The following is a 121,896-nucleotide window of genomic DNA, read 5'->3' as shown; positions in this document are numbered from 1 at the left end:
TACTTTGCAGATGAAGTAACGTTTTTATTGTTGTTAATGGTGTATTTGCACTGTATTAGCCATACTGGTGACAGATTTGTTGATCTATGACAATTTGTTGATCAATATGTTGATCTATGCTCGACTCAGTTCCTTTAATATATAACTCTCTGGTATAAAGTTTTCTCTGACTGGTATCATTTTCCATAGTGTACCAATAAGTTAAAGGAATACTAGGTAACTTCGCAGATCTGTGTTTGTACACACACACTCCCCCCTCCCCCCTACCCTCTCTGACAGGTATCAAAGTGATTGCTGTCTTATTTGATGCATTCATTGATTAAAGAGAGCACTAACGAGGTTGACACTTTTATGGCCCTATCAATCAACTTCAATGCACAACCCCTTTGAAGTTCAAAGGGATCAATTAAGAGCTCCGGCCGACTATCCCTTTAATTAGGTATTAATTAGTAAAGTATACTGAACTATCCTATGTGGGAATGGCTTGTGTGGTGCAGGTATAGTGCATTATGCATTATAATGCATATTATTATTATTATTATTATTATTATTATTATCATTATTATTATTATTATTATTATATTATTATTAATAAAATAGTAGCTACATTCAAAACAACGAGATTTGTCATGTTATCATAAATCTAAATAATAATATCGTAATAATGAATTTAACAGGATTTTGATTGGATAATGGATTTAATGGATAATGGCCAATGACGAATTGATCAATTTATTGAAACTGACTTCAACTTTATTGTCACATCATCACAGGTTTACTGGTTGTACAAATATTCCTAATATGAGTATTACAACAAAAAAAAAGACAGACAAAAACAGTCAGACATCCATAAAGGGGCTTTGAGAACCAGTGGTGTAAAGTAACTAAGTACATTTGCTCAAGTACTTAGGTACAATTTTGAGTTATTGTTTTTTTACTTTACTAGAGTATTTCCAATATTCTATACTTTTAATTCTACTCCACTACAGAGGCAAATATTGTACTTTTTACTCCACTGCAATTATTTGAAAACTATACTAGTTACTTTGTAGATTTTGATTATTATTACAAAACACACATTAACCACTTCAGCCCTATATATATTTTGGCCATTTGAAAATACCAGATCTACAAGCATTGTGAGCTTGTAGATCTGCTATTTTCTAAAGATTTTTTTAACATTTTGAATGGGACATTCTGCACAATGAGTACTTTCTACTTTTGGTACTTTAAGTATATTTTGTACAAAACAAAATTGAATTCCGGACTTTTACTTCTAACAGAGTATTTCTTCATTGAATTATTGATACTTTTACCTAAGTATAACATGTGAGTAGTTTTTCCACCATTGAGAACTTAAAGCTGTCCTTCAGATCAGATAATCTGAGGAACGTATTATTCCAGACAGCAGATGGCACTGTTGCATCACTGACAAATCCCACTGGCCAATAACAAACCGAAGGAGATTGTTTTGATTGATTGATTGATTGATTGATTGATTGATTGATTGATTGAACACTTTATTAACAGTTTGCCAAATAAAGCACAGGAAGTACAGTTCAATACAAGGTCTGCTAAAAGCATTAAACCCAAGAAATCACGATGGCTTGTTTCCATTAAGGTCCTGTGTATTCAATTCATCGAAAGATTTAATGACAAACAACAGTGCAAAATATGCACATAACATCATATAAAAGAGCAGTAATCAAAAAGAAAAATATGTACAATAAACAGTTCAGGTGGACAGGGGATGGGGACGGGGGACTAGTCTCTACATAATATAATAGTCTCTACATGATAGAATAAACTTGCACGAACAGGCTCATACATGCTCAATTTATCATCACCCAAATTCATTCCTTAAAGTCCTTGTGTTTTAAACATGAACCCAGATTAACCCATTAGTCAATGTGTATATCTGTTATATTCAATAAAGTTTATTCATTAAACCTACTTCTAATTGTTTTTGTCCTCGAATGAAAGGCTATTTCATAAAAAAAAAACAGAAAAAAACAATCAACAACATAATTAACACAATAATAAACCAAAATTAATGAAGAACCGTTCACCCTCATGATAAACTTTTGCCTCACATTCATGTGTTTGGAGCGTCAAACCCCATTGGACAGAAGGTTCACTCGAAACCCCATAGTTCGGGTGACGGGTTCTCAAAGTGGGGTCCCCAGCTAAATTAGTAAATTAAAATTGAATTAAAAATCCGTTTTAGCCACTACACTATATCGGCTGTTTAAAAAAAATAAAAACATTGGGGACCTTGACATGAACAAGTTTGAGAATCACCAGGGGGACGCACACAAACCAGCCAATGAAAACCGATCAAGCCGTGGGCCTGCGTCCCTCCGGGCTATGGGGTCCACAATATGCAAATGACCCATGCCCGAATATGGCCACGGCAGACCAGACCAGCAGCAGCGGAGTGACGTCACGGTGGAGGAGGAGGAGGAACATGGAGGACCGCGGCTCCGAGGAGAAGAGTTGAGAAAAGAACAACAAACTAAAACCCGTGGATGTACCTTCTTTATCCGGCGCGTTGGAGTCGCGAAAACCCTGGAGTTTAAACCGTATTTATGTGGAAGAACGAGCGTTAAAAGGACGGGGGGTCCGGGGGGAGTTAGTTTAGTTTAGTTTGTGATGCAGTGAGCAGGGTGTTTTCGGCTCGAGCTCCAGTAGGGGGGTAGGTCTGGTCCGGGGTAGAGACCGGGACGGACCGGGGACGGGGACCCGGGGAAGGGAAGCGGGGGACCGGGGAGAGGGGAGAGGGGAGAGACCTGGGGAAGGGGACCAGGACCAGGCGGCGGTGTGTGGCAGCAGCGCTATGCCGTGGAGGAGCAGCGGGAAGCGGCGAGAGAGCAGCGAGCTGCCGCTGCCCGCGGGCTGGGAGGAGGCGAGGGACTACGACGGTAGAGTGTTCTACATAGACCACAACACCCGGCAGACCTCCTGGATAGACCCCCGAGACAGGTCAGTTACTAGATCTATAGACCCTTTTGGATAGACCCCCGAGACAGGTCAGTTACTATAGTAACTGACCTGTCTCGGGGGTCTATCCCCGAGACAGGTCAGTTACTAGATTCATAGACCCTCTGGATAGACCCCCGAGACAGGTCAGTTACTAGATCCATAGACCCTCTGGATAGACCCCTGAGACAGGTCAGTTACTAGATCTATAGACCCTCTGGATAGACCCCTGAGACAGGTCAGTTACTAGATCTATAGACCCTCTGGATAGACCCCCGAGACAGATCAGTTACTAGATCCATAGACCCTCTGGATAGACCCCCGAGACAGGTCAGTTACTAGATCTATAGACCCTCTGGATAGACCCCCGAGACAGATCAGTTACTAGATCCATAGACCCTCTGGATAGACCCCCGAGACAGGTCAGTTATTAGATCTATAGACCCATGTCAGTTATTAGATAGATAGACCCTATAGAGACAGGTCAGTTATTAGATAGATAGACCCTATAGAGACAGGTCAGTTATTAGATCTATAGACCCTATAGAGACAGGTCAGTTATTAGATCTATAGACCCTATAGAGACAGGTCAGTTATTAGATAGATAGACCCTATAGAGACAGGTCAGTTATTAGATATATAGACCCCCAGAGACAGGTCAGTTATTATATGGATAGACCGATGCAGAGACAGGTCAGTTATTAGATAGATAGACCCCCAGAGACAGGTCAGTTATTAGATGGATAGACCCATGCAGAGACAGGTCAGTTATTAGATAGATAGACCCCCAGAGACAGGTCAGTTATTAGATGGATAGACCCATGCAGAGACAGGTCAGGAATTGGAAGACGTTAGAACAACTTAATGAAACCCTTAACCCCAGTGTGTTCTGTGTTTGAATTAAATGAATGCAACAGGTTGCAGGTTCCAACCTCCTGGTAGAACCTCAGTGTGTTGTGGGCCTCTCCTTTAGTACAGTACTTGTACGGGTCAATTTAGAACCCTCTAACGGAACCCTGAGAGTCAGAACCACTTCTATGGAGGAAGGAAGGGAGGGAGGAATGATGGCAGTTGGTTGCATGCTTTCACCCCTGTCTCCCGCATCGATACACTGTCTTAGAATTGAACCCATCGATGCTGTGATCGATTGAATGCTGCTGCTGATCAATAATGAGTTGATATGGTTGGTAGGAGAGAGGTTTGCACTGCAGGAAAGCCAAGCCAAGCAGGCAGGCACCCCACCTCTGGAAGTATGAGTGTTCCCCCATGCACACACACACACACACACAGGATGTAAACGTCCACTGTGAACAGGCTTTAATTGTGACTTTTATGTGGCATGTTGTCTCTCGTCTGTGTTCAAATGACATTCTCTGCACGGTTAAATCATCAGTGTTAATTAAGTTACGTCTGGGAATGTACATTTATTTGCTACACTCCCACAGTTACAAATGGCTAAAATCAACACTGAAGGACTTTGTTGTGTAGATTTGTGGTGACGTTTTGAGGTAGGTGTCTTTGTGGTAATGTTGTTGACAGGTCATCACTGTAGCTCAACAAAGTGCTGTTGTCTGTGTGTTGTTATTGTTGTGATGATGATGACTGATGAGACAATACAGTGTTCATTCACACACATTGAGATCAATCAATAGTGATCCAATCCTACTAATGTCATTGAACAACTCAGATAAGCTTCCTCTATGTGGTCACTTTACTCTTATTCCATCCCCCCTTATTTGACAGGACGGCAATCATTCTTGACACCTGGAAGGTTTATTATTATTATTATTATTATTATTATTGTCAATTCAATTCAAGGCCAGCAGATTTGCAACATTGTGATGACTTTCCTCGTTGACGGTTTACAGCAACATTGGGGGAACCTTTCTTCGACTTGTCCTATCTCCATTATTTACTCAGCAATCAAGCTGCCAAAAAAAAAATCAACAATTCCATGTAGGCTAGTGGCTCCGTTAGCCAGCTATCCTGATTACTTATTGCTTGTTTTCATTCCCAAACAAACACAATTAGTGCCCCACATAACTTTAGTGCTTGTGTTTGTGTTCGACTCATTCTTGTTTTGCATTTGACGCCGTAGCATAGCAGACCAGTCACCATACCCTGGAATTTAAGCAGTGCAACTTTTAGTGAGCGAGAGAGAGCCAGAGATAGAGAGAGAGAGAGAGGGAGGGAGAGGGCAGCGCTGAAAAACTCCAACTCCCAGAAATCTTTGTGAAAGTATGTCAGGAATGCTCGCTGGGCCACTGGGAAAGCTGCAAGGATGTGCTTTTGTGGGAGACTGGGATTTCATCAAGCCAGAAACACGCTCAATCAGGCATTCAAAGGGGAGACCTCTGGAGATTACTGCGTTACAGAAAGTATTTAAACACAACGGCTCTTATTATTGTGAGGAAACTGCCAACATATCCATCCGCGTTGTAGTAGAAGTAGCAATACCTCAATGTTAGAAATGCTTTGTTACTTGGTTTGTAAAAGGCCTGTGTTCAGCATTTTTGCTTGAGTATGTACTTGCAGTGCCAAAGTAAAAGTACACAGATTTTTTCAAAATTTGTCAAACCTTTAAAAAAAATTGCAGATCTACAAGCCTTTAGAGCAGCTATGTTCAAAGTATACATTTGGGCTTAGGTGGTTAATGTATGTTTTTGTAATAATAATCCAAAATCTGCGAAGTAAAGTAAAGTTTTCAAATAATTGCAGTTGAGGAAAAAGTACAATATTTGCCTCTGTGATGTAGTGGAGTAGAAGTATAAAGTATTGGAAAAATGGACATACTCAAGTACAGTAAAGGTACCTCAAAATTGTACTTAAGTGCAGTACTTGAGTAAACGTACTGTACTTAGTTACTTTCCCCCACTGATATTCAAGAAGGGAGGGAGGGGGGAAATATGTCCATGTCTCACAAACACGGCACACAAAGTATATATACAGCCCAAAGAGTGGTATTTAACCCATTACAACCGGGAAAGCATCTGTGTCATTTTAGGTTTGAGCTAAAAAGCATTATTTATTTTATACTTTGGCTGATAGCAGATATACAAACTCATAGTGCGTCACTTCGTGCCGCGCTGCAAGCTTTTAGATCTCCTATTTTTTTGAAAGATCGTGATAATTTGTGCAAATCTTTGAATATATATTCTTTAAAGGCAAACATTTTTAACTCAAATCTTTGATTCTGGGGGTCCATGGAACAAAATATATTGAGATGGGGGGTGGGGGGGGTCGGCGGCCAAATACATATCATTTTGGGGGTCCTTGACAAGGAAAAGGTTTGTGAACCACTAATATAGCAACATACGTTTTTCAGAAAACTGCTAGGATTTAGAAGACATTTATAGAATCGGCCTCAGGCCTTAATGGGTTAATGCATATCGTCTCTGTCAGGTGAAAACCTCATATGTCCAAAAGTGTTACTTTTCAGGATTCAAATTCAAAAACAGCAAAAGAAACAGATCTACAGTACAAGCTCGAAATGCGTCGCTTCTCGCCACATTTCGAACTTGCAGATATGTTACTTTTGATCAAGTAGGGCGTTCATTTACGAAAAAAAACCCCCACAAAAAGTTAAAATATGGAGATAAGGGGTTTCTGCCTCGACAGCAACGATATGTTTTGCTGGTGAAATCAAGCAACCTGCATTTTCTCACAACACAACACAATGACCCAGATTCTTTCTTTTTTCTTTTTTTTGTAACTGGTTTTAACAGCAGGAATGAAGTAGCTGGCTCTAATCTATGAGATAAGAAAAACCTGATCTCTGTGTGTGTGTGTGTGTGTGTGTGTGATGTGTGTGTGTGTGTGTGTGTGCCCCCTCCTGTCCCAACACACACACACACACACACACACACACACACACACACACACACACACACACACACACACACACACACACACACACACACACACACACACACACACACACACACACACACGTTGATTAACCATTGTTCTGTGGAGCTGATGGAAGTTTAGAAGATCTGATGGTCATCACTGTTTTTTAAGGGGGGGGGGGTTAATGTACACAGAAAATAAATTAAATTTAACACAGAGGATTCGACTCTGTAGAGATTTATTTGGCTCATAAGCACTATCTCCCCTGACCAAGCAGGGGTTGCACTTGCCTCTTGTTTGGTCTCTCATGCAGGAGACCCAGGTTCGAGACCCAGGTTCAAATCCTGGATACTGGATATAGGACATAGAAGTCACAGAGATTGCACCTTTAAACCACAAATGACTTGAGAAAAGTGCTGCTCACTAGTTTGGACAGCCACTGTTGACTGTTTTTGCATTAGCTGCTCTCTCATCCACATACTATGATGAGTGGACTACATTTTTCTCATTCACATAGCATCCACATACTATGATGAGTGGAGACTACATTTCTCCCATTCATATACTATGATGAGTGGACTACATCGGCAGTCTGTTGGCAAAAGTTGGCATTTAGCTCAGCACAAACTGTCGGCCGATGCGCACATTGTTGTGCTAATGCATTAGATCTGGTATTCTTATTATAAGCGACTTTGAGCTTGTTTTCCTGTAAGTCGCTTTTAAATATTCATAGTTGCGGGTTGCTTTTGTTTGGGCTTGTTTCTGATGTGTAGTTGCTTATTTGGGCTTGCTTTCAATATTCTTTTTGAAAATAGCTGATTTAATAGGGCTCAAGTGGTGAAACTGGTCGCTTCTTTTGGGCTTGTTTTCATAGACCTCGTCGCTTGTTTCACTCACAGCATCTGGCAGTGGCAACACTCTCAGCTCCGACCAAAACATAAACACAGAGCATTTTTGCGCCATCGTAGCCTACTGCTTGGCTTTGGAGTAGATCGATTGGTGTAGGAAATGAGAGTTGAGATTGAGAATATGGCATCTAGTTCAAATGTGTGGCGGGCAAATGTCTCTGGCTTATTTAGGCTTGCTTCTGCACCAGTAGTAGCAGACGAGAGTTCTTCTCTACGGAGCCTGTCCGACCAAACAAGCTAAACAGCCAATCAGGGTGCTCTACACAGAGCCTTCATCCCCCTCTCTCCCCCCCCTCTTCACTACCCCACGGCTATCGACGGCTATCACGGCTGTACCGGTCGGCCCAAAGACCGAACCTGCTTGGTTTGTCATCGACGTGCCGACCCAACGACACAGCGCTATCGACGACAGGTTGTCGGCAAGAGACGCTTTCTAACGCTTTCCAACGCCGAGTCGGCCCAAAATCGTTGCGGTGGAGAGCTGCCTTATGATGAGTGGACTACAAGCTGATTTTCCCCTGAAACGTTGCCAGTCATTCAGTCAGTCAGTCAGTCAGGACAGCACTGGGTTTGTTCTCCGTACAAACCCAGTGCATTTCCTGCAAAATACAGTATTATGTACAAGGGGGTTTAGGTACTGTATGTTCTTCTGGCACTGTCTCCAGCACTGTCATGGGCTGTGTGTGTGTTCGGGAACAAGACCATCTGAACGCATCCCAGCATCTCTCAAGGACAGCCTGTCTCGATGTCCACTTAGAGTCAGACCATGTTGCTTATTTGTAAAGTGTGAGTGTCTGCTATGGACCAGCTGTGGTACAGACAGGCACACAACTTGTAGGCAAGTGGTGTAAAGTAACTAAGTGCATTTACTCAAGTTACTGTACTTAATTACACTTTTGAGGAGTTTTACTGGAGTATTTCCCATTTTTTATACTTTTACTTCTACTCCACCACATTGACGGCTTTAGTTACTAGTAGGTAGTTTGCAGATTTAGATTTTTTTTATCACAAAACACACATTAACCACTTCAGTCCTATATATATTTCGGCCATTTGAAAATGGCCGATTTACAAGCTCCCAATGCGTCACGATGCGACACATTGTGAGCTTGTAGATCTGCCATTTTCAAAAGATTTTAATATTTATATTAAAATATATTCTATTTTGAACTTGTGCAATGGGACATTCTGCATAAGGAGTACTTTCTACTTTTGGTACTTCAAGTACATTTTGATGCCAATACTTTTGTACTTTTACTCAAGTAAATTTAGATTACCAGACTTTTACTTGTAACAGAGTATCTCTACACTGCAGACTGCAGTATTGATACTTTTACTTAAGTAAAAAAAATATATACTTTTTCCACCACTGTTGTAAGCTAAATCTGACAGATTGTTACACAGGACACTGGGACAATATAAAGATTGCAAGATGAACTTGCCATGTATTACAAGACCAAATCTTCTGGAAAAGGTGTTTATTTAGGTGTTTATTCTCTCTGTATATGACAGTGTATCAGAGTCAGCTGGCACAACACCACATCTATAACAGTCCAACAGGGCTCCCATGCTGTGGTACAGTGGCTGGTTCTGCTATTCAAAAATAGCAGATCTACAAGCTCGTAGATCTGCTATTTCTTTTTTTTTTAATCGTGATTTCTTTTTTAGATCAATATATATAGTGTTTATTGAAGAATCATGAGTACAAAATAAAAGGTAATACAGAGTAGAATTCCCCAGGTTTTCAAGTATATGCATAACATACAAATAACATAGAACCTCTAATGAAACTCCATGACTTTTGATTGATTTGATTGATAATCGAGAAGTGTTTTTAAAATTATATTTAATTGTTTTTATATATCAATAAATTGATGTAAAACATTTTTATAGATTTTTAGACTAAATCGATTAGTTTTATTGGCCACTCAAAGCCCTATTTTATACTTTGTCGTACTATGTTGTCAGGCTAAATGCCACAAATAGCTGATTTAGCTGTGATGCATTGTGAGCTTTTTGAAAATATTGGACTTCACAATCACTGTACATTTATTCTACTGTATAAAAAAATAAATTACTTACGATTATGATTACTTTTTATAACCGTTTAAACCGATTAGTTCGATTAACATACTAGTAATACCATTGACTGATAAAACCTACACTTCTATAAGTCGTACAACATCGACATCATAAATCCGTAAAGGAAAGTAATAAATAATTCCAACACAAAAATTCCCTGAGATAAAAAATGTACCATTGGCGCAACTTGCTTGTAAAAATGATTGAAAGTAAATGGAAAATGCACTGAAACGTTGACAAAACCCATAGCTTGTGGGCGTACGTCTGCAAGGGTTTTCAGTGTCACACTGGTAAGCCTCATCTTGATATATTTCTTTAACCACATGAACCCTAGTGTCTCTATTCTGGGGTGGAAAATAGCCGATCTACAAGTTCGCAACACATCGGAACATGTTGTGCACGGAAGCTCACAACGCGTCGCAAATGCGACACGTTGTAGACCGGCTATTTTCAAACAGCCAATGTACTGTATAGGTTTAAAGTGCTCATGTAGCCTATTGTCGCTTCTTTTGGGCTTATTTTCATAGAACTGGCTGCTTATTTCTCTCTCAAAATCTGGCAACAGTGGTTCTAGGGCTCTGCACCAGAGCCAAAGAGAACCATGACTTCGCACGTTTTGTCGTTTCCCCGTGTTTCTCGTTTACATGGAGATGCGAGGCGGACATGGACAGGGCATGGACAGGACCAGTATAGGTACCCATGGGCCCCTGCACTGTCCCACTGGCAGGGGGCTCACATGGAACGGCTCATGATGATGATGACGATGGCAGCTTGTAGTGGCAGAAGTCTGGAGCACAGCTGTGATTGATGCTTCCACACAAACAGGCTGCACAGAGGAAGAGACAATCTATAGCTCTACCTGTTCCACAGTAGTGAGTCAATTGGAGAATGAGATCACCCACCAATACATCTGGTGACGTAAATGTCATTTAGGGCTGTTCCTACCAGGACTGGTCTTCAAAACGGCGTAGACGTTGTTAGCGAAGGCTCTCTTCGCCGTTCTTCATGTGTGATTTAGTATCGGCACAGGCGGTCTGAGGCAGAGATCTCTGATGGTCTGGCTGGCTATAATGGGAGACTAGTTCAAGTTTTTTTTTAAACGTTTGTCTCCACCAGGCCTTTGAGGACATTAAGCATGCAATGACCTTTTCGGGTTATTATTTTTTTTTTAGGGGAGGCGAGATCTTAGTTGGGCAGGTGACCGCCTGCCCTGCCTCTACCGTGGGTACGCCACTGCATCAGAGTTAAACACTGAGGACTTTAAAATATGCAGGTGTCAGTTTGTCTTTGATATATCATCACATATCGTTGATGTCGGGGTGGAAACCTCAGATGTCCAAAACTGTTACTTTTCAGGATTCAAATTAAAAAATAGGAAAAGTAGCAGATCTACAAGCTCAAAAAGCGCGGCGCTTTGAGCTTGTAGATCTGCTACTTTTGCTGCTTTTGTGTGACGCTGTAGTATGTACTCAAATCTTTGCTTCTGGCGGGGGTCCCTGGAACAAAAATATTTTGAGATTAGGGTCCGCAACCAAATACATGTAATTTTTCGGGGGTCCTTGCCATGAAGTTTGAGAACCGCTGATTATAGCAGAAGAAAACTGTTAGGATTTAGAAGACATTTGTTAGACGCGTTCCCGGCGGATTGAATGGATGTTAATGGGTTAATGTGCAGGTGATAATATCATCACATAGTAACACATTGTGTCTAAAGGAGGGATGGAATGAATGGACACCTTGAGCGGCCTCTCCTCTCTCTCTCTCTCTCCCTCTCCCTCTCTCTCTCTCTCTCTCTCTCTCTCTCTCTCCAGCTCTTTGCAGATAAAGCTTAACAGTTTTGTGGAGGGGGTGTGGGGTGTGTGTGTGTGTGTGTGTGTGTGTGTGTGTGGGGGGGGGGGGTTGTTACTGTGGTATGAGCGTTATGTCAGGCATGCCTACACTAATGCCTGGGGGTGAGGAGAGAGAGGAGAGGAGAGGAGAGGAGAGGGAGGGGAGGGGGTGTATATGGCTGCGAGCGGCCCCCAGACAAAGCAGACCTAGAACAGAGGCAGTTTCCCACGTGTCCGTCCACCTCCTCCTCTCTCTCTCTCTCTCTCTCTCTGTGTGTGTGTGTATCCCGGCCCCCGGGGGGCCCGCGGGGCGGGCAGGCCGGCGGACGAACGAACGGACAGACGGACGGACGCACGCACGCACGGACGGACGGGCGGCCCTCCCTTTTTATTAGCGGTGTTATGCAACATCCACGGACCGGGGCCTGCCGCTCCGCAAAGGGAGGGCCTTTATCCTTTATCCGTGGTCACAAAGCACGCCAAATTCAATTATTCTGGAAAGTGTGAGCCCCGTGTTTCCAGCGCCCAAAGGTTATTCACATGAAACCCCCCCCCCCCCCCCCACCTAAACACCACCCCATAACCACTGCCATTTTGCTTCTGCCAGTGTTTTCATTATGATGGCTCTTTTTTGGGGGGGGGGACAGTGGTGGTAAAAGTACTCAATTTCTTTTTAAAGTAGTTAAGTAAAAGTATCAATACCACAATCTAGAAATACTCGGTTACAAGTAAAAGTCTGGTATTTCAAATTTACTTGAGTGAAAGTACGAAAGTATTGGCATTAAAGTATACTTAAAGTACCAAAAGTAAAAGTACTTATTATGCAGAATGTCCCATTTCACAAGTTCAATATGTCAAATATTTTGAAAATAGCGGATCTACGAGCTCACAACGCGTCGCGATGCGTTGTGAGCTTGTAGATCTGCTATTTTCAAATAGCCGAAGTATATATAAGTGGTTAATGCATGTTTTGTGAAAATAATCAAAATGTACAAAGTAACTAACTAGTAACTCAAGTTTTCAAATAATTGTAGTGGAGTAAAAGTACAATATTTGCCTCTGAGATGTAGTGGAGTAGAAGTAAAAGTATTGAAAATTGGAAATACTCCAGTAAAGTAAAAGTACCTCAAAATGTTACTTAAGTACAGTACTTGAGTAAATGTACTTAGTTACTTTCCACCACTGGAAGGGGGGTGCATTATTCTTTTGTTTTGTTGTCATGGGGGATGGGGGGAGGGGTGGAGGTGTAGGGAACATGTCCATTGTTTTCTGTCCAGTGTCAGTTTGTTGGATGTTTGTTTTTCATGAGCAGAGACAATGTGTACGGCGGTCCCGCCGGTCTGTTAAGGTGGGGGGGGGGTGTATACACCGGTGCGCAACCGAAAATAGCAGATGAATTGAATACCTAGGACCCCAATGGAAACAAGACTGCGAGGACTTTTTTGGGTGTTATCCTTTTAGACTGTACTCGGGCCGTTTTTGCATTTCTGTCTTAATCAAATATTCAATCAGTCAATCCTCTATATCAGTGGTTCTCAAACTTTTTTGTGCCAAGGACCCCCGAAATGATATGTATTTGACCGCGGACCACCATGTCAAAATATTTTATTCCAGGGACCCCCAGAAGCAAAGATTTTACCCACAAATGTCGCTTCAAAACACATTATATTCAAAGAATTGCAAAAATGTTCACGATTTTTCAAAAATAGCAGATCTACAAGCTCATAGCGCGGCACTCGGTGCCGCGCTATGAGCTTGTATATCTGCTATTTTTTAATGGCCAAAGCATAAAAGGTTAAAATTATTGTGATGCTATATTAACACATTTTTGCTGGGGACCCCCTGGTACCCCCTCAAGGACCCCTGGGGGTCCCCGGACCCCACTTTGAGAACCAATGATCTACAAGCTCTGTGAGCTTGTAGATCTGCTGTTTTCGGTGCACAACACCGGCGCCCAACCCAAGTATAGATCAGGCATGATTGCGCTGTGGACCCTGGTTCTACCGGCGTGCGGCTAGGCTAGGCTAGCAGCACCAGGCTGGTTCTAGGAGGAAGTCCACAACTTCCTGTTTTAACCCATTCAATCCGGGAACGCATACTGTGTCATTTTAGATTTTTAACTATAACCATTATTTTATACTTTGGGCTTTTAAAAAATGTGCAGATATACAAGCTGATAGGGCCTACAAGCTTGTAGATCTACTATTCTTTGGAAAAATCGTGAAATGTTTAGCAAATCTTTGGATGATGTATATATATTTTTAAAGCGAAAATGTTTAACTCAAATCTTTGCCTCTGGGGATGCTGTCTTCTAAATCCTAACAGTTTTAAAATATATTTATATGTTGCTATAATATCAGTGGTTCTCAAACTTTTTCATGTCAAGGACCACAAATTATATGTATTTGTCCGTGGACCCCCATCTCAAAATATTTTGTTCCAGGGACCCCCCAGAAGCAATGATTTGAGTTAATTTTGTAATTATATATATATTCAAAGATTTTCACAATTTTTCTAAAATATCAGATCTACAAGCTCATAGCGCGGCACTCGGCGCCGCGCTATGAGCTTGTATATCTGCTATTTTTGAATAGCCAAAGAAATCTAAAATGACACAGATGCGTTCCCGGATTGAATGGGGTTAAACCACGTGGAACTAAACCTCTTCTTATTGGGAGATCAGTGCTGCAGTTAATTTAGTTAATTAGCTCATGTGATTAATTTAGACCATATATGGTAGATTATAGACGATTCATGTATACCAAAGATGGTCAAATAAAGCAATAAAGTACAGAATAGGCGGGCACTGTGGCGCAGTCGGTAGCGCTGTTGCCTCACACCTAGAAGGTCCTGGGTTCGATTCCCGCCGGGGACGCTGTGGGCGCTGGGGGGCGTGTCCTCTCCTCCGTGTCATCAGTGCCCATACCCTAGGTGGGGTTGTTGAAAGGGCCTACTCTGTGTGGAGTTTGCATGTTCTCCCCGTGTCCCCTAGGGTAGGTACCCTCACAAAAAAACATGCAGCAATCCTGGTCTCTATACTGCCTCCCCCTGGTCAGCCGGGGCGCCTGATGGAGGGGAAAGGAACTGGTTGGAATAACGTGTTCCTGCCACGCGCTACGTCCTACCGGGGAAACTCCCCCCCTGTCAGGTGATAAGAAGCGGTCTGCTAACTCTCACTCATTGAAGGAAAGCATGAGCTCAGTTCGGGGCTCTCCCCAGGCTGGAAGAGGGAGAGTAGCGCCCAGGATTACAAGCTTAGGCATTGGCACTGGGTGAAAAATGAGTAACAAAATCGTGGGATAAATAAAGTACAGAATAATGGTAAATGTTACAAGTAATCTGACGCCAAATAGAACATCTTGAAATTGCTCAAAGAATAAAAGGCTATTTGTACCTCTCTGTATGGGAGTATGTTAATACTAGCTAGTACATCTGTATGGTAGAAGCAGTGTCCCCTGACCCAGTGGGGATTCCTTCTTGTGTGTGCGGTAGATTCTCAACATACTAGGCCCGGGTTCAAATCCCAGGTGTTGCACTAGCAATGATATCTCTGTCGGGAGAGGACATAAGATTACGGATTGTAAACTTGAATATCGTTGCAGATCTACACGCTCAAAATGTTTGAGCTTGTAGATCTGCTATTTTTGAATGTAAATTCTGAAAAGTAACTGCTTTGGACATATGAGGTTTCCGCCCTGACGGCAACAACATGTTTACCCAGCAGTTATAAAACATACAGATTCTCATTTTGGTGATTTTGTAGGCTAGATGGATTGGAGAAAGTCTCTTTTTTTACGAGGACGCATCGCACAAGTGCAATATATTCATTGACAAAATGTCATTTGATACATTTTCTGTCAATCAATTATTAGCCTAATGTATTATTAATTCCACCCTTGATTGTAATGGCTTAAAGGGATAGTTCACCCCAAAAAAATCTTTTTTTCCCATTCATTTTTCATTTCAACTCGTGGTTATTTTTTAGTTTTTGTCGCATTCCTAAGCCAATAATTTGATGACCAGCAGGACCGGTAGGCAGCGGTTCCGGTATTAGACACAAAGGAGACTCTTTGTGTCTCCTACCGGAACCGCTGCCGGTCATCAAATTATTGGCTTAGGAATGTGACAAAAACAAAAAAATATCCATGAATTCAAGTCTCCATGGGGTGACTAATCGATAGGAAAAAAGTCATTTTGGGGGTGAACTGTCCCTTTAACAACAAAAACAACAACAAGTAGTCGAAGAGAATTTAAGTCAGCTGGACATTGCTTTGCACTAACCTTGTAATCAATAGCGGCGTTTAGTGTGTGTGTGTGTGTGTGTGTGTGTGTGTGTGTGTGTGTGTGTGTGTGTGTGTGTGTGTGTGTGTGTGTGTGTGTGTGTGTGTGTGTGTGTGTGTGTGTGTGTGTGTGTGTGTGTGTGTGTGTGTGTGTGTGTTAGGGGTCCTTTCTTGCTCAATAGGGCTAAAATATGTGGCAAGCAGCTCCGGTGAGCCAAGAGGTGTAGCTTTCCTTCTCATGTGCTCATTTGTTATGTGTATAATGTGAGGAATGCTACCTAAGCAGGATATCTGTCTAAGCTGCACTCTGAAACCCCACAGTGTTACGTTTAACTCTTGAGAGGGTACAAAATGGACCCGGAAGGGTCCATTTGGTTCCATTTGTACCCTCTCAGAGTTACAAATGGATAAAAGAACGCCGAGTGTTTTACTGTGTGTTAGCTGCCAGTGTCCCACAGTTCAGTTTTCCTCAATCTTTCACTTATTCCACAGAGGAAGAAAGATTGTCTACTATTCCATATTTAACCGTATTTATATACATTTAAAGCTGCTTTAGTGCGTACTGTGACCAGTGGTGTAAAGTAACTAAGTACATTTACTCAAGTACTGTACTTAAGTACAATTTTGAGATATTTTTACTTCACTGGAGTATTTCCAATTTTCAGTACTTTTACTTCTACTCCACTACATCTCAGAGGCAAATATTGCACTTCTACTCCACTCCAATTATTTTTAAGCTTTAGTTACTAGTTACTTTGCAGATATAAGGCTTGTGGATCTGTTGTTTTCAAACATTTTAGTACTTTTACTTTTGGTACTTTAAGTATATTTTGGTGCCAATACTTTTGTACTTTTACTCAAGTAACATTTTGAACACAGGCCTTTTTTTACTTGTAACAGAGTATTTGTTATATTGTGGTATTGCAACTTTTACTTCTGAGTACTTCTTCCACCAGTGACTGTGACACGCTGCGCTATGCGGTTCCTATACCGGTCATATTATTTATTATAAAGATTTTTGACATATAGCAAAATGTGTCTTATGTTGTAGTTCTTTTGGGGAAGTGGGGAAAGGAAATGTTTTCTGGTCCACCTGGGGAGGGGAACGTTGGTTTTAGGTCTTTACCCAGCTGATGGCTGCTTAGATCAGTGGTTCTCAAACTTTTTCATGTCAAGGACCCCCAAATTGACACTTATTAGCCCACGGACCCCCATTTGAAAAGATATGCCAGGGACCCCCATAACAGAAGATTTTAACGTCTCTAGCAGTGATTCTCAACCATTTTAATTTCAAGGACCCCCAGTTTGACATGCATTAGGCTACGGACCCCCATTTAATGGCATTTATATCTCTGGGACCCCAATTTATATTGTAAAATCAATGTTAATGTAACTCTTGAGACTTGAGAGTGTACAAATGGAACCAAATGGACCTTAATGGGTCCATTTGGTTCAATTTCTACACTCTCAGAGTTACAAACACATAAGGGTCCATTTGGTTCCTAACTATCCATTTAGCTGGGGGACCCCCTGGAACTCCCTCAAGGACCCCTGGGGGTCCCCGGACCCCACTTTGAGAACCAATGGCTTAGATGGCACATAGCCGATTGCGTTGGGGGGTGCTGTTATGGGGTTAAGTGTCTTGCTCAGAGGCATACTTTGACACGTATATATTCCGGGGCTAGGCCGAGGTGGTCGGTCTGGCGAACGTCTGATTCCCAGGCGGGCCTCTCGCTGTCCGCTCAGGTAGACGGGTACAGCCCACCGGCCCATCAATTGCCTTGGTATAACGGCTATTCTGTGGCCAACATTTTTGGCCGAATTTTTTTTTTCAGGTGGTCTCCGAGTGAGGTTATATAGATCTGTTATTTTCGGTGAAGAGATTTGGTGTAGAGGAGGTACAAAAGGACGGAGTGGGGGGGGTTAAGTACAGACCCCTGGGGGACTCTGGTCAAGGAAGTATATAGGGGTCTGTGTGTGTTTTTACTGGCACAGCGGGTTCCACTAGTGAGAACCCGGTCAGACTGTCTGTCTGTCTGTCTGTCTGTCTGTCTCTCTAGCAGATATACAAGCTCATAGCGCGGCACTGAGCTATGAGCTTGTAGATCTGCTATTTTAGAAAAATATTGGATTTTTTTGCAAATCTATGAATGTATATATTTTTAAAGTGAACATTTTTAACTCAAATCTTTGCTTCTGGGGGGGTCCCTGGAACAACATATTTTGAGATTTGGGTCAGTGACCAAATACATATAATTTTGGGGGTCCTTGACATGAAAAGGTTTGAGCACCACTGAGATAGCAGAAGAAAACTGTTAGCATTCTGTCTCTCTGTCTCTCTCTCTGTCTCTCTCTCTCTCCTCCCAGTAAGAGTCGGTGTCGTTCGTCCAGGCCCTTCCAGAATGTGTCTAAATGTGTCTCGGTGGAGACAGAGACCGGCTACTTATAGTAGGACCTATTTCCATGAGATTCTGGACATAATGGGACACACAGCACTCAGCTGCTCCGGGGTCCTGGGTGTGGGGTGGGTTAGGGTGGGGGGGGTGTTGAGGTGGTGGTGGGTGGGGTGGGGGTCTCAGTGTGAAACGCTGCACCCATCCAGTCCCTCTGAGAGACGCTGGACAGAGATGACATTCCAACCCAAAGTTGTTTTCACGTTTCTTTTTTAACTTAGAATGGAATCTTTAGACCAACACTTGTGGCAGTGTGTTATTTTCTTCTCTCCCCCTCCCCTGAGAGGCTGCGTGTGTGCGTGTGTGTGTGTGTGTGTGTGTGTGTGTGTGTGTGTGTGTGTGTGTGTGTGTGTGTTACTATACTTGAGAGGACCAAACGTACCGACACGTGTAGTTGCATATGAGAGATAGAGCAGTGGTTTTCAAACCTTTTCATGTCAAGGACCCCCAAAAAGATATTTTTTTGTGGCTGTGGAGTCCCCCCGTTTTGAGACCCCCCGTCTCAAAAAATATTTTTGTGCAAGGATTAAAAAAAAAAGCAGATCTACAAGCTCATAGCGCGGCACTCGGTACCGTGCTATGAGCTTGTATATCTATAGCAATTTGTGTGTGTGTGTGTGTGTGTGTGTGTGTCTGTACTTGTATTAATATGACATGGTGAGGACAAGTTTCCTGTGCCTCACAAGAAAAATTGTTGTTTTGTGGTAAAATAAATAAATAAATAATTATAATTTCTCAGGTAGGATTCCATTTCCAATTAGGAAAATATTCATCTTAGGCATTTAGGGTTATAGTTATAATGCCTGATGTATAGTTTTACTGCTTCTGAGCTTGTGACTCAGCTGCTTTCGGCCTTAGCTTAGCAAATGGCAAAAAATAAAAACATAGCATAATTCAATCGCTGTCCTAAGATGTTGCTGTCCTCACATGTATAGTAATACGTGTGTGTGTGTGTGTGTGTGTGTGTGTGTGACTGTGTGTGTTAGCCCCCCCACTGGAGGCCGTGCAGCTAACTATGAGAATGGAAGGGGAAGCAGGTGGTCTTATATTTGCGGTGCATATATCAGAGTTAAAATGGGGGGGGACCAGGAGAATTTCCTGTTATGGTTTCATGGTTGCCCGCCCGGCAGTGTGTTGTATATCTGTGGCATCACATTTGTTGTTAGCGTTTTATTTGTCCTTCTTGGTGACATCACAGAATGCCATGCTTGACGTTTAGAGAGCCAGCCTGTCCACTCATTCTTATTCTAGATGCAACAGTTGGTGGCTCGCCCGGATGAAAAAAAAGACACTTTTTGTTTTGTGGTCTGATAAGTTTGTATTTTTTTTAGCTGTTATCAATGCTTTAGCCCTTTAAGGCCTGATGTTCCGATTCTACAAAATGTCTTCTAAATCTTAACAGTTTTTTGTAAAAACTTATGTTGCTATAATATCAGTGGTTTTCAAACTTTTTCATGTCAAGAACCCCCACAATTATATGTATTTGGCCGCGGACCCCCATCTAAAAATATTTTGTTTCAGGGATGCTTTCCCGGTCTTGATGGGTTAAGGGATATGTGACTTTCAAACATGTTTGGGGGTCATTTTAAAGTCTACACGGGCATTTTTGTGAGCACCGTCCAGTCAGTTTTTAAGTTGCTCATTTTATCAGACACGCTTCCTTCCTATACAAACACATTGTAACTGAAGAATATAGAGGTTAGTATTAATGCGTTTAGTTTTAATCAGAAAATATCACTTCCAGCTCCTTTTTATAGCCCAGCTATTTGATATCGTCTCTGTCGCGTGGAAACCTCATTATTTCCAAAACTGTAACTTTTTGGGATTCAAAAAAATAATAATTCAAAAGTAGCAGATCCACAAGCTCAAGACGCGTCGCTTCGTGCAGCGTTTCAAGCTTGGAGATCTGCTACTTTTGCTACTTTGCACAAAAAGTTAAAGTATGGAGAATTGGAGATAAGAGGTTTCTGCCCGACAGCAACGATATGATAGATGTGAAATATGTACATGTTGTTTGTGATGTTTGTGTTGCGTAGCTGCTGTATATTATTGTTGTTATTGTCTCCGCCAGGCCGAAAGGCATGGCGAGAGAGTATGTTTTGCCCCCTGTCCGTCCTTCCGTCCGTCCGTGTGTCCGTCCGTCCGTGTGTCCTGTCCGTGTGTTACCAGCTAATCTCCGGCACCGTTGACCCGGTCGCTGCGAAACTGTGCACACACACTCCCTGGATGCCAATTCAGAACCTCTGCCCCACATTTTTCACATGGGCCTGTCATAGCGCCACCAGGAGGCCGATTTGTGCAAAACCTATTTTTTCCCATTACTCCTACAGTTTTTAACCAAACCTCATGCAAATCGGTACACAGTATCTCTATAGTCATGTGATCAACACGGATCTGTCCGATTTCCCATATTCCATCCTCATTGGCTAAGGTTGGCTTCCAAAATGTGCAGGATTGGTCCGTTTTGAACAAAATGCCTCAAATCATGAACGCAGCTTGCGATTTCTGTGAAATTTCACAAACACATTCCCACTACGCCGAGGAACAAATGGCACTTGACATTTTTCAAATCAGCCTCAGGGTGGCGCTATAAAAGGCTGATTTGTGTTTTTAACTATAACTGCACCGATCTGCATGAAACTTTACACGCACACTCCCTAGAGGCCAAGAAAAAACATCTGCCCTGCATTTTTCACATTTGCCTTTTATAGCGACACCAGGAGGCCCACTTATGTAAAACACATTTTTGGATATTAAGCCTTCAGATTTTATCCAAATTTCACACAAATCGGTACACATGATCTCTATCCACCTGTTTCCGCGGGAATTTACTGGAGCAAAAATCCTGTGTGGGAAACATCCTGCGGACGGACCGGAAGTAGGAATTAGCAGCTCAGTGTGTTTACATTTGCCAGCAGAACGTAGCTGTAGCGTCACTGGTCGCATAGGCTATGCGACCAGTGACGCTACAGCTACGTTCTGCTGGCAAATATAAGCACACTGAGCCGCTACTTCCTACTTCCGGTCCCCCCGCAGGAAGTTTCCCACACATCAGGAAACTACCCGCGGAAACAGGTGGATAGTCATGTGATCAACATGGAACTGTTTGATTTTTCATATTTCATCCTGATTGGCTAACATTGACATCTAAAGTTTGCAGAAGTGGCCTGTTTTGAACAAAATGCCACAAATCATGAACGCAGCGTCCGATTGAGGTGACACTTTGCACGCACATTCGCACTATGTTGAAGAACAAATGCCACCCTTTAACATTGCGCTATTTTTCAACACTTTTCTTTTTTGTATTACTCATACAAATGTTGTCCAATCATCAGGCAAATCGGTACCCATTATCTCTATAGTCAAGTGATCAAGATGGTTCTGTCCGATTTTTCAAATTCCATCCTGATTGGCGAATTCCGAACATTGTTGGCCCACAATAACCTACCTGACCTGGCGGAGACCTGTGCTCCGAGGAGCACTTTTTCTAGTTATATTATGTGTTGTTCAGGGGCCACCTGAATGTCTCCGGGACGGTATAGAGGCTTCACGCACTTTTTTGGTAGCGAGTGAGTTCCATAGTTGAGGAGCTTATTTGGATAGGGTTTAGGGATGGGACGATAAGCAAGGGATAATCACCCTGATGGGCTTTAATTTTCAATAATGACCAGCTACCCGTCAATGATCCCGCTTATTACACGGCTACTTAATAAATAAATTCATAAATTGACCCAAAAGTAACAACAAAGAAAAGTACATCCTTGCTTACGGTAATGAAAGCATTCCATAAGTATTGGGCTGGGCGAACACGGTCGCCTCGGAAAACAAGGAAGTGTAGTGGATCAAATAGAATACATGTTTGGCTACAGCATTGTCTATTTCTCGCTTCAAATGTTTTCAAAAACATTCTTGAGAGCAGCGTTTAGTTGTAAATGACAAGGTGTGTTTGTTTACATGGCTGTCATGTTGGATACAGCATAGAATCAAGCAGCGCAGGTTGATATGAGCAGGTGCTCTGAGTCTCTTTGATTAGACAGAGGTCTGTTATAGAGCTCATCGGTCATTATCCAGAAATAGCACACCGCTGAATTCAGCAAATTTTCCTCCATCATACACTGGGATCAATTCACCTTTGCAGAGCTGCACATCCGGTACCACTTAAACCCTCTAGAATTGGTAAAGCACACCTGTAAAGAACGTACTTGATAGACTTTTTTTCACTCTACCAAGCTCCCAACGCGACACGTTATTTCTGGCAAATGTTCCACCCCAGAAAATGGATGCTAGGGTTCAGGAAGTGGTTAATAAAAGTGTCATTCTAAAGGTCCTTACACACCGGCGAATATGCGAATATACGCAAAATTCGGACTTGTTCCGAATAATTAAAAGACGCTTTTTCGCTTCGCGAAACTGATGTGGACGCTTGCATTGACTTTATAAGGTTTAAAAAAAAAACGTATTTATTCGCATGAAGAATTCGCCCCGGTGTGTAAGGACCTTAACTCTTTGACTGCCAGAGTATTTTCATAAAGTACTCCCCCATTGCCAGCAATTTTCGTGTTTTTTTTATTTTTATATTTTGAAAAATTTCATGAAAATAATTGATCAGACTGTTTTTTAAAGACGCAGCACAAATCCGCCACTAGAGAGCAGCACATGACAGCTTGATCAGATCCTTGTGTCACTGTTACCCTTCTTGAGCGATTAGACAGGGAAAAACATGAAAACGGATGTGACGTCGTCCCAGATTGTTTTGATCGGCCAAAATTACGATGTGATACACGACGGCGATGACTGATCGTCACCCAGACCATAGATTATAGAAGAGAACCTGTCCGTTTGTCCGTTATACCGTGTGAAAACCCGTTTGTTTACCTATTCTTGACGAAAATGACCGGGGAAAAAAATCAAAAACCGGAAACGGAACCCAGGTCATGAAACCGGATGCAGATGTCGGTGAAGTAAGTGGAACTCGAGAATAACATTGAATTTTAAGCAGCATAGCGCGATCAGAGATTAAACAATGAACGCGAGTCCAACGCGTCAAACGCGTCAATGGCGTGGGTGGATTAAGTAGTAATTGACGCGTTTTCGAGTCAATGGCGTTTATAGAGTTGTTAAGAGTTTTATGTTGATTATCGCGATAATATCGTAAATCGCCATTATTTTGGTCACAATAATCGTGACATGAAAGTTTCACGTCGTCCCCTCCCTAATCTGGTTGTTTTGGGGGTGATGGGAGCTGTGGAGGACCTCAGGGCTGCACCTCAGGGCTGGTGGAGAATGTTGTGTGAGTAGAGGGTTGGGCTCTGGAACCGGAGGAACCAGATCCGACATTGATGAACCGGAATCGTTCCATCACATTTGGAACCGTTTTTTTCTGGAACCAGGTTTCATCACACTGTCAGAGCTGGTTATGTGGAACTTCACATCTGCTTATTACAATTACAATACTAGTTGTCCTCAAAACTTTTTAATTTCAAGGACCACAGTGGTGGAAAGTAACTAAGTACATTTACTTAATTTTGAGGTATTTGTACTTTACTTGAGTATTTCCAATTTCCAATACTTTTACTCCTACTCCACTACATCTTGGATATAAATATTGTACTTTTACTCCACTACATTTATTTTAGAACTTTAGTTACTAGTTGTGAATTGATATGCATCGTATCGTGGCCTATGTATCGCGATATGTATCGTATCGTGGTCTCTGTATCGCGATGCTGTATGTATCTAACGTGAGGTTTATAGCCAATACCCAGCCCTAATCCCAACCCTACAGTAATGTGTGACATCATCGCCACCAGGGCAACATCAGCATCAAACATGCCCCATAATGAGCTGAGTCACACTGACTCCACTAGAGCGACCAGACCACATGCCTAAAACCAGCTGAGTCACCAGAGTCAACCAAGAACCAACAAGGCAGAAACCTCTCATCTCCATATTTTAACTATTTTTTTCTTTTTCGTAAATTAACGCCCTACTTGATCATTATACTACAGCGTCACACAAAAGCGTCAAAAGTAGCAGATCTACAAGCTCGAAGCGTGGCGCGAAGCGACACGCTTTGAGCTTGTAGATCTGCTACTTTTGCCATTTAAAAAAAGTTTTGGACATATAAGGTTTTCACCAGACAAAGTGCTCTTTTTTAGTCTGGAACCCGCACCAAAGCCGGCAGTTTATTTATTAGACGCTCAACATAATGTGGCAGACGTTGTGTGAATTGTAACTCACAGCTTTAACCCATTAAGACCGGGAACGCATCTGTGTCATTTTAAAATGTCTTTGGCTATTCAAAAATAGCAGATATACAAGCTCATAGCGCAGCACATAGCGAGTGCTGTGCTCTGAAAATCTTTGAATATATGTAAATAAATAAAAACTCCAATCTTTGCTTCTGGGGGGTCCCTCCTTGAACAACATATTTTGAGATGGGGGTCCGTGGCCAAATACATATCATTCTGGGGGTCCTTGACCTGGAAAAGTAGAAGCACCACTGATATTAGCAACATACTGTTAGGATTTAGATTTTTTTTTTTAGATATGTTGTTCCAGGGACCCCCCGGAAGCAAAGATTTGAGGTACAAATGTTCGCTTAAAATAAATGATATATATATATATATATATTCAAAGATCTGCACAAACTTTCACGATTTAAAAAAAATAGTAGATCTACAAGCTCATAGAGCGGCTCATAGCGTGGCCGCGCTATGAGCTTGTAGATCTGCTATTTTTGAATAGCCAAAGAAATCTTCAAATGACACAGATGCGATCCTGGGTTGAATGGGTTGAAAGAAGCACAGCCTCGCTGCTGCTCTGATGAAGTGTCACTGACTGGGAATGGATGTATTTTTAGGGGAGCGTTTGGAATGCTGACCGAGACAGATCTGGGAGGTTCTGAGCATCTCAGTTTGATTGTGTACTGCTGGGCGATTAGACCTGGAAATCACTATCACCATTATTTAAAACCTTTGCATCGATTACGATAAATCATTGGTTCTCAAAGTGGGGTCCGGGGACCCCCAGGGGTCCTTAACTCTTTGACTGCCAGAGTATTTTCATAAAGTACTCCCCCAGTGCCAGCAATTTTCGTGTTTTTTTATTTTTATATTTTGAATTTTTTTCATGAAAATAAATTAAAGACACATAAGTTAAAGACACAGCACAAATCCGCCACTAGAGAGCAGCACATGACAGCTTGATCAGGTCGTTGGGTCACTGTCACCCTTCTTGAGAGATTAGACAGGGAAAAACATGAAAACGGATGTGACGTAGTCCCAGATTGTCTGATCGGCCAAAAGTACGATGTGATACACGACGGCGATGACTGATCGTCACCCAGACCATAGATTATAGAAGAGAACCTGTCCGTTTGTCTGTTATACCGTGTGAAAAAACGTTAATTTACCTATTCTGGACGAAAATGACCGGGGAAAAAAATCACAAAACGGAAACGGAATCCAGGTCATGAAACCGGATGCAGATGTGGGTGAAGTAAGTGGAACTCGAAAATAACATTGAATATTAAGCAGCATAGCGCAATCAGAGATTAAACAATGAACGCGCGTCCAGCGCGTCGAACGCGTCGACGGCCAACTGGACAAAGTAGCACTTGACGCGTTATCGCGTCGTCCGCAGTCAAAGAGTTAAGGGAGTTCCAGGGGGTACCCAGCTAAATGATGGATAGTTAGTAACCAAATGGACCCTTGTGTCTATAACTCAGAGAGTGTACAACGGGTCCATTTGGTTCCATTTGTACACTCTCAGAGTTGAATCAACATTGATTTTACAATATAAATTGGGGTCCCAGAGATAGAAATGCCATTAAATGGGGGTCCGTATAGCCTAATGCATGTTAAACTGGGGGTCCTTGAAATGAAAATGGTTGAGAACTTTTTTATTTTTATGGATAGAGCCATAAAACTCTTCTCTTATGGGGGTCCCTGCAGGCATATCTTTTCAAATGGGGTTCCGCGGGCTAATAAGTGTCAATTTGGGGGTCTTTGACATGAAAAGGTTTGAGAACCACTGTGATAAATGATTATAATCTTTTTAAATAGTGAAAATAGCTAGCTCACAACGCGTACTGGAGATGCAGCATACGGCATGGATTTCTACACAGAGGGAAATTAATCTATGTACTATCCTGCAAATGTTCTGTGGTGGAGAAAATATGCGTAAATTGACACAATTCTATTCTGGATACAAACGCTTGCCACCCCCCTGTGAGCCCAAATGACCCCCCTGTCTGTTTGTGAGCAGCTAATCTCCGGCACCGTTGGACCCATCGGTGTGAAACTGTGCACACACTGCCCAAGGAATACACATTTTGTGTCACTACTCCTACAGATTTTGTCCAAAACTTACACAAATCAACAGGCCTCATTTATCAACGCGGTGCAGACCAAATAATGGGCGTACGGCGAGATCACAGCAACTTTCGGCATTTATCAATATATCCTGACGTTGGTTTCAGCCTACGGTACGCTGAGATCGCACGTCCCGTTTATTCCATTCTAGACCTGCGGAGCAGCATTGAGAGAGAGAGAGAGAGAGAGGCGTGTGTGTGTGTGTGCTTGACAGGCGGCGAGGCGAGCCGGCGAAACTCTTTCTTATTGGCTTTCCATGCTTTGTTTGGTCGTATTCTGGTTCTTCATGTCGTAAAATCGGGGTTTTCATTTATAAATATTGGCCCTCATTTATAAATGAGGGCCATTATCTCTGGGGTCATCTGATCAAGATGTACGAGTCAGATTTGTCAGATCCCATTACAATTGGCTATGACCGCCTTCCAAAAGTTTGCGGGCCCTGGGTAGGCAACCCAGCCTGGCGGAGACCTGTGCTCCTCCGAGGAGCACACTTTTCTGGGTTTGTTGTCGATTCATTGATAAGGGAAACAAATATATTAAAAAAACCCCACTGCTTTTCACTTTTTACGAGCTTATTCAGTTATAAGTCGTTTATTGGTTCTAAATATGGGTTTGGATATATTTTAGGTTAATTGTCCAGCCCTAGTGCCCGTTTAGTCTTAGGAGCAGGCCTGTCAATATTATTACATAATCACCTAACCGTAATTATTTGAGATGATCGTAATAATCGTTTCCATGTTGAAAAATGTTCATATATTTAGAAACATTTTCTAAAAGTACTGGAAATAGCAGATCTACAAGCTCACAACGCATCGCATCTATTTCGGCCATTTCTTTGTATATTGAGGTTACACAATTAAATAATGAATCACAATTATTTACGTGACAATTAATCACGTAAATATCACAATCGTGACAGACAACCCTAGAGAAGAGCAGAGAGATGTCCAGTCCAGTAGCTCAGAATCCAGTTTCACATGCCTTTCCCCTCCAGACCCTCTGTCTGCTGCGTGCTCCAGATAGAAATATCCACTCTGGGACGCCCCAAAGACAGCACAGATTAATATAGAATTAGCAAATGTTCTTTCACAACTAAAATATATATGAGTTGTTGGCGAGCCATTGCTCACACGCCACGCTCATTATAGATAAATGTGCTTGGCGGTGAGTTTTTAGGCTATACGTGCTACGGCGTGACTCGCACCCCAAATCAGATTGTTGGCTTATATCCACATTGTGTTTTTTATCAATGTCTGAGCAGCAAAAAAAAGAAAAAAAGAAAAAACACACGGAAAGTGATTTTTGCAAATCAGATTTGAGTCACATTCCTTAGCCTTATTTCAGACTGCATCAAACCAGTCCCACTCCAATCTGAATAGGAAATCAGTCTGAAGAACAAGGCCTTAAAAACAGTGGTTCTCAACATTTTCCTGGACCAGGGCCCATGTGATGTTCAGCCAGCACACAAAAAGTTAAAAATATGGAGATACGATGTTTCTAGCTAGTGTTGACATGGTCACACCATGTCAACAGAGTGCTCATCACTTGTGTGTGTGTGTGTGTGTGTGTGTGTGTGTGTGTGTGTGTGTGTGTGTGTGTGTGTGTGTGTGTGTGTGTGTGTGTGTGTGTGTGTGTGTGTGTGTGTGTGTGTGTGTGTGTGTGTGTGTGTGTGTGTGTGTGTGTGTGTGTGTGTGTGTGTGTGTGCGTGCGTGCGTGCGTGCGTGCGTGCGTGCGCGCGCGCGCGAGAGTGAGAGCATGCAGTGCACACTCTGCAGTTTGGTGGTTGCACTGAGAAAAGACCCAAGACATGACTTGGCAGAACAAGAGGGGGGGGGGGGGGTGGCTGCCCAGCCGGTGGAGCTGTCACAAGACTGCATAACAAACCAAACATTCAGACCATAAGATCTGATTCACATCTGTGAGAGAGGAGCAACCAGCAGAGCGCTGTGAGTCTGACATCATTTACCCTGGTCTGGGGTTCAGAGCCCAGCGGGATGTACCTGAGCATCTATCCTCAGTGAAAGGCTTTAGTTGTCCTTCCAAATAGGTGTCAAGCTTAAAGCCATCCTCTCCCCGGCTGTCATTTGTTGTGTATAATGCTAGTAGTGGTTCTAAAAATTGAATTATGTGTTTTTAATAGCAGATGATTCTGCTGTATATTAAGTAGTTTTGCCGGGGGACCCCCTGGAGCCACCCTCAAGGATCCCAGACCCTACTTTGAGAACCACTGTTTTATGGAACCTCTCGCTTAGTTGGTGACGCCGGTCTTGACCAGTCAGTTTATACATGAGCTCCAGACCAGCTTTTTAGTTGGTTGACATTTTTGTAGGTGCACCGGCATATCATTTAGGTGCACACACACACACACACACACACACACACACACACACACACACACACACACACACACACACCCCCGCACACACACACACACACACACACACACACACACACACACACACACGTCGGCAGTGTACGTCACGCCCTTTCTCCACCACCGCACTGTCCGTTTACCAAGCAAATAGTTCCAAATTTCGAATCATTTCTGGGTCCAGATAATCTGTAGTTTTGGGCTGGTTGTGAATAATTTCTCTATAGATAATCTGTAGGTTTGGGCTGTGTTGTGAATCATATCTGGGTCCAGATAATCTGTAGGTTTGGGCTGTGTTGTGAATCATTTCTCTGTCCAGATAATCTGTGTTGTGAATCATTTCTCTGTCCAGAATAATCGGTGCGTTTTGGCCTGTGTTGTGAAACCGTTATGTACCTATTAAACCCCCGGCCGGGCCGAGGCCAGGCGTCCAGCAGTGCGGCGTTCATGTGAAGACGTGTCTGGACGTTGTTCCAAGTGTTTACTCGGTGCCAGTGTAAAGTCTAGCCGCTGTGTGAACATGTGTTTACCTTTCACACACACTGGAAGCAGGCGGGCGTGCGAGCAGCGGCGTGCTTCTGTTTGGGACCGTCTGACGTGCATGTGGCTTTACCGTGCTCTAGAGAGTACTAGAGTACTGTCCGCGTTTAACCCCCATTCCATCCTGCAACGCATCTGTGTGTCATTTTAAGATTTCTTTGGCTATTCAAAAAAGTAGCAGATATACAAGCTCTACAAGCTATGAGCTTGTAGATCTGCTATTTTTGAAAAATCGTGAACATTTGTGCAAATCTTTGAATATACTGTATATATATTTTTAAAGCGAACATTTGTAACTCCAATCTTTGCTTCTGGGAGGGTCCCTGGAACAAAACATTTTGAGATGGGGGTCCGCGGCCAAATACATATCTAAAAATGTTTTCTAAACCCTAACTAACAGTATGTTGCTACTGTATATCAGTGGTGCTCCAACTTTTCCATGCCAAGGACCCCCAAAATGATATGTATTTGGCCCCCATCTCAAAATGTGTTCTTCCAGGGACCCCTAGAAGCACAGATCGGAGTTAAAAATGTTCGCTTTAAAACATCAAAGATTTGCACAAATTTCCGCTATTTTTCTAAAAATAGCAGATCTACAAACTTGTAGATCTGCTATTTTTGAATGGCCAAAATAAATCGTAAAATGACACAGATGCGTTCCCGGTCTTAATGGATTAACAGGCCTCAGTATTTCTTTTATTGAATATCCTTGCAGTCGGGTGGAACTGGAAACCTTAAATGTCCAAACACGTGAGCTTGTAGATCTGCTATTTTCACTACCTTTTTATGTGACGTTCTTGTATGATGAAGTAGCAGGGCATTCATTTATGAAGATGATGCAAGGTTTCTGCCCGACAGTAATGATGTTATTGAGGAAGAAGAAGGGATCATACGACTGGACACATGGAGGATGGATGCCACTCACAAGAGAGAGAGACATGACAAAGTTCATGGCAAAGAGTGAGCTGTTCTCAACCCTCTGGGGTCAGGCCAGCCGGCCAGCCGGCCAGTCGGCCAGCCGGCCAGTCCCCAGGCTGCCAGTCCCCAGGCTAGTGGCTGGAATGCATGTATTTAGGCCTGTCACAACAATTTTTTGCATAATCGTCATAATCGTTTCCATGTTGAAAAATGCTATTTCAGATTTTTACATGTATAAAACGATTACATATGTCAATAACTTCTTTGTATATTTAAGTTATTCGTCATATCTACCCTGTGGAATTTCTGATTACGAAGCCTAAAAGGCACACAGAATCTTTTTATTCACGTGTTCCAGTGTTCAACGCACACAAGTAAATCGTTAATCACAATTATTTGAGTGACAATTAATCGTCAACTTAAATTTGTAATTGTGACAGCCCTCCATGTAGACATAAAAGTTTAGACCGTGTGTCATTTTAAGATTTGTTTGGCTATTCAAAAATAGCAGATCTGCTATTTCTGAATTTGTTCAAATATTTGAATATAGATTTTTAAAGGGAACATTTTTGACAATTTTTTTTGCTTTTGGGGGTCCCTGGAACAAAATATTTTCAGATGGGGGGTCCTCGGCCAAATACAAATATGTCTGTTCCTTGACATGAAAAAGTACAATACTTTTGTACTTTTACTCAAGTACATTTTGAATTCCGGACTTTTACAGAGTATTGTAACAGAGTATTTCTACCTTGCAGTATTGATACTTTTACTTAAGTAAAAAAAATAGTACTTTTTCCACCACTGCATGCAAGGCACCAACCTGCTCATCGGGAGCAGTTGGGTTTCTTCCCGACAACAGCGACAATAATGTTCTGGAACTCTCTGCAGAGTTTGTGATTCCTGACCTTGTTTTGGCAAATGTAATAATGAGCTTTATGGGATATCATCACCATAAACAATATCATTATCATATTCCCACAAACACCTTGATATCATTTTCTTTTCTTCTTTTTTTTCCAGCTTGTCTGCAGCCTCACTATAAACACTCTAACATTATTGCCAAACTAAATGATGGTTGTTTTATTGCGGAAACAACTGTCATGGTAATTTAATATTGTGCAGCTCTGGTGGTGGGGGGGGGGGGGGTCTGCAGATCTACAGATGGCTCTTTGGGGTATATTATCTGTTTTAGACAGCTCATAGTTTCTGGCAGACGCTCATGTCTGTATGTTGTCTGACTCCTCTCGTCTGTCAGACAGTCGTGCGGTTTATGTTATTCATGTTTTCCATATGCATGTTGCACATCACTCATGTACGCTGTCTGTCTGTCTGTCTGTCTGTCTGTCTGTCTGTCTGTCTGTCTGTCTGTCTGTCTGTCTGTCTGTCTGTCTGTCTGTGCGTCTGTGCTCTGCACCTGTAAGACAAGCAGTGGCACTGGCGGACAGTAACTAAGTACAATTACTTGACTTGAGTACTGTTGTAAGTACATTGTTGGAGTATTTACTTTTTTGTCGTTTTTTGCAAGCTGGTGACTTTCACTCCACTACACTACACATTTTACCCATACAAACCATACACTACACATTTTACCTATACAAACCATACACTACACATTTTACCCATACAAACCATACACTACACATTTTACCTATACAAACCATACACTACACATTTTACCCATACAAACCATACACTACACATTTTACCCATACAAACCATACACTACACATTTTACCCATACAAACCATACACTACACATTTTACCCATACAAACCATACACTACACATTTTATAAATGGAAATATTGTACTTTTGACTCCACTACATTTCTAGGAAGGGACTCTTGGGACCGAAACGTACAATTATGAATTCATCACTTAAGCCCTATTTCAAATATACTGTAATGACATTGTGAGCTTGTAGATCGGCTATTTTCATTATTTTTGAAAGTTCTTGAAAATTCTTGAAAATTCCAGAAGTTTCCTGAAAATTCCTCAAACTGTAGATAATTTCTGTAAATGTACTGATACAGTATATGTTTGACAATTAAAGGTGCTGTAAGGGATATTTCTTTGTTAAAATACAGCTTTATATTCTCTAGTATCATAGAGTGTTTGTTACAGTAACAGGGGTCTCCTCCCCGCCTACGCAGCTCTTTAGTAAACAGAAAATACATGTTCAGGTCAGGATGCCAATTTCATCCAATCAGGAAAGAGAACTCATACGGGATACAGGAAGTGAAATTAGAAGTTATGAAACAAAACAAAAAATGACCACACAAAATTGGAACTGGAACACTTTTTTCAAAAAACTGTTAGGATTTAGAAAACATTTCTAAGAATCCCCTCAGGTCTTAATGGGTTAATGAATGTCTATGCAATCGCTGAAAACAACTATTATTATTTTAGTTGTGACACAGAGTGTTTTAGAGGTATTTGTTTGGACTCGGGACACGCTGCTTGAAACTGGGACAATCACTGTACCCTCGAGCAGTGGTTCTCAACCTGTGGGTCCAGACCCCCAGGGGGGTCCCCAAATGATTTTGGGGGGGGGTCCCAAATGATGGTCAAACATTGGTCAAATTGTGAAATATTACCTGAGAAAGACGCAACAATTTTGAAAATAGCCGATCTACATGCCCCTAACGCCTTGGCTTTGTGAGCTTATAGATCTGCTATTTTCCCAATAAATCTGTGGAACTGAGTCAAACTGAATATAACGCCTCAAGTCCTACATTCCAAGTGCATGTCAGGGTGGGGTGGTGGGGGGGGTCCCCAGTTCAAATATGATTCTTTTGGGGGGTCGCAGCCTGAAAAGGTTGAGAACCACAGTCTAGAGTCCACACTGTTCCTCACACCCAAAGAGCTGACCCTCACTAGTGGGGCTACAAAAAAAAAAAAAGGATGATTGTTTATTCCAGAATTGAATAGGTGACTGGGCCGCATAGATTGTATATTAATTCACTGACCCGGGGGGGGGGGGGGGGGGGGGGTCACTCACTCAAATGGGTTCTCAAAGTGTGGTCTGTGTCAACAAGGACCAGGGCGTCCTTGAAAGTAATTTTTTTTGAGAACCACTGGGTTAAGGGACCCCTAATCAATCATACATATATTTATGCATTCATATTGAGCTTGTAGATCTGCAATTTTTCTCCAAAATCGTGGATTCTTTTTTGCAAAACGTACTTATACATATATATACAGTATATATGTTTTAAAGTGAAAATGTTTAACTCCGATCTGTGCTTCTGGGGGGTCCCTGGTACAACATATTTTGAGATGGGGGGAATACGTATTCTTTTTGGGGGTCCTTGACATGGACAAGTTGGAGCACCACTGATATAGCAACATACTGTGAGGATTTAGAAAACATTTTTAGATATGCATTTGCCTGTGGACCCCCATCTCAAAAGGTTTTGTTCCAGGGACCCCCCCAGATGCAAAGATTTGAGTTACAAATGTTCCACTGCACTCGGTGCTACGCTATGAGCTTGTAGATCTGCAATTTTTAAAAATTGGTTCCAGTTGTTGTACACTCTCAGAGATATGATGGTCCTTGAAATGAAAAGGTTTAGAGAACCAGCGGTATTGTAATGTAATGGTATAGCAGACGTGATGAAGTCCACATACCTCTGACAGTGTAGATAAAACCGGTTCCAAAATGTGACGGAACCGGTTCCGGTTCCTCAATGTTGGATCCGGTTCCTCCGGTCCAACCGGTTCCGACCGGATCCCAACCCTGTAGTTGGGGTTCATCCTCCAGAAGCATGAGTGCATTCAGCGTGGTTAGGTTTTGGGATGTATTGTGTGCCATATTGTGTGCTATTGTAATTTTTTGTCCAAAAGGTGGCGCTATAGACGAGACATGGGGGTCACCTAAACTCCCACGTACCGATACCATTATTTTCCCTTCCCGATACCGATTCCGATAACTTGCATATCGGTCGATGGCGAGCACCAACCCGATAACTGTGTAATTTAACCCATTCAGACCGGGAACGCGTCTGTGTCATTTTTACGTAGATTTCTTTGGCTATAGCAGATATACAAGATCTACATGTTCATATCGCGACACAGACTGCCGCGCTTTGAGCTTGTAGATCTGCTATTTTAGAAAAATCTTGAACATTTTAGCAAATCTTTGAATATATGTTTTTTCAAGCGAACATTTGTATATATTTATTTTTCAAAAACTGTTAGGATTTAGAAAACATTTTTTAGAATCGGCCTCAGGTCTTAATGGGTTAAAAAATAAATCTAGGACGGTGGTTTTCAGGGACTCTCAGGGTTCCTTGAGGTGGGTTCCAAATGGACCCTTACAGGTTTGTAACTCTGAGAGTGTACAAAATGGAACCAAATGGACCTGTATTTGTACACTGTGAGTTATGGGGGTCCTTGAAATTAAAAGTTTTGAGAACAACTGATCTACTGTAGGAATAAATACAAATTAAAACACATATATATATATATATATTTATATATATTTATATATATATATATATATATATATATATATATATATATATATATATATATATATATAAAAAAAACAGTAGAGCAACATCACACTGAAGCATTCAAAATATTACTGTAAATAACAGTAATGCCATCATGTGATAATAGGGGTTGACGCTAAGTTCTCAGAGGCACTTGCCCGTCGGGCAAGTACAGGTCATGTTCTACTTGCCCACAGGTCTTGCCCACTTGCCCGAAAAGTAAATTGTCCATTATAAAATGATAGGTAAAATTTGAATTACCTTTCAATTTAACACTTATTTTTACTTTCTACTTGCAAATTCTGGGGCTGTGCGAAAAGATATTTCATTCCTCAATATTTATGCCAAATATCTAAATAGCTATGAATATGACTATGGGTTCACACTTGTTATTTTATATTTTCAAGTGTAGCAACAGTGAAAACAGCACATTATAGGCCAACAGTGCTCTTATTTTGTCTACAGACCTGAAGACACTTACTTTTCCTGAGGACTTGACAATTCCTGGGGACTTGACAATACCCTCTTATTTTGAAGTCCACCGACTGGAAGTCAAGGGTTTACGTTTGTCTGACTTGACACTATGCTGTGCTTTGACTGTTCCATAAACAAACGTCATTAGGTAGTGGGGCTGGCACTGCTGTTTTGAATCTGACATCAGGAAGGCTTTATAAGCTGCTTGCTGCATTCTTGTATTTTCACACGTCGGTCAGGAACTAGGGAACCGCAGCACATGTGACAAAAGTCTGCGGGTGTTTTTTTTTTATCCACAAGTTTCCTAGACTGTGTGGGCATCACTTCCTGTCGATTTCATTGGATATCATTGGATCAAATCGACAGGAAGTGATGCCCACACAGCCTAGGAAACTTGTGGATATATCGTGGGAGGGAATGCGTGCACACTCAAACGTACGGGCAACCCGAACGCAAACTCCACCTGCCTGCAAGTTTTATTTACCTGCGCCGTTAGTGTCAACCCCTGGATAAATGATCTGGTATTCGGAATGGCATAGACTAGACTGGACTGGCATACTGACCGATACCAATACCAACCTTTTAGGCCAGGGGTCTTCAACGTTTTCAGCCCAAGGACCCCCTAGCTGAGAGAGAGATGAAGAAGGGACCCCCTCTATATGGTATAAAATTGTGTTTTAGATTCAACTTTTTTTGTCTACGTTTACTGTTCTTTTTTCCCTCTACACCTATACCTCTTTGCCAAAAATAGCCGATCTACAAGCTCACAACGCAGATCTGCTATTTTTGGCTAAAGTTCTCCTCAGAAAAGGGATGCTCGGGTTCAAATGGTTAAAGGTTTCATGACGTTCAGTTTTACCACACATTAAAAGTCTTTGTCATGGTCCTTCAAACGTGTATAGAAAGTTTTAACAAAAAAATCCACTCCATTGATCCATGGCAGGTGTTTTTCTCTCACATTTCTAAAGCCTTTTCAACTACAATGAAAAAAGAAATCTTTGCCTACGGGTGTCGCTGGTGAGGGATTTTGCCTGTCAATCATCGCCTCTGCTCCGCCCCCCCCAAAGGAAAGGATAGGGGAGGGAAGGGGCGAGGAGGAGAGTGGGCGGGATTAATTGGCTGTGACCTCACTGTCGAAGGGCCAAGCTCAGATTACTTTTCAGCCTAATTATTCAGAAAACCCCAGACCACAGAAAATCCACTGAATGTTCAAAGTTCAGATTTTTTGGGTGTAATTGAGGTCATAAAACCCCCCAAAAAACATAAAAAATAAAAAAAGTGAAAATGAATGTCATAGAACCTTTAAGGTAGAAATAAAAATCATACCACACAAAGATTTGGCAGACCCCCTGTAGTAACTCTGAGGACCCCTTAGGGGTCCCGGACCCCCTGTTGAAGACCCCTGTTTTACGCAGTATCGGCAGCTTTTCAGATACTGATATCGGTAGGCCTCTATGGGAACGGCTGTAATAGTCCCAGGAGAATGAAGGTGCCCATCAGAAGATTGATCCCATGACAGTCCTGCCTGTAGTTTAGCAGACATCCTGTTTGGACAGACAGACCAACGGACAGACTGAACAGCATCATTACCACGGCGCCACTAAAGCAGGCCTGAAAACATTTGTTTGATATTATAAAAAAAAAAATACTTCCTCAATCCATAATGAATTAAAGCTGCAATCTGGTACTGATTTTAATCAATAAAACGTTATTTTAACCAATCTGTATATATGGTAGAATTTGTTCATACAATATATGCGGGGCTGGGCAATTAATTAACCGAAAAAATATATCAAAACCGATATTTAGAATCAATAACGGACTTATTCTTGGCTCATGTAGTTTAGTCGAATAATCGAGAGGCAGTTATTTTTTCCTTATATCAATGAATCAACACGAAAAAAATTAAATTGTTGTTTTATAATTGACTATAAAAAATACACATAAGTGTCAAACATTGGCCAAATTGTCAAATAATATAAGAAAGAGGCAAAGAATTTGAAAACAGCTGATCTGCAAGCTCTTAACGCCTCGCAGAACCAAGTCAAACTAAATGTAATGCCTCCACTCCTACAAGTGCTTGTCAGGGTGGGGGGCGGGGGTCCCCAGTTCAAATATGATTTTTTGGGGGGTTTGAGAACCAGTGATCTAAGGACATGTTAGGCCTGTCACAGTTATGACATATTACCTGCCTGATCGCAATTATTTCAGCTAATCGCAATTATTTTTGCATAATCGTTAGTTGTTTCCATTCATTTATATAAAAACAGCCGGATGAAATAGGAATGTTATATCTCCATCATTATTTCCACATCATCCACGTTCTTTTAAAACACTTTCAACCTGGTGTCTGTGTTTTGAGCATTTAGGGCAAAACTTTTCAAAAAAATTGAAAACAATGTTGATAAATTGAGACACTTTGTGAGCTTGTAGATCTGCAATGTTGTGCTATTTTTGTTTGGGCCCTAGTACATATTTCATTTTGATTATTGGTGCCGGTCATCATCAATCATTTCTTTGTATATATTTCAGTAATAGCCTTCTTGTATAATAAGTTATTTGTCTTGCGCAATTTTTGTAAATGGCAAATGGTGCATTTATGTAGCGCTTTTATCCAAAGCGCTTTAAATAGATTGTACATTACATTCACCCATTCACACACACATTCATACACCGATGGCGGAGGAAACCATGTAAGGCACCAACCTGCTCATCGGGAGCAATTAGGGGTTCAGCGTCTTGCTCAAGGACACTTTCGACACTATAACTCTGGGGGAGCCGGGGATTGAACTGGGAACCTCGGGCCGCTCTACCGGCCACTCTACCCCTGAGCCACTGCCGCCCCCGTTTACAAGTCAAGTCAGGCCTAAAAAAAATAAGTATTTATTTCTATGAACTAAAATGTCTTGATCGTGACAGAACTTACATGGGACGTTTGCCACAGAGTTCAGTGTTTTCATTTTTATCCCCGGTCTTGTCTGTTCCGTTTGTGTGTGTGCTAAGCTTTAAAGAAAAAAAGAAGATATATATCTTTTTAAATGACACATTAAACACAACCACATGTCATGGAAATAATTGGATAAAATAAGGGGGGGGGGGGGAGGGAAGGGAAGGGTTTTTGAAGCAACAAGCTGTCTGACCGTGCCTCAGTGCCTGTATAAATATCGTCTGGAAGAGAGAGAGAGAGAGGGAGGGAGAGACAGGAGAGTCGCTTTGTCTGTGTCTCTCCTCTGGAATGCTGTGGAGAATGCTCTCTCTCTCTCTCTCTCTCTCTGGGCCGTCCCTTCATTGTATGCATACCTAGCCACGCTAAGGCCCCACTGCACCGTCTGCATTGTGGGCATAGCTAGCTGCTGCAGCCCAAGTGGTGGAAAGTAACTAAGTACATGTACTCAAGTACTGTACTTTTAAGTACAATTCTGAGGTATTTTTTTACTTTACTGGAGTATTTCCAGTTTTCAGTACTTTTACTTCTACTCCACCACTACAATTATTTAAGTTACTAGTTACTTTGTAGATTTAGATTGTTATTAACGAAACATACATTAACCACTTCAGCCCTGTATGCATTTTGGCCATTCGAAAATAGCCGATCTACAAGCTCACAATGCGTCGCATCGAGCTTGTAGATCTGCTATTTTCAAAAGATATTATACATTAGAAAACCTGTGAAAAGGGACATTCTGCATAACGAGTAGTTTCTACTTTTGATACTTTAACTACATTTTGATGCCAATACTTTTGTACTTTTACTCGAGTGAATTTTTCAATTCCAGGACTTTTACTTGCAGCAGAGTATATCTACATTACAGTATTGATATTGTTACTTAAGTAAAAGAATGTGAGTACTTTTTCCACCACTGAGCTGCTGCCATGTGTGTGGGGGGGGGGATCTGCTGCTCCCCGGCCCCTCTCTCTCGTGTCAAACTGTCAAAACTCTGACGGATGGCGATCTGCCCCCCCCCCTCCATGCGTGGCTGTCATCAAACACGCTGGAACGGTGGCTTCACAACACGACGCACGCAGGCAGCAGTGTTTGGTCATTTGATACCATCATTAGTGTGCTGATAGGTGACAGGCAGGCAAAAGGGCCTGCTTTGGTTTGGTTGGTTGTGAGGGGGAAAAAAAACTTAACTCATTCAATCCGGGAACGCATACTGTGTCATTTTAGATTTTTTAGCTATATAACCATTATTTTATACTTTGGGCTAAAAAAATGTCAATCGTGAAAATGTGTGCAAATCTTTGAATATGTATATATTTTTGAAAGCAAACATTTTTAACTAAAATCTTTGCTTCTGGGGGATTCTACTTTTTTTTAAACTTATTTTGCTATAATATCAGTGGTTCTCAAACATTTTCATGTCAAGGACCATCCACAATTATATGTATTTCACTGCGGACCCCCATCTCAAAATATGTTTTTCCAGGGACCTCCACCAGAAGCAAAGATTTGAGGTACAAATGTTCACTTTAAAAAATACATAATTCAAAGATTTGCACAAATGTTCCACGATTTTTCAAAAATAGCAGATCTACAAGCTCATAGCGCGGCACTCGGTGCCGCGCTATGAGCTTGTAGATCTGCTATTTTTGAATAGCCCAAAGAAATCCAAAAATGACACAGATGCGTTCCCGGATTCAATGGGTTAAGTATTTGGGTGTTTTGACAAATCATGTTTTGCTTCTTGTGTGAAAGAGTGGATTAGCCTAGCTTCTAGAAGTAGGTTATACCCAGAGCTATGCGGGGCCAGTCTAAGCAGTATAATGTCTCTGTCAGGGTGGAAACCTCACATGTCCAAAGTAGCAAAAGTAGCAGATCTACAAGCTCAAAACGTGGAGCGAATGCTTTTGCGTGACCACATGCGCCCCCCACCTTCACTTAATGCGGCCCGCAGGTTAATATCGGAATACTGATATATTATTGATTCCAGCTGTTACAATTCCAAACATGCAAACATGACCTGCTTTAATTACTTCAGTCTATATTAGTAGCTTAATGACTAGTCTTAAAATTCTATTGTCCTTTTTATGTCCAATGTATTTGTATTTAAGTTCATAAAGTTAACAAAAGTATAACTAAATGCATTTGAAATTAAATACAACTTTTACTTTTCAGGATTCCAATTAAGCAAAAAGAAATCTGGATTCCAATTAAAAAATAGCAAAAATAGCCTCAAAACGAACTCAAAGTGCGACGCGTTTTGAGCTTGTAGATCGGCTATTTTTGCTACTTTTGTGTGACATACTGTAGAATGGCGAAAAAAGTTAAAATACGGAGAGACAGTATATGCAATATGGCCCTCTGGAGTGAGTGTGGAAATATAGTGGCCTCTCTCCATCATCAAAGTTGCATCACCCCTGCTGTAGTATGATCAAGCAGGGCGTTCATTTAGGAAACAACACACACACAGTTACAATATGGAGATAAGAGGTTTCTGCCTGACAGCAAGGATAATTCAGTCAAGCCTGACCCTTTTAATAGTCACTGGTATGGCCTTTCACTGCAGGCACTGGTAGTCACCAGGCCATTAGAGAGGTCTGCATCAGTGGTTCCACGTTGACCCAGTCAGACAGACAGACAGACAGACAGACAGTATAGCAGGGGTCTTCAACAGGGGGTCCGGGACCCCCTAGGCCGGGGGGTCCTCAGAGTTACTTCAGGGGGGGCCGCCAAATCTTTGTGTGATATGATTTCATTTTTTTTTGCATTAACCACTTGAACCCTAGCATCCCTTTTCTAAGGAGAACTTTAGCCAAAAATAGCCGATCTACAAGCTCACAACACGTTGTGAGCTTGTAGATCGGCTATTTTTGGCAAAGAGGCATAGGGTGTATAGAGGGAAAAAGAGCAAACCAAGTAAAAAAAACATTCTGAAACACAATCTTAAACAATATAGAGGGGGTCCCTGCTTCATCTCTCTCTCAGCTAGGGGGTCCTTGGCCTGAAAAACGTTGAGGACCCCCTGCCGTAGAGTGTTGACTGAGATGATCATCTGGTTTCAGAGCCTCCTGTCCATCTGTCACTATTGAGTGTTAAATCCTGCGTGAAAGACATTCTCTTGAGAGAGAGTGTGTAATGAGGAGCTTCCATTGAGTTTAATGCTGGTCTGTGAACTGAAAGACGCTTAGAACCCTATATACTTAGTTGACCGGAGTCCACCAGGGCACTGTACCAGGCCCCCTCCTGTTCTTCCCCCACACTAAAATATCTAAGCCGTAAATATGAGCTATATATATATATATATATAATATATATTATATATATATATATATATATATATATATATATATAATATATATATATATATATATATACATATGTTTATAGCAAACATTTTTAACTCCGATCTGTGCTTCTGGGGGTCCCTGGAACAACATATTTTGAGATGGGGGGGGTCCACGGCCAAATACATATCATGGAAAAGTTGGAGCACCACCAATATAGCAACACACTGTTAGGATTTAGAAAACATTTTTAGATATTACCCCCAGAAGCAAAGATTTGAGTTACAAATGTTTTGCTTATATACAATATTATATATTATATATATTATATAATTATATTATATATTATATATATTATATTATATATTATATTCAAAGTTTTGCACCAATTTTCACGATTTAAAAGAAAATACGTCTTTATAGCTTTCAATCCAGGTTTTTCAGAAAACGGGTCTAAATGGGTGTGTTGTTATTCCTAGGTCTGATTCTGGTAAATAAAGACACAATAAAACACAGAGCTACACTGTTGACATGTGCAAACCAGGACAAGGTCAGAGAGGTTCAACTTGCTAAATGGCAGTCATTGTGTTTGTAAGATAACTGCTAAAGGATGTTGTTTGCATTGAAGAGCCAGTGCTGTCGCTGGATGAAAAGAACAGGTTTATATGAAAAACAAGAAGGGTCGCTACTTACTTTTAACCCATTCAAACCGGGAACGCATCTGTGTAACCACTTTATCCATATGTTATGCTTTGGCTATTCAAAAATAGTAGATCTACAAGCTCTTAAACAGACTGCCACGCTATGGACTTGTAGATCTGCTATTAAAAAAAGGGAACATTTTTGACTCAAATCTTTGCTTCTGGGGGTCCCTGGAACAAAATATTTTGAGATGGGCGGGTCGGCGGCCAAATACATATCATTTTGGGGGTCCTTGACAGGAAAAAGTTGGAGAACCACTGATATAGCAACATCAGTTTTTTTTCAAAAATATATTATAATAACAAAAATATATTCAAAGATTTTCACGATTTTTCAAAAATAGCAGATCTACAAGCTCATAATAGCACGGCACTCCGTGCCTATGAGCTTGTATATCTGCTATTTTTTTAATAGCCAAAGATCAAAAAATGACACAGATGCGTTTCCGGATTGAATTGGGTTAAAATGCTCCTATTTATTCATTCACAGCAGCAACAGTTGCTACAGTGGCCTACTGGCAGAGTGCACAAGAAACGGCAACAGTTGCTGTTGCTGCTGTGAATAAGATTGGAGCCACCTTCATGTTTTTCATGATTCTGATTGGTTGAATACTTTATTAACACAAGGTCATGCTAAAATCTCAACACCAAAGATATAGCAGATATACAAGCTCATAGCGCGGCACAGAGTGCCGCGCTATGAGCTTGTAGATCTACTAATTTTGAAAAATCGTGACATTTTGTGCAAATCTTTGCTTCTGTGGGGGTCCCTGGAACAAAATATTTTGAGATGGGGGTCCGTGGCCAAATACATCTCATTTTGGGTGGTCCTTGACATGAAAATGTTTGAGAACCACTGTAGCAACATACATTTCTTTTTTTTTTTTACTGTTAGGATTTAGAAGACATTTATAGAATCCACAGAAGCAAAGATTCTGCTAGTTCTGAATAGTCCAAAGTATAAAATAATGGTTATAGCTAAAAAAAACATCTCAAAATGACACATGTTCCTGGTCTCACAGGGTTAATGTCAGTGTCAAGAGCCATTTCCAGAGGAATGACAGACACTCCTTTCATGTAGGGCCCTCACTAATGAGCTCAACTAGCAAGTGCTATCTGTCGTGTAGCGTCTGCACACATTAATTGAGAATGCAGTCTGTTTGCATTGCTGCTCGGTCCCGTCACCCTCCCTGTTTCTGTTTCTATCTGCAGTGACTTGCAGGGTGTCTGTGGCAGTGGGTCAGGGCATCTCCCTTATAAATACATGTTAAGTACTGTATATCTATGGGCTATGTTTTGTTATGGTAATGTTGACCACTTAGACCAGGGGTGGGCAACTTTGATGATGGAGAGGGCCACTATATTTCCACACTCACTCCAGAGGGCCACATTGCATATACTATGTCACCAAAAAGTAGCAAAAATAGCCGATCTACAAGCTCAAAACGTGTCGCAGTTTTGAGCTTGTAGATCTGCTATTTTTTGCTAGTTTTGAATTGGAATCCTGATTTTTTTTGTTGCTATTTTTAAATTCCAGGGGGTCCCCAGTTAATATAGCATCAAAATAATTTTAACCTTTTATACTTTGGCTATTCAAAAATAGCAGATCTACAAGCTCATAGCGCGGCACTGAGTGCCGCGCTATGAGCTTGTAGATCTGCTATTTTTTTTAAATTCTGAAAATTTGTGCAAACCTTTTGAATATATATATTTTTTAAGCGAACATTTGTAACTCAAATCTTTGCTTCTTGGGTGTCCCTGGAACAAAATATTTGAGATGGGGGTCCGCGGCCAAATACATATCATTTTGGGGGTCCTTGGCATGAAAAAGTTTGAGAACCACTGGGTTAGGGCATCTTCATTATTATAAATAAATGCTAAATACTGTATATCTATGGGCTATGTTTTGGTATGGTAATGTTAACCACTTAGACTTATGCCCGTGTTTTCACACGTGCCAAAGTGCAGGCAGTATATACTGGATATTTTGAAATCCCTGTCATGTTAATAACGTGCACAGTGTTGTATGGCAGCAGTTTTGGTGTTTCGAAAACTTCCTAGTAATTTTTCTGGCATGTATTGGTGGAGTTAGGGATGGGACGATAATCGTTATTATCGTTTATCGTGATAAAGAACGCTCACAATAATCGTATCTCGGAGATTTTAAGTTATCGTGAAATTGTCCTCCATCATACACTAGGATGAATTAGCTTTTGTTGAGCTGCAAATTCAGTACAACTTCCAAAAATAGTAGATCTACAAGCTCATAACACGTTGCAATGCGTTTTCAGCTTGTAGATCAGTTTGGAATGGATGCTTGAGGATCAGCTTGGAATGGATGTGGGCATGCTTTGAGTGAGAGAGTGAGAGAGAGAGAGCAGTAGAAAACTGGACCTGAGTCGTCTCTGTACTTGGAACGCTTTTCCGTCTACTCTACAGTACACACTGAATCTCTTTGCCAAAAATAGCTGAACTACAAGTGTTGCGACACGTTATGAGTTTGTAGATTGGCTGTTGTTTGCTAATGTTCCAATGTTTCAAGAATATGGATGCTGGGGTTGAAGTAGTTAATGTGCTGTGGATGGTGATGGTCTCCCTACTCCTCCATTGAGACATTTACAGTGCACCCTGGTGTCTGGTAGGACACCTGCTGGTTGACAAGTAGTACTGCCTGAAGCTCATAATAAGCTCAATATCAACCCTGGTCAAACAAGGATTTTCTCTTGGTTCAGCGGTAGATGTTTGGTCTCCTAAACATCCTGGATGTTACAATGCAATTAGTTTTTCCATAAGCATAAAACCTATAGATAAAAATTTAAGACATGGGTGTTGAAATTTGTAAGGTTTCAGCCACGATCCAACTGCCATCGACTTCCATTCAATAAAGTTAAATATTTCCCCCCAAAAAAATTAACATTTTCTTCCTTCGCCCACTGGCAGTATGCAGAAGACGTTTGGCGCTGATCGGTTCAGCGGTTTGCGAGATTTGCACACACACACACACACACACACACACACACACACACACACACACACCAGCCTGATCTCCAGAGATTACCGTAACATTGCACGGAACGAGTGCACTTCATTCCGTGGATAGCCGCCTCGGAACTCCCGAATTGCGTGCATATGTACGGCGAGTCCCACGGTGGGCGTAACCAGTCGCAACCCGGAAAAACCCGGAAGCAGAGCAGTCCCCACAAAAAAATTTACGATTCTGTGCCTATCGGTACATAACTCAAACGGCGCTGAGTAGGCACAGGCGAACGTCCCACCGTTCAGGACGGCAACTCGGTCGCCTTAGCTCCCTCGGTGGTCCTTCACGGGGTGACAGTTCGCCTGTGACTGCGCGCCTCCGAAATGGTTTTGTCACAAAGGGAGCGCCGTACATATGCACGCAATTCGGGAGTTCCGAGGCGGCTATCCACGGAATGAAGTGCACTCGTTCCGTGCAATGTTACGGTAATCTCTGGAGATCGGGTTGCACACACACACACACACACACACACACACACACACACACACACACACACACACACACACACACACACACACACACACACACACACACACACACACACACACACACACACACACACACACACACACACACACACACACACACCCACACACACACACACACACACACACACACACACCCTCTCTTGGACGGCTTAGCCCTTAAGGAACTAACGTGCGCCTTAAAAAAAACGACACAAGTGATCCTAAATATTCCATCCCATATTCTATCATTTAACAGCAGACGGCAAACAAAACTCTTGTGTTGTTAAATTAAAACAAAATGTTTTGATATCATGCTGGGATGGCATGTTAATCCAGCTGAATGTCTTTGACAATAATCATTCCAAGACCTCCAGTAAATGGTGTGTTTTTTTTCCCCCCTGAGGAAAGACACAGTGACCACGTTGAGCCAGTCAGTAACAACAATTAAAATGTTCCATCATGTGTTGGTTTATAGGAAAAGCTACCGCGGGCAGGACTTCATACTGTAGCCACTAAACAAGAAACTTGTTTCCAATTACCACTTGTATAAACAGCCTCATGGTGATCATAGCTCAAACCAGGAAATAGATACATTGTTCCAAGTTTCCAGTGTGTTCGATGCTCAGTTACCCTTTGGCTTATATATCCCTTAAATTAACGCCCTACAGTGTCACACGAAAGTAGCAGATCCACAAAGCACAAGCTCAGAACACGGCGCAAAGTGATGCGTTTTGAGCTGGTTGATCTGCTACTTTTGCTACTTTTGAATTTTAATCCTGAAAAGTAACAGTTTTTGTCATTTTCATTAGGAGGAAAACCCGGACTGGATCCGGTTCTTCAAATAGTAAAATCAACAGGAACTTCAGTTGACATTTATAAAAAAATAAAGTACAGCACTGGGTTTGGTGATGTTCTATATTGTCTGAATCAACTTTGTTTGCGTTCGTTTATGTGCTAAAATAGTGACTTTGAGAGCTGTTTTACCGTACAATGTAAGTCAATGAGGAGCATATTTTGGATTATCAATTTCTACTCAATGGAGCAATTATTTTTGATTTCTTGTCCACCTTTGTTGTTACATCATGGCAAGGTATCTACACAACCCAAACCTCTACCAAAGTGGTCTTGCCCTTTAAACTCCTCAATACTTTGTAAATTTGACCTTTGGCTAGTCTGTACTTGGTCTGCTCTTTTCCTCCCTCTACACCAAACCTACACAAAAACCTTTAGATCTGCTATTTTCTGCAAATGTCCCCCCCCCTTGAATAGGGACGCTAAGGTTCAAGTGGTTAATGTAAAAAAAAATATGTTCCTGTCAAACAAAGATTTGGTGCCCCCCCCCCCCTGTCGTAACTCTGAGGAACTCTGATCCCCTCCTTTGTTCCCTCTACACCAAATCTCTTCACTGAAAACGGAGTGAGCTTGTAGGGATGCTAGGGTTCATGCAAAGGTTAAGATGTCACTTAGATGCCTGCTAAATGCCTACATTGTAATTGTATGTGGTTAAAATGTTGTCTGTCACCTGATGAGCCACTTGGGGCATAGTGTCTCAGGTGGGAATCAGAAGGTTCCTGCCCGGTTCAATCCACTGTTCCCTCTATGTTAGTGTCAAAGTGTCCTTGAGCAAGACACTGAACCCCTAACTGCTCCTGATGAGCAGGTTGGTGCCTTGAAAAAAGGCCAGACTTTGACCTCCAGAAGCAAAGATTTGAGTTAAAAATGTTGTTTCAATAAATATATATGTATTAAAAGATTCCAAAATGGCAGATTTACAAGCTCATAGCGCGGCACTCGGTGCCGCGCTATGAGCTTGTAGATCTGCTATTTTTGAATAGCCCCAAAGTATAGAATAATGGTTTTAGCTCAAATCTAAAATGACACAGATGCGTTCCCGGATTGAATGGGTTAAAATGCTAATAAGAAAGGAAGGGTTTTGGACATAAAATGCACCATTCAGTGGTCGATCCATAGTGACTCCTGTGCTGGGCAGCTGAAGGGGTTAACAGCTCAGCAGACACTGAGCGACAGAACATACATTCATTACGCTCCTTTAAGGAATTTTCAGGATTCTTGAGATGCCAGCATGTTTTCCTCCTCCCTCCCTATTTTTCAGTGGTGGAAAAAGTACTTACATTTTTTTACTTAAGTAAAAGTGTCAATGCTGCAATGTAAAAAATACTCTGTTACAAGTAAAAGTCTGGTATTCAGAATTTATTGTATGGCATCAAAATATACTTAAAAGTACCAAAAGTAAAAGTATTCATTACGCAGATGGTCCGATTTCAAGTCTTCAAACTGTATAAAAATCTTTTGAAAATAGCAGATCTACAAGCTCACAATGTGTCCCGTGGCGACACATAATGAGCTTGTAGATCGGCTATTTTCAAATGGCCGAAGTGTATACAGGGCTGAAGTGGTTTGTAATAATAATCTAAATCTACAAAGTAACTAGTAACTAAAGTTTTAAAATAATTGCAATGGAGTAAAAGTACAATATTTGCCTTTGAGATGTAGTGGAGTAAAAGTATAGAAAATTGGAAATACTCCATTAAAGTAAAAGTACCTCAAAATTGTACTTAAGTACAGTACTTGAGTAAATGTACTCAGTTACTTTACACCACAGCTATTTTTACCCCCCTTTCACATTTTATATAACGTTTGTGCAAAGTAATTTTATTTGTACAAAATTAAGTCATGATGCGTAATAATAGCCATAGTCAGTCAATTAGTCAGTGAATCGGTCATTAATACAGCGTCAGATCAGGACAAGTTGTCTGAGGACACTTTACATTGTGGAGCAGGTCAAGTCGTTGTTGGAACCAGTGTTGCCATGTCTGCTTATTATAAGCGACTTTGGGCTTGTTTTTCTCTTGCAAAGTCGCTTGCAAATATTGGTAGTTGCGGTTTGCAGGTTATTGGGGCTTGTTTCTAAAGTGTTTCCAAAGGGCTTATTTGAGTTTCCTTCCTAATGTTGTTTATAAACAGAAGTTCTCAAACATTTTCACGTCAAGGACCCCCCAAATTAATGAAATGTATTTGTCCGCAGACCCCCATCTGAAAATATTTTATGCCAGGGACATGACAAGAGTTGTGTTGTTAAAATGTTTCAAAAATATTCCATATTTTTCAAACCTTTGCCAATTTTTTTTTTTTAATAGCAGAGCTCTTGTAGATCTTTCAAATAGCTGTGTGTGTGTGCGTGCGTGCGTGCGTTCATGTGGTCGCTTCTTTTGGGCTTGTCTTCGTAGACCTGGCCGCTTGTTTCTCTTGCAAAGTCTGGCATCACTGGTTGGAACTTAACTAACTAGTACATGTACAGTGGATAGAGGAGGTCTGTCTCTCTACTCTTCCATTGAGACAGGTAGACCCCGGTGTCTGGTAGGACACCTGCTGGTTGACAAGTAGTACTGCCCGAAGATCATAAGCCCAATATTCTCCCCAGGTTTAAATGGGGATTCCCTCTGGGATGGATGAGGGTTAGAATCCTGGGTGTTACAGTTACTACTAAGTTTAACTACCTCGCTCTAAAAATATGGAACTACCTCTCTCTAAAACAGGGGTCTTCAACGTTTTCAGGCCAAGGACCCCCTAGCTGAGAGAGAGATGAAGCAGGGACCCCCTCTATATTGTATGAAATTGTGTTTCAGATACATTTTTGCTGCTCTTTTTTCCATCTACACCTATAACTCTTAGCCAAAAATAGCCGATCTACAAGCTCACAACGCCTCGCGCTGCGAGGCGTTGTGAGCTTGTAGATCTGCTATTTTTGGCTAAAGTTCACCTCAGAAAAGGGATGCTAGGGGTCAAGTGGTTAATGTAAAAAAAACAATCATATCACACAAAGATTTGGCGGACCCCCTGTAGTAACTCTGAGGACCCCCTAGGGGTCCCGGACCCCCTGTTGAAGACCCCTGCTCTAGAATAATAATAATATTAATATCTCAGATTCATATAGCGCTTTTCTAAGTACCCAAAGTCACTTTACATGAAGGAGGGAGGGAAAGAAAATCAACTTTATTCGAAAAAGTGTAAACCGTAAAACAAGGTGGTGTGCAGTTAGCTGTGGGGAAAACAATATTGAAGAGGTGGGTTTTGAGATCAGTTTTGAAGGATGGGAGGGTGAGGGCTTGCTTCTTTGATGTTGTTGGGGGACTGCATTCCACAGGGATGGGGGGCAGCAACAGAAAAAGCCCTGTGGGCCAGTGTTGCCAGATTCTGTGAGAGAAACAAGCAACCAGGTCTAGGAAAAACAGCCCAAAAGAAGCAACTATGGGCCACATGAGCACTTTAACATATACATCAGCTATTTGAAAATAGCAGATCTACAAGTTCACAACGCGTCGCGATGCGACGCGTTGTGAGCTTGTAGATCGGCTATTTTCAAAAAGAATCGTGCAGGGAAATTATAATAAGCAGATCTAGCAACCCTGCTTGGGGACCACCAGGAGGTTGGTCTTGGGGACCACCAGGAGGTTGGCGTCACCAGACCTGTGGTGAACGGGAGGGAACATTAAAAAAAATACAAAAAGGAGGAAAGGCTATATAACAGAGCATTGGGGCCTCACCCTTAGTTAGTCTGTAATAGGAAAAAGCATTTTGTGTGTAATTGAGTGTTTTTTGGGGCTTTTCTGCTTTTAGTGATAGAATACAGGAGAGATTCAGGCTCGGGAATCAAACATGCGACTTGCTGACATTAGAGCCTATATGTGGTATATGCCTTAACCGCTAGGCCAGCAGTGCCCGTAATGAGTGTTTTTGATGGTGAGGTGCTTTATTACAGGGATGTGATGCTGCTAACGCTGCACTCTAACCTGTGTTTTGTTTTATTTTTTATTTTTTTATTATGTGACTCTCTAACACCCTAACCTGTGTTCCTCTGTCTGTCCTCATAGGATCACCAAGCCGCTGACGTTTGCAGACTGTGTGGGAGATGAGCTTCCTCTGGGCTGGGAGGTCATGTACGACCAGCAGGTGGGCGTCTACTACATCGACCACATCAACAGTGAGTACACGATAGCCTGGCATGGCCCGACTGATATCACTGCGTAGACATTAGTCTGGAATCTCTGTGTGGAAACTGCATTTCCAATGGGCTGGTTTAAAGAAATGCCTCTGGTAATAAACCTGCCCCAGTATTTGCATACTGGGCCCTGATTGGTGCCCCACAAACTTAGGGGGCAGCGAAATCCAATCATAACCGAGCAGGGCCAGACCAAATCTGCATGAACCCTGGCTAGCATCCGTACATGCTCACTTCGTTTTCAGTGAAGAGGTTTGGTGTAGAGGGAACAACATTTTTTTGCACTGGCAGATTGGTCTGGTCTGGGGAGGGTAGGCGGGGACATAGATTGGTGAAGCAATAGGAAGCGGCGCTGGAATCCAACGGCCTGGGTTTGGATCCGCCCTTCAAGACCATCGATAGGGCTCGCTCTTTCAGTCTACAGTGCCACAGTCGTCCTTGTCCCCCAGCAGCAGTTTGACAGATTGTTCTGTTCAACCTTTGACCCCAGCACAATGTCCGTTGTAGCCAGTCTGTCTGACAGTGTCACAAGTACAAGATTCCAGTGGGTGACTTAACTCTTCCCGTTTTCCCCGAAATTTTCATGTCAAGGCCCCCACATGCATATACATTTGACCCCGGACGTCCATCTGAAAATATTTTGTGCCAGGGACCCCCATAAGAGAAGATTTGCGTAAAAAAGAAAAACGTTTTCAAAATGTGTTAAAAATGTTCAAATCTTTCCTTAAATTCCCTTCAACACAGAGCGCTGTCAGCTCTCCACTTTTCTCCTGACCGTCGGTTCACTTCGACCGCTGATCAACAGCCACTGGTGTAACACAGTGGTTCTCAAAGTGGGGTCCGGGGGTCCTTGAGGGGGTTCCACGAGGTCCCCACATAGTTAGGAACCAAATGGACCCTTATGGGTCTGTAACTAAGAGAGTGTGCAAATGTACACTCCATTTTACACATCAGTGTTAAATTAACACATTAGCCTTAAAATCTTCTCTTGTGGGGGTCCCTGGTATATCTTTTCAAATGGGGGTCCGCAGGGCTAGTTATGTGTCAATTTGGGGGTCCTTGACATGACAAAGTTTGAGAACCTCTGGTGTAAAAAGGCGGGCACTAGTCTCTCTCCACAGTGAATGAGCACCGGCGGCCATTGTGAGCACCGCCACACACGGTTTATTCATGTACTCCAGGAGAAAAAGGTTTATTTGTAAAGAGGAAGCGTGGAGGAAAAGGCCTCTCTCACAACGCCGGGCTCCACGCATCCTGTGGCCTCGTCTCCTCAGACGTTTGAGCTCAACATCAACGCCGAGCGCACTGCCGGCCGGGACGGTCCTCCCCGTAGACATAAATACTGTACGTACAGTACATAAATACTGTACGTACACGCCGTGTAGACGTAAACACTGTATGTACCGTACACGCCTCATTGGCGGCCGGGGGCCGTAGGTCAAAGTCGCCGCCATGTTATCTGGGTCAGCTTTGTGACGACCAGTGTTGATTTCGTCGACTAAAACTATGACGAAAAATGTTCGTCGACTACCTTTCACTGACGAACTAAATAGAAACTAAGCTACGATGACTAAAACTATGTCTAAATATACTGACAATTTCGTCAACAAATAAAAAACTAAAATGTTAGTGAGGGACGAGTGGAGAAGAGATCCAGTAGAACAAAAAAACGAGTCATTTTATGTTTGGTTGCACTCGGGTGTTGCGCTCTGAAAATAGCAGATCTACAAGCTCACAACGTGTTACGCGTTGTGAGCTTGTAGATCGGCTATTTTCAGCGTGCAACCAAGTGTAAAATCCGCCATTACGACGCCATCAAGGCACCGCCAAAATAAATTTTAGTCGACTAAATCAACTGTAGATTTAGTCAACTATAATCTTATGATATTTAGTCGACTAAAACTTGACTGAAACTAAAACATTTCAGATGACTAAAATATGACTAAAACTAAATGGAATTTGATTCAAAAGACTATGACTAAAACTAAATAAAAATGTGCAAGAAATATGCCTGATTTTAGTACGTGAGACTAACATGTCTGTTACTACAGTATATAACTACATAACTGTAGTTCTGTTTCTCTCCATCTCTCTCTGTGTGTTCCTCAGAGACGACGCAGATCGAGAACCCGCGGACACAATGGCGCCAGGAGCAGGAGCGCATGCTGAAGGAGTACCTGGTGGTGGCCCAGGACGCCCTGAACGCCAAGAAGGAGATGTACCTGGTCAAACAGCAGCGTCTGGAGCTGGCTCAGGAGATGCTGCTGTTCCAGGAGCTGACCGAGGACGACAGCCGCTCGCTCATCAGCAGTGAGTTCATGGATTCAAACAGTTCTCAAGTCTCAGCCATCACTGATTTCACTCATTAACTCTTTTTGACTGCCAATGACGAGATTTCTCGCCATATTTTGATGTGGCCCACACCGCCAATGACGAGATTTTGTGTTTTCAGTGGTTTTCCACTAGATGCCGCCGTTCGCTCGCCTATGAGGCACTGTTTGGCTCGCAGAGGAGCAGCAGGTCACGTGATAGCAAAAAAATCACACCCAGTGTGAAGTGGGCGGTGTGGTCACAGTGGTCATCACAGAGATGGAAGTTCACTTAAAGAAAAGTAATATTGTGGACAACCATTGTACACCCCTAACTTAAAAAAACCCATAAATGTGTTTTTTTTAAGTGCATAGTCCTATTTATAGGGCTATGCACATGTGTCATGTTTCACTAGCCAATCACAGTCCTGAATAGACTGTGATTGGCCAATCACGGTGCAGGGTTAGGGGGGTACAATGGTGGCCAATCACAGCGCAGGGTTGGGGGGGTGCAATGGGTGGGGGGGTACAATGGTGGCCAATCACAGTGCAGCGAATGTCGATGTCCAAACCTCACATATAGGGGCGGTTTCATCGCCCAAAAAACAGCCCGTTCACTCAAACCTGTCAAAAGCAGCAGGAATGCAAAAGCAGGAAATGGTCAACATTGTCAAAGGCTTTTGGACGAATCAATGAATGAATGTCCACAGTGTTGTTTTTCCTCTAAGGCCGATACAATGTTATTTACAACTAATGAAGTACAGTAGCACATACTGCACTGTGTTTGGCCCTGAAGCCGGACTGATAAGGACTAAAGAACAGGATGGCAAACACTTTGAGTTGTTAATTCACCGGGGATTCCAACATGCAAGACAAGGGCAGCTTAGAGTTTGATCGTTAACATTTCGATTAAATTTAAACTTTCTAAATTACACTGTCTAAAAACAAAAGAAGACCTTTGAAGATGTGTTCAGATTGCTACACCATACCTCCCAGACACCAAAACTTGTGTTTCTATATCAGCGCTGTGAGCTTGTAGATCTACTCTTTTTGAATAGCCAAAGAAATCTAAAATGACACAGATGCGTTCGCGGTCTTAATGAGTTAATTTTAACAGATTCCTTATCTCTCTCTCTCTCTCTCTCTCTCGCTCTGTTTTCTGTCTTTCACTTTCTTTGTCTGATTCTCAACATTCTCTCTCTTCTTTTTTGTTTCCCTCTCTCTCTCCGCAGCACTCTCTGGCTCCTCTTCAAATGCAAAATATGACCCCGACCAAATCAAAGTGGAAATCGCTTGCAGGCGGGAGCGGGTAAGTCATTACTATATCACCCAGAGAACAATAGGCTGTGGACGTCAGAGCATAGTGTGCGTGGTCCCCGCCAGGGGGGTTTGGCTGAAGGGCGGGGGGCCCCCTTTCTGCAGGCTTTAGGAGGGTGTGGCCCCCCCTACAGGATGCGCTGTGACCCGGCAGCTCCGGACAAGGGAGGGGGGGGGGGGCTCTCTGGAGGATGAGGATGAGTTCATCGTCAGAGAGGAGGAGGGGTCATGTGGGGGAAGTCTGCAGTCTGTTGCCATGTCTGCTTATTATAAGCCTCTTTGGGCTTTTTTTTCTCCTGTAAAGATCCTTGTAAATATTGGTTGGTTGCAGGGTTTTTTTTTGGGGGGGGGGGGGGTTCCAAAGACCTCTCATGTTTTAAAGCGAACATTTTTAACTCCGATCTGTGCTTCTGCATATTTTGAGATGGGGGTCCGCGGCCAAATACATAACATTTTGCGTGGTTCTTGACATGGAAAAGTTGGATGACCACTGATATGGCAACACACATTAGGATTTAGAAAACATTTTTACATTATGTATTTGGCCGCGGACCCCCATCTCAAAAGACCCCCCCCCCCAAGAAGCAAGGATTTGAGTTACAAATGTTCACTTTAAAAATAGATTTTTTAAAAATAGCAGATCTACAAGCTCAAAACGAGCCGCAATTTCGAGCTTGTAAGATCTGCTATTTTTGATGCTTTTGCGTGACGCTGTAGTATGATCAAGCAGGGCGTTAATTTATGAAAAAACACAAAAAGTTTAAATATTGAGAAGAGCTTTTCCTGCCCCGACAGCAACCATATGTTTGTCTAAACACAGTGGAGTGTTTGCCTGTCGGGGGGGGGAAAGCCCTTAGTAAGCATTTTCCCAGGCTGCCACTGGGCTGGGCAGAGGCAGTGAGAGAAGAAGTCCATTGTGTGGTGGGTGCGGGGCAATGCTAACGGCGGCGTGGCCCCCAACATGCGTAACGGGGTGTGGTGGCCCCGGCTGGTGGTGGCCTTGTGTCCTTCCTTAGGCCTGTCACGATTATTACATAATCGTCTCTATTATTTTTTGCATAATCGTCATAATCGTTTCCGTGTTGAAAAATGTTCACACATTTCACACACAAATGCTCATAGCGCGGCACAGAGTGCCGCGCTATGAGCTTGTAGATCTGCTATTTTTGAAAAATCTTGTTTTGAAATATTTTTTCCAAATATTTGAATATATAAAGGGAACATGAAAAAGTTTGAGAACCACTAGCCTCGGAAACCCAGGCTTTTTTTTTTGTTACAAAAGAAAAAAAGCCTGGGGGAGCGATGCAAGAACGATGGTCTTGGACCTTGTTATCTCCTAACCAATCAGAGTGCAGAGGGGCGTCGCTCTAAATTTGGTGACGTCAGCGTGCTCCGTGCACAGGCCGAGGGGGGGAGGGGAGGGGAGGCGGGGACATAGATTGGTGAAGCAATAGGAAGCCACGCACAAATCCAGGCGGCTGTGTTTGGGTCCGCCCTTCAAGACCATGGATTGAGCTCGTAGCCTCAGGCTAGAGAACCACTGACATAGAAACATACGTTTTTCAAAAAACTGTTACAAATGTTTGCCTTAAAAATATAAATATATATTAGATTATTAGATATATATATAGATTTGCACAGATTTTCACGATTTTTCAAAAATGGAAGACCTGAGCGCCAGATCTGCTATTTTTTTTGTAGCCAAAGAAATCTAAAAATGACGCAGATTTTTTCCCGGTCTAAATGGGTTAAATATGTCAATAATGTCTCTGTATATTTCAGTTATTTGTCATATCTGCCCTGTGCAATTTTGATTACAAAGCCTAAAAGGCTTCATAATATGTTCCAATGTTCAAATGGCCAAACGCACAATTAAATCGTTATTCGCAATTACTTGAGTGACAATCATCTTAAACATGTAACGGTGACAGTCCTACGTTGTGTCCCTTGTGTCCCCACAGCTCTCCAAACTGAAACAGGAGCTGGCCCAGATGAAGCAAGAGCTGCAGTATAAGGAAATGGGAGTGGAGACCCTGCAAGAGTGAGTGTTTCTCTCTCTCTCTCTCTCTCTCTCTGTGTGTCGGACCACCATAGTCCACACCCTTCCTCCCTCATCCACCCTTCTCCTTCCTAACCCACCCCTCCCTCGCTCACAAATTCTTCTTCTCGCGTTGGGCCGGGGCTAATGTGTCGAAATTCTTTTAGAACCCCAATTAGAAAAACAGCAATATCGAAAATGTGTCTTTCAATGGGAAGTGATAATTGATCCAAAAATGATCTGTGCCGCTGTGTTCCTTCAATCAAACCCATGTTGGAGTAAAAAAACATCCAACAACAAAGCGTAGAGTTACGTATCTAACGTTCAGAGAGAGAGAGAGAGAGCGGCGATACGGAGACGAGCGAGGATCGGTTTTGTTTTTGTTTGGATCTGTAAATAAATATCACATGGTCCAGCTCTCTACGCTTGTACACAGTGAAATCCCAGCCTGTTCCAAGCCGTCTCACTCCCATTTATACTTCACTTTGTATCTGTCTTTGTCAGCACATCACAGGTTTACAGAAGTAAAAAAAGTGGATGAAATGTGTTTTCGTCGCGACGCGTTGTGAGCTTGTAGATCTGCTATTTTCAGAGCGCAACACCCGAGTGCAACCAAACATAAAATGACTTGTCTTTTAGTTCTACTGGATCTCTTCTCCACTAGTCCCTACCTAACATTTTAGTCTAGTTTTTATTTGTTGACAAAATTGTCAATATATTTAGTCTTAGTTTTCATCATAGCTTAGTTTTTATTTAGTTTTTATTGAGTTTTCGTCAGTGAGGTAAAAAGGTAGTCGACAAACATTTTTCGTCAAACATATTTAAGCTATATTTCCCCCCTGATTTCTCTCTTCGGTAATATAACACACCACCACGCAAAACAGTTAATTTACAGAAACTCTTCCAGCCATAGGTTTTAACACAACTTAACGATGTCTGTAGCTATTGTTCCGGTCGGTGGAGCAGCAAATCACTGTTTTTTTCCCTTTCTTTCAAGATCAGAAACTCAAAAAGCGTTCTCCGTGTGTAAACATAAGCGAGGTCTTTGAACGCTGACAGAGAGATACTGTTCTTCCTTCGCCACAGATTTACGCACTCGTTGTTTTCGTTGTTGTTGTTTAGTTTTGTCATCGCCGTGTGTTCGTTTGTGCGAGGGCTTTTTCAAAACGTATACTGTACTCTACATGGTTGCTTTTTTTTTTTTTTTTTTTTGGTATGCTGGGAACATTTTTGAGCAGCTCGGGGAAAAAGAAAGTTGGAAATAGAAAACTCCACCTCTCGGAGAGAAAGAGAGTGTTTGAGAAAAAGGCCACAGAGGGAGAGAGAGAGAGGCAGAGAGAGAGAAAGAGAGATAGAGGGAGAGAGAGGCAGAGAAAGGGAGGGAGAGAGAGAGGCAGAGAGAGAGAGAGAGAGAGAGATTTTTGCTGGAAAAGGGACTCCACCTCAGGAAGAGGATACAGCCGTGGAGTACAGGGAGCCAAGGCTCAGGCTGGAGAGGAAGTTACTCCACAGAGAGAGAGAGAGAGAGAGAGGGAGAGTGGGAGAGAAAGAGCAGTGCTGGAAAGTAACTAAGTACATGTACTCAACTACTGTACTTAAGTACAATTTAGATATTTATTTACTTTTACTTTTACTCCACTACAATTATTTGAAACTTTACAAAACATACATTAACCACTTCAGCTGTATTTAAACTTGGCAAAACTGGCAATTTGAAAATAGACGAAAATAGACTAAAATAGACGAAAATAGACAAAAATAGCCGACAAGCTCACAACGCGTCACTTCGCGACACGTTGTGAGCTTGTAGATCGGCTATTTTCAAAGTTTTATACATTTGAAAACTTGTGAAATTGGACCTTACGCATAATAAGTACTTTTGCTTTTGCTACTTTAAGTACATTTTAATACCAATACTTTTACTCAAGTACATTTTGAATTCTGAACTTTTACTTAAGTAAAACATTTTAGCACTTTTTCCACCACTGAGAAATAGAGAGAGAGAGAGAGAGGGAGAGAGAGAGGGAGGGAGAGAGAGAGAGAGAGAGAGAGAGAGTTTGAAAAACACAGCTATCTGGCAGTGAATTCCTCCTCACTTCCTGAGTGCTGGCAAGGCTCCTTATCTCTTAGATAATACACAAGTGGAGTGATTCCCAGAATAGACAGGAGGAGAAATACAACACACAGCTTGCAGAAAACATGGAATCCACGCATCCTCTTCCAGGAGTTTTTTTTTTCTTCCGTGTGTGTTTGCATTGTGTGTGTGTGTGTGTTTGTGTTTGTATTACTATACGTGTGAGGACCAAACGTCCCCACAAGTGTAGTTGAATATGAGAGATAGAGGACCATTGAGATAGAGGACCAAATGTGTTTTTTTTTACAGATGCATTTACGATTAGAAAAAAAGACGCGGGTTTGGTTCAGGATTAGACAGTTGTGCGACTGGTGGTGTCCTCCACTGAAAAATAGCCGATTTACAAGCTCCACAAACGCTTTGTGAGCTTGTAAATCGGCAATTTTTCGGCTTCGGGCTTCTGGTTAAAAATGGCATTCATAAAATCACTTGTCTTAAAATGTTGATGTCCTCACAAGTATAGTATACAAACCTGTGTGTGTGTGTGTGTGTGTGTGTGTGTGTTTCATTGTTTGGTAGGGCTTTTAGGCCAGGGCAGGGTGGAGGAAGGGGGACCCCCCCCCCCCCCCGTGGTGGTTGTTGTTTTCAATGTCAGCTGTTCTTGGCAAACAGCAAACATGGCTAATTATTGGTGCGTGTCACGTCTCATCAGGCGAACGGCCCGATGAGAGTGGCTTGTGGCATCCTCCTCCTCCTCCTCCTCCTCCTCCTCCTCCTCCTCCTCCTCCTCCTCCAACCACGATTCATCACGTCATGGCAGGGAGAGTGTTTGTGTTCTGTGTGAAAGTTGTCCTGGGATTCAGAAGCAGAGTGACGAGCTGTGCTTCTCAGTCGGGGAGCTAACGTGACAACGCCTACTAAGTAGGCTTTACTTAGTAGTGTCACGACTCAGCCCCCCAAAAAGAACAGATCTACAAGCTAACAACGAGTCACAGGTTTCCCCGCCTCATCGCCTGTCATCTCCGCGCGCACACACACACGCACACACACCTACAAGCCCAACTGTGTGTGTGTGTGCATTTTGGCACACTGCAGTCCTACAGCGTTTGCCAGTGGGATCACCATGTATTCCGTGACGGTATGATCTTTGTTAAATAGTACATGAATGACACCAATGACTACAATGTCACGAATGGAGTACGTTTTGTAGGATCGTTTAACCCGTTACCGAGCAGTGCGCGATGCGTGCTTGAGTGGAGACATCCATGCACTGCAGTTTTTTAAGTTTTTTTTTAAAGATTTTTTTTTTTTGGCTTTTATGCCTTTATTGATAAGACAGTAAGGGCAGGTACACACTGTAGGACTTTTAAAGTGGTCGGGGGTCGTCTGATCGTTAAGCATTTCACACTACAGGAGATTATTTCCTGAAATCGGCTGTCATATATCGTTGTGGTTTTCACACTATAGATTGATCCCCGACCAGGTATTACACACTGTAGGATAGTTCACTAGGATGCTGTCCAGAGTCAGACCCAATACATACATGTATTTGTTTTTATTCCAATTCATTTTAATCGACGTCTCCCGTGATATATCTCCCTCTCCCTCTCCCTCACTCTCTCTCTCTCTCTCTCTCTCTCTCTCTCTCTCTCTCTCTCTCTCTCTCTCTCTCGTCAGAAGCAGTCAGTGTTGCCATGTCCGCTTATTATAAGCGACTTTGGGATTGTTTTTCTGTTGCTTGAAAGTGTGGTTGCTTATTTGGTCTTGTTTCCTAATGTTGTTTGAGCCAGTTGTTCTTAAACATTTTCATGGCAAGGACCCCCAAATTAATATTTGTCTGCAGACCTCCCCCCTGCTGAAAATATGTTGTGCCATAGACCCCCATACAAGATCTGTGTGGATTTGGAAAATATTCCACAATTTTCTCAAGATTTTTCTTTGAAAATAGCTGCGATGCGTTGTGAGCTTGTAGATAGATCTGGTTGCTTATTTCTCTAGCCAAATCTGGCAACGACAAACAAAAAAGGCATGCGAGGCTAAACAGTGACAGACACGCTGCTCACGCAGACACGCACACGCATATTACACACACACACACACACACACACACACACACACACACACACACACACACATTACACACAGCTCACGCTCTCTCTCATTCAGTTTTCTAATATTTATCTTAAAACAGGACTAGGACGGTAATATTGCGGGGGAGGGTCTGTTTGTTGTTGTTTGGTCAGGTCCAGTCAGTGATCCTCTCCTAGCCACCACAGTGGCTGCTGTAATGTGCTATCATTGGCTGTAGCGTGGATCTCCTCGCAGACCCTTTCATACTGTATGATACCGTCTGATCTTCTGTCTGCGACAGGGCCGAATATCTAACCAGATAGATATTTGAAAACGGTCGCAAAGCCATCGCAGAGCGGATGATCGCGGCCAAATCGTCTCGCTGAGCCTTTCACACACAGCGAGCATTATCTCGCCGATCAAAGGCCGATCTGCGTCAGATCGGGAGGTTTTGTCGGCGAGCGCCAAAAAAGGTCGCGGACAGCATAATCGGACCAAATATCCTGCAGTGTGTACCTGCCTTTAAAGGGGTAGTTCACCCCCAAAATAACTTTTTTTCTATTGATTACTCACCCCATGGAGCCTTGAATTCATGGATATTTTTTTGTTTTTGTCGCATTCCTTCCTTTATTATTTGATTATAATAAATTTGTCCCCATTGATTCCGGTAGGAGACACAAATGCATTTGTGTCTCCTACCGGAATCAATGGGGACACATTTATTAAAATCAAATTATTGGCTTAGGAATGTGACAAAAACAAAAAAATATCTATGAATTCAAGGCTCCAGGTGGTGAGGAATCAATAGAAAAAAAGTTATTTTGGGGGTGAACTACCCCTTTAAGTAGGCTGACAGGAACTGGGGAGTGACATGCAGCTTAGGCCGTCGGGATCGGGACTCGAACCCACGACACGCGGTCAGTCTACACTGAGCCTAGGTGCCCGGACCGCTACGCCAGTGCCCAGGCCCCATGCACTGCTGTTTTTGAAAAATATAGTCATGTAAATCCGCCGCGAGTCATGGGCCGCCGTGACGCTGCGTTTATGAGACATAATCTCTAATGATCTGAACGTTTATGAAGTGAATGGGTGATGGCAGGTGTTCGGTAACGTGGGGACGGTTACCTAATATCTCTGATCTCCTGCGGAGGTCCCGTGGCCCCTAAACCCACAGCGTGAAGATCACCTGCACTGGGCACAGGCTTTGGAACGTTGGGTTTTTCTATCCTTAACCCATTGAGACAGGGGAAGAATCATTGTGTCATTTTTAAGATTTCTTTGGCTATTCAAAAATAGCAGATGTACTAGCTCGTAGTGCGGCAAGCTTGTATCCGGCCAAATACATATAATTTTGGGGGTCCTTGACATGAAAAAGTTTGAGAACCACTGATATTATAGCAAAATACGTTAAAAAAAAAAGTATTTAGAAGACTTTTGTAGAATCCCCCAGAAGCAAAGATTTGAGTTAAAAATGTTCGCTTAAAAAAAAAGAAGAAAAAAAAATTATGTATATACAGTATATATATATATATATATATTCAAGGATTTGCACAAATGTTCACGATTTTTCAAAAATAGTAGATCTACAAGCTCATAGAGCTATGAGCTTGTAGATTTACTATTTTTTAATAGCCAAATAAATATAAAAACAACACAAATGCGTTCCCGGTCTTAATGGGTTAAGCCTGCGTGCGCATAACTCCAGAGGACGTAGCTACTGTATATGCGTTTGGAGACCTCTCACTCTGCATGAAAAGATTACAGCGGCGCCGGTCCCGACTCCTTGGAAATCCTTCTAGCATGCAAGCTGCTCGGTCCAGGTCTTAACTGAGCCAGATCTGCAATTGTATAGAACTGAATGACTGTTAAAGGGATAGTTCACCCAAACAATTACTTATTTTATATCAATTACACACCCCATAGAGCATTGAATTCATGGAGTTTTTTTTTGTTTTTGTCGCATTCCTAAGCCAATAATTTGACTCCATTGAGTCAATGGAGACTCTTTGAGTCTGCCGGTCATCAAAGTATTGGCTCAGGAATGCGACAAAAGCTAAAAAATCTCCATGAATTCAAGGCTTCATGGGGTGTGTAATTGATAGAAAATAAGTAATTTTGGGGGGGGACTATCCCTTTAACTCATTGAGTGCCATTGACGTGTTTCACGTGTTTTATCTCGGCTCCTAAGCACTTTTTTTTACTATGTATTTTTTTTCCAGACATGTTATTTTCAAAGGCAGACAATTAATGTCAACAAGGTCGCGATGACCTCGTTGACATTTGTGAAACCACACAGTGCAACCCTTAGTGATTAGCACCCATCAGGGGATAGATTATACTGGAGATAAAAATGCGGTCACTAGGCTACTTGAAAAAGGTAAGAAAATTGAAAAATTACTGGCACAGTACGCACATATTTTTCTATTTCATTGGCAATGAATGAGTTAATGGGCCTAATTCAGGGCATTATTAGTCACGGGAATAATGACCGATTTATTTGTTTATTTGAGTCTCATTTCGAACCAATGCTTACTGGATTCATAGCTTTAGGTGCGTGTGCGCATGTACGTGTGTGTGTGTGTGTCAGTGTGTGTGTGTGGGGGGTGCTACAGGCACTAAGAAGGTAGCAGGTCTGTTTTTTCTTTTTTCTTTTTTCTTTTGCTAAGCATATAAACTCTCGGGCCCTGCCAATGGGGTGGGTGGGGTTAGCTAGGGATGGGTGGGGGTGGGATGGGGTGGAGGCGGAGGTGGGGTGGGGTGGGGGACACAAAGCAGCGCTTGTTTTGAGAGGAAGAGGCAGGGTCCGCGGACGAACAGTACCTGCTGTTGAAGAAGAGGGGAGCGGAGGAAGCCAGCTGTGGCGAGCTAGCGCCCGCGGACGCGTGCCAGGGCCCTGGCCCCAGTGATGTAGACCGCACCGCTCTGCACGTACCGCTGGCACACACACACGCACACACACACACACACACACACACACACACACACACACACACACACACACACACACACACACACACACACACACACACACGTTTGTATCACTATACTTGTGAGGACATCAGTATTTTAGGATGTTGATTTCATGAATGGCAATTTATTTATATTTATTTTTGGGCCATTTTTAAACCATGTTAAAACGTATAAATCAGGCATAACTCCATGACCATAATCCCTAAATATAACCTCTAAATGCCTAATCCTAACCTGAATATTTTTCTTTTTATTGTAAGCCTAATACTTAAGTAATATATATATATATTTTTCACCATAAAAACTAAATTGTCCACAAAATGTCTATTTCTCAAATTCTACCATATACTTGTGGGGACATTTGGCTCTCACATGTATAGTAAAACAAGTACACACACACACACACACACACACACACACACACACACACACACACACACACACACACACACACACACACACACACACACACACACACACACACACACCGTGGTTGAACCACCCACAGATGAACAGCAGGGCAGTGGAGTGGTTAGCATAGTGTGTGTGCTAGGCTAGCGTAGGTCGTCACAATGCTAGCACAGTAAAACCCAGTGGATGGATTCTGGAGGTGAATCAGCACTCCAGGCTTAAGAATACCTTTTCAGGTGTTTTTTTTATTTCTAACCCCCATTCAGTTTGCTCAGCATGTATTAGAAGCATGAGTGGTGGTGTGGTCTGGTTGTATTGTACTGTAATATTGATGTTAGGGCTGCGTGCGATGGTTAATCAATCTTATTGATTTGATTTTAATAAAATAATTGAGTTTGGAGGCAAAACATTTCAATTGGCACCTAGGCTCAATGTAGCCTGACAGCGTGTCGCGAGTTCGAGTCCCGATCCTGACGAACTTTGCTGTGCGTCACTCCCCATCTTTCTCTCCCCATTGCATGTCAAACTACTGTTCTATCAATAAAGGCACAAAAAAAAAAGTCTATTGATTTATTTTTATAGACACCGCTTTGTGTCGGGCTCTATCACCCTGATGCGGAAAAATGCAAACAAAAAAGTATTATTTTCCGACAGGATGGGTGTCTAAGCCTTGTTGTCTTGTCGTTGCGGTGCAGGATCGACAGAAAGATGTCCAGCAGTCAGACCAACTACAAGCTGGACGAGGCGCAGGCCATCTTCAACGAGCTGCGGAGCATCAAGAAAGCCATCAGTACAGGCGAGAGAGAGAGGCAGGATCTCATCCAGGTATGTGCTTTATGTCAACGCCTCCACCATCACCACTACACTCCCTAGTACAACATGTCAAGCGAGTCGCCGCGTTCATGATCATAGTTGTGTGGGCTGTTGAATGGAGGCTGTTTTCGCCAAAAAGCAACACAAACAGAGAAAAAGACATTCTTCCACATCGAATAACAAGGAAATGAATGGGCTGGTTTTTTTTTTGCGATCACGTGACCCGCTGCTCCTCTGCTTCACAGAGAGCCAAACAGTGACCCATAGGCGAGCCAACAGCGCCATCTATTGGAAAACCACTGAAAACACAAAATCTCGAGACTGGACCTTCGCAAAATATGACGAGAAATCTCGTCATTGGCAGTCAAATAGTTAATGATAAAATATTGACAGACTTTGTGTAAACCTGCTAATATGGAATGTGTTAAACTAAATTAAATAAAAAACTTGACTAGCACAACTGTTATTGTATAGAAAGCTATATTTATTTTAACTTCGGACAAAATTATTAACTCTCTATACCCTGAGAACGCATCTGTGTGTCATTTTTAGATTTCGTTGGGCTATTCAAAAATAGCAGATATACAAGCTCATAGCGCGGCACCGAGTGCCGCGCTATGAGCTTGTAGATCTGCTATTTTTGAAAAATCGTGAAAAATGTTGTGCAAATCTTTGAATATATATATATATATTTAAAGCGAGCATTTCTAGCTAAAATGTTATTGCTTCTGGGGATTCTACAAATGTCTTCTAAATCAGTTTAAAACAGTTTTCTGAAACACTTATGTTGCTATAATATTAATGTCAGTGTCAAGGAGCCCCACAACGATATGTATTTGGCTGTGGACCCCCATCTCAAAAAAAGAAAAATTCCAGGGACCCCCAGAAGCAAAGATTTGAGTAAAAAACAATTGCTTTATAGATATATATTCAAAGATTTGCAAAAAAAAAACACGATTTAAAAAAAAATAGCAGATCTACAAGCTCATAGCGCGGCACTCGGTGCCGCGCTATGAGCTTGTAGATCTGCTATTTTTGAATAGCCAAAAGTATAAAATATGGATAAAGTGGTTACACAGATGCGTCCCCCGGTCTTAAAGGGTTAAGCGATTTCTCAAATATAATGAAGGTTTACAAGCAGTCGTATGGATGGCAGTGATAATGTTGTGTCGTGTGTTGTCCTGTCCTACACAGAGCCTGGCAAAACTGACGGTCAACTTCCAGAGCGGCTTGCCCATCGGCGACGCGGCCGGCGAGGGCCCCGTGGGCACCACGGCCCCGGGAGACGCCATCACCTTGCAGCAGTACTGTGACACCGGATGTCAGACCGACGTCATGGGAGAGGTAGCTTTGCTTTCTATCGTTTCTGCTGTGATAAGCACGATGGTAGCCTTGGGAAACCCGAGAGTTCCCCCCCCGAGCCATGTGGCCCATAGGGGGAGGAGCCTATCTCCTGTTTCTGTAGCATGAGGCGGCTTGTACAATTACACGCCCTGGACATGAGGCTAGAATGTCTCAGGGACCCCCCAATCCAATCCAGGTGGGGGTCCCATTTTTAGAGTCTTTGGTGTGACCCAGTCAGGGAATCGAACGCCGACCTCCCAATCTCAGGGTGGACACTCTAACCACAACTGAGCTGGTTGTGTTTTAACCCATTAAGGCCTGAGTCTGATTCTTAAAATGTTTTCTAAATCCTAACAGATTTTTGAAAAATATATTAAAAAAAATATTTCACGATTTTTCAAAAATAGCAGATCTACAAGCTCGTAGCGCGGCACTCGGTGCCGCGCTATGAGCTTGTAGATCTGCTATTTTTGAATAGCCAAAGAAATCTAAAGTGACACAGATGCGTTCCAGGTATTAATGGGTTAAGGTCTGAGGGTGTGAAAATGGACCATTTTCACACCCTCAGTGTTAAATTAACACTCAGGATTCTGCTTTTGTATTCTTCTTGTATCTTTCATTGACAATTAAAAGACTCACTGAAGACATGAAAATAACCGTATTGTTTGCCTGTTGATCAACTGAAAAAAATGCTGCCTGTGTGATGATGACCTTGATCTCTCTCTCTCTCCTCCTGCTCCTCAGTACGGCGCCCAGGAGTCCTCGCAGCTGGTGGACAAAGTGAAGCTCAACTGGCAGTACGAGGAGGCCAAGAAGAAGTATGTATAACGGAGCCCAGGCTCTGGGTTATTGTTGTGCCAGAGAGAGCCTGAGCAGTGTGTGTGACACAGCAGGCATAGCGGGCCCGGGCGGCCCATGACTCAGCGGCACCGCTGTTCCAGGCCCGTCGGGGAGGGGAGGGGAGGGTGTCCCCATTAGTATTTATGCTGCAGAACGCTGTCTGGTCAGTGGAATGAGCTGGGTGGTCACATTCTTCTTGCCCCTGGCCCATGTGCTGACAGACAGAGAGACAGAGAGAGAGAGAGAGAGAGAGAGTTGGCATAGTATTTACAGCAGGGGTCTTCAACAGGGGGTCGTCCGGGACCCCCTAGGGGGTCCTCAGGGTTACTGCAGGAGGGCCGCCAAATTTAGTGTGAAAGGATTTCGTTTTTTACATTAACCACTTGGGAACATTAGCAGAAAATAGCCGATCTACAAGCTCACAAACGCCTCGCGCCGCGAGGCGTTGTGAGCTTGTAGATCGGCTATTTTTCAGCAACGTGGTTTGGTGTAGACTGAAAAAGGAGCAAACCAAGCACTGAAGTATTGAGGGTTTAAGTGCTTAAATTCCTGAAATAAACAAAAAAAAAACATTAAATACTCAACACTGATAGAAATGAAGCTATGAAAAAGTTTAATCTACAACACAATTTCATCTCTCTCTCGGCTAAGGGGTCCTTGGCCTGAAAAACGTTGAAGACCCCTGATTTACAGAATCAAGACCAAAAATGCGAACAACGGATTGCAATCGGAACGCATCCTCTCTCTCTCTCTCTCTCTCTCTCTCTCTCTCTCTCTCTCTCACGCGCGTGCCGATGACTGCGCCGAACTGCACAAGATAGAGCGGATATTGCACTTTTTGGGAGGGAGGGGGAGGGTCCGTGTGCACGTGGCTGGCTGCTACACAGAAGCCTGTTGCATGCATATGAGTTTCAGCTGTAAGGGCCGAGCACAGGGTTGTTACACTACTGGGCTCCACGCAGTCTTTTTACAAGGTTGGAGTAACCATGGCGACGCTGGTAGCGGCCATGCCAGCCATGACATCAGGGAGGGAGGGGTGTAGGAGAGAGAGGGAGAGAGAGAGAGAGACAGAAAGAGAGTGTAAGAAACAGAGAGAGGGGAGACCTGTGGAAACTTGCATGCTCTGTCGCTGAGTCACTCTGGTCTGAAAACCCAACGCACATAAACACAGTTATTTCATTCTAAAGCGCGCTGTGAGCCAAAAGGGCTTCAGTTCTGTCGAGGTGCCGGGGTCTAAATAGTGTCCTGCTTTACAAGTAACACACCTGCTTGTGTCAGGGGGCCACGGGGCCGTGGTGGCACCGCCCCGCCCCGCTCCTCCGCCCCAGCCACCGCACCGCAGCCAGACATGAGCTGAATGCTGTCATTATAGTCTCAGCAGCATGCTTGTCTGCCGGGGCCATCGCAACAACAACACAACTTCATTGTCACGTCACAGGTTTTACACCAGTTTTTATGCAAGCTTTGCTACGACTGCAGTTATGTCGTTAACCCATTCAATCCGGGAACGCATAGATAAATGTCTTCTAAATCCTAGGTTTCTGAAAGATGTTGCTATGAATATCAGTGGTGCTCAAACTTTTTCATGTCAAGGACCACCCCAAATTATATGTATTTGGCCGCCGACCCCCATCTCAAAATATTTAGTTACAGTTTTAAAGCGAAATGTTCGCTTTAAAAAATATATAAAAGATTTGCCCAAATCTCGCGATTTTTCAAAAATATAGCAGATCTACAAGCTCTATAGCGTGGCACTCAGTGCCTCGCTATGAGCTTGCAGATCTGCTATTTTTGAATAGTCAAATAAATCTCAAAATGACACAGATGTGTTCCCGGATTGAATGGGTTAAATAGAAATATAATAAAGTTCATATAAAATGTATATCAGGTACGATATCGGTACTGAGGTATTTACTGTATGCAGGTGCAAATATACAGTGTTCCTTCAGTCTATTCTGCTTTTGATCAAATATACTGTACATAAAGTTATAGTTGGGTACTATACATACAAATACATGAGAATTTGTATATAATCAGCGTAGGCCTGTCCCCGACTAAGGATTTGTTTAGTCGACTCTAATTGGCAACTAATTGCCAATAGTCGACTGGCAGTCGACTAATAAAAAATACATTTTATTTCAAAGGGCCAAGTCTACACAGTTTGTTTTGTCTCCAGCAGAGTTTCTAGTGTCTCTATCTCTCTCTGGAAGAGGTTGCACATGAACTCTGCAGCCGCACTGAGGCACTCCAACACAAACAATACCAATACAAAGACGAGGAATAACAAGAATAAAGTGGAAGTTACGTGTGGTTGCAGGTGTAGACTTGGCCAAAAAACAATTTAAAACATTTTTTAGAGTCGACTAAGAGACACGCAGTCGACTCGGACCCCCCGCGACTAACCAGTCGACTAGTCGACTTAGTCGAGGTCAGGCCTAGCGTACAGTAAGGCCCCTTACACACCGGGGGCGAATTTTTCATACGAATAATATGTTATTTTTTAAAACCTTATAAAGTCAATGCAAGCTTACATGGAGCGAAAAAGCGAAGCGAAAAAACGTCTTTTTAATTATTCGGAACGAGTCCGAATTTTGCGTATATTCGCATATTCGCCGGTGTGTAATGACCTTAAGGGCGGTAAATTATCACACAAATAATTGCAACGATTTAGTTGTGTTTTTGGAACATATAAATACAAAATCTATTTCTGTTGTGCACAAACATTCCACAGGGTAGATATGACAAATAACTTAAATATACAAAAAAATAACAATAAAAAAGAATAGAAAAGGTGTAAGAACTACTGATTTAGGAGGCATTTGTAGAATTGGCCTCAGGTCTTAACTCATTGAGTGCCATTCACGTGTTTCACGTGTTGTACCGCTATGGTGCAACGTGCCAATCACGTGTTTCACGTGTTTTTGAAAGAAATAGTACAACAAATTTTTTTTTTCAGAACCCAAGATATCATTATGATTTGCACTGAAGATTTGCAGCTCCATCCACTCCTTGTTTAACTTATAATTGAAAAAGGCTGTATCTCGCTTCCAAAGCACTTTTTTTTTACTTAAAAAATCGCACTGGCCAGAAATAGACAGAAATAATTCTGGCACTCAGTGAGTTAATGGGTTAAACCTGATTTATACTTAGTTGTACGACGATGTCCCACACCAAAAACATCAGATCTAGAAGCTCACAACATGTCACATCGTGAGCTTATAGATCTGATATCCAGACAGAGTACAACAGAAGCCTGATGGAGTCTGTCCCTCCATCTGTCTGTTTGATGCTGTGGTATTCACCTTGCTAAATATCTAGTCCTACTTATACACATGAAGATGAATTACCAGCAGACCTAGTGCAGAGCCCTGGTGGACCCCGGACAACTAAGTATATAGGGTTTTAAGTGGTTAAGAGCTGGTCTCGGTAGAGGGACGGTTGTAAACACAGTTGTACTCACACGGCACACAAAAACTACAACCTAACATTATCTGAATCATCTCTTACAACCAGTAGCGATGCCAAGACTCTGTGTAGCATGTTGGCGTAGTAGGGCTTTAAAAACAGCCTTGTCAAAGCTACGTAAGTATTAGTTACACCAGTGGTTCTGAACCTTTTCAGGCCGCGACCCCCCATAATAATCATATTTGAACTGGGGACCCCCCAAAATAATCACATTTGAACTGGGGACCCTCCAAAAGAATCATATTTTAACTGGGAACCCCTCAAAATAATGATATTTGAACTGGGGACCCCTCAAAATAATCATATTTGAACTGGGGACCCCCCAAAATAATCATTAGGCATTACATTTAGTTTGACTCGGTTCCACAGATAAATATTGTGAGGCGTTGTGTGCTTGTAGATCAGCTATTTAATTGACAATTTGGCCCATGTTTGACCAGTTTTTATAGTTTAATTTGTTCATTACTTTTGACGCAGTAATGGCCTTTTTTCATTTCAAATATTTTCTTATCTTTTTTTTAGGAATTAAAAAACTCAGTAAATTATCACTTTAACTCTTTGACTGCCAGAGTATTTTCATAAAATACTCCCCCAGTGCCAGCAATTTTCGTGTTTTTTTATTTTTATATTTTGAATTTTTTTCATGAAAATAATCTAAAGACACATAATTTAAAGGCACAGCACAAATCCGCCACTAGAGAGCAGCACATGACAGCTTGATCAGGTCGTTGGGTCACTGTCACCCTTCTTGGGAGATTAGACAGGGAAAAACATGAAAACGGATGTGACGTAGTCCCAGATGGTCTGATCGGCCAAAATTACGATGTGATACACGACGGCGATGACTGATCGTCACCCAGACCATAGATTATAGAAGAGAACCTGTCCGTTTGTCTGTTATACCATGTGAAAAAACGTTTGTGTACCTATTTTGGACGAAAATGACCGGGGAAAAAAATCAAAAACCGGAAACGGAATCCAGGTCATGAAACCGGATGCAGATGTGGGTGAAGTAAGTGGAACTCGAAAATAACATTGAATATTAAGCAGCATAGCGCAATCAGAGATTAAACAATGAACGCGCGTCCAGCGCGTCAAACGCGTTGACGGCCAACTGGACAAAGTAGCACTTGACGCGTTATCGCGTCGTCCGCAGTCAAAGAGTTAATGTCATCTGAGGACCCCCCCAAATATCATGTGGGGACCCCCCCTGGGGGTCCCGACCCACAGGTTTAGAACCACTGAGTTAAACTGTAGCACTTTTCAGATGATGGAAATGTTTCCAGAATCACTTTTATTCTATTGTCTCATCATCACAGGTTTACAGGTGTAAAACAGTGGATGAAATATTTTTTTGTGGAAGGGTTAGGGTTATCGTTTTTTGTTGTTTCCAGAAAGATGAAGAGTTGTGAGCTTTTAGGTCTGCTATTTTGGCACAAGACGCAGTCTTTAGAGCTGTCACGATTACAAATTTAAGTAGACTTAATTGTCATTAATTGTCACACAAATAATTGCGATTAACGATTTAATTGTGTGTTTGGCATTGAACATAGTGGAACATAAATTAATACTTTTTTTTCCTGTTTGCACAGGGCAAATAACTTAAATATACAAAGAAATTATTGACATATTCAATATATTTATAAAAAAGTTGTTTTCAACATTGAAACGATTATGACGATTATGCGATTATCTCAAATAATTGCGACTAGACGATTATGTAATAATTGTGACAGGCCTAGCCGTCTTGCGACAAAGTATGAATCAGACTTAAATTTGGCTGTAGGCTTGACACTTGTCACGGCCTGTCTGTCTGTCTGACCGACTGTCTGACCGTCCATCTCGTCTGGTCCGTCCCGTCCACAGGGTGCAGAGCATCCAGCACCAGCTGGCCCAGCTGGACAGCGAGAGCTGGTCGGGCCGGGCGGAGGCGGACCGCGACCGCGACTTCCTGCACCTCCTGCGCGAGAAGGAGGCTCTGCTGCAGGAGCTGACCCTGGTGAGCGGGACGCAGTGCCCGCCCGAGATGCTGCAGCAGCTGGAGGAGAGGCGCCGGGGCCTGGAGGAGGAGGTGCTGAGGGCCCAGGGAGCCCAGAGCCAGGGAGCCAGTCAGAGGTACTGTATATATATACTGCTGCAACAACACTCTGCATTTTCTTCTTCTGCTGTTGGCCCCTGGGACTGGAGCCTCCCAGTACAATAGACCCTCCAGGAAAACTCATTGATTTTGCTATGAAATATGCGAGGTTTTATGTGATTTAACGCGGTGAAGTTGTAGGAAGTTGCGAAATATGCGGAAAGTTTTGCCCTTTTTGAATAAAAGTGACCCCAGCTTAATTATGCACATAATCGCATATTATGTGAATTATCGTGTTTTTCTGGATGGTCTAGTACAGTGGTTTTCAACCTTTTTCATGCCAAGGACCCCTAAATTGCCCTAAATTTGCTGTTCGATTTCATTTTAGTTTGAATGTGTTTCACAACTTAAGTGCATAAAAGTTAGTGCCTACTTTTAGTTTTTTTGTGGCGCTAAAGTCACGGCAGAGCTCAAGACACTGATGCTAGACAGGAGGGTGTGGAGGGCAGCCATTCAGGAGGCTCATCCACACTCTCACAACGCATTTAGTTTAAGACATTCTGTTTTTTAGTTTTTTTCATTCGTTTTTTTAGGTTTTAGGTTTTGCATGGTTCATTTTTGTTTTTTATTTAGTTTTACTAGTTTTTATTTTACTTTCAGGCAGTGTTGATTTCGTCGACTAAAACAATGACGAAAAATTATCGTCGACTACCTTTTTGTACTGACTAAATCTGAACTGAATAAATAAAAACTAAATAAAGACTATGAAACTAAGACTAAATACATTGACAATTGCGTCAACAAATAAAAACGGAGAAGTGGAGAAGAGATCCAGTAGAACTAAAAGACAAGTAATTTTATGCTTCATTGCGCTGGGGTGTTGCGCTCTGAAAATAGCCGCAATCAAGTGTAAAATCAGCAATTACGACGCCATCAAGGCACCGCCAGAATACATTTTAGTTGACTAAATGAACTGTAGATTTAATCGACTATAATCTTATGATATTTAGTCGACTAAAACTAGACAAAAACTAAAAAAAATCAGATCACTAAAATATGACTAAAACTAAATGGAATTTGCTGTCAAAATCAACACTTCAGGTTACTACATGATTTATTTCCTTTAAATGTTAGTCTTGAGTCTAGTTAACTCTGGTATAAATGTCCTGGTGCATATACAGTGATGTGCCGTCTTCAACCAGCTCTGCCCCATTAAAGAACCTCGTTCAGCTTATTGATTATGACTCACCGTACACTCAACATTACTGCTGACATTTTTCAAAGCAGACTGTGGTTTGTTTGGTCTTCCAGCAAGCAATTGTTTTCCATTCATTTTTGTACACAATGACAATCCAACTTGCAGAGACTTGAAACTTGTAGGTAGCTTTAAAATAATCTCAGTCTGGACCAATGATTTACAATACAGTACACACTATTCAAACGTCCAGTATTTTCTTAATGTGCTCCCTGATGTTTAGCCAATATGTACTGGGTTGTTCTGATACATTCAATATCATTGACTGTAAACACATGCGATATCTAAAAATAAAACCATTAGTGGAACCATTAGTGTTTGTGTACGATACATGGTCAAAGCATTCTGCAGCAATAATGAGGAGGAAAAAAAGGAAAAAGGACAATAATTAGACAGAATGTCACGTTCACCAAAGATAACTTTTAAATGTTGGTCCTTCTTTATCACACACGGAGGTGCTGTATTACGTTGGTTTGGTCCTTTTTAAGCCCTATATGTACTTTGTAATACGAATAGCAAAAGTGAGCTTGTAGATAAGCTACTTGGAACTATTTTTGAAATCTAACTATTTATCTTTGAACGGTAACTAATGAAGATTGAAACAATACCAAAAAAATGAGGGGAGGGGGGGCGTTGTTTTACAGTAGTCCACCATAAATAATTTATTCTGTGTTACTATCAGCTTATCTGTGGAGGTCTGCACTACTAACGGGAAATCAGAGGGTAGAATCCAGGCACCCTCATGGCCCTCATCCAGCCTGGAAGATGCAGACAGTAAACCTTAGTGATATGGAACAGACAAGGTTGCTTATCCCATTCAATCCGGGAACGTATCTGTGTCATTTTAGATTTATTTGGCTATTCAAAAATAGCAGATATACAAGCTCATAGCACGGCACTGAGTGCCGCGCTATGAGCTTGTAGATCTGCTATTTTTGAAAAATCGTGAACATTTCTTTGAATATATATATTTTTACATTTTACAAGATTTGTAACTCAAATCTTTGCTTCTGGGGGTTCTACTGTCTTCTAAATCCTAACAGTTTTCTGAAATTAATTATGTTGCTATCTATCAGTGGCGCTTAAAACCTTTTTCCAGTTCAGGGCCCCCCAAAATTATATGTATTTGGCCGGACCCCCATCTGAAAATATATTTGCCCAAAATGTTCAAGATTTTGCAAAAAATTGCAGATCTACAAGTTCATAGAGCGGCACTCGGTGCCGCACTATGAGCTTGTATATCTGCTATTGTTGAATAGCCAAAGTATAAATTATGGATAAAAGTGGAACCACGGATGCGTTCCTGGTTTGAATGGGTTATGCACCACACTGGTACACAGAAGGCCCACACACACACACACACACACACACACACACACACACACACACACACACACACACACACACACACACACACACACACACACACACACACACACACACACACACATAGAGGGAGACATTCTGGCCACGGTTGCTTCTTCTCCCATCAGGAGAGAACAGAACAACAACAACCTGATGTTATTTTGTGATTATATGGTTGTGTTGTTTTTTCTCCTGACCAGGATCCTACTGCAGGAGAAGAGAAATGTTCTCCTGAGGCAACTGGAGGAAGCAACACGCATCACCACCTACCTTCACTCTCAGCTCAAGAGGTAACAACACTCTTCACCACTTGAAAACAGACGATCTACACCTTTTGAACTTGTTGATCTACTATTGTCTGTGAACTTTTCCCCCCAGAATACAGATGCTGGGGTTCAAGTGGTTAAAGGCTTCATTACATGCTGGTTTACAAAACATTAAAAGTCTTTATCATGGTCCTTCAAACGTGTATTAAAAGGTTCTAACTGAAAAATCCACTCCAGTGAGCCATGGCAGGCTTTTTTTCTCTGTGTTCTGAAGCCTTTTCAGTTGCAATAAAAAAAAAACATATTTGCCTGCGGGTGTCACTGTTGAGTGATTTTGCCTGTCAATAATCGCCTCTACTCCGCCCCCCCAAAGGAGAAGGAGAAGGGGAGGGGAGGGGCGAGGAGAGGAGAGGAGGCGGCATTAATGGACTGTGTCGTGAAAGTCCACGGGCCAATCACAGCACTTTTCTGAGCCTAATTATTCAGAAAACCCCAGACTACAGAAAATCAACTGAATGTTCATAGTTTCTTTTGGGTGTAATTGAGGTCAGAAAACCTACAAAAATCCCCCCAAAAAAGGAAAAAAATAATTTGATGTCATGAAACCTTTAATTCTGTCAGCATGCTCCTTTAGCTGTAACAAAGTTTGTCAGGTCAATAACAACAAAATGACATCATTGCGGACCAGTGCCTTGTCAAAGTTCGTTTCGGCAGGTCTTACAAGATTTTTTTAACGAGGGAAAGGGGGATTTTTTTGTCACTGTATATTTGCACATACGAAGAAGAAATTTGTCCTCTGCATTTACCCATCTTAACTATTAGGAGCAGTATTGTAATCGTATAGCAGACATGAAGTCCACATACCAGCCCTGATAGTGTGTGATAAACCGGTTCCAGAAACGGTTCCAAAATGTGATGAAACCGATTCCGGTTCCTCAGTGTTGGATCCAGTTCCTTCTGGTTCCGCATAAACAATGTGAGGTTGACTGGTCTCTCTCTCTCTTTCTCTGTGTCCAGTCTCTCGGCCAGCTCTCTGACGGTGTCGTCCAGTAGCAGCCGCGGCTCGCTGGCCTCCAGCCGTGGCTCCCTAGCGTCCAGCCGCGGCTCCCTCAGCTCCATCAGCTTCAGCGACATCTACGGCCCGCCGCAGTACGAGAGGCACGACCCCGCCACCGCTGGAGACCTCCACGACCCCCACCTGCGCTACATGCTGCCCCCGGACACCGCCCTCTCCCCCGGGGGCTGCCCCGGTGGCTTCGGCCCCGCCGACCCCCTCCTCACCCAGGGGGGCATTAAGGTAGAGGCTCTGCAACTATCCAATGTTTTCACAGCCATTATTCTATCGATGACTTTTCTGATTAGTCGAATAATGGAGAATCTATTTTTTTCTTTTTGAATTCTCTTTATATCGACGAATCGTCAAACATTTTCTCGGTCGTACAACAGTGTTGCATAAAACTAGCAAAAATATCACATCTTCAAAACTAGCCTGGGAACAGGACCTAGGTATTGAGCTGGAGGAGGATATCTGGGAGCGCTCTTTGAGACGCATTAATACCACCTCCCTGTGTCTCAGACACTGCTTGATCCAATTTAAAATACTTCATCGTTTGCATTTCTTGAGAGAAAAACTGTCCAAAATTTATCCTGATATAGATTCTACCTGTATTAGATGTAATCTGGAGCCAGCCACTGTTGGCCATATGTTTTAGGGATGCACATCCTTGACTCAGTTTTGGAATAATATCTTTAATGCCTTCTCAACCATTTGTCATATAACAATTGAGCCCAATCCAATAACTGCTATATTGGGAGTTCCCAATGATGATGTACCAATTATTATATATACCATAAATAAAGTTGTAAAAAAAAAAAAGAAAAAAAATATCACATCTTCGAGCTCACTTAGATCGTAGATGTGATATTTTAGATTTTAGTTTTTTTTGGGGGGGGGGGGGGTTGAACTTTCACAAAATATATAAATATCGTGGAAAACATCATATACTGTAATCATCAAGATTAAAACAAAAACAGGTTCGAAATATTTCACTTTATGTGCAATGAAACTACAATATATGAAAAAATATATATTGTAATACGGCACTGAATGAGTTCAAGTGATTTAGTGTGATGAACTCTTTCTCTCCTACATGAAGGCCAAGCGGTCCCACGACACGCCCCAGTCGCTGGCCTCGCTCTCCTCCCGCTCCTCGCTCTCCTCGCTGTCCCCGCCCAGCTCGCCCATGGACACGCCGTACCACTCGGCCCCCCAGGACTGCCCCCTGGCCCAGATGACGGAGGAGTACATGGAGCTGGCGGGGGGCCGCGGCCTGCTGGAGGGGCTGCGGGGCCCCCAGGGGCCTCAGCAGCCGGGGCCCTCGCTCGCCGGAGCCCCCCCGCCCGGCGGAGAGGAGCCCGGCGGTCCCGGCGCCGGCGTACACCAAGCCGAGGGCAAGGGTCATAGAGACGGCGGCGGCAGCACCACTCCCCAAGGGGCTTTCACCTCCACGGGCAAGTATCACACTTAGTGTCACTCTAGTGACATATCGCTACTCTAGTGACATATCACCACTCTAGTGACATATCGTCAAATATCACACTTACTGTCACTCTAGTGACATATCGCTACTCTAGTGACATATCGCCACTCTAGTGACATATCGTCAAATATCACACACACTGTCACTCTAGTGACATATCGCCACTCTAGTGACATATCGTCAAATATCACACTTACTGTCACTCTAGTGACATATCGCCACTCTAGTGACATATCGTCAAATATCACACACACTGTCACTCTAGTGACATATCACCACTCTAGTGACATATCGTCAAATATCACACACACTGTCACTCTAGTGACATATCGCCACTCTAGTGACATATCACCACTCTAGTGACATATCACCACTCTAGTGACATATCGTCAAATATCACACTTATTGTCACTCTAGTGACATATCGTCAAATATCACACACACCGTCACTCTAGTGACATATCGCCACTCTAGTGACATATCGTCAAATAGCACACTCACTGTCACTCTAGTGACATATCGCTACTCTAGTGACATATCGTCAAATATCACACACACTGTCACTCTAGTGACATATCGTCAAATATCACACTCACTGTCACTCTAGTGACATATCGCCACTCTAGTGACATATCGTCAAATATCACACTCACTGTCACTCTAGTGACATATCGTCAAATATCACACTTACTGTCACTCTAGTGACATATCGCCACTCTAGTGACATATCGTCAAATATCACACTTACTGTCACTCTAGTGACATATCGCCACTCTAGTGACATATCGTCAAATATCACACACACTGTCACTCTACTGACATATCGCCACTCTGGTGACATATAGCCACTCTAGTGACATATTGTCACTCTAGTGACATGTGACATATCGTCACTCTAGTGACATATCGTCAAGTATCACACTGTCACTCTAGCGACATATCGTCACTCTAGTGACATATCGTCAAGTATCACACTGTCACTCTAGCGACATATCGTCACTCTAGTGACATATCGTCAAGTATCACACTGTCACTCTAGTGACATATCGTTACTCTAGTGACATATCGTCAAGTATCACACTGTCACTCTAGTGACATATCGTTACTCTAGTGACATATCGTTACTCTAGTGACATATCATCAAATATCACACTCACTGTCACTCGAGTGACATATCGTCACTGTCTGTCGGGTGGAAATCTTTGTACGTCTGAAACTGTTACTTTTCAGGAGAATGCTGTGTTCCAATGTAGTTATTATTTAGTCACAAGCTCTTGTTAATCTTTTTTATTGCTTAAATGTATAAAACCCACAGACACACTGAACCACTTTCAACCTGGCATCCGTTTTAGAAATCGCATTAAAACAAAAAAGAAATAAATATATATTTTGTTTAGTTTTGTTCAAATAGCAGATCAACACGCGTCGCATCACGACACGTTGTGATCTTGTTGATTATGCTATTTATTTTATTTATTTTGCGTGACATACAACGAAGCACAAGAAAGGGCGTTCATTTATGAAAAATAAATGAAATATGTACAGGTTTCTGCCTGTCAGCGACAACACGTCCCGTTCATGCAAGGAATGCTCTTGCAATCAGTGAATGTGAAAACTACAAACCCTCACTTCCTGTTTTCCTACCCTCGGCGGTCGTGACATTGTCCTTGTTCACTGTGTTTAGCTGTAAAATAAGCCATTCCGACTGTCACACTCAATTCAAAATATGAATGGTGTTGACGTAACGGCAGCAAGTAGAGCTGCTTGTAGAAAAAGCAGTTTGAAATGGACAGCAAGGGGAATTCCCCTCAATATGGATTGCATCATGAATATATTTTTTTCTTCAGAATATGATTACCATCAGCAAATAACACAATGAACTGTATATGTTTATACGTATTTACGCGCTGATGTCAAGCCCTATAAATAGCTATTTTCAGTGCAGGACACAATGTGCAACCAAATGTAAATCAGGCATAACATTAACATTGCAGTCAGACAGTACACTCTATAGACAATAGACAAAGGTAGGCCTTTGATGCCATTTGAATGACATCTGTGTCATTTTAAGACTTATTTGGCTATTTAAAAAAAAGCTCATAGCGCCCCACAGAGTGCTATGAGCTTGTAGATCTGCTTATTTTTGAATAGCCAAAGTATAAAATAATGGTTATAGTTCGAATCTAAAATGACACAGAGGCGTTCCCGGATTGAATGGGTTAACCCATTGAAACCCGGAAAGCATCTGTGTCATTTTAGATTTTAACCACTTTAACCATTATTTTATACTTTGGCTATTCAAAAATAGCAGATCTACAAGCTCATAGCGCGCCGTCGAGCTACCTATGAGCTTGTAGATCTGCTATTTTGATATATAAATGTGTGCAAATCTTTGAATATATAAACATTTTTAACTCAAATCTTTGCTTCTGGGGGTCCCTGGAACAAAATATTTTGAGATGGGGGGGGGGGGGGGGGGGGGGCGGAGTCCGAGGACAAATGCATATAGTTTTGGGTGGTCCTTGACATGAAAAAAGTTGATAATATAGCAACATAAGTTAAAATTTCCCAGAAGCAAAGATTTTTGTAAAAAAAAAATGCTTTAAAAATCATATTTATTCAAAGATTTGCACAAATTTCACGATTTAAAAATAAATAAATAGCCCAAAGTATAAAATAATGGTTAAAGTGGTTACACAGATGCGGAATGCAAATCTTTGAATATATATATATTTTTAAAGCAAAATGTTTGGCTTTTGAATGGGTTAATCATGGGTTAAGTGACAGTGTGTTCCTGTGGCCCCTCCCAGGAGTGACTCTGAGGTGTAACAGTGCCAACCGGAGCGGCAGAAGAGCCAGGAGAGTGTCCACGGGCGTGTCAGAGGACGCCCTGGCCACCGACAGCGGCGTGTTTGAGGCCTGGGGCCGGAGGTGAGTACATCCCCTTCCTCTGTCTGAACTGTGGTGGAACAAGTACAAAAGTACAAAAAGTATTGTTTCGAAAATAGTAAAGCTGCAAGTCGTCGTGAGCTTGCAGATCGGCCATTTTCGAACAGAGGAAGTATAAGATGGGGCTTAATTGGTTAACGTATGTTTTGTAATGATAATCTAAATCTATGAAGTACCTTGTAGTTGTAACTAAAGTATTCAAATAATTGTAGTGGAGTAAAAAAACTAAGAACTAGAAAATGTGCTCCTCGGAGCACAGGTCTCCGCCAGTACTGTTCCTGATTAATCCTGTCTTACCTATTTATATTACATATTGTCACGTGTCACTTGACCAATGTTAGCTTACCTTGGCTGATGGAAGCTCACTTCAAAAAATATGATTTTTTTTTGAAGTGACACACCTATTTATAGGTTTCTATGTCATCATGCGTCTCGCTAGCCAATCAGAGCATTGGTGACAACAATATTGTCACGTGTCACGCGAAGTTTGACCAATGTTAGCTTGGCTGAGACGGGGACACACACGGAAGGACAAGAACGAAAACATACTCTCCACCTCTGGCGGAGACAACAATATTTGCCGCTGAGGTGCATTGAAAAATGGACATACTCAAGTAAAGTAAAATTACCTAGAATTGCACTTGACCACAGTATGCATTTAGTTACCTTCCACCAAAGCTCTCCAAACACCCCTGCTCCTCTCTCTCTGTCACTGGAGTACTTCTGCCCCCTAGTGACAGAAGAGACAAACTGCAGTATGACAGTGGATAGGATAAGGATAATTCCTTTAACAGGTCCGTTCATGAAAGTCCTTGCGGTCTTGTTTCCAATGAGGGCCTGTGAGCAATTAGGGGTTAAGAGTCTTGCTCAGGGAGCAGGTTAGTATTGAAGGAGTCAGTCCACAGTGCTCTCTACACCGCGCTCTATTATGACTCTATTAAAAATCCGTCCGTCGTTGAAATATCCGTGACATTTAAGCTTAAAGTCTTCACACACAGGGAATGATGAATAAACGACACGCAGATGTGTCTGCGAAATATTGCGTATCAAAGCTGTCCATATTGTTGCTGCTGCATTGTCTGAAGGAAGCCAAACTAAAATAAGTTTTACTCTTATGTACCTGTAGCCACAAGATAAAGAACAACCTTGAACCTTTAACCTTGAACCTTGAAGACCCCTGATGTAGGATTTCAGCGGTATTAACACCATGTGTTGTTAATGTTGTTGGTCCTCTGACAGAGCGGAGGAGTCTGACGAGATGTCCTACATGAAAGACCTGACGTCTGCCAGCGAGGCTGTTCAGATACAGCTAGGATTACTGTGAGTAACACAACTTCTACATGATACCCATGGTATGATTGATTGATTGAATACTTTATTAGGCAGAAATGTAAACAGTACAAGGTACAGTCAGACATTTGAGCTAAAAGGACTTCTCTTCTCTCTAAACACAATTTTTAGTCCCAAGTGTCTACCCCTGACACTTGTGTGAGTGACAAAATGACAAAGACACAGGAAATGTACCGTACATATGTATTTATTTATGTATTGTAAAGCTACATTGTTCGTAGCTACAGTAGAAGCCTGCACAGTGTTGATTTTGACGGCAAATTTTGATTCAGTATTAGTCATAGTCTTTTGAATAAAATTCCATTTAGTTTTAGTCATATTTTTGTCACCTGAAATGTTTTAGTCTAGTTTTATTCGACTAAATATCATATAGTCGACTAAATCTACAGTTGATTTAGTCGACTAATGTATTTTGGTGGTGCCTCAATGGCGTCGTAATAGCTGATTTTACACTTGGTTGCATGCTGAAAATAGCCGATCTACAAGCTCACAACGCATCGCAGCGCAACGCGTTGTGAGCTTGCAGATCTGCTATTTTCAGAGCGCAACACCCGAGTGCAACCAAACATAAAATGACTTGTCTTCTAGTCTAGTTTTTATTTGTTGACGAAATTGTCAATATATTTACAGTCTTAGTTTTAGTCATCGTAGCTTCGTTTTTATTTAGTTTTTATTTAGTTTCGTCAGTGAAAAAAGGTAGTCGACCAACATTTTTCGTCATAGTTTTAGTCTATGAAATCAACACTGACCCTGCAGCTTTCGTTTCAGAGCAGTACTAGGTTACCATGGTTTGTTTCTAACTGAATTGTGGTCGAACAGACCATAAACAAACCAGACGTGTCGCCAAAAAGACTACTAAAAATGAGCGTAAAAATGTATGACTTTAAGTATAATTTAAGCATATGAGTGTTTTGTGAACTTAATTATGAATTATTTTCAGACCAGACAATTGATATTTGGTGTGATATTGTCATGTTACAGATATGACTCCAGCTCTCAGTCGCTGCTGCTTCATCTGCTCCAACTCAAACATCTGAACAAGGCTGTGGTGAGAGACGGCTACAAAGTGTGAGTACTTACTTACACTAACTCAAGGGTGGGGGGGTCCAGGTTCTCAAAGGAGGGCTGTTGGTTCATAAACCAGTGACATCATCGTTAACCTTTTTTTAAATTTTATTATTGTTATTAGTTTATGTTGTATTAACGCGAGAACAATGGCTTCCATTATAGCATGATAACTTTACAGCAGGGGTCTTCAACAGGGGGTCCGGGACCCCTAGGGGGTCCTCACGGTTACTACAGGGGGTCCGCCAAATCTTTGTGTGATATGGGGCTTTTTTCACATTTACTACTTGAACACTAGCATCTCTATTCTGGGGGGACATTTGCCGAAAATACCAAGCTCACGTTGTGAGCTTGTAGATCTGTTTGGCAAAGAGATTAGATGTACAGGGAAAAAAGGGGCAAGTTTACTGTGGATAATGTCTGAAAAATTTACAAAACATTAATTTACACTGATTATAGTGCTGTCCAACACGTCTATGAAGCCCTCTACGAAATCAATGAAAACGTTGATCTGCAACACAAGTTTATATTGTGGGGGGTCACTGCTTCAGCTCCCTCAGCTAAGGTTCCTTGGTCTAAAAAACGTTGAAGACCCCTGCTTTACAAGAATAGAAAGCCTGGAGTTTCTATTCGCTTGGATTCCCCATCGATGATGTCACTGGTAGGCGGGTGTCTGAACTGCCCACAGCCCTCCTCTGAGACACTGAGTAGACAGAAATGGTGCCATATTATCATGAGCATTAGTGAGGACCAATTATATGAAGATAGGTTGAAAATAGGTGAAGTCTTCCTTTAACAATGCTCCTGAAATCAGAGTGAAGTGGACACCATTTGCCTGCAGATGTTTGAATTTTCTTTAGTTATATAGTAGTTCAACGCTAACAACAAAGCTAACAACAATGTCGCAAAGCAACGCGTCGTTAGCGTATAGATAGTTGTTTTTGTCTAGCAATAGCGTCGTACTAAACCCTAATAAATGAAGCTTTAATGGTTGTGTGTATTCCTCAGGTACGTGAAGGTGCACTTGATTCCACTGGACGCCGGCAGGGCCTGCGCCTTTTACTGCTGCAAGGCGCTGGAGCCGACGCCTCTCATGAGCTTCAACGAGGGCTTCAGGATCCCCGTCCCGCCCAACGCCCTGGCCGTGTGCGCCCTGCAGCTGTCCCTCTGCTCGCTGGGACCACAGGCCCAGGAGGAGCTACTGGTACGTTATGTTATATTATGTCCCTCTGCTCGCTGGGACCACAGGCCCAGGAGGAGCTACTAGTATGTTATGTTATATTATGTCCCTCTGCTCGCTGGGACCACAGGCCCAGGAGGAGCTACTGGTACGTTATGCTATATTATGTCCCTCTGCTCGCTGGGACCACAGGCCCAGGAGGAGCTACTGGTACGTAGGGCTGTCCCCGACTCGGTGTTTATCTAGTCGACTCAGAGTCGGGAGTTTTAATGCGACGCGTCGACGAATCGATCTTTAGTTTTTATATAGAAAATAGGTCTTTATGACCTCATTGGAGGCTACAATTGCAAGTGTTTCAGAAACTTTCAGTGCTGATTTAGGGCACATTACATAGTGAAGTGCAACAGAGCCATATGATTTTTGTGTGTGCGTGTGCGCAGGGCACTGCCCAGGTGAGCCTGGCGGAATGTGAGGGCGGTACAGAGATGGCGTTCTGTTGGCTGCGGGTGCAGGCGCCAGGCGGGTCAGAACACCGGAGCAAACATCACCATGACAACCAGGAGGACCAGCACAGACCCAGCACCACCATGGTACCATCATCTGATTACTGTGTTGTTATTCACTTACACTGTTACACCACTGGTTCTCTAACAGCAAATGTTTCTTTTGGGTCTTGAGCTAATAAGTTACACTATCACTGACTTACACTATCCAACTAACAGTGGTTGAAAAAGTACTCAAGTGTTTTTACTTAAGTAAAAGTATCAATACTGCAATGTAGAAATACTCCGTTACAAGTAAAAGTCCGTAATAAAAAAAATACTTGAGTAAAAGTACTACAGTAATGGTATCAAAAAGTACTTACCAAAAGTAAAAGTACTCATTATGCAGAATGTATCTAAAAATCTTTTGAAAATAGCAGATCTACAAGCTCACAACGCGTCGCAATGCGACGCGTTGTAAGCTTGTAGATCGGCTATTTATAAATGGCGAAATGTATATAGGGCTGAAGTGGTTAATGTATGTTTTGTAATAATAATCTAAATCTACTAAGTAACTAGTAACTAAAGTTCAATGAAGTTAAAAGTACAATATTTGGATCTGAGATGTAGTGGAGTAGAAGTAAAAGTATTTGAAATTGGAAATACTCAAGTAAAGTACAAATACCTAAAAATTCTACTTAAGTACAGTACTTGAGTAAATGTACTTAAGTTACTTTACACCACTGCTATCCAACTAACCACTTCATACTTTTCTTATACTTCACAATTCAATAACAGTTGTGTTTGTAAAGTGCTTTAATTAATTTGGTTTAACACTTTACAAGTCAGCAGGTTCACACAGTTTATCAATGTTTTATCATTAAACATAAAGTAAAATAAATGTTCCACTTTCTCTCACGTGCCCCCTGCAGTACCTCTGGGTACCTCTAGGGGTACGCGTAACCCCATTTGAAAATCGCTGGAGTGACGAAAACCACTTATAGAGTAAGTGGTTCATCACTGTAGCTGGGATCATCACTATAAGACTTATATTGATGGAAACCACTTATAGTATAAGTGTATAAGTGGTTTCCACTCTAACTAGTAAATCATATGTTGCCAGTGTGGATAAACGCCTGCTATACTTTCTAACACTTTCCTGGCTGCTTGGTAGCATTACGGTTGGCAGTCGCATGACTCAGCGAGTGACAAGACACAGAACCGACACAGGAGCGTCTCGCACCGAAAAATATCAGATCTCGCAAGTTCACAACGTGTCACGCTGCAACGCGTCGTGAGCTTGTGGATCTGCTGTTTTCAGGTGCGAGACACCAGCGTGAATCAGGTGTAAATCAGCAGTGGTGGAAAAAGTACAACATTTTTTTACTCAAGTAAATGTATCAATACTGCAATGTAGAAATACTCTGTTACATGTAAAAGTCCGGAATTCTAAATTTACTTGAGTAAAAGTACAAAAGTATTGGTATCAAAATGTACTTAAAGTACCAAAAGTAGAAAGTTCTCATTATGCAGAATGTCTCATTTCACAAGTTTTCAAATGTATAAAAATGTATAAAAATCCTTTGAAAATAGCAGATCTACAAGCTCATAATGTGTCGCATGGCGACGCATTGTGAGCTACAGTGTATAGGGCTGTAGTGGTGAAGTTTTGTAATAATAATCAAAATCTACTACTGTTACTAACTAAGTTTTCAAATAATTGTAGTGGAGTAAAAGTACAATATTTGCCTCTGAGATGTAGTGGAGTAGAAGTAAAAGTACTGAAAATTGGAAATACTCCAGTAAAGTAAAAATGCCTCAAAACTGTACTTAAAGGGATACTTCACTTTCACATAAAATAAACATTAAAAAAATATATTAAAAAAAAATGAAAGAAGTTATGGCAAAATAAAGGCCCCCTCACACATTAGTAGGACACTCTAATGCGTGAGGGGGCCGTGATTTTTCCATTACTTTTTTCATTTATTTTTAATATATTTTTTAAATGTTTATTTTATGTGAAAGTGAAGTATCCCTTTAAGTACAGTACTTGAGTAAATGTACTTAGTTGCTTTACTCCACTGTACATCAGACATGTCTGCCGTGCGTTGACAGCCCGGTGACACTGATGATGTTTTCTCTCTGGAACACCTACAGGACGCTGTGTGTGCCTTGTTGTCTCGTGCCACCACCTCCTCCACCAGCACCTCCACCCAGGAGGACGGAGGCAGACAGTTCCACAACATGCAGGGTCTGGACAAGAAAGAGGAGGCCTGTGAGGCGGTGTCCGAGAGGTAAAAACTATACACACCCTCACGCTCACTCCGTTTGACCGTTCCATTCGGCTTCTCTTCTAATGGGACGTTTTGAAAAGTGAATGTCAGTATTCCCCTGAACATCAACCAGCGTTTGCCTTAAAGGGATAGTTCACCCCCAAAATAACATTTTTTCTATCGATCAGTCACCTCATAGACTGCCCTAGCGTGTCTGATATCATGTCTAGACGGGCGGGTTCAAAATCTCCGGAGAAAAAAATCTGCCGGATCCTATTGGTTCACCGATCTGTCCGTCAGCCCCCACCCCATGCCCCTCCTCCTCCCCCCCAATGTGCAGCATTGAGAGCCCTGACACCAAGAGGGAAATAGCAAGAGTCGCATTCTCCGGTTTACTTCCCGTTTCTGCGTGACGTAGGTGGACACCTTTTTAGGAGACAGGAAGCAGCTTGGAGTCCATTGATTCGAATGGAAGAGTAAACGTGAACACAGCTTCTGAACAATTCTTTAGCTCCATGGTCACTGAACTAAATATTGGACCCAATCATCACAAGACACACAATATGTACAAGATTTTCATACTAAAATGGCTTTTTTTAGAGACACAAATGATGGGGAAAATCTACTTTGTTATCGACTTTTCTCTATCCCAGCAACACACTCTCGCGAGATTTGGGAAGATATCTGAAGGGTCCATCTCGGTCCATCTGCAGTCTGACGGACGAGACATAGAGGGCTCTGTCCTTTATTTTTAACTCTATGCTCTGTCCCTATAAGATATTCTAAAACTGATTAACTGAGATTATATATGTGAATATAGTACGTGAAAATCATTATGGACATATTAAGAATTAAATAAAATGTGTGTTCCAATGCTCAATAATATAATTTTCCATTATTAACTGTCTTGGTTGATGGGGTATGATTTGGGAATCATGACATTTTGCTAAACATAACATTCATGCTAAACATACTATGGTCTATAGTGGTAAAATATATACCTTATAAATAAAAGAAAAATGTATTTACCTTTTATTTATAAGGTATATGATAATATATATATATCTATATATATTTTTTTTTAATATTTATATTTATATTTATATTTATATATATGGTTAACATTGAGCAGAAACAGGAGCACATCTAGCATAAGACTGAATAATACATGTGTGTTTCATAGGTTTCTTAAAAGCATCTTTGCCAATAACAGTTTTCTTTCAAACGTGTAAAGCATTTATTTTCTTTAATGAAGAAAATACACAAATACACATCCATATGACGTTGTCAGCCAGGGAGAGGGGAGGGGGAGGGTGGTGGGATGGTCGGGGGAGAAGAAAACCACGCCTACTTAGGAGACCATTTGTAGGATTTGTGTACTACTTCGCCTCTAGTGGCTCCAATGGAGAATGTGTATCTTCCTATATTAACAATCTTTGCCTGACGTCACAACATTTGGAGCGACGCCCACTGCACTCTGGTTGGTTGGGGAAATGAAACACTCCCTATTCCAGGAACGTCAGCAGGCTGGTCCAGGCTCTTATTTTTTAGCAAAAATAAAAAATAAAAGCCTGGAGATCGAGGCTAGTCACCCCATGGAGAGTTTTTGTCGCATTCCTAAGCCAATAATGTGATGACCGGCAGCGGTCCCGGTAGGAGACACAAAGAGTCTCCTTTGTGTCTCGTACCGGAACCACTACCTACCGGTCCGCTGGTCATCAAATTATTGGCTTAGAAATGCGACAAAAACGAAAAAATATCCATGAATTCAAGTCTCCATGAGGTGACTAATGATAGAAAAAAAGGGTTTTGGGTGAACTATACCTTTAATGCAGACATTTTTCAATTACTTAGTTCAAATCTGTGTGTTTGTGTGCGTGTGCGTGTGCGTGTGCGTGTGCGTGTGCGTGTGCGTGTGCGTGTGTGTGTGCAGGAGCTGGCAGGCAGAGTCGGTAGACAGCGGCTGCAGTAACAGCGCAGCGTTCGTCATGGCCTGTCCAGACAGCATGCTGTGCACGGAGGGCGTTTGTGTCAACACCGGGGGGCGCTGTGGTCAACCCACTGGCAAACCGCCTACGTTAAAGGTAAGAGAAACCCTCCTCTCTACTTGTGCCAGAAGTTGTTCTGAATTGCTCTAAATTAGCTCGAATCTATCCTACTAAGACCCTTCTCGTCCACGCTCTAAAGCACAACCAGCAGACCATATGCATAATGTTCTGGTCCTGCCCTAATCTCACCAAGTTCTCGTCTGATGTATTTAAGGCTTACTCAAAGATGTTTAATTAAGACCTGGAACGCATCTGTGTCATTTTAGATTTCTTTGGCTATTCAAAAAATAGCAGATCTACAAGCTCATGGCGCGGCACCGAGTGCCGCGCTATGAGCTTGTAGATCTGCTATGTTTGATTAAAAAAATTCTTAGAAGCGGCCTCAGGTCTTAATGGGTTTAAAAAGTTTGTGCACTATTTGGCTTTACACCAGAGACCCGTTCTATACGAGGCAAAAAGCTATGTAATGTAATCATAGCCTTTACATCTCTGCTCGCGAGGAGACTTATCCTCCTTCCATGGAAGCAACAGCTTTACCAGGTGGATTAAAGAGACTATGTATTTCTTGAAACTAGAGGAAATCAAATACACACTTAAAGGGTCTGTTCAAAAAAATCAAGGAGTTTGGACCCCCTTCCTTGACTATTACGAGAGTTTACAGGTGCCACTTAACGAGGAGTGGATGGAGCACTAGGCGAGACAGCAGGGTTCCCCCTTTTCTCCTTCACTTTCCTTCCCTTCCCTCTCTTCTTCCTTTTCTTTTGCTTTCCTTTTCCTTTACTATTTTACTCAGACCTTCTCTCTTTCCTTCTTTTTCTCTCTTCTTTATTTTTGTGATTGTGATTCAACACAAGATCATTGTTTCAACATGTAAATGTATATTTTGTATTTCTATTTTACATGTCTTGTTACAGATTTGTATGTTTATGACAAAATAAATAATTCCACCCACTTATTTACACCCTTAAACCTGTAATAAAGTTGAGTTTATTCGAGGTGCTTAAAGGTCCTGTGCGTGCATGGCCCGAGAACAAACTGACTCTGGCACTCTTTGTTGACACACTGTGTTTGTGTGTGTGTGCATGCGTGTGCGTGTGTGTGTGCAGGTGGAGAAAGCCACGATGACGGAGGGTATGTTCCCGGAGCCGCTGAGGGTGCGCCCCAAGGAGCGCGGGGGTCGCTGGGGTCACGCCTCGCCCTTCATGCGCAGCAGCACTCTGGTGCGATCGCAGACATTCTCCCCTGGAGCGCGCAGTCAATACGTCTGCAGGGTAAATACACACACACACACACACACACACACACACACACATATATATAATTTTCATTCCATATGCCGACAGCGAGGCAGCACTCATCAAAGTGAGTGACATTTGCTATTTGAAGCAACGTGACAGTGACCATGAGTGATAATAGTAATAATAGTCTTTATTTGTCCCAGAGAGATATTTCAAGTCTGTTCGACGACAAAAACACATAACAAAATGCATAAAGACAATACATACAGTATATTGTACATAGAGTCTGGTGACTCTATGTACAAGACAAGACTACACAAGCAACATGTAAGAGCCATTTGACTTGTTTCTCATTTGATGACGTCAAGGCCAAGTTGCCTAGGTATTTAACAAGGTCCCCAGTTCAAATATGATTATTTTGGGGGGGTCACGGCCTGAAAAGGTTGAGAGCTACTGTGTTAAAGGGAAAATAATTTATTGCACCCTTAAAGTGCTGTGACGTTTCGGGCTACATGCCCTTCATCAGTCACAGCACTTTAAGGGTGCAATAAATACTTTTTCTTTAAACGGAGCCCATCGGTATGCGAGCGTTTTTTTCTTCTTCTTAGTTTGCTGTAATTTTTTTTGCTCAGCACCTGACCCGACTCAGGGTGTGGATGTGCACGTCTTTCTATTCTTGACAGTGAGTCACAGCCATGTTGCCTATCGTTAGCCTCATAGCAACACTGCTGCATCAATGTGCCTTATTGCCTACGTCCTAAGCCAATCAGAATGCTTGTTACATTCCAAAATGACTTAAGTCAACTCTTTTGACTTAGGCAGAAATTATTTTGAATGTAACAAGCATTCTGATAGGCTGAGGACATAGGCAACAAGGCAGGATGAATCAGCAGTCTTAGGAGAGTAGAGTTAAGCAGATATGAATAAAGGCAGATAAACATGACTGGTGGAAAACTTTACTTTCTGCCTAAGTCATCTATGTGACTTAGGCAGAAAGTGTTTTTTTTGTCTTGTCTCTCCTGAAAACCTTAAAAATATGATTTAGACAATTATGCTATGAGGCTAACGCTATGGTTCCTCTGTTGTACTTTGCAGTTTTACCGCATTGACAGTAACGATATGGTTCCTCTGTTGTACGTTGCAGTTGTACCGCAGTGATAGTAACGCTATGGTTCCTCTGTTGTACCTTGCAGTTGTACCGCAGTGACAGTAATGCTATGGTTCCTCTGTTGTACGTTGCAGTTGTACCGCAGTGACAGTAACGCTATGGTTCCTCTGTTGTACGTTGCAGTTGTACAGCAGTGACAGTAACGCTGTGGTTCCTCTCTTGTTCCTTGCAGTTGTACCGCAGTGACAGTAACGCTATGGTTCCTCTGTTGTACGTTGCAGTTGTACCGCAGTGACAGTAACGCTATGGTTCCTCTGTTGTACGTTGCAGTTGTACAGCAGTGACAGTAACGCTGTGGTTCCTCTCTTGTTCCTTGCAGTTGTACAGCAGTGACAGTAACGCTATGGTTCCTCTGTTGTACGTTGCAGTTGTACAGCAGTGACAGTAACACTATGGTTCCTCTGTTGTACGTTGCAGTTGTACAGCAGTGACAGTAACGCTATGGTTCCTCTCTTGTTCCTTGCAGTTGTACAGCAGTGACAGTAACGCTGTGGTTCCTCTCTTGTTCCTTGCAGTTGTACAGCAGTGACAGTAACGCTATGGTTCCTCTGTTGTACGTTGCAGTTGTACAGCAGTGACAGTAACACTATGGTTCCTCTCTTGTTCCTTGCAGTTGTACAGCAGTGACAGTAACACTATGGTTCCTCTCTTGTTCCTTGCAGTTGTACCGCAGTGACAGTGACAGCTCCACTCTGCCAAAGAAGTCGCCCTTCGTCAGGAACACGTTAGAGCGGAGAACGCTGCGATACAAGCAGGTATGCGCACACACACACACACACACACACACACACACACACACACACACACACACACACACACACACACACACACACCCCAGACACACACACACACACACACACACACACACACACACCCAGACACACACACACACACACACACACACACACACACACACACCTTTTTTTCTAAAGTGTGGTTAGGGTTTAGTTTTAGTTGAGTTTCTATTAGTTATTTGTGATTTATAGTGAAATATAGTGAAAATAGCTGATTTCTGAAAATGTCTGAAAATGTACTTTGTAATTTATACATTTGAATACTCAAGTATGTACTTTGTCCACCACTGATGTACAATAGGAGTCTTTAGCAGTGGTGGAAAGTAACTAAGTACATTTACTCAAGTACTGTACTAAAGGACAATTTTGTAGATTTAGATTATTATTACTAAACATACATTAACCACTTACTGTAAGCTTTATATATATTTCGGCAGATCTACAAGATCTGCTATTTTCAAAAGATTTTTATACATTTAGAAAACTTGAAATGGGACATTCTGCATAATGAGTACTTCTACTTTCAGTACTTGAAGTATATTTTGATCCCAATACTTTTGTGCTTTTACTCAAGTAAATTTTGAATTCCGGACTTTTAACGGAGTTATTTCTACATTGCAGTATTGATACTTTTACTTAAGTAAAACATTTGAGTGCTTTTTCCACCGCTGGTCTTTTGTAACTGTTTTTGTGTGTGTGTGTGTGTGCGTGCGTGTGTGTGTGTGTGCGTGTGTGCGTGTGCGTGCGCTAACAGCAGCAGCAGTCGTACAGCTCCTCCCTGGCGGAGCAGCCGACGCGGACCTCCCTGGACCTGGAGCTGGACCTCCAGGCCTGCAGGACGCGCCAGAGGCAGCTGACGGAGGAGCTGAGCACCCTGAGAGAGCTCAAGCTCCGCCTGGAGGATCCGGCGGCGGCTTCGGCGGGGCCCAGCGAGGCGGCCGAGCTGCCCCTCTGGGCCCTGAGGGACGAACGCTTCCAATGCCTCCTGAGAGAGGCCCAGAGACAGGTAAAACCCCCTTAACCCATGGAGACCTGAAGCCGATTCTACATGTCTCCTAAATCCCAACAGTTTTCTGAAAAACTTATGTTTATATATCAGTGGTGCTCAATCTTTTTCATGTCAAGGACCCCCAGAATTATATATATTTGGCCGCAGACCCCCATCAAAATATTTTGTTCCAGAGACCCCCAGAAGCAAAGATTTGAGTTAAAAATGTTCGCTTTAAAAATATATATATTCAAAGATTTGCACACATTTTCCCGATTTTTTAAAAATAGCAGATCTACAAGCTCGTAGCGCGGCACTCGGTGCCGCGCTACGAGCTTGTAGATCTGCTATTTTTGAATAGCCCAAAGTGTAAAATAATGCTTTTTAGCTCAAATCTAAAAATGACACAGTTCCAGGTCTTAATGGGTTAAGACTCGACATGGGACTCGATTCACTAATGTGATGACTTTAGACTTACTTGATCAAATGAATTATAAATAAATAGATACTTGGACTGGTCTTCAACGTCAATGACTCATAGACTGAGAGAACTGAGAGAAAGTACTAAATATTTGAAAATAGCAGATCTACAAGCTCACGACGCGTTGTGAGCTTGTAGATCGGCTATTTTCAAATAGCCTATGTATAAAATAGGGCTAAACTGGTTAATGTATGTTTTATTATATCATAGTTTATATCTGAAAAGTAACTAGTAACTAAAGTTTTCAAGTAAATGTAGTTGAGTAAAAGTACAATATTTGCCTCTGAGATGTAGTGGAGTAGAAGTAAAAAGTATTGGAAATTGGAAATAACTCAAGTAAAGTACAAATACCTCAAAATTGTACTTAAGTACATGTACTTAAGTTACTTTCCACCACTGCCCCCAGAGAGTAATGGAGTCGTTGTTGTTCTGCAGGCCAACCAAAGCAAGCAGGAGCAGCGTCAGGAGGAGGCGGCAGAGAGGAGGCTGAGGAAGGCCAACAAAGAGGTTCTGCAGATGCGGGGTCAGAGCCAGAAGGAGCCCCTTCCTGTGCAGACGTTCAGGTATTACTCGATTGATATAGATTGATTGAATACTTAGATATTAATCCATTAACTCTCTCAGTGCCAGACCCCGAGTTATCCCGAGTTTTAGGGTTATACCCTCAGTGCCAGAACGAGAAATCCCGAGTAAAAATAAATAAAAATAATAATAATTAAAAAAAAGGTTTTTTTTTTTGTTTTGTTTGTTTTTGTTTTGGGAAAAAAAGTATTCAGAACCTAAGATATAATTATCTGAAGATTTGCAGCTCCATCCACTCTTTGTTTAACCTATAACTGAAAAAGGCTGTATCTCGCTTCCTAAGCACTTTTTTTTTACTTTGAAAAAAAAAAGAAAAAAGTTGGCATGGTTCGCAATATTTTTTTTTTTTCATTGGCACTGAGAGAGTTAAGACCGGGAAGGGAACGCGTCTGTGTCATTTCAGATTTCTTTGGCTATTCAAAAATAGCAGATCTATAAGCTCGTAGTAGATCTGCTATTTTTGAAAAATCTTAAATCTTAAAAAATCCTAATGGTAAAAAAAAAAAACTATTTTGCTAAAATATCCGTAGTTCTCAAAAAGAAATCATGTCAAGGTCCCCCAAAATGATATGTATTTTTCAGCGGACCCCCATCTCAAAATATTTTGTTCCAGGGACCCCCAGAAGATTCAAGTTACAAATGATCCCTTTAAAAAATATACATAGTCAAATATTTGCACAAATGCTATTGTTGAATAGCCAAAGTATAAAATATGGATGCGTTCCTGGACTGAACGGGTCAACAAGATTGTTAGCAGTACATGCAGTACAGTCAACCGTTATAACCGCTAATAGGAGAACCCCAGGGGCTTGTTTCCATTGTGGTCCTTTGTGCTCAATTCATGGGTAAGACATACAATACATATCAGTAAAAGCTCAATAGCAGCAAGAGGTATATTTACAACTCTTACAACTCTTTCACTGCCAGGAATTGATTAGTTAATTCATCCGTCTCCGGTCCTCTTGCCAGCGAAAACGGCGATTTTACTGTACCTTTGAAAAATCATGGAACATTCTCCGTAACCGCCGTCCTCGCGTAGATCAGCTCATTACACGCACGGGCGTCCGGTAGAATCGGGGGGAAAAGAATTGTTCGGCCGCGATCCTCCATTCCAGAGCTATCTGGGAAAAGAAATCGGAGATAAATGTATTTTTATCAATCTGATAACGTTAGACCGGACCGGCTGGAATTTGTTTAGATCACGTGATTTCCGGGTGTATTCTTCTTAGGGAGCCCTAGGAATGACGCCTATAGACGTCAATGGCGGTTAAGCGTTGGATTTGAAATTCGTCTATAGACGTCATTGGCAATCAATACGTAAATGGTTCCAATGGTTCCAATGGTTCCAATGACAATTTTTGTCCTTTTCTTCTTTTTCTGTGGACTTTTTGCTTCCGTTGCTGTTGGTAGTCATGGCTGCCAGTTCCCACCTGATGTTGTGTGGGAGTTCTGACCGCTCCAGATCGTACTGAATAACTGCTAGCTTGCATAACATCTTAAGACTTGGACTTGAGTCTAAAATGTACAGTTCATTGGATCCTCCAAAGAGAACGATACGATCTCCCACCTTGCATGATCTATAAATACTACATGAACACGGGCCTTTCCCCTTGGGCTTAACCATCGTCCAGAAGGTCTCTGGATTGAATTTCCACAAGATGACACCACCGTATGTGTACAGCTCTCCATTGAAGGCATAGGCTGAATGATAACTGCATCCTTTTGGAAGAAGCAGGGCAGAAAGCCTGTCCAGCCAGCAGTCAGTCTCTGTGTCAAACACACTGATGTCGTTCTTGTCCCCCACTGTCCCACTGGCCCACTGTCCCCCAAATACAAACATCTTTGTCCCGATGATGGTGGCAGATTGACTTAATAAAGCAGGTGGCGCAGTGCCTCTGGTGTTAATGAAAGACCAGACCATTGTGGTGGTGTCCAACTTGTAGCTGTCATTCCGTCGTGCAGTATTATTCCATTGTGCGTTATCATTCCATGTGCCTGGAACCGGTTTCCAGTCTAGTCCCCCATGAATATACATGACCTTCCCCAAGACACAGGCTAAGTGGTTCCTCCTCCCCTCTGGAACAGTCCCTGTAACCTTGGGTTTGAACCATCTGTGGGTGTCGACATCAAATGCATAGAGCACTTTGCTTTGAAACCCGCAACAAAACAATCCGCCCCAGATGTAAATGATGTTTTCTATCAGCACAGCGGTGTAGCCCCTGTAAAACTCAACGATATGTTCTCCTCTTCCACCTCTTCCAGTTGTCAACTTTGTCCAGCGTAAAGAGACCGTGTCGAAAACGTTCACATCAATGGGATCCATGCCCTCGTAATGGAGATCTTCAAAGGCGTACACCTTGTGCTCCACTGCAACGACTGCAGGAAGCCATCCTTTTGGATGTCCTTTCAGATGTACCGTCCAGCGGAACATTTCTCGCACTATAGCTCGAGTTGGATTTGTAAAATCTTCCTCTGTAAAAGAAAGGAGGCCTGAAGTTTGACAAATTCACAATATAAAATACTGCTCAAAGGGACTCGTTGTCCGAGTCTAGGACAGTGGTGTCTTACTTACCGGACACCGAGATATCAACCCTGATGATTAAGAAGAGTGGATCTGAAGATCCCTGTATAATGCAGAGATATCTGGGTTGTAAGGCCAAAAATATACTCGTACGGAAGGTGCCGGAGTCTCTCGGGTGAGAGCTGGTCGGGAACTTAAAGGTCTTGGCGAGTAGTGGAGTAAATAATGCTTGCGTCTCAATCTCAAGGGACGATGGCCACCCTTTATATAGTGCTTGACTGGATGCTCGTGACGTCTCACTGATGTAATGATGAGTCAGCTGTATCCATATATGGAGTTTGTGATGTCATAGTTAGATATGTCGGATAGCTTTAGCCTGATCATCAGCCTGAAGCTGTGTGGAGCTTCAGTCCACTGCATGTACTCCACCCGTTGGAGTACATGCAATGACAAATATCACCCTCCCCGCCCCGGCTTCTCTCCCCCAAACACGGGCCAATTGTGTTCGCTCAGACGCCCGACAAAGCCAGACACACCAGGGTGGATTCGAACCCACAAATGTAATTAACACATTGATTGCCTAGATCGAGTCAACTCGTTTTTAGAATCCATCGCTTGATTGCCTAGATCGAGTTAACTCGTTTTTACATTTTTGGGGGAAAATTCCACAAGGGGCGACCTAACACAGCTTTGGAATGATCGATCGTCTCTCAGAGAAGAACAATGTGGATGTGACGTCATTCCAAAAAACGTCACTTCCATCCGCCCCAATGATGGGATTTTCAGAAAAACGGCTGTAACTCAGTTTCTTTTTTTTCCATTGAAAACCACCCGTTTTCAGCGGACCAAAGCTCCAAAATGGCGGATCACGGTTGGAAACTTGTTGTTCCCATGGATACACAGATCCTTCCGTCTACTCACAGGAAACTTTTTCCGTGTGTTTTTTTTACACAATGTCGGTTCCACGGCGTTTCAAATATCATCGGATTGAGGTAATTATACGCCGGCACGGGGATAGAAAACTATGTTTAATATCTTGGCAGTCAATGTGTTAATACATCATCATTAATCACTTAATTTTTGTTTTGTATTAATATTCCAAATCTGCAAAATAACTAACTAAAACTCACAATCCGTCGCGCTGCGACGCGTTGTGAACTTGGGGATCGCCTATTTTCCGACCAACTTACTTACTTACTTAACCCATTAAGATTTTGGCCGCGGACCCCCATCTCAAAATATTTTGTTCCACGGACCCCCAGAAGCAAAGATTTTAATTACAAATGTTCGCTTAAAAAAAAATATACGTATATTCAAATATTTTCACAAATGTTCAAAAAAATAAATAAATAGCCAAAGTATAAAATAATGGTTATAGCTAAAATCCGTTCCCGGATTGAATGGATTAACAGGTCTAAATGTGTCTGTTCCACAGAGAGAAGATGGCGTTCTTCACCAGACCAAGGTTCAACATACCTCCTTTACCGGCCGACGACGTATGATGGTGCCGCCTCCTCGGCACTCTGCGATCCCATATGAAGTATTTGTCCCTTTTTTTATTTTATTTTATTTTTTATTTTTGTCAACTCATGAAGTAAATAGAACAAAAGCGTAGTTCATTTCTTCAAAGAACACAGCGGGCAAGTGACGTGCAAAAGGTTTTTGAAGATTCAACGTTTTTTTGTTTGCGTTTTCAAAGGTATTTTCGTGTGGCAATACCAATGAACACACACACACACACACGTGCCTGGTTAAATATCGCCGATAGCGTTTCCTTTTTTGAGGAAAAGGCCTTTTTTTTAAAATAAGAAAACGATTTTTCTTTCCTCCTGTATGGTTTTATTTGTTGTTTTTGTGCTTACAACAACGAGGCTGGAAGACGGGAACAAAGTCAAGTTTGGACAAATTCACTGTACTGTAACTTATTTTATAGTACTTTTCCTTGAAGGAAATAAAAAAAAAAGAACAAAAGGCTTCCTGCTTTTTAAGTGTATTTTGTAGCTTTTGAACCAATAGCACTTCAGTGTTTTACATACCGTAAAATGGAACTGTTGTCAGATTTTTTTTTCTCCTGTTACCTAATTCTTAAGAGCTATTTACATAAAATGTCACTTTGTAATCCACTTTTATAACAGATGTCATTGTACTTTTGTTATTATGTTATTAAATTTAATATTAATTATTTCATGTACTTTTCAATGTATAGATGATTATAAGAAACACTGTATTCAGATTTTTTTAATGACGTCTGTATGAGCATTTGCAGTGTTACTTCTTGTGAAGATAAAAACCATTAAAACGACCTGTTGATAACCTGAGTCTTTGATCTGCTACATTAGTGTTCCAATTAAGATTCTATTAAACATTAATTTAAAACTTCAGGATCGTCTCCCAGGTTGAACATTTTCCTCCAGATCAGAGCATCATTTTGGGGACAGAGATTTTGTGCATTTATTGTGAGATGGTATTGGGTCATGTAATAATGACCCCAACATACATTATGAAAGGGATAATCAATGGGGAGCAGGTCATTATTGAGAAATAAACCCAGAAAGGGTTTATTTCTCAATAATGACCTACTCCCCATTGATTATCCCTCTTTATTACACGGCTACTTTATAAAGAAGTTTATAAATTGACCCAAGAGTAATAAAAGGATTTCATTGCTTACTGTAATGAAAGTAACTTCCATTAATTTATGCCAGGTGTGTCCAACGTGTTGCCTCAGAAAACAACGGGAAATAAAATAAAATTGAATCAATATTTGGTCTGTTTCTCGTTTCAAATGTTTTCAAAAACATTCTTGAGAGCAATGTTTAGCCGTAAATGAGATGGTGTGTTTGTTTACAGAGCTGCCCTGTTGGATATGGCAAAAATCCAGCAGCGCAGATTGATATGAGCAGGTGCTCTGAAACTTTAATTAGACAGCGGTCTGTTTTTGAGTTCAGCGGTCATTATTCAAAAATAACACACCGATTAATTCAGTGATAGACCAATCAGAATCAAGCTTTCAACCAAAAAAAAACTGATATACAAGCTCATAGCGCGGCACCGAGTGCCACGCTACGAGCTTGTAGATCTGCTATTTTTGAAAAATCGTGGAGAAAAATTTGAATATATACCTTATATATGTCTTTTTAAAGCGAACATATTTTATTCAAATCTTTGCTTCCGGGGGGGGGTGTCCCTGGTCCCTGGTCCCTGGAACAGCATATTTTGAGATGGGGGTCCGCGGCCAAATACATTTTCTTTTTGTACATTTGTAGAATCCCCAGAAGCAGTTACAAATGTTTGCTTTAAAAAATATATATATTCAAAGATTTGCACACGTTTTTATGATTTTTCAAAATATTGCATCTCTACAAGCTCATATCCACGCTATGAGCTTGTAGATCTGCTATTTTTGAATAGCCAAAGTACAAGATAATGGTTAAAGTGGTTAAAATCTGAAATGACCGATGCGTTAGCGGTCTTAATGGGTTAATATAAAACTGATCATTTAAAAAAAGAATAGTCTTAGTAAAACATTTAGACATTTCATCTGGTTTATTATTTTGAAATTACCTATCACAAAATGATGTAATCCCCCCGCCCCCTTATCAATTTAATTGCATTTTTCTGTGACTTATTTAGTTGGTGGAGGTCTGTGACTCTGTGAGTGCTCTCTCTCTAGTATTGTGAGTTCCTGTCACAATGAGCAGTTGAACAGTGAGCGTGTAGGTTGGTTCAGAGGCGTAGGAATCGTACCGACCACACACCGGCAGCGTCAGCTACTTGTCTTGAGACAACATCCTGTGTGAGGCGACCGCCCCCACATCAACCACCAGAGCAGTGAGTTCAACACACACACACACACACACACACACACACACACACACACACACACACACACACACACACACACACACACACACACACACACACACACACATAATTATGTTGAACCTGTGAAAGCCATGTCTGTCAACAGAGGCCTTCCGGCTGTGTGAGCCAGTAGTGCAAGAAAGTAGTATTCAAAGATTTACTTGAGTAAAAAGTCCAAAAGTATTGGCATCAGTACCAAAAGTAAAAGTACTCATTATGCAGAATGACCCATTTCACAAGTTTTCAAAATATGTGAAAACCGTTCAAAAATAGCAGATCAATGAACAATAGATGGAGGGCGATGGGACACGTTTTTAGGTCAGCTATTTTCGAATAGCCCCAGTTATAAAGTAGGGATTAAGTGGTTAATATAATGTTTTTATAATGTAAATCTCTATAATAAGTAACTTGTAACTAAAGCTGTAAAATTATTGTAGTGGGCCCGGACAACTGGCCTAGCGGTCCGGGCACTTGTAGATCGGCTATCTTCAAAAGATCTTTATACATTTGAAAACTTGAAATGGGACACTCTGCATAATGAGTACTTTTACTTTTGGTACTTAAAGTACATTTTGATTACCAGACTTTTACTTTGTAACAGAGTTGTTTCTACATTGCAATATTTACACTTTTACTTAAGTAAAACATTTGAGTACCTTTTCCCACCACTGCTTTCCACCACTTGTAGATCTTGAAGTGTCAGCATCATGTCAGCAGGAGCCCCTGGGCTGTGTGTTACAATATTGTGCAGCTGTGGGTATTAACACCTCGCATTCTGCATTCCTCTTTCCCACGCAGATCTAGAGAAATGCTGCTTAGCAGTGGTGGAGAGTAGCCAAGTACATTTACTCAACTATTAGTATTTAAGTACAATTTTCAGGATAGCCTTGCCCAGCTGAGGTCGAGTTACGATGTCAATCCAACCCATGCTTAACTTTTTATTGATTTTAATCTAGCACTCATAATTTTATTGTTTTAGTTTTTTCTTAATAAAGTTGGTTCCTTCCTTTACTTTTATGTAAAGTGACTTTGGGTACTTGGATCCACGTGAAACTGTGCACACACACTCCCTGGATGCCAGAGCAGAACCTCTGGCCCAAATTGCCACCAGGAGGCCGATTTTTGCAAAACTTATTTTTATATTACTCCTACAGATTTTGTCCAAACATTATGCAAATCGGTACACAGTATCTCTATAGTGACGTGATCAAGACGGATCTGTCAGATTCTTCATATTCCATCCTGATTGGCTAAGATTTGCATCTAAAGTTCGCAGGAGTGGTTTGCTTTGAACAAAATGCCACAAATCATGAACGCAGCGTCCGATTGCCGTGAAAGGCCGTGGAAGAAATGCCACCCTTTTCACATGGGCCTATTATAGCGCCACCAGGAGGCCGATTTTTGCAAAACAATGTTTTTAATATTAGTCCTACACATTTTGTCCAAACATCACACAAATCGGTAAACATTATGTCTATAGTCATGTGATCAAAACTTCATCATTATTAATCCCTCAACTTCTACAGATTCCACTCACCTCTATAATGACCGAATTCCGAACATTGTTGGCCCACAATAAACTACCTGACCTGGCGGAGACCTGTGCTCCGAGGAGCACTTTTTCTAGTTTTTACTACAAGTATTTGAAAACTTTAGTTACAAGTTACTTTGTAGATTTGGATTATTACAAAAACATTCATGAACCAATTAAGCCTTATTTTATACTTGTAAATAGCCGATCTACAAGTTGTAAGCTTGAAGATAAAAGTTTGACAAATTTAGAAACATTGTAGTACTTTTACTTTGGTACTGAACTTTTACTTGTAACAGGATATTTCTACATTTTGGTATTGCTACTTTTGATTAAAGGGATATTTCACTGTTTGGGGTCTTTTTAACGTCTACTCAGGCTTTTGTGAGCCCCCCAGACAGCTTTTAAGTTGCTTTATTCAGTATTTAGATATTTGATATTCATTTTATGAGATACGCCAATCCTATATAAACCTATTGTAACTTCAAACTCCTTGTAACCTTGTAAGATTCATTGAAAAGTCCTTGGTTCTGGTGACTGATATTGGCCTTCTAATATGTGAGGGGGCCGTGTTTTTTCAATTACTTTTTTTATTCATACATTTTTTATTCTTTTTTTGGAAAATGAAAACAATTAAATAAATGAAAAAAGTAATTGAAAAAAAAAAACCTCACGCATTAGAAGGACAATATCAGTCACCAGAACCAAGGACGCATGTTTTCGATGAATTTGAAGTTACAATGGGTTTGTATAGGAAGGAGGCGTGTCTGATAAAATGAATATCAAATATCTAAAGATTGAATCAAGCATTGCCCGACTAGAAATTAAAATTACCCCAAACATGTTTGAAAGTGAAATATCCCTTTTGAAGTAAAAGGAAAAAAAAGAACAGGAAAAACAGGCCTCTGCTTGTTCTCTAGAGCAGAGCTGATTAGAGATGAAGAGATGAAGAGGGCAGAGTGCAAACAAGGACTAGCATAGGCTGCTACGCTGACTGTAGGTAATGGTATAGCAGGTACAAAGAGCTACTGATGAGAAATATTTAATACCAAATTAATTAATTACAATTGATGATTTGTGTTTTTGTTTGAACCTTTTTTTTCTCTCTTTAAAAAAAAAGAAGCTCTATATCATTATAATAATCATTGCTATAGTGTTTGTTCAGTAACAGGGGTCTCCTCCTTTAGTAATCATTTTCAGGCGGGGATCCTCATTTTTCATCACTTACAATTTCCCTTTTTTATCCTGTATCCTGTATGAGTTCTCTCTCCTGATTGGATAACATTGGTATCCCCACCTGAAAACATATGTTCTGTTTATAAAAGAGACGCGGAGACCTGAACAAACACTCTATAGCAGTGATTACTATGAGAATATAGATCTATTTAACACGTGTTAAAAATAAACATGTATCACTTTGGTTTTGAAGAGGGTAATCCTAACATGTAACTCAACCAAAAATGGTCCAATCAAAACATATACATAATTGCCTACAGGTGGATTCGTGCAGAAGATCAAACATGAAGCAAAAATGTGTCATAAAAACCCAACTGACTTGTGGGTAAGCAGGGCAGACATATGACCCCTTAGAACAGGAACTGTGTGCTCAGGTTTTGTGCAAACACATCACCACACCTTTCTGACACAAAACCTAAAGAGCAGATTAAAAGCCAAACTCATATTTTATCATGCCCCAAAAATAGTCAATCTATAAGCTCACGTGTCGCATCCACGTTGCGTTATAAGCTTGTAGAGCTGTTATTTTTGACACACGACGCCATCGTAAAACAGAGCATAAATAAGGCAAAACAGCAAAGAAAAACTAGGCTCTTTTTCTCTTTTAACACTTCAGTTATCACAGGAAATTAGGTATAAGGACTTTCATTTTGTTATCAAATAAAAACATTGAGAACATTTTATGAACTACCTGTTATTTTTACACTTTGAAACCAAATGGGATGCGTTTATGGAACAGCTGTTGATTAGATATAGTGGAGATTGTATAATAATATAATATAATACACAGTGTACTGTGTGCCGTGTCATATCTGTCAATGTTTACATTTAATTAAAAAGGCACACATCTCACGCGCGAACACACACACACACATCCACACACATCAGACTGTTTACACATCATATCCACTTTATCTGTCTCATGCACCTCATAACACAACATCTCACATGCACCTACAGAACGTATTCCCTTTAACTCATTCACTGCCACTGACGTAAAAAACGTAATTTGTCCCGTTTACCAATCCTGCCACTGACGTAAAAAACGTAATTTTTTTTTTTTGAAAATGTTTTTTTTTTTTTTTTTTTTTTTCAAATTTGACCCAAAGACCAAGGAGATATGATTGTTTAAAGATCTAGACTCCCATCCACTTCCTTGTTAACTTAAAACTTAAAAATTCTGTATCTCGGCTCCTGAGTACTTTTTTTTTCAAATGAAAAATCTCTGGCAGTGGGCAAACGCAGCCAGCAATAATTGTGGCGGTGAATGAGTTAATATATGAGGCTTTAACTCGAAGTGCTGTAAATGTAAAATCATACTTTAAAGAGTTTTTGGAATTAAACAACATTTTGAACCATCTAGATTTCAGGTTGTATGAATCATTTGGCACAAAATAAAATGACATTTTAAAAAGTTGAATGAATGTAGGATCAAAACAATCACATGATGTTGCCATCGGGTGAAAACCTTGGAAGTCCAAAACAGTTCCATTTTTATTATTTAAAGGGATCGTTCACCCCAAAAAAATATTCACCCCATGGAGACTTGAATTCATGGATATTTTTTTGTTTTTGTCGCATTCCTAAGCCAATAATTTGATGACCAGCGGACCGGTAGGCAGCGGTTCCGGTAGGAGACACAAAGGGGACTCTTTGTGTCTCCTACCGGAACCGCTGCCGGTCATCAAATTATTGGCTTAGGAATGCGACAAAAACTAAAAAATATCCATGAATTCAAGTCTCCATGGGATGACTAATCGATAGGAAAAAAAAAACATTTTGGGGTGAACTATCCCTTTAAAAAAAAATACTATTTAAAATAGTGAAAATAGCCGATACAAGCTCAAAACGCATAGTGAGCGATGCAACACATTGTGAGCTTGTAGATCTGCTATACTTTTGTGCGACTCTCTTGTAGGAAGAAGTATGGCATTAATTTTCCAGAATAACAGGTTCTACCCGACAGCAGTGATGTACTGTACAGTTACATTTAATTAACGGCTTCCATGTTATCATCAAAGACTCCTCTGTCTTCACACACACACACACACACACACACACAGTAGGCTCACATCCAGCTGGGTGGAACATGTCCATAATATATATTGCTTGGCACTTTGCCCTGCATGCTTGCTCTGCTTGGCTGCTCTTACAGTGCAAAATAATGTGATGTTCTGCTGTCATAATTATACCAGATGGGCGACACGACGCATTAAAGGAAAAATCTATAACAAATGCAGATACTTTCACACAGGTGTGCTTACTGCTTAGGGGTGTAACGATACAGTAACTGCATCGATTTTAATTTCAACAATTGAAGTATATCGATATGTTAACAGCAACATATCGTATCGTTTGACTTTGTATCGAATCGTTTTGCAATGCAAATAATCGGTAGTATCGATAATAAGTACTTGTGTGTTGTATTTAACAATTTTAAGAAGAAAAAAGAAAAAGAGGGGTTTAATTACTTTTTCCATTGCATATCGCTACACTTGGTTTATGGATAAATGTGTGTATTCTGTGTTCATGTCAAGGCGCGGGTTTGTCCATAATGTGTTCAAATACAATGTCCATGTATTTGCCAGAGAATCACTGTGTTTACTCATTTATATCCATAATAATAATAATAATAATAAATGTTTCCCTTAAAAACCTGCACTATCCACACATTTCACATAGATTTAATTTCTTTGCTAAATAGTTACCGTATCGATTTTAAATAATTGAATCGTATCCATGAATGAACCATCGTATCGCTGTTAGAATGTATCGTTACACCCCTAGTGTGCTGCATGATACAGGTAAGCATGTCATGCTCTGACTGTGACTTGTCTACAAATGCTGAGCAGACCCAGTTGTTGACCTCAATTTCGGATCAAGGTGGAAAGAAGAAAAAAAGATTTAAGTCAACGGTTCTGAAACTTTTGAATTTCAAGGACACCCCCCATACTGTAGCTCTGTAGAGTTTTGGAACCCCCTCCTCAAGGAACCCTGGGGGTCCTTGAACCCCACTTTGAGAACCAACCGATCCAAGTGACTAATGAGAGAGAGAGTTCATTATTGGGGACGCAGGAGCTTCTGTCATAAAGACTGATCTACTGGCTAGTGTTTCCATAGGAACAGTGTCTGCATTTTGATATCGGAAACACATCAGTAAATTGGGTCAGGAGTTGACCTTTTAGAAAAGGTGCACGTTTTGATGCTTGTAGCATTAGAGCAGTGTGGTTCTCAAACTCTTTCATGTCAAGGACCCTCAAAATGATATGTACTGCATGTAGAACCAATAAGAAAGAGTAGTTTCTCCGACGTGGAAAGTTACCCCTCCGATCATATCAGTGTCCTCACACACACACACCTATGTAATGCATGCACAGCCCAGACTGGGCACAGACACACACCCATACATGACACAGATATAACAACAGTACGACCACAGATAAAACAGTGCAAGTCCAATCGAAGTCGGAACAATGCGGTCCGGAAAATAAATCACTGATACGTCAAGTGGCAGAGATTAAATCACTAACTTTATAGCCAGCAATGACACTTTGAAAAGATATATCCTAAAACAAAAAATCTGAAACATACATTATACAAATATAACGTCATAGTATACTGGTCTCCGTACAGTTCCCCAGTTGGGGAGGTGATGTTCACTGCTTCCTGGCAGCTTCCTGGCAGCATCAGGACATCCAATGGGCAGCCCCGTTATCGCAATAGTATTATCGCAATATTGTGCACAACAACCCCACAGACCACGATAATGTCTGGCATGTCAGTAGAGTTTCCCCATTCCACCGTGGGCCTTAGCCTGGCTCCAGCCCCTGAAATATTCAGGTATTCAGGGTCTGGTGAGGCTGTAGAAAGGCAGGGTTTTCTCGGTTGAAAATCTAACCGTCCGGCCCGATCGGGATCGGGATAATCCAGTATGAACCAATCGCCAAAGAGTCCCACTTTGGCCACGCCCCCATCTCAGGACACGGCTGCACTGGGAGGGCTTTCAGACTGAATAATGGAGTGAAACGAAATGAACATTCAGGCTGAGTGTCAGGCTGTACCGTGGCCTGGCTGCACACTGTGATCTGGGCCACACCGTGGAACCCATGAACTCTTTGTGTCTCTTGTAGTGTTTTGCCCGTGGGATCATCAAGTATTCCCTGAGGGAATCATCTTGCTCAACTAGTATAGGCTGACATGAATTACGATACCAAAAATGCCTCATCATGTTTGGAATACGTTTGCAATATTAATTTTACCCACCGACCGCAGTGCGCCCTGTCTGCAGGCTAACAGCACGTAAATCCTCTCACGTCTATGCCGCACGCATCAGCCAGCCATCTGCCATTATCGAGATCTGAATAACTGTTAAAGCTCTTGTTTAAATGGGGATAACGCATCAAACCTAATATGATCGATTTCTTTTAATTAAGTGGCTGCTGCCGATGGTTAATATCGTTGTTTTTTGTTTACACATCTGCATCAGACAGCATATGGCTATTGAAACAAATACATATGCAATTATGACGTACAAGATGTGCCTGTAATAAATATCACACTACTAGGGCAGCCGGCGGTTCCGCGCGCCGCACAAGGTGCCCTTTTTTTTTTACTTGAGCACCTGCCCCTCAAAATGTCTGTGCACGCCACTGAGTGTCGGACAAAAGTAGTGACAAATAGCAAAATCTACAAGCTCACGATGCGTTGTGAGCTTGTAGATTAGCAATTGTCACTATTTTAAAACATTTAAAAAAGAATAAAAAAAAGGAACAGTTTTGGACATACAAGGTTATCACCCTACAGCAACGATATTGCTGTCAGATAGTCCGACTACGCTGCACCGCACGTCTACGATGAAAACCACTGGCGTCCATGAGGCTGAGAGCTGGCGCTCGCGTTAAATTGACGCTAGAATGATAAACACAGACAATTGCAATGAGATGAGTGTATACACCCATTTTATTTTTTGTCTACTCAAGTTTGATAAATGAGGGCCACTGTATGTTGGTTTTTCCTTTAATTTGTCACCCTGCCCAGGGGGTTCAAAGCCCCGTTATAGGGTCCATTTGGTTCCTTTTTGTACACTCTCTGAGTTACAGACCTATGGGTCAATTTGGTTCCTAACTATCTATCATTTAGCTGGGGACCCCCTGGAACTCCCTCAAGGACCCCTGGGGGTCCCCGGACCCCACTTTGAGAACCAATGCTCTACAGTATATACGTCCTGCCGGCGGGGTTCACCTCACTGTCAGGTGAGCCAGTGGGATTACAACAACAGCAGCGACAACACACAGGAATGTGTGCGGTGAGGAATTAATATAACGACTACATTGTTGAGGTTAACCCATTAAGACCTGGAACTGTGTCATTTTTAGATTTGAGATAAAAAGCATTATTTTACACTTTAGGAGGCTATTCAAAAATAGCAGATATACAAGCTCATAGCGCGGCACCGAGTGCCGCGCTACGAGCTTGTAGATCTGCTATTTTTGAAAAATGTGTGCAAATCTTTGAATATATATATTTTTATAACATTTTTAACTCAAATCGTTGCTTCTGGGGGGTCCCTGGAACAAAATATTGTGATGGGGGTCCGCGGCCAAATACATATCATTTTGGGGGTCCTGGACATGAAAAAGATTGAGCACCACTGATATAGAAACATACGTTTTCCAGAAAACTGTTGAGATTTACAGTAGGAGACATGTAGAATCGGCTTCAGGTCTCAATGGGTTAAAAAACGCAATCTAGCGAAGTACCATAGGCTCGGGTTTTTAGCTGCCATCCCGGTCGACTCGGATGGAGTTATGATTTTTTTTCTACTGTACCACTCATCCTAGGATATCATAATATCAGATATAAGGTAAGAAAAAACGTCGGGCGGAATTCTCCTTTCAAAGGGGCAAAAAGCACCAATAAAAAAGCCACACACAGAAAAGGTCGCATCCATCAGTGCAGAGTCTCAACACGTCCTTACAAGAGGTCTTTACCTCTCTGGAATGTACAGTACAGTTTGTATAAGTGCGTGCCAAACCCTGAGCATACAATATTAGCATGACTGAGAAGCTGTCAACGTTGACCAGGGGGTCCCCCAGGGGTCTGTTCTTGGGGCCCTTATCTTTCTTCTCTCTGATAATAAATCCGGAAAATAGCCGAGCTTGTAGATGGGCGATATGCCATAGGCCAGAAGCTAGGGTCCATGTGGTCGCCCCCGGGGTGAGGTGGGGTGGGGGTCTCTTAGATGGGGATGGGGATGATGGTGGGCAGCTGTCCGATGGGAGGGGGGTTGTATTTCTCCACGCGCATCAGTCGTCGCAGGATGTCGTCGCGGTCACGTGGCCATCCGTACACGTGGGTGTTCTGGAGCCAGTTGGGGACGTGACACTGTGTGACACAAAGTAAGTAGAAAACATCAGTGGTGGAAAAAAATACTCATTTTTTTTCAATACTGCAGTGTAGAAATACTCTTGTTACAAGTAAAAGTCCGGTAATCAAAATTGACTTGAGTAAAAGTACAAACGTATTGGCATCAATGCGTCGCATCGCGATGCATTGTGAGCTTGCAGATCTACTATTTTCAAAGGACCGAAATGTATATAGGGCTGAAGTGGTTCATGCATGTTTTGTAATAATAATTGTAATCTACAAAGTAACTGGTAACTACAGTTATAATATATAATTGTAGTGGAGTAAAAGTACAATATTTGTATATGATATCATATATGACTTATAAATGACTTTTAGTTTTTTATTTATTTTTTATTTTCATTTTCATGTTTGAGATCATTTGTATTCCACATTTAGCTCCTTGGAGCGTGTGTCATGTTGTGTGTTACTGTTCCTCTGTGTACAAGTACTTTGAGGTTTGAATTGACATTGACGTTGACGGTTTTATGGCGGCACATTAAATGAAACCCACCTTCCTGGCTCCAGGGAACAGGATGGGAATGAACCTGAAGTTCTTGCTTCCATTCTGAATGAACTCATTCTGCAGCTGAAACACACACACACACACACACACACACACACACACACACACACACACACACACACACACACACACACACACACACACACACACACACACACACACACACACACACACACCAGTGATGGAAGAAGTACTCACATTTGTTTGTAAAAGTATCAATACCCTTTTGTTGCAAGTACAAGTTCAGTGTTCATAATTTACTTGAGTAAAAGTACAAAAGTATTGGCATCAAAATATACTTAAAGTAAAAGTACTCATTGTGCAGAAGGTCCCATTTCACAAGTTTTCAAAATGTATAAAACATCCCCCAAAAAATTGGTCTCCACCCACCGTTTGGGAAAACAGAGTGGTCTTACCTGTTTGTGTATGTAGACGGTGTTGAGGGTCCGCTCGTCGTTCTCCAGGCTGACAGGGGAGGCCGTCACGGTCTCGTGGTACTTTGGGCTGATGATTATGATGATGAGGTATTCCTTCTGCATGCGTGAGAAGAAAAGGATAAAAAAAAACAAATGACTTGACACGTTCATAACGGTGGCACGAGAGACAACATGAAGAGTAGCTTTGAAGAGCCAGGGCCGACGGTTATACCAACAACATGTGTGCCACTGTGATGTGAACGTGACGTAGGTTGTGAAACCCCGTGGAGAGAACTTCAAAGACCCAGGAGATTAGGGTAGCGTAGGGTAAGTGATTTTTTTGTGGTTAAAACAAAATGTTTTTGTTGAGGGTAAAAGCTCTATATTCTGATAGTAGGCTAATCATTGCTACAGAGTGTTTCAGGAACAGGAGTTTCCCCGTCTCTCCAGCTCTTTCATGAATATAAAGTACATTTTAAGGTGGGTTGCAAAATGTCAGCCAATCAGGAGAGAGTGCCCATTTATCAACTTCCTTTTTATAGTGTTGAAGTGTTCCAGTTCCAATTTTGTCTGCTCTTGTCTTTGTTTCATCACCTCCAATTTCACTTGTTTAATCTGTGTCCTAGTCCTGTCCGAGTTCTCTATCCTGAATGCATTTTCTGGTATCCCGACCAGAAAATGCATTGGTTTCATGGTTTGATATGCTTGGTTTTATGGTTTGATATGATTGGTTTTATGGTTTTATGCTTGCCAGACTTTTGACTACAATACACCCAGAGCTCGCAATGGAAATAAGCCGCTGGCTGGTTTTATCCTTTTGATTATGGGGTGGAAACTTTTACTAGGATTCTTTTCAGGATTCAAATTCAAAAGCAGAAAAAGTAGCAGATCTACAAGCTTTTGAATCTATTACTTTTGAGGCTTTTGTGTGACGCTGAAGTATGATCAAGTAGGGCATTAATTTACAAAATAAATATATATATGGAGATAAGAGGTTTCTACCCGACAGCAATTATATGTTTGTTATGAATAAAGAGGTCAAAGTCAAAGTATATTTTGGCCCCTCTAGTTTTCCCTCTACACCAAATATCTTCACCTCAGAATAGCTTGGGTTTGAGTGGTTAAAAGTGAGTCAAAGGTGACTTTTACTTTACTGGAGTATTTCCAATGTTCAGTACTTTTACTTCTACTCCACTACATCTCAGAGGCAAATATTGTGCTTTTACTCCACTACAATTATTTGAAAACTTTAGTTACTAATTACTTTTTAGATTTTGATTATTATTACAAAACATACATTAACCACTTCAGCCCTAATTAAACTTTGGCTATTTGAAAATAGCAGATCTACAAGCTCACAATGCGTCGCGATGCGACACATTGTGAGCTTGTAGATCTGCTATTTTCAAAAGCTTTTTCTACATTTTATACATTTGAAAACTTGTGAAATGGGACATTCTGCATAACGAGTACTTTCTACTTTTGGTATTTTAAGTACATTTTGATACCAATACTTTTGTACTTTTACTCAAGTGAATTTTTAATTCCGGACTTTTACTTGTTACCGCGTATTTCTACATTGCAGTATTGATACTTTTACTTAAGCTGTTTACCTCGCTGAGGTATCGCTCCATGAAGTCTATCTTGCTGATGCTCCTGAAGTGCTGCTCAAACATGTCGATCTGGAAAACAAACACAAATCAAAATCATGTCAGACACACACACACACACACACACACACACACACACACACACACACACACACACACACACACACACACACACACACACACACACACACCCAGGAGGAGCTTCGCATCTAAGGAGAAAACAAACGTCAGAACGTACGTGGGTGTCGAAGCCGTTGTGTCGCAGCAGCGCCACGAAGTTGATGATTTCGTTGACGTGTTTGTCGTTGTCCGCCTCGTACGTCACGAACACCCGTCCTGTGTAAAAAAAAAGAATATTAGAATGGGTCACAAAATGGGGTTGAGATCCTTTAGGAACGGTTCCTTAACAATTCCTTCTTAATCCATTGATACCTGGAACGCATATGTGTCACTTTAGATGTCTTTGGCTATTCAAAAATAGCAGATATACAAGCTCATAGCGCGGCACCGAGTGCCGCGCTATGAACTTGTAGATCTGCTATTTTTGAAAAATCTTGAAAAAAAATTTTTTAGATTTTTTTCCAAAAACTGTTATGATTTTGATTTTTTTTAAAGAATCGCCTCAGGTCTTAATGGGTTAATGGTCTGATTCCACTCACTCCAGAGGGCCACATTGCGTATACTGTCGGGCAGACACCTCTGATCTCCGTACTTAGTTTTTTTTCATAAATGAATGCTGTACTTCGCCATTCTATGTCACACAAACGTAGCAAAGATAGCCAATCTACAAGCTCAAAACGTGTCGCAGTGCGGCACGTTTTGAGATTGTAGATCTGCTATTTTTTGCTATTTTTGAATTGGAATCCTGAAAAGTAACATTTTTATTTAATTTCAAATGCATTTAGTTATACTTATGTTAACTTTATGAACTTAAATACGAATACATTGGACATAAAAAAGACAATGGAATTTTTATACAAGTCATTGAGCTAATAATATAGACTGAAGTAATTAATCCATTAAGACCTGGAACTGTGTCATTTTTTGATTTGAGCTAAAAAGTATTATTTTACACTTTGGGCTATTCAAAAATAGCAGATATACAAGCTCGTAGCGCGGCACCGAGTGCCGCGCTACGAGCTTGTAGATCTGCTATTTTTGAAAAATCGTGAAAATTGTGCAAATCTTTGAATATATATATTTTTAAAGCAAACATTTTAAACTCAAATCTTTGCTTCTGGGGGTCCCTGGAACAAAATATTTTGATGGGGGTCCGCGGCCAAATACATATCATTTTGGGGGTCCTTGACATGAAAAAGATTGAGCACCACTGATATAGAAACATACGTTTTTCAGAATACTGTTGAGATTTAGGAGACATGTAGAATCGGCTTCAGGTCTCAATGGGTTAAAGCGGGTCATGTTTGCATGTTTGGAATTGTAACAGCTGGAATCAATAATATATCAGTATTCCCATATTAACGTGCGGGCCGCATTAAGTGAAGGTGGGGGCCGCATGTGGCCCGCCAGTTGCCCATGTATGCTGTAGAGCTCAAGACCCTGATGTTAGACAGGAGGGTGTGGAGGGCAGAGATTCAGGAGTCCTGAGTTGCTGTTGGCTAAACCACACTCGCATCGCAACTCTGAGAGTGTACAGATTTGTACACTCTCAGAGTTAAGGTGGCGAGACTTTATTGTACTTTTACTCCACTACAATTATTTGAAAACTTTAGTTACAAGTTACTTTGCAGATATAAATTATCATAGAATAAAACATACATTAACCACTTTAGCCCTATTTTATACATAGGCTATTTGAAAATAGCTGATCTTGTAGATCTGCTATTTTCAAACATTTTAGTCATTTTACTTTTGGTACTTTAAGTGCATTTTGATAGCAATACTTTTTTACTTTTACTTAACTTGTACTTAATTTTGTATTCCGGACTTTTACTTGTAACAGAGTATTCCTACATTGCATTGTTGATACTTTTACTTAAGTAAAAAATGTGAGTACTTTTTCCACCACTGCACTATTTACAGAACGTTATCATTCATCAGTGAGGACACTCACATAATTACAGGCTTTATGGAGTGAAATCAGTCTGGTGCTCAGGCTATCTCTGTGTTGTTATTGTCTGTTTTGTATCTCTGTTTTTATATGGACCTATTGTGTCTGAAATCAAGTCTATCTATCTATCAAATAGTTATCGTTACGTCGTTGCATAATTGTCGTGCTAGGTGTGAATGGCTCTTTATTCTGTATTGTCTCTCAATCTCGTCGGCTGTCTGAGATGAATTCCAGTGGATTAATAGCTGCTTTCCCTCGGGTGAAATACCAGCTGTCACTTGTTGCAACAGCACCACTACACTCATATCATTGAGAAATACAGTGCAATGAATTGAACGCGTATGTATGGAGAACAGCAAGACTGTATATCTGCTGCCAGGCAGAAACCAGCTATGACCAAAGTATTAACTTTTCAGGACATTTTAAAAAGCTGTTAGAATAACACAATACTGCCTCGCCAAAGTTGGCATGGTGACTCTACACATTGTCAGATACTTAAATGTGATCTTATATTATCACCACTTTACTCAAATACAGCTCAAGTGGAGTTAGGAGGTTTTTGACCATTGCTGTTTATTGTTTCCGTCTGACTTCGTCATTCCAATTGATCTGATTGAAGTTGGAGTTAGGTGGTTTGACCGACAGTTTGAGGATCCAATGGAGTTAGGATGTTTAGTCAGAAGTGCTTTTTAACACTTTTCATTGGTTCAATATTTGTAAAACCCACACACAGACAGTGTTGCCAGATTCTGTGAGAGAAACAAGCAACCAGGTCTAGGAAAACCAGCCCAAAAGAAGCGACTATGGGCCACATGAGCACTTTAACATCTACATCAGCTATTTGAAAATAGCAGATCTACAAGCTCACAACGCTTTGTGAGCTTGTAGATCGGCTATTTTCAAATAAAATCTTGCGGGGAAACTATAATAAGCAGATCTGGCAACCCTGCACACAGACTTAAGGGTGTTCAATAGCACTGATTTATAAAACATATGAAAAATGGAGATAGCTGGTTTCTTTCCGACAGCGACGGTATTAAAGCCGGGTCTATGATGCATTAGAATGCGCTTATAAGTGTTATAAATGTTTATAATCAAGCATAACAAGGCTTATTGAAGTATTATAAGTGCTGGTCATAATGCATTATAAGCTCAGCGGAACAGCACATTATAACTACCATCATTTAGTCAGTTAGAAGTTGTTATGCATAATTATAACGAGTGTTATAATGCCTTATAAGCGCATTATAATGCATTATTATCCATTATTAATGCATTATAATGCACTTTTAATGCATTATAGACCCGACCTTAATATCTTATCATAAGGACATGGAGCTGTCAGTGGATATTGTGACTGACAGAGATCCTATAAATGTCAAAATCGATAAGAAAAAAACTAATCTTATTCGAGGCCAGTCACATAATAAACAGGAAAGGTAAATGATAGCTGTCTTTATGGCCCTGATAGTGGTTCACTGGAAACACACTCTAACAGATTACGGTACAGACATGTGTTTGTGTCAACTTTTCAAAGTGGGGGCTGGGTTTAAATTTCAATTCAAATTCAATTCATATAGTTATTGTGTCAGTTTAACCTCTTTCAACCTGGCAGCCCTATTTTTGGGCATGTCGTTATTACTGTCAAATGTTATAATTAAATATACAATATTTTCAGGCTACTGAAAATAGCCTGTGTACAAGATAACAACACGAAGCTTTGTCACACAAAAGCATCAAAAATACAGGCTCGAAACTCGGCGCAAAGCGACGCGTTTTGAGCTGTCCGTTTTCCACCCTGTAGTCTACTCACGCTGTTCCAGAGACAGAGGGCTGTTGTAGGCAGGATTCTTCTGTTTAGATGAACTGTAGTGGCCACTGTATTGGAGAGAGAAAACATCCATCTTTAGTCATTCTCAAAGGAACACAACAAAGAACTCACCAGGGCGTATTCAAATGTGTCTTAATGCTGCGTTCACACGTGCAGATCATACAAAGATACAAAAATAAACAGTATATTTCTCGCTCTGTCGCTTTGTATCTGTGTTGCTCAACGCGGTCGTTGGCGTCATCAAGCGCCGCGTCATCGGAGCTACAGTTGTACTTGTGTATCTTTGTATCTGGAAGTTGGACCCAGCTCAACTTGAATTTCTATCTTTGTATCTTCTGTAGCAGATCTACAAACATCAGATGAATGTTTGGTGGAGAAAGTACTCGGATATTTTACGTAAGTAAAAGTATCAATACTGCAATATAGAAATACTCTGTTACAAGTAAAAGTCCGGGGAACATTTTTTACTTGAGTAAAAGTACAAAAGTATTGGTATCAAAATGTACTTAAAGTACCAAAAGTAATAGTACAATTTTTTTTGAAAATAGCCGATCTACAAGCTCACAACGCGTCGCGATGCGACGCGTTGTGAGCTTGTAGATCTGCTATTTTCAAATAGCCTAGGTATAAAATAGGGCTGATGTGGTTAATGTATGTTTTATAATATGATCATTTATATCTGCAAAGTAACTCGTAGCGGAGTAGTAAAAGTAAAAGTACTGAAAATTGGAAATACTCAAGTAAAGTAAAAATACCTCAAAATTGTACTTAAGTACAGTACTTGAGTAAATATACTTAGTTACTTTACACCACTGCAAGGTAGAAACCTCACCTCAACCCGTAGCCAGCAGCACCAGGAAGTCTGTGGCCGTCTGCGTCTGAAGCAGAGAAACACAAGAATGAGGAAAGAGGTTTCCACAGTAACACAGAAAAACAGAACGGCAAACCGTTGCTGTCAGGCCTTGAGACCTTGTAAGTAGCTAAAATAGCCGATCTACAAATCGTGTGTCGTGACACGATGCGTTGTGAGCTTGTTAATGAGCTTAATGATGTGAGCCCAAATGGTGACATGCCCAAAATAGGGATGGCGGGTTGAAAGTGATTAAAGGGATAGTTCACCCCAAAAATTTCCTTTTTTTCCTATCGATTAGTCACCCCATGGAGACTTGAATTCATGGATATTTTTATTTTTTTTGTCACATTCCTAAGACAATAATTTGATGACCGGCAGCGGTTCCAGTAGGAGACACAAAGGAGATTCTTTGTGTCTCCCACCGGAACCACAGCCGGTCATCAAATTACCGCTACCTACCGGTCCACTGGTCATCAAATTATTGGCTTAGGAATGCGACAAAAACAAGTCTCCATGGGGTGACTAATCGATTAAAGTAATTTTTTGGGTGAACTATCCCTTTAAGTCTGTCTGTGGATTTTATAAATGTTTATCCAACAAAAAGTATTAACAAGAGCTTGGGATTAAATAATAACTACTTCCTACTTCCTACTACTTTCCTGAAAAGTTACATTTCACGTAACATTTGGGGGCTTGTCCGGGATCCTCTGTTGATTCCTCATATCCTATATCTCATTGATTCTCAAAGTGGGGTCCGGGGACCCCCAGGGGTCCTTGAGGGAGTTCCAGGGGGTCGCCAGCTAAATGATAGATAGTTAGGAACCAAATTGACCCATGTGTCTTTAACTCAGAGAGTGTACAAATGTGTGCACACATTTGTACACTCTCTGAGTTAAATTAACATTGATTTTACAATATAAATTGGGTGTCCCAGAGATAGAAATGCCATTAAATGGGGGTCCGCAGCCTAATGCATGGCAAACTGAGGGTCCTTGAAATTAAAATGGTTGAGAATCACTGCTAGAGCTGTAAAAATTATTCTCTTATGGGGGTCCCTGGCATATCTTTTCAAATGGGGGTCCGCGGGCTAATAAGTGTCAATTTGGGGGTCCTTGACATGAAAAAGTTTGAGAACCTCTGCTATAGCTGACAACATACAAGGTTTTCCGCCCGACAGCGACGACAAAACAGGGAACCAAGGGAAACCTCACAGTAGTGGCCGTGGTAAGTCGGGTGGTATCCCGGCCTGAGGTCCGGGTGGGCCATCATCGGCGCCGCCCTGTTGAAGAACTCCGCGGGGCACTGAGCGCAGCAGGCGGCCCCCTGAGGGGAGCAGTAGTACGGGGACAGGGTGTGATGGTACATGTTGGCCGACGTGGGAGGAGGGTTGGAGTGGAGCGAGCGGGGCTGCTCCAGGCTGCCCGGGTTCGGGCTGTAGCGGCCCGGGAGGGACAGGAACTGTCTGGAGGAGTAGGAGGAGGAGCTAGAATCTCCGGAGTAGCTGGGGGCGGGGTCCTTGTGGCTCGGGTAGGACGGCAGGCTGTTGGGGAGGAAGCCCGCGCCGCCGCCGCCGCCGCCGCCGCCGCCGCCGGCGGTCCAGCCGCTGGCGAAGCTGGGGTGGGGGTGGAGCCAGGAGGAGCCCCCGCCCCCCTCCTCCTCCTCCTCCTCCTCCGCCCGGCTGGGGAAGGGAGTGGGCTGGCTGTAGCCCGCCGGTAAGCCGTGAGGAGGCTGGTACGGGAGGTAGCCGCCGGGCGCCACTTGGGGTACGCCGTGCTTATGGGCCGCCCGGTGTCCGTTGTACACAGAGTCTTGGTGGTCGGCGGACGGGAGGTGGTCGGCGGTGGGACCGTTGGTTGGGTCGTTGGGGTCGGGGGTTCTGCTGGTCGCCGGTTTGCCCGGCTCACGCTCTGCCTTGGTGCTCATGGTCTCGTCGTCCTCTTCCGGTGTGTTGAGGCTGGGTTGGAAGAAGCTGCCCTGCAGGCTGAGAGGAGAACACTGGATCATTTACTGCAGGGGTCTTCAACAGGGGGTCCGGGACTCCTAGGGGGTCCTCAGAGTTACTAAAGGGGGTCCGCCAAATCTATGTGTGATATGATATTTTTTACATTAACCACTTGAACCCTAGCATCTCTTTTCTGAGGAGAACTTTAGCCAAAAATAGCAGATCTACAAGTTCACAACGCCTCGCGCTGCGAGGCGTTGTGAGCTTGTAGATCGGCTATTTTTGGCAAAGAGTTATAGGTTTCGAAGGAAAAAAGAGCAGCAAAAGTTTATCTGAAACACAATATTATACAATATAGAGGGGGTCCCTGCTTCATCTCTCTCTCAGCTAGGGGGTCCTTGGCCTGAAAACGTTGAAGACCCCTGATTTACTGCATTTACTAGTTTTCAAACTTTTTCGCGTCAAGGACCCCCTCAATGAAAAATATTTGGCCACGGACCCCCATCTCAAAATATTTCGTTCCAGGGGACCCCCACATCGACCCGCCGATCTATAAGCTCACAACACGCCGTGATGAGAGCTTGTAGATCTGCTATTTAAAAAAATATTTGTATAAATTATATTTCTATAAATTGTCTATCATTTCATTATAGACATATGTTAACTTGTGAAATGGGACATTCTGCATAATGACTACTTTTACTTTTGGTACTTTAAGTATATTTTGATACTATTTGTACTTTACTCAAGTACATTTTGATTACTGAACTTTTACTTGTAACAGATGCAGAAACAGAGTGTTTCTGCATTGCAGTATTGATACTTGATTCTCTCATCACTGGTTGTGGGGACGTGGGGGATTGTTGAAAACACTAGAGGTCCAGAGCTTATAAAAAGGTTTACACACAGTGGGCGTGTTGCTGAGACCACTGAGGTCTTCCAGGTGCTTCTAAAACTTTCCGTTCCAGTCAGCTTGAAACTGCTGTGCTCTACTTTTATCACTGCTTATCTCAATCATCTACTGCGGTGATTTGAGAGAAGTGAAGAAAAATAAATTAGAAAAGGAAAGAAAGGGGGGGGGGGGGACAGTTCCTAAGAATGTATCACATCGAGCCAACCCCAGCACCTCATGAAAACTTAAGTCTGAGTTTATTGTTATTGTTATTATCATTTTAATTGTTATTATTATTATTATTATTACACTTATTATTATTATTATTACAATTATTATTATTATTATTATTATTATTATTTTGTGTGCCTTGAGATTTTGACTTGCCCATGGGTGTGCCTTGGACACAAACAGTTGAAAACCTTGTTCATTGTGTATAATTGTGTGCACTGTGCAGGTGTTTATTATATGTACCTATTGTGTGTAGAGGCTGAGCAGAGGGCCGAGGGCAGCATCATGGACGTCCATGTGTGTTCACTGCAAGATGTTGACGATAACCTGTACAAAGTACAAAAGACATAGTGTATGTGTTCACTGTAGCTGCTTACTATAACCTGTAAAGTACAAAAACATATAAATATACACATGGGTTTTCTATCTGTGCCACCACTGCTATGCCCTATAGCTGTACAATCAAAACCAGCCACTTCCTCCACTCGTGATGTCATATCCAGACAGCTGCTTTTTCAGAAGTTATGGAGAACTTTCCTTATTTTAAATCATTTCCATATAATGGCTTCTTTTTTTTCTTAACCGATTCGAAATCTAAATTCTAAATCTTTCATGTTAAGGACCCGGACCCCCATCTCAAACTATTTTGTCCCAGGGACCCCCAGAAGTAAATATTTTTTACTTTTTACTTTCAAGATTTTTCAAAAACAGCAGATCTACCAGCTCACTCGGTGCCGTGCTATGAGCTTGTATATCTGCTATTTTTGAATAGCCCAAGTATAAAATAATGGTTTAAGTGGTTACACAGATGCGTTCCCGGATTGAATGGGTTAAGCAACTGATATTGTTGTCTAGATACAGTATGGACTGTTCCTTTATATCTGTTACCCATTGAGACCTGGAACGCATCTGTGTCATTTTTTTTTATTTGAGCTAAAAAGCATTATTTTACACTTTGGCTATTTTTGAAAAATCGTGAACATTTGTGCAAATCTTTGAATATATATATTTGATATATACATTTGTAACTCAAATATTTGCTTATGAGGGTCCTTGGAACTAAATATTTTGAGATGGGGGTCCGTGACAAGTCCTTGACACGTTTGAGAACCACTGATATTATAGCAACATAAGTGTTTCAGAAAACTGTCAGGATTTAGAAGACATTTGTAGTCGGCTTCAGGTCTTAATGGGTTAATGATTTGACAG

The 121,896-nt window shown here is 41.7% G+C and overlaps 2 protein-coding genes across 4 annotated transcripts in view; one reads left to right on the top strand and one right to left on the bottom strand.

Moving 5' to 3' along the window:
* Window positions 1–2,803: 2,803 nt before the first annotated feature.
* Window positions 2,804–99,597, top strand: wwc3 (WWC family member 3). 2 transcript variants are annotated; one of them, XM_080429821.1, is made up of 24 exons: window positions 2,804–2,982; window positions 50,879–50,988; window positions 53,116–53,316; window positions 54,548–54,624; window positions 56,594–56,673; window positions 64,891–65,020; window positions 66,203–66,352; window positions 67,097–67,170; window positions 72,524–72,772; window positions 75,555–75,644; window positions 76,638–76,917; window positions 77,777–78,131; window positions 80,971–81,091; window positions 82,349–82,429; window positions 83,441–83,527; window positions 84,533–84,728; window positions 85,145–85,294; window positions 87,344–87,480; window positions 89,393–89,543; window positions 90,614–90,778; window positions 92,576–92,668; window positions 93,462–93,713; window positions 94,612–94,739; window positions 98,715–99,597. In XM_080429821.1, the coding sequence occupies exons 1-24, from the start codon at window positions 2,837–2,839 to the stop codon at window positions 98,779–98,781; spliced, it is 3,570 nt and encodes a 1,189-aa protein (XP_080285947.1). In that variant the 5' UTR covers window positions 2,804–2,836; the 3' UTR covers window positions 98,782–99,597. The 2 variants fall into 2 exon arrangements, with proteins under 2 accessions (XP_080285947.1, XP_080285948.1); XM_080429822.1 differs by having other exon boundaries at window positions 2,842–2,982; window positions 53,079–53,316.
* Window positions 99,598–109,415: 9,818 nt separating this feature from the next.
* The window catches only part of traf3ip2l (TRAF3 interacting protein 2-like), a 15,620-nt gene continuing 3,139 nt past the window's right edge, over window positions 109,416–121,896 (bottom strand). The window contains exons 2-10 of one of the 2 annotated variants that reach the window (XM_080430363.1): window positions 120,931–121,014; window positions 118,834–119,603; window positions 117,602–117,647; window positions 116,752–116,816; window positions 113,106–113,203; window positions 112,871–112,939; window positions 111,258–111,374; window positions 110,830–110,904; window positions 109,416–110,294 (exon numbers count right to left, since the gene is read on the bottom strand). In XM_080430363.1, coding sequence (XP_080286489.1) covers window positions 110,148–110,294; window positions 110,830–110,904; window positions 111,258–111,374; window positions 112,871–112,939; window positions 113,106–113,203; window positions 116,752–116,816; window positions 117,602–117,647; window positions 118,834–119,603; window positions 120,931–120,974 — 1,431 coding nt within the window. In that variant the 5' untranslated portion in view covers window positions 120,975–121,014 and the 3' untranslated portion in view covers window positions 109,416–110,147. Of the gene's footprint in view, window positions 110,295–110,829; window positions 110,905–111,257; window positions 111,375–112,870; window positions 112,940–113,105; window positions 113,204–116,751; window positions 116,817–117,601; window positions 117,648–118,833; window positions 119,663–120,930; window positions 121,015–121,896 lie in introns of those variants that run through there. The other variant, XM_080430364.1, reaches the window with a different exon arrangement.

The sequence above is a fragment of the Gymnoscopelus braueri genome (genome assembly GCF_963280865.1).
Source record: "Gymnoscopelus braueri genome assembly, chromosome: 6".
NCBI lineage: Eukaryota > Metazoa > Chordata > Actinopteri > Myctophiformes > Myctophidae > Gymnoscopelus > Gymnoscopelus braueri.
This window is presented reverse-complemented; position numbering and strand designations above follow the sequence as displayed.

Excerpts from the sequence above, each read along its gene's own strand:
- wwc3 (XM_080429821.1), top strand. The coding sequence starts at position 2,837 with ATGCCGTGGAGGAGCAGCGGGAAGCGGCGAGAGAGCAGCGAGCTGCCG. Across the intron at positions 83,528-84,532 it reads GTGAGAGACGGCTACAAAGT|GTACGTGAAGGTGCACTTGA; the intron begins GTGAGTACTTAC and ends TGTATTCCTCAG. Across the intron at positions 90,779-92,575 it reads GCAGTCAATACGTCTGCAGG|TTGTACCGCAGTGACAGTGA; the intron begins GTAAATACACAC and ends TGTTCCTTGCAG.